This window comes from Pituophis catenifer, unplaced genomic scaffold (genome assembly GCF_029215685.1).
Source record: "Pituophis catenifer annectens isolate HBS135680 unplaced genomic scaffold, rPitCat1.0.hap2 SCAF_1, whole genome shotgun sequence".
Taxonomy (NCBI): domain Eukaryota; kingdom Metazoa; phylum Chordata; class Lepidosauria; order Squamata; family Colubridae; genus Pituophis; species Pituophis catenifer.
Window position 1 is genome coordinate 260,184,184 of NW_027256881.1, and position 144,179 is coordinate 260,328,362.

The following is a 144,179-nucleotide window of genomic DNA, read 5'->3' on the forward strand; positions in this document are numbered from 1 at the left end:
AATTTTTTTTTAATTTTATACTGTTATGGTTTTATTTCTGGCTGTACACTGCCCTGAGTCCTTCGGGAGAAGGGCGGTATAGAAAAATTATTTAATAAAATAAAATAAATAAATAAGTTAGATTGGCAAATATGTTAAGTGCTTTAAATTATATCCTTAAACAGAATTACCAAGTAGAACATCAGAGTTTATCTCCAGAAAAAAAGAAAGAAAGAAAGAAATCCAAAAATTTATCTCATGTAGGAAAAGCTAAAATATATATATTTTACACACATAAAAACACACATAAAACCTACGAAGAGTAAGATAGATAGATAGATAGATAGATAGATAGATAGATAGATAGATAGATAGATAGATAGATATGTTTTCTGAGGTTTTCGCGGGTGTTTGTATGTAGGTCTTTGGTTATTCGGGTTTTCTCCCGCGTAAAATTGGAGGTTTCTTGGCAACGTTTCGACGAAGTCTCATTCGTCATCTTCAGGCTGGTGTCTTCGGCTTCGTGCTTCTAGGAGCAATGTGTGTGATCGCAGCTGTTTCTTCCTTTTAACTGCCAGTGGGGGTGTGAACTGATTGGGTGGGAGCTTGGCTGTGTTCTGGTTGGGTGGAGGTGTGTTCTGATTGGTTGGGGGTTTGGCTGTGCTCTGATTGGATGAGGGGTTGGCTGTGCTCTGATTGGCTGGGTGTGTGTTCGGTTTAGGTAGGGGCTTGGTTGTGCTCGGGTTAGTCTGAGTAGCAGGGGATTTGAGCTGGTGAGCTGTGTTGCTGTTGTTTGGCTTCATATTTGAAGGATGAGGATGAGGCATGACTGCGGACCAGAAGCCAGACCACAGCTGCATCATTAGCCCCTTTAAACCCCTCCAATCCATACATGAAGCAGACTGACACCCACCATGAAGAGGTAGCATGGCCACGAACACGAAGCCAAACAACAGCAAAGAATGAAAAATTGAAACCATGCAATTTGCTTTTATTTTACTGTTGATTGATCACTTATGTATGCAATCCCATAAATATGGCAAACAGAATAAATAGCAATAGAAACTTCAATTTATGTTTAAACACTAGTAGTTAACTAGAGTTTTCTCACATTTCCCAATATTGTTCCTAATAATAAAAAAAATTAAAGGTAACATGTAATATTTACTTGTTAATATTTAGTCAACACCAAAGATGGATATGATGATGAGTTGGCACTTTAACAATTTATAAATTTCTTCTTTAGAAATTTACTTTAAATAATCTTTTTTTTTCTTTTTCCAAGTATATGAAGTATGGCATATATTAAATATTTAGATTTTATCATGTACTGGTTTTGACTTGCTCTGATTTGTCAAAGCCCTTTGATAACCCAGATTGGACTAAACTGCTTTTAAGAGAATCAAATACTTTAGCCTAGTGGCCACTTGACAGTACAGCTGCTATGTAACTGCCATCACCATTAGTCTTAATGTAGTGCAATTGTAGGGCTGTCTGTTATCTAGTGAGGAAAAAGAAATGGTATCAGTGCAATGATTTTTGAAAAGAAAGGGGGGGGGAAATGTCACATTGTGAATGCCTTTGAAAATTCACTGCCTATACAGATTCATTGACAGCTATGAATCAGACAAACAAGGAACAATTACAGCTCAGTCCTGGTAAACTTGTTTTTGCTACTATTATCAAGCTAGTAGAAAATGTCAAGTAAAGTAATTCCAGTCACCCCTAAAGATAATGTTCTAAATACACCCATAATATTTCTTTTATATTTGAGACTATAACCTTGTTGGCAATTTGGGCTTTAGGCTGAAAGACAGCCACATTTTATTGGGTTTTTTCCCCAATTGCTCCACAGTTATAATCATATTTTATTTTTACCTGGCTCTTCTTGACTATTGCTGAATATACCATTTTCAGATTTGATCCTATTTTTTCTTCTTCTTAAGTACGACATGAAACCCCACTTGAAAGTTCCTGGGAAAACTGGGAAATGTTGAAGAACAATAACTAATGGACCTGAGAGAAATTTCTGAAAGCTGGTTGTGACACATATTTTTCATTTGATCTAGAGGCAAATCAGACAGGCAAAATGTTTGTGTTAGTTCAAGGGAAGCCACACCAAGTTTTGATTAGAGAAATATCTCAAAAGATATTTACCACATGTTTCCAAAGCAATCTGCAATATATATATATATATATATTTAGTATAGTTTATTGAATAGCCCGAAGGCCTTTTCAAACAAAACAGAAAAGAAAAAGGGAAAAAGATAAAACCGTTACAAAAATAGCAATCTAAAAATATATGATAGATGACATTAAAATTTTACAATATCAAATTTCAATAGCTAAGTTGCCAAGACTAGATAACCCAAATAGGATAGCTCCTCTCTAACTGAGCTCATCTTTCTTACAATCGATAAAATGTTTTTTGATATAACTGGCTCGTATTGCCGTCATTCTTTTAAGGTATCGAGTGATCGCTCTTACCAGGGGAGGAGAGTCAGCCCTCAACAGAAATGCTAATTTTTGGCTTATATTCCAGTGGGGAAATTTATTTATAATTGGGGACAGATATTGTTTCAATCTGCAATATCTTGACAGGCACTTAACTTTCTCAGATTCTATTGGGTTCATGATTCTAATTCATTTGCTTCTCTCCCTACATTGATTTGAAACTGATTTTTCTGCCTTTGCCTCCCGTCAGAATACGTGTTCAGTAAATGAACACACAAATACTCATTTGTATAGTTATAATTTATTAGATTTAGCATGCCTATAGATTAAGCTCTATAATATCAATACAATATTTCACATCTAAAAAGTTGTGTGTGTGTGTGTGTGTGTGTGTGTGTATGCATGCATGCATGTATGTATGTATGTATGTATATTCACTCATCTAACTTTTTAACATAGTGGACCTTCATTCCTGTATATGACATAGGGACCATTAAACAGGGACTACTATGCAAGTGTGGTCTTTTAACTAAATAGTGCTTAAATAATTACATTCCACAGCAAATGTGGTCCTACAAAATTGGCATTTCATTAAGGAACAACACAATGAAAGCATGATAGGGGGGAAATGGCAATGAAGAGCATCAATACTGGAAACAGCATGCAAAGGGGGGGGAACACTTAAAAAAGGAGGAACAGCATTAAATCCCTGGGGAATAGCATGGAAGGGACAAGTACAGTATAATTTTTAGGAAAAAGAGCAAGTTCAGCACAGTATATGCTCTGCACAAGCTCTTTCCTTTGTGCCTAGCTCTTGGCAGTAGAATATAACATTCCTACAAAAAAAATTAAATTAAATTTGTAGAAAGAGATTAGGTTATCTCAACAACTGGATACTTCAGACCCAATTTATCTTTACATTTACTAAGGCAAGGAACTTTTTCACCACCACAACCAGATGGTGGACAGGGGGAATAACTAAATATTGTTTTGTGATATTGGAGGATTTCTTTAAAAGCCATAACACTTTGCTTCTGAGTTGGATTTTACCAAGTGGACAATATTGTTTCTGGTTTTTTGGTAGAGAAGTTCACAGAAATAGAGAGAAGAAGATAGCATACTTATTGGTGCTTTTTGGCTGGATCAACTCCTGGAACTAAGGATTCAGTCCAGTTTGAAGGCTGGAGAGTAAGGTTGGCTTTGGGCTGAATAAAGGATCAAGAAATAGGAATTGCCTAACCAGCTGCTCAGGTCTACAGTTCTTCTCCAGTGAGTTCAGCAGTTGATGATGAAAGGAGTTCCAAATGTTTTCACAAATGCTTTCACAAAAGCATTCCCATCTCTTAAACATGATTTGTCTTAACATTATTTTAAAATGTCCTTTTTGTTCTTGCATTCATGGTTGTGTATACAAGATTGGTAAGGAGCACTTTGAACAGGTGCTGCAGCTGAATGAAGGTTATAGGTCAAGGACCACCTGTGTTGCGAGAGGAGGGTGGGGAGAATAGCTAGGATGAGCTATAATATGCTCGCTAACATTGCTTTCTAGTATCCTTTCATATAGTGAAGGCATTTCTTCTGAAAACCCAAATATGTTTTTTCAACTGGACTTTGTTTTTCCTTGAAGATATTTCGCTTCTCATCCAAGAAGCTTTTTCAGTTCTGACTCAGAAGTTTCTTGGATGAGAAGCAAAATGTCTTCAAGGAAAAACAAAGTCCAGTTGCCTTTTGCCAGTTTAACATTTTTATTGAGTTATAAAATACTATAAAATACAAAAGTGAATAGAAAAGCAGTAGGAGGGAAAAGGGGAAAGAGAAGTGAGGAAAGATAAGAAAAAGAGAAAGAAGCATTGACTTCTGACTCTCTCTGTTACAGTAAAATAAGGCATTAACATCAAATCACAACTTTTTGCTTTATCATAATAATATAAACAAGCCATTTCTGTAAAAATCTATCAAACTACTCAGTAAAACCCAAAATCAAAGTTTCATTCTTTTTCACATCAAACACGAAGCTCAGAAGAGGTCTCATGTGGAAACAAAAGTACTTATGTTCTTTTTTTAAATCAAAGTGATCAATTTTGCCATTTCATCCAACTCCATCAACTTCTGCAACCATTCGTCCGTAGTAGGAATCAAAGTGTCCTTCCATTTTTGTGCATACAATAGTCTTGCTGCTGTCAACATACATAATAACAAAGTTCCAAATTCTTTATCTAGGTTTTTTTCCATTAGGCCCAAAAGGAAAAGTTCTGGTTTCATTTTTATCTCCATTTTTTCAAAATTTTCTGTATTAAAATATGAATCATACTCAAAAATTTTTTTGCTTAATCACATGTCCACCATAGATGATAAAAAGTCCCTTCTTTACTTTTACATTTCCAACATTCATTTGACATACCTTTATACCAGTGATGAAATCCATTTTTTTTTACTATGGGTTCTGTGGGCGTGGCTTGGTGGGCGTGGTGTGGCTTGGTGGGCGTGGCAGGGAAAGGATACTGCAAAATCCCCATTCCCTCCCCACTCCAGGGGGAAGGATATTGCAAAATCTCCATTCTCACCCCACTCTGGGGCCAGCCAGGGGTGGTATTTGCCAGTTCTCTGAAATACTCAAAATTTCCGCTACCGGTTCTCCAAAACCTGTCAGAACCTGCTGGATTTCACCCCTGCTTTATACATTTTAGATAACTTATCTGGTATTAAATACCAATGATACATCATCTTATATCCAGTTTTAAATATTTCTTTCAGTTGTTGATAAGTAAACCAACAGTAAACATAACCTTTTGATTCAAGTTCTTCCCTTGGCTTTAATATTGGGTCACCACACCAGAGTTGAGAGATAAAATCTTACCATACGTCAACCAGTCTGGCTTTGCCACCATTTATTTTCTTAAAAAAAAAAAAAAACTTCCTGTTGTGACACCCAAAAGGGCAGCATTGTAGAGAGATTATTTTATATTTAATCCAAACTCTTAGTATGGCACATCTAACAAAATGGTTATTAAAATCAACATTAACTTTACTTTTATCATACTGTAGACAAAGTCTAGTTGCCTTTTGAAAAAGTATCTTTGGGAAAACCATGACCTGGATGACTGAGAATCTCCATAGACATTCACTTTTCCTCTCAATTAAACCTCACATGGAAAATTCTTGAAATTTCAGGAGTGAGAGTTTTTCAGGACTAAAAAAGAAAGGGATTTCTGACCAAATGGAGTGTTATGTTACAATTAACAGTGACATTTTATCTTTCAAAAGGTGTTTTCCTTTTTCCACACTTGAACATGCAACTGGTAAAATGGCTTAGGGTTCAAGATGGATGCTTCAATTTATTGTCAGTCAATTTTCCACTTCACATGTTTTGTGCTATCTTATTTCTGCATTAATGCAGAGTTTTTAAAATAGGCACTACCTTATATTTAATTAGATTTATGAAAGTACTTTCAGAGCACATTTTCCTTCACAACAGATATGTTCTTAAATATGTTCATGATTAAATGTGTATGAAAATGAAGAATGTTGGATGGCCAAACCATATCTGTAGTCCAATGGATATTTGAACATTGGATACCGGAATACACTTGGGATCCTAGTGATTTCAAAGAATACAGAAAACATTTTTTTGAATCAGATATGGATACATCTTGCTTAGAATCCTTTCAGAATAATCCTCAGATATTTCTGGGAAATTCAGAAACAAAGAGTAAAGGTGATAGTCTATCTCCATTGTTTATTTCTAACAAAGGAATTACCCTGAGGTATTTTTCAGATAAAAGTTCTATTTTTCATTGCCATGAGAACCAAAATATACTTAAGCCTGTTTTAAATTCATATGTCCCAAAGGCTATTCCTGCATCTATTGCTCTTACTTTTCCTTTCCATTCTCAATTTTCAGATAAAAAGGTTAGATACAAATTGGGAGGAAAGATATTCTGAATTAAAGTTTTTCTTCCCACATGTATTTTTTGGCTACTGCCTAAAGTATATTTCTTATTCCAAAGATAATGGCTTAATAAAATTTTCTTACATTTAATTGTATCTTCCCTGCCTGTTTGTAACAATTGTTTCCAAGCTTAAAGTCCATCTGAAAACCTGCTGTTTAAATACATTTGTATACATGCATGCAAATAAATTGCTATCTGGCTCATATACCTCTCTGACTTCATTTTTCTCTTCAATCTAGAAAGAAATCAAAATATATTGTTAGTATATCTGTCTCTGTCTGGTTGATTATCTATCTGTCTGTCTATCTATTCCTAAATACAGGCTGTCTTCAATTTATGACCACAATTAAGCCCAAAATTTCTCTTAAGTGAATTTTGCCTCACTTTATGACATTTCTTGCCACCATTATTAAGTGAATCACAACAATTATTAAGTTAGTAGCATGGTTGTTAAGTGAATCTGGCTTCCCCATCAACTATGCTTGTCAGAAGACCACAAAAGATGATCACATGACCCTGGGACACTGAAATCATCATAAATATGAGTCAGTTGCCAAGCTTCTGAATTTTGATCACACAACCATGGAAATGCTGCACTGGTCGTGTGAAAAATGGTCATGTTACTTTTTTCAGTGTTGTAACTTCAAATGGTCACTAAATGAACTGTTGTAAGTCGAGGACTACCTGTATTGTCCTGATGAAAAACCTTTTTTACTTGTGCATTATATTCCATGGGAAGCAAGGCACAATACACATTTTATGGGAAATGATGGGCCTCCATTATAAATGTCTGCATTTCAAACCCATAGTTTTGATACCATAGAGCTGAACCTCTTGTAAACTGTCTCTATCTGCCATCTATATATAACCTGTAAAAATATGCCTTCACTCTTCCAGTGGCTCAGATTAAATTATACCATGACAGATTCCATCAAGTTATTTTTCTGGTGGCTCATTGATTGAGAGGCAGGATAAAAAGCTACCAAGGGAGCATAAAGAGCTAATCTAGGAAAGAGAAAAATGTATTGTACTTACTCTTCTATAAGTAGCAAAGTGTAGCTTTCCAGGATGTCTTTTTTGTAACTTGAAGCAAGAGGCACTTCATCATTTAGCATGATGTTTGAGAGAGCATTGGTACCTTACTGTAGAATTATATCATCACAGAGTTGAAAGGCTAATTTAGTTTAACTCCCTGCTTAGTATAGGATCTATTAAAGCATCTATGACAGGTATGCTCACCACATTATGTACCATCGTGCTCACACTGGCTGACAGCTCATATCATAGTTGCCATAAAAGATAAAGGTAAAGGTTCCCCTTGCACATATGTGCTAGTTGTTCCCGACTCTAGGGGGCAGTGCTCATCTCCGTTTCAAAGCCGAAGAGCCAGCGCTGTCCGAAGACGTCTCCGTGGTCATGTGGCCAGCATGACTAAAGGGCAAAGGCACACAGAACGCTGTTACCTTCCCACCAAAGGTGGTCCCTATTTTTCTACTTGCATTTTTTACATGCTTTCGAACTGCTGGGTTGGCAGAAGCTGAGACAAGCTGAGACAAATAACGGGAGCTCACCCAATTACGCGGCACTAGGGATTTGAACCACTGAACTGCTGACCTTTCAATCGACAAGCTCAGCGTCTTAGCCACTGAGCCATTGTGTCCCTGTGATAGTTGCCATAGTCAGAGCTAAAGACTAAAGAAGGTAACTGGTCTGGCTCAAGATAACTCCAAAATATATTTAAACATTACACGTTAAAGCACAAATGGCCATGTCACCTGAATCTAAACAATGTCAATTGTGGTTTAGAAAAAATAGCCAACTTCAAATTGTAGACAATTTTACCACATAAACAAACTGTGGTTTGAAGATGACAGAAATTGGAAGGTGGATTGATGTGAGACAAAAGCATACAGAATCAGTTTGGTGTAACAGTTAAAACAGAGGGCTAGAAATAAGAACACGATGAATTCTAGTTCTGCTGAGGCACAAAATCATATGGGTGACCCCGAGCCAGTCACTCTCTCAGCCCTAGGAAGGAAGCAATGGCAAACTGGTTCTGAAAAACCTTGCCAAGAAAACTGTTGGATTAGTTCAGGCAGTCACCCAAAGTCATAAACTGATTCAAAGGTGCAATGTTTCTTTCTTTCTTTTTTCTTTTTTTTAAAAAAGCATGAATTGACTATTGTTCAGCATTTTAAATATAAAGTGAAGAGAGCCACCATATTTTAGCAGTTAGGTTGTGAGGCTAGGACCTCCCTTAAACACAGAAGCCAGTTGGGTAATCTTGGGTCAGTCATTCCCTCTCAGTCCTAATCAATGTCAAAATCTATGACAAGCTGGCTGAAAATGAAACCTTTAGCCACATCATGCATTGATAGCTTCGCTGTAAGAACTGGACAAGTACGGTGCAAAAGTGGATCTTGAAATCACATTTGACAAATGTGTTGTTGAAAGCAACAACATTTCAGGGATATGCGCTGTCCAATTTTCTACCTTTTGTTTTTCCACTCCGCTTTCTATACATTCAGCATATATTTAAGTATGACCACTTCAGTTATGATAATGTAATTAACCATTTTTAAGATTTTAAACCGTTTAACACTGATTTTGCTAGTACGATATTTATACTGATTTTTTTTTGTTATTGAACTATTTGGGATTGTATTTAATTTAATTCATGTTGAAAATAATTCCATTCTAAATTAATTTTGGAAGTATTTTGGAAGGGAGAGAGAGAGGGGCAGTCAGAGGGAGGGAGAAATGGCTTGAGGTAACAGAGAAGTGCCAGACATATGTTTCAGTATGTATGTATTTTCTTCATCCAATAAAAGCTTACATTTCTGCTATTTTTCATCTGCTCTGGCTAGCTTCAGTTCTACCATCTGTGGGGAATCAAGCTGCTTGATCAACAAACATCAAATTCTATTTCTGGAAAAAAAACACAATGAATGGATCTATGAATAGAATCTGAATAATCTGAAATAGAAAACTCTGAGTTCTGTAATGCTTTACTTGGTTTTATTTTGCGATATTGTGGCTATGCTATTTTGTTTGTTTTTATGCCATGGAAGACGGATTTTAAAAGGATTCCTACAAATATTTTTATTTCACTGCTGAATTTGTTAAACGTATTTTAGGACAATGCCAACCACTGTTTTTTTTACTGATCACAGTCTTCAATACACAATTTTTAGCTGATTGGTATACAAAAGTGAGAACAGAGCAAACAACTTCTATTTTATTTTCATCGTTCATGTTCACACATACTGATCAAAGGAAAGGAAAGGAAAAGAAAGGAGAGGAGAGGAGAGGGGAGGACAATGATATATATTGACCAGTAAGATTTCTGCATTATAAATAGCATTTATTCCCAGAAAATCTTCATAGATGTCAGCATGTAGCAGGGAGGGCAGGAAAAAGCATCCAAAACACTGTTCCTCAAAGCAATAAAGCAGCTGCAAATATTGAAAGCTTCAGTGAAGCTCCTTCTCTGAAGGCTTTCTTCAGCCATCTGACCATGAGAATGTGTCCATTGGGATTGACAGGGAAGCAAAGCAACCATGAACACACACACACACACACACCAAGACTTCAAAGCAGCTGCACCATTAATTCTGTATGATAAGGCTCTGTAATGATTTGAAGAGAAGTCCATTCATGCAGCATGCTTTGTAAGCCACTTCTTTTGAATACTTTGCACAATGTTAATAAATATTGCAAGAACACATATGTGAAAATACTGATTTCAATTCCATACTAGGACAGTACTTTTTAAAAATCTAATTCAAAAATCACAGAGACACTTGTATCCCAGCCTTTAGGGTAGGGTGGGTAGATGTAGGCACTATGGTTGGGAAGACGATACTCCAGATATTGACAACCAACTGGATATTGCTGTGATGAAGGAAGAACATAGAAGATTATGCACCCAGAATATGAGATTGTGTTGTGTACTGTATAGAATAATATTGGATATGGCATCAGTATCATGGATACATGAAATAGTGTGCAAGTTTTAGAAATCTCTAAGAAGTCTTCATCAGAAAATAATAATAATAATAATAATAATAATAATAATAATAATAATAATAGTAGTAGTAGTAGTAGTAGTAGTAGTAGTAGTAGTAGTAGTAGTAATAGTAATAATGGCACTTACAACATTTGTGCCTTGACAATATATCCATCTGTCAATTGCAAAAGGCCACACTGCTTGGATCCTCATATACACTGTGCCAATATATTCTAACATCCTACGCTCTTGGGAGAAACTTCATGTGTATGAAGGCCAGCACTAGCTAAAGAACTGGTAGCTGTGACTTCACATTGTTGTCAATAGATAATAATAAAAATGACCAAAAAATTCTAGATAGTACACATTGCAAATAACTGGAGAGAGTAGTATAGAAGAGAAAATCATAAAATATAAAGGGTGAAAGTAGAACAACTGTGGCAAAAGAAAGCAAAAATAGTATTACAGTAATAGGTGCTTTGGATGCAATTCCAAAACATCTGGAATATCACTTGAACACCATAGATGGATAAAAACCCCAAATCCCATCTAAACATTTGGCTGATGTGTGACAAATCATCATAATAATACAATAACTATAAAAACATGAATAACAATAGATTGCAAGAATAGAATATTCAAATCTGCATTTAATTTCAGTTATTGTGGTCTATAATTCTATAAGAATAAATTGTGAGATGAATTCATGGACAAGCAAATATAGAAAGACAAGGGATTAGCAAGGGAGTTGGAAGACTCAAGGAGGACTGAGGGACTGCTGACTGCGGTGGCTGATTGCTAATGGCTGATGACAATTTCCCAAATACTGCTGACTAATTGCTGATAGTTTCCTGAGTGCTGTTGATTGTCCCCTGTGCCTGACTGGAGCATTATTCTTACTGACCTAGTTGAGTGGCTCAAGAGGGCATATAAGGGACTCACTTTCCAGAGACAAAGCTTATTGAAAAATCTAGCAGAACTTTGGCAAGAAAGAGGCATTGTTTTATTTATTTACTCAATTTATTTAGGCGCCTATTTCACTTTTATGTGACCCTTGACAGCTTGCAATGAAACAAAAGCACAAAACATGTAATATAAACAAGAATAAAATCATATAGCAGGTTGGCATGATCTCACCTATCATTCATATAACCAAAAGACAGGCTGTCACCCATGCCCTAGGTCCTAGGTTCACACACAAAGTCAAGTTGGTCTTAAAGAAGCCAGCAGTGACCGGGCCAATCTAATCTCAGGGGGAATGATGTTCCAAAGGGTGGATGCCATGGCAGAAAAGGCTGTCCTTCTAGGGCTCACCAAATGAAACTCCCTAGCTGACAATACTTAGAGGATGCTCTTCTTGCCCACTATTCCACCATTTCTTTGATATTAGATAACTCTTGTCCTGCAGCAAATTGTCCTGTGGCTAGTTGGCTAGGGTGAGTTGTCCCACACTGAGTTTGCTGTAGCAAGTTAGCCATGGCAAGTTGGCTGTGATGAATTGGCTGAGGTGAGTTGGCTGTAGAGCCATCATATTGCCAATGTTATATCATTCCTCCTCATCACTCCTGCCCAGCAGACCCCCAAGGGCCATGTTCAAGCCACTTCTAGCAATGAAAGCTCACTGGATGATGTTGAGCCAGTCATATCCTTAGGCCAACCTATCTCATGGGTTTATTGTTTTCAGGTGGAAAAAAGGAAGTTCCTATGAAACCCGTTTCATATCACTGGAGGAAAGGCATGATAAAGAACTAATGACTGTATAGATTAGCTTGCTGTCTCCATTTCATCAGAGGTACTTGTGAAAAATTACTCAGATGTCTCACCCCTTGCTTTGATAAAACTAATAACACAAACCTTCGGTTAGGCTACTATTTTTCATTCCAAACATAAGCCTATCTTGATAAACCTGTACAGATGTTAAATAGGGCTAAAGAATGATGTGTATTCTAACACTGATATGAGTTAGAGTTCTACCAACAGAATCAAATACTACAAAACTAACAATGTCTGCCATTTCCTTCACTTCCCCTGCTCCCCACTTTTTTATTCTAGCTACTCTTAAATCTTAATTTTGCTCTTTGTCTCTTGGATTAATGAAATTATACTCCTCTGTACTGTTTCAATACATATGGGAGCTCAACTAAATATGGCTTTAAGGTTGATCAGTCCAGTAGTTGCATCAATTTGAATTTCTGAAAATTGAGGCATATTGAAGTTTTGTGAAAATGAAGAAAGGATGCCAAGTTAAAACAGATGCTGGTTTAATTGTTTACTGTTTTTAATAAAGCTACAAATGCCACTTGTCGTGTGCCAACCTCTTTCTCTCTGGCAAGCCTGCTCTATGACATTGTATCTCACTGTAACAACCTGTTTCTGTTGCCTCTGCTAGTTAGTAAACTATATAATTGGTATATGATGCTTGCCGCATTGCTTCATCTCAATTTAAGCTGTTGTGGACAATTAGGTGATTGCTGCAGTGACTTTTACAGAGCCCTGCTATTGCTGGGAAGGGGGGATAATTCAAAAATTTATAGTTTGAACTATAGTTAAACTATAGTTTAATCATATTTGGCAGCCAGTCCTTTTGAAGACATCAAACTGAAATTTTGGAAGGTTTGTGCCCTGGTCTATCCCTGCTCTTTTCATTCTCTTCTGCCAAAAAGAAACAGAGATATGTAACAGTGGTGAATATCTGTAGCTTGTGTGTAGGTGTAGGATGAGGGTTCTCCAAGCTTGTGGGTTGGTTTCCAAACATTTCATTACCAGGCTGATAATGACATCCCCAAGATGTTACCTAGCCTGATAACGAAACAGTCGGAAACCAACCCACAAGCTCAGAGAACAAACCTTCATCCTCAGACAGAGATATTTTAGCCTTCTTCAAGGAGATATAGATAGATAGATAGATAGATAGATAGATAGATAGATAGATAGATAGATAGATAGATAGATAGATGAGAGATGAGAGATGAGAGATGAGAGATAGATAGATGGATGGATGGATGGATAGATAGATAAATAGATAGAAGACAAATGACAGATGGCAGATGACAGATGACAGATAATAGATGATAGATGATAGATGATAGATAGATAGATGATAGATGATAGATAATAGATGATAGATAGATGAGAGATGAGAGATGAGAGATGACAGATAATAGATGATAGATAGATAGATAGATAGATAGATAGATGACAAATGACAGATGACAGATGATAGATGATAGATGATAGATGATAGATGATAGATAGATAGATGATAGATGATCGATAATAGATGATAGATAATAGATGATAGATAGATAAATAGATAGATAGATAGATAGATAGATAGATAGATAGATAGATAGATATTAACCATGGAGTGGCCCATACCAAATAGTTTCCCTGTCAAATTGCAAATGGGATGCTTCCCTTTCCAAATCTTGAATAATTCATTGAAATTACGGTTGATTTGCACACAGAACTTCCTTCCATCTGAAACTAGCATGAGCTGGGATTTATTGACTACTCCATTGACAACATCCCCTGCTTTATTACATCTTTTCTCTCTACCAGCATTTTCTTTAATTGATGAGGAAGAAATTATTTATAATAATTTTCCCTCTTGTGGATCTTTCTTATTTTTCCTTCTCCCGCCCCCCCCCCCTTCAGTCATGTTTTCAGACTTTTGCCTTTAGCAATGGTCCTTCTTTGTCTACTGACGTCCTGCCATGTGGCAAGCTGTGCAAGTGGCACAGCGGGACTTGGAAGGGTCAAAATAACATGCAGCTCTGTGGCCAAAATGGATTTCTGTTTGCTGTTGGTTTTGATGGCATTTCAGCATGCCTGGGGAGACCAACTCTGTTTAGTATTTCATGTGCATGCTGGGATTAATTTGACAGCAGAAGCTTTTATTAACCCCTTTATTACTGCTTGGGTGTGATAGGCTACCCCCTCCCCCACCAAAAGGAGGAAAATAAACCTTAGCTGACATATCAAACCATCAATTTTAGAGACAGTTAATTCTCCAGAAACTGAATTACAGCAGAGTCAAAATAGACGGTTACTTTCCCCAGCATAAAAGTCAATTCCATCATTATTTATCCTGGTTTCAGATGCATATTTCATCTGTTGGGTTAAAAGCGGAGGGAATTGGAATAGAAATATGATTTGTCTGACTGAATGCAATTTCATGTTAAACCGAAGGCCAAGGCTGACTATTAGGAGAATGGAGATGAGAGGGCAGAGAAGAAAACACCCACAGACAGGAAGGAGTTCAACACTCAAGCCATTCATAGTAAAAATGTGAGTCATAAGGAAGATGGCATGGAATCAGCAGAATAAAAGACTATAGGAAAATGAATACTTTTCTAGACAGGGACGCCCTCCATACAGTCACTCATGCTCTCATTATCTCTCGGTTGGATTACTGCAATGCCCTCTACATGGGGCTGCCCTTGTGGTGCACCCGGAGGCTCCAACTGGTCCAGAATGCAGCCGCACGAGTAGTTACGGGTGCATCCTGCTACTCCCATATAACACCACTATTGCGCGAGCTGCACTGGTTGCCGGTGGTCCTCCGGATCCACTTCAAGGTGCTGGTACTCACCTATAAAGCCCTTCATGGCATGGGCCCAGGGTATTTGCAGGATCACCTCCTACTGGCCTCCCACTGCCCAGTGCACTCACATAGGGCTGCTCTCCTCCGGGTCCCTCGGCCAGACAGTATCGGCTGGCGGTCCCCAGGATGAGGGCATTCTCTGTGGTCACACCAGCCCTCTGGAATGGGTTGCCCACCAGGCTCCGGATGGCCTCCGACCTCCATACTTTCCGCGCTAACCTAAAGACATGGCTCTTTCAGCAACTTCCCTGATCTGCCATGGATTTTAACTTGGGGACTTGGGGATTTTAAATTGGTTTTTAATATTATTTAAACTTTATCTATTGTTGGGTTGTTTTATTGTTGTGAGTTGCCCCGAGTCCTACGGGAGAAGGGCGGCATATAAATCTGACAAATAAATAAATAAATAAATAAACACTCACCAATATGTGGGCATGTTAGTGAGCAATTCAAGTGTAAAGACAGGTGTCATTAGGATAGGGCTGAACATAGGATAGGTAATTAAAAATAGATGAATAGGCTAGACTAGGCTAGAGACTAGAATAGACTGGACCAGGGGTGAAATGCATTTACCTTTGCTACCGGATCGCAAATGTGAGTGCACACACCTCCTCCACATATGTGCAGAGGGTAAAAAATGGGATGTGATGTTGTCTGGATAGGTGGACAGAGCCTCCCACTGATGGCCCTACCGGATCGTGTGAGTCGGATAGATCCGGCTGAATTTCACCACTGGACTGGACTAGACTAGACTAAACTAGAATTATAGTATCCTAGAATTGGAAAGGATCAAATAAATTGTTTAGTCCAATCTCCATCTTGTTCAGCAATTTAGGACAGGGGTTGCCAACTTTTTGGACCTCAGGGACCACTAAATTCATAATTTTAAATCATGCGGACCACCAATATGATTTTTTTAAAAAAAGATAAATAGTATTTAGTACAATATAAAAAATGCAAATAATTTTTCTGTGGACCACCAAAATTTTCTCATGGACCATCAGTTTGGTGACTGCTGATTTAGGATATAATCCACCTGGCTCTGGAAGATGGAATTTCTGTAAATTAACTCAACTTGTCTCTTATTGTCTCCTTGTCTACCAGTAGCATTTTTGGGATGGAAATCAAAAGAAACAATATGGTAATCATGCCTATGTCAATTTGGAATCAGCTTCCAGTCTGAAGATCCTGACTCTTTCTTTGGGACCAAAGTAGTCAAATGATCATTGCCCTACTATCTGAGAGAGTAAACTAGTAGCCACGCAAGACACAGTCAGTTGTGGAAACACCTCAGTCATGTAACTCCTTTCACATAAGCTTTTTCTTCTGCTATGCTTTCGAAAGGTGATAATGACAGCATTATTTCATTAAGCTTTCAATGGTTTTAGGATCATTTTCTGGTTTTATTGTTGTGAATACTCTAACTCCAGAATATGAGATTGTGTTGTTTTTAATCAGTTTTTAGCCTATGGTTAAAATAGTATTTGCTTCACATATATACCGGTATTTATTAATAACAGGATGACTAACTATTAGGTGGAAAACAATGTTGAGAGCAACAACGACAATGAGGCGATGATAAATTTTAATCTCTAGTGAACGAGAGGTTTGTGTGGCAAATTAGTATTATTTTCCTGATCTGAACAAGGATCCTATTCTCACTAAGCTTTGAATACTCCCTCTGAATTGGAATGGGTGGATGAATTATACACGTGACATATGTCTTCTCATTATGGTTTATTGTGGTTGGAATTCATCACAGATTCATTAAGAACTGTAGCATGTTGAACTTGAAAGAGGTGTATAAATAGATAATATTGTAATCTTCATTTGAATGGGAGGATAATCATTTGTTACAGCCAATGCAAATATAATATGAAATAAAAGAAAGTCAGATAAAATATCATCTAGGTGATTACCATTGTCTCTGAAGGGCTATGGATTAAAATTGATTCGGCCTTCATTAAAAGGATTACTCAAGGACTGTTGAGTTGATAAATTTAAAATGAAAAATGCATATTTAAGGTGAGCCAAGGCAACCAAAAATAAAACATTGACCCAGTTTCTGAAAAAAAAGAATGGACATATCCATGCTCGGTTAATCTACTCTTATCTATTAAATATATATCTTTTTTCCCCCCTTGTCAGTTTCAATGAATGAATATATATTATCATCCCCAAAGGCTTTTTCAGGAGGGAAAAATGTCTCCTTTGTCATAGTCCTGATAATACCATGCAAATGATAAGCTACAACTAAAAAGAAATGTCTTTTCAAATGTGCATGAAAGACTGTTTTGTTACATGTGCTGAAATAATACAGATTATAATAGCAACTTGGAGTTCATCCTGATTATTCAACAGATCAATTTGATTGTCATTAGGGAGTTTGGTAATTCCCTTTCTCCTTTTCGGCTGAGTTATAAAAACTGACCCACAACTGTTCAGCTGACATTCCTAAAAATAGAAGCAGCTTCTGTTTTGTCTCATGAGCTACCATTATGCCTTCAGGGGTTTTGTGAAATCTACATTGGCAAGACAGAGCCAACTCCTCCTTCCTGGAAGAGGGGAGAACTAGAGCTGCAGTAAATTGCCCTAAATTTCAGGAAGGCCAGGCAAACAGCATCCTTAAGGCATACTAACTTTCAGCTGCTCCCTTTTCATGGCTTGGCAGAGCTGGAGTGGAAACTACTATAAATACCCTTCCACTGAAAATCAGCTGCTACTGAGATGGATTCCATAAGGAATGCTAATTTGGGCAAGTCTGAAAGGGTTTGTGGTATCTGTGACTACTCTTCTCAGAAAGAGAATAAGAAATTCATATTCATATAACCTGGCAGAATAGCAATAGCACTAAGATTATATACCACCCCATAAGTGGTTGTAAAGAGTGTTTTACAACCACTCTGAGCAGTTTACAACATCAGCATATTGCCCCTAACAATCTGGATCCTTATTTTATCGACCTCAGAAGGATGGAAGGCTGAGTCAGCCTTGAGCTAGTCAGGATCGAACTCCTGGCAGAGGGCAGAATTAGCCTGCAATACTACATTTTAACCATGGCACTACCACAGCACCTACAAAACGTGTCAAGCTTCAGGCATACAACCATGCAAGTGTATATCTACTCCTAGTAGGTATATTGACTCTGCTCAATAAAGAACAAGGATTCTCAGTCATGTAGGGGATTGAGTTGAAAATATGGCCCTTTTCAGACATCTGGTTTCATGTGTGGGGATCACATGATCCCCACACATGCATATGGCCAATGACTCATTGATGTTTGCACTAGGAGTTACCAACCATCTTGCATTTTCCACACACAGAGCAAAAGTCTGTAGAAAATCTAATTTTGTTTCATGTAAGAGATATGAATAAAGTATATGACTCTGTGTAAAGGCCAACTTCCCCGCATACTTTGGTTCCACTGGCTGCTTGATTGGCAAGTGTAGTTGAAAATACTACATATTTATATATTATTTTGATCCAAAATATCCAAACAGGACTCAGTAATATTGGCACATGGCTGTGAGGAGCCCAAGGCTGTTAACTCTACCAGATGTGTGATATTTACTATATTTGCCATATGGTAGCCCCTTAACTCTAAAGTAATGGCAATTCATTACATTCATATAGTTGGAGAAAATATTTGGTGTTTTTTTGTATATCAATGGATTATCAAAGAGCTGGTTTTCTGATAGATTATTCCAAATAGAATATGATTGTTTAACAGATGCAGCTGGAATAGCTGATTTGCTAGAAAGAAAATTTTAGATTAAATTGCTTAATGAGCTGCTGAAAAAATCAAACTATTAGAGAACCAACTTTCCCTAAATGAACAGTGGCTTTGTTAAATCAAACATCTAATTTAACAAAACTGAACTCTATAAATACTCTGTAGCCTTTCAGGCAAACATGAAGGGTAGAAGAAAAGAGTTTTCCAAAGTAAATTATAAAGTGGCATATAGACATTTTTTAAAAAATTAAGGTTAAAGGAAGATTTCATTGCCAAATAATATATCCAAAAAAAAGAGGGTTGTTTTGTTTAATTTGAGGCAGGGGTGGGATCTGCAGGGCAAAAACATCCAGCGGAGCCTTCAGTCTTTTTTTAAATATGTAAATTTTAATTTGTTTTTAAATTATTGGGGTGTTTTAATTTGTCTGGGCCAAAATGATTTAATTTGATTTTATCTGGTTTTTAAATTTTTTGTATCTATGTTATTTTATTGTCTGGCTGTTCACCGCCCTGAGTCCTTCGGGAGTAGGGCGGTATACAAATCAAATAAAACAAACAAACAAACAAATAATCTAGTTTGCTGCATGGTCAGTGAATATTTATTTACTTATTAAATTTATATGCGACTCAGCTCACTGTTGCAACGATTCTGGGTGGCTGAGATAAAAAAAACACACAAAACAATTAAAAATTAAGAAAGATTAAATAAAGGCTGAAAACCAAGAGGATGGGTGACCATCAGCCATCCCCAGCATAGAGTGGACCTCAGGCCATTCAGCAAAGCCAGATTTTAAGGTTCTTCCAGAAGGGCAGAGGTGTGGGAGGCAGGCCTCACCACCAGCAGGAGAATTTCTAAGGGAGGGGACCCACAGAAGATAAGGCTCTTCTTCTGGACCCTCCAACTGAAATTCTTAGGCAGATGAGATTAAAGTTGGCCTTTTCTGCTGTAGTGAAAGGGATGGGCCAATCCAGTTGGGGCTAGATGACTCCTTAAATAAATCTATATATCAGGATTCTCTTAATTGATATTAGATGTGGACTGGAACAGGGGTGGGTTCTATTTACCTTTACTACTGGTTTGCAACAGGACCGCGTGCGTTCACAGATCACCCATGATGACGTAGTGGCGGGTAGGCGGAGCCTCCCGCCGGTTTTACTACCATTTCTATAGAACCGGACTGAACCAGGACCAACCCACCACTGGACTGGAATATCTGCAGACAGGATTGAAGGAAACAGGTCCCTGATAAGAAAAGTCATAGCAAAAATTATAGTAGCTGTTAAGAAATCATCCCAGTGATGTCACAATTAAAAAAACCTAAGTTTTGCTCATATTAAAATTTTGTTTAATTTTTGCATTGTTTTCTTCTAGCTCTTGGTACAAAGGCCTCCTACTTCTGGGTGGAAAGAAGGATTTTCATTTGTTCCATATTAAAGTAACAGATTAGTCAGGTTTTTCAAGTGGCTCAGTTCTTGGCAAACATATCTCTCAAATAGGCATTTGCTTAGGGTGGTTCAATGGGTCGGGGTAGAGCAATAGCAGACTGGAGTGTTTTACAGTCAGTTCACTGTTACTGAAAGCTTTCCAACATTGATGGACTTGTTATCATGTGTTCAGTCATAAATGAATTCTATTTGCCCAGGAGAACCTTTCAGGAGCACAATTAGGCTGTAGCTGTACTCACTAGATACCCAGTTCCAATAATATTGTGTTATGTACTATCATGTTTCGTTTGCATTGGCTTCCATTTCGCAAATGTGGATTCCATGAAATAAAACACATTCAAACTGTTGCCAAGAAAAGAACATTAATGAATTTGTGTACTCATCAATAGTCAAGCTTGACCTGCAGGAGAAATTACACTATAGGTGGCTCAGTGGCTAAGACACTGAGCTTGTCAATCAGAAAGGTCCCTAGTATAGGTCTCCTGCATGAGCTGGGGGTTGGACTAGATGACCTCTAAGGTCCCTTCCAACTCTGTTACTGTTAAATCTTGGATTGTTTTTCCCTGATTCTTATTATAAGTAACCACAGACCCAAACACACTTATTTATACATAATATAACCACATACTATTACTCTTTTCCGTATTTAAACAACGAGACATTAGAATTGTATACTGTTTTATTTCTTGAATGTGTATACCCCATGTTAGTTCTATAGAAATAAAGCATGGCTGGAATCCTTTGCCACCCATTACTATTGTTGCTTTCAAAAGGTCACCGTCTTAGAAATACACCTATGTATTAAACTTGCAACAAAACAGTTTTAAGGCCTAGCTATGTCCATAGAGAGTACATTTGTGTCTCTCTGAGCATGTAGGGAATGGATGTAAGCATGCCTATTTTCATTTATGAAATGCTGTAGAACATTTTGTCAGTGATTGTTCAGAGATTTATAGCCCCATTTGATTTTGTACAGATCAAGTATATCAGATGGATTATAGGACAACACCATAAATCAGTCTTTATGGAGCTTGTTGGGTAGATAAATCTAGACTTATATTTGTCATACTAATATGCATTTTAGGTCATACTTGAAGGAATATTGATTCTTTTTTTGGTCATAATCTACCTCCCAATATCATTACTTGATCTTGTATTACATCTAAATTAGAGAACAAATTAATTCAGACTGACAAAGCATTAAAAAGACAGATGTTTCCAACCAGTAAGAAAGAATAATGTAATATACAGGGTGTGTATATAACATTCCTTTGATGTTATTGAAAATAACGAGCCACTCATACTGTTTTATCATCTTGTTTCCCCAATTCTACCAATTCTCAAACCCACATATATGAGAAGGCCTGCTGAAAACTTTCCCTCTTTGAGAGAAACAGGTAATGGGCATAAGATCACAAGGTTTCTCTGTAGTAATTCCCATTCTATAGAACATTCTTCCTTCAGAAGAACTTGCAACTCTTATTGTGTTGAACTCCATGGACAATATAAATCAGTCTGACTTCTATAATTTTTTTGCCTCAGCTGATCCTATGTGGGGACTTATTTTGATTTTACTCTTTTGTTTCTAATAAGGGTTTCTGTGTATGTGTGTAAGAGATGCTTGTGTGTGTGATTTTTCCTTTTTCATCCTTCTCCTCTTCTTGTTTTGGCTTGTATTTGTCATTGTACAGAGCCCTCCTACCCAAAAACATCTTCAGGTTTGTGTGCTTACAAATCAGAGGAGGTATTCAGCAGGTTCTGACCAGTTCTGGAGAACTGGTAGCAGAAATTTTGAGTAGTTCGGAGAACCACTCTGTATTTACCGAACCAGTAGTTCGGTAAATACCACCTCTGACTGGCCCTGCCCCCATCTATTCTCTGCCTCCCGAGTCCCAGCTGATCGGGAGGAAATGGGGATTTTGCAGTAACCTTCCCCTGGAGTGGGGTGGGAATGGAGACTTTACAGTATCCTTCTCCTGCCACGCCCACCAAGCCATGCCACACCCACCAAGCCACGCCCACAGAACAGGTAGTGAAAAAAATTGAATCTCACCACTGTTACAAATACTATTGAGTGGCTGCCTGGTTGACTGGCTAACTGGCTGGCTGGCTGGATAATGTTTGGGAAATGTGCAGTACATTCCTGTGCATTTCTGTTTACTATTCATCAGTAGATCCACTGAGGTTAAGTGATTCACTCCCTTGTAAGTAAAGATAGGATTATAGTTATTAAGTCTAAGGCAACTTAGTCTTAGATTATTATATTTAGAACTGCTACTCAAGTTATTGATGTAAGATCATAGTAATATATCTTCTGCAAATCAAACAGCTTTTATCTGGTATTTCATTACTATAACTAAAAGCTTTTTTGGAACATTCTTCCTCTAAAAAAGTTCTACCTTGAACAATTTCTCACTGGAATTCAACTTGTGTGTTGCTATACGATGTATACTAAGGTACTAATTATAGTGGTGTGTTCTAAATTCCTACCCTTTCTGTACTGACCAACACTCTTGGATTGCTATGGGTTAGATTTTGACTATACTATATTTGACTTAAACTATATTTAACTAACCTTATTCTTTCATACTACTCAGTTAAAAGTGTAAAGGATTTGCAAGTTCTAGTAATAAAAGTCAAGAAACATAATGAAAAGAATAGGACTAACATTAAATATAAAAAATGCCAAACGAATGACAATATATACAACTATCAGTCTTAGAACTAACAATGAAAATATCACAGCCATAAATAGCTTCTGTGTTTTACTATCAACTGTCAACATCAAGGAACAAGCAGTGAAGAAATATGCTGCAGACAAGCACTTGGTAGAGCTAAGTGAAGGCCTTGAAAAAATATTCAGATGGAGGGTGGTATAATCCAAGCAAATGATATTCCCTGTGACACTTTATGGAAACCAAAGCTGGACTTTAAACAACCATGAGAGAAAGTCTATTAATGCTTTTGAAAGGAATGTGGTGGATAATGTGGTTAGGATGCAAGACTGACAATTGGCAGTGTGCTGCCATGTGATGGAGTGAGCTCCTGTCGCTCGTATCAGCTTCTTCCCACCCAGCAGTTTGAAAGCTGGTTAGTAGATAGATGGGTACCACTTTGGTGGGCAACTTAATGGGGACACGAAAGGAGACCCCAACTGGCATCCCTTGGGCAACAGTGATGTTACCAGCTAATCCTTTCAACCCAGAAGCACCCGAGTGAGCAAATGCTTTTGAACATTGGTGTTAGAGAAAATTCCTTAGAATATCATAGACAGCTAAGAAAACAGACATCAAACAAATCAATCAAGAGTCCTCATCAAGGCACAAATAAGCAGGCTCATATTATTCTATTTTGGACACATTATGCAAAAACCTAGCTCTGTAGAGAAGATTCTAAGCATGGGAAAGGTGGAAGAATAGAGAAGAAGTGGGCAATTTGTTCCCTATGACTATCGTTATAAAATTCTTTTATGTACACTGAAAGCATGTGTACCAAGACAAATTCCTTGTGTGTCCAATCACACTTGGCCAATAAAGAATTCCATTCCATTCCATTTTTTCTATGCTATGCTATGCTATGCTGTGCTGTGCTGTGCTGTGCTGTGCTGTGCTGTGCTGTGCTGTGCTGTGCTGTGCTGTGCTATGCTATGCTATGCTATGCTATTCCAATCAGCAGGAAGGTGGAATAATTCAGTTACAGAAGCAATGACTATTCTATTGAAAGACCTGAAAGATTAGGTCACAGATGCTTGTCATTGAGAAAATCTATTTATGTGTTGTTAAGAGTTGACTCTAACTTGATGGTATTTAATAAATTGATATTCTTTCATAATGTTGCTACAATAAAAAGAATTGTGTCTCCAATATTTTATTATGTTAGATAAACCTGAATTTTTATTTGAAACTTCATCTCTTAATCAGTCAGACTAATAATGAAAAATTTATATAATACAATCATTCAGTTTAACTGGTAATGTCGTCTTATTTTCTTTTCCCTCTGCTATGACATGATATAATAGATAAATGACAATTTTATTGAAAATAACTTGAGATTACCACAAGAATACACAAAGTAAATAACTTAAACCTGATCTATTTACAAATGGAAGTATTATAGGTTTAGGATTAATGGCCCAACAGCACTATACATAAAAATAGATGATGTTATGATTTGAGTGCACAAGATATTAGATTAGAAAAGCAAAATATAAAGACAGTACATAATAAATAGTATTTATATGTAATACATGTTATGTTTCGTAGAGTTTATTATCAGGTAACTGTCAACACAATTGTAGCCTTTAAAATCTATGTGCATGTTCCCATTTGTACTTATTAAAATTTCCCAATTCAATCTATAGCATGCCCGGCTGAGCAATAAATTTATATATTTATGTCACATGGATTTCTTCCTCTTGTAGTCTCTTTCTGAATCCTTTTTAAAAATCAAAGATGAGAATTATGGCAAAAGCCATGTTTTGGGCTTATGTACAGGATATAAAACACACATGAGTTGGGGCAAATGAATAAAATAAAACTTGCACGTTTTGAACATCTACACCAGAATTGTCTACTGGAACCTCTTTGCTTTCATCAAATTGACTAAACAAGAGTCAAATTGCAAACTCCATTCTTTCATACACGCATGCAATGTCATGATCCATGTTCAAAAGGGATTAATGTTGCATATCATTTGGTCATTTGACTCTCCCGGCAAACACCTCTGATTCACACTAAAAAACAAGGGACTATCATGATTGCCTTTAGGTAGTCAGATACACAAAAGTAGGCAGCTTCCCTAAAACATCCATTCTAAACATGTCATTGTGTTTGCTTCTCCATGTCATGCCCAACTGTTGAACATTGGTCTGCTGTTTGCTCACACGTAGTCAGTAAAAATACACAAGAAAATGTACCAGATTGCTCACCACATCTATACGCCGTACCTTCCATACGTTTGGAATTATCCTCAGTGGATATTATACTATTGAAAACAACAACAAAATCATGTTTATTTCATTCCTATATATGATCAGTATTTGAATACTGTAAGTAGAATAAAAAAGCATTCAGAATACAGCAGCTTTCTTTTGGTGAGGGCAATCAGGCATTTAATGTGCCAATAAAACTTCTGAAGCTGCAGGCTAGCATCTTACATAATTTATTTAAATTGAAAGTAAAAATGCTTAATTTCATATTCATGGTGATGTTTTTACACCCAGCCTACTATACATGCCTTAGATAGCATTACTTTTTATCTAGAAATTCATATTAAGCACAGTCAATCTGAAAATTGATTATTTTTCAAGTAATTTGGGCATCTTTGTGGGTCTGCCCTTGAAGAATTTCTGGAAGCTTCAACTAGCGCAGAATGCAGCGCCACAGGTAGAGTGATCTATGCTCCTAGAACAGCACACAAACTGCATTGGTGCCAGTTTGCTTCCTGGTACAAATCAAGACACTGGTTTTGAGCCTTAGAGCCTATCATGACATGGGGGCAGGTTATTTTAGGGACTGTGATTTCCCAATTACATCTGCCTGTCCCATTAGATTCAATAGAATAGGCATATTGCAAAGAGCTACATCTGTAAGGACCATTACAGATCCCATTGACAGATCCTTTTCTCCCATGGGTCTCTCCTTATGGAATATTATTTTCATCCCACTATGTTAGGCTGACCCCATCCTTGTTAACCTTTTGCAAATCCTTTAAAACTTGGCTATGTTAGCAGGCTTTGGGTTCTCCAAAGCAATGGTGAGTTCTCGAGATGATTCTACTTTTACTGTTTGTCACTCTCTCTATGTCTTTTCTATCGTAATATTAATTTTTATGATAGATAGATGATAGATAGATCAATAGTTCGATAGATAGATAGTTCAATAGTTCGATAGTTCGATAGATAGATAGATAGATAGATAGATAGATAGATAGATAGATAGATAAACAGACAGACAGACAGACAGACAATTGATAGATATAGATGTCTCGATCTCAACCTTGATAGCTACAGATGTAGATCTAGATATATGTTTTATTGTGCACCCCAGGCACATTTTGTGAGATGGACAGCTATGATGAATGAATGAATAAATGAGTAAATACACTAAAAATTATGAACCACTACTCCTAATATATGGACAGCTGTCTGTGGGGCCAATTAAGATGCCCAGTTTTGGGAACAGAGCCAAGACTATATCCCTCTTCTATTGATTTTATGTTTCCCTTCATTTATGCTAATAATTGGAAGCATTGTTCTACTTTAGCTCTACACAATTAAGTACTTTGAAAATTATCTACATCAACCTAGCCAGAAGGCAAGAGAGTGGATGAGTTGGATGTGGCGGATACTGTTTTTAGGTCAGTGTATCTAATCTGTAGAAAAGAATAGCTTTTCTAATTAGTAATTGAGATATAATCCATATTTAAGAATTCATCTTATGTCCTGAACCCGAGCTTTGCCATCAAAGTCAGCTTGCAAGGTTAAGCCCTGAGGAAATTTGAAAGAAATTAATATGTTTTTATTTAACACCTAAACATAGTTAAGATATCCATATAGTATTACTTATCAATACATGAGAATATTTGTAGCTCAGGGTTGAAATCAGGGGTCTTTGGTGCTCTTTCAGGTTGCTTCTTTTCTTGCAGATGTTTCATTACCCTAATTAGATAACATCATCAGTGCTAGTATTACTTATTTATTTTTAAATCCTCCTGATTTATCTGTCAAATATCCTTACTTTTGCTATAGTTGTTTTCCTAAAGATAGCTAGGTTATCAATCACTGACAATAAATATTTCAACTAATAAAGTCGAGTTCATAAACTATTATTTCAGAGATAAGGACCACTTCTAGCAGTGCCCAATTGAATCTGCTAGGACTGAGTCATGTATTCCTTGAAATATGACATGATAAATATAATACTATTTCATGCCCTTGCTTAGTTTTGCAGTGATCAAGGTCAAACTGAGGTTTCCATCAAATCAATATTATGCTTTCTTCTTGGATAGAATTCTATAGTTTTCTTGACAACATTATGGAAACATTATTCCATGTTGTTGTGGTTTTTCAACTTGGTATTCTCTGGTGGGTTCCCATTTCACTATACAGATCTATCCCCACTGCATGACTTAGGGTAGTCTTCTCCAAGACGGGGCCTTCTAGATATGAGAGACTTCAATTTCCATAGTGGCCAGCTGTAAATATTGACATAGTATTTTTAAAAATATGGCTGGAAATCCTGTAACTAGGGCAAAAAGATGCCACAAAAGTATATGCATGCATGTTCTATACATTTTTGAATCATCCAAAATTTTGCATCGTGAAAATTGCTACTAAAGCATGCAATGGAAAAGAAATAAACAGTTCCTAATTAGTGATCAGACAGTGTTGTAGGTATCGGATTAAATTCAGAATGCAATAATAAGATAAAGAATGACTAAACAGCCACTTTACATTAACACAACAATTTTTGTTACCAGAGTCATATTTTTGTGACTCTGGGAGTGGGGGAAAAGAATAACATCTTTTCTCAAATGCATTAAAAATTAAAAACAACTTCAACAAGCTAAGATGTAGGGCTAAACTGCTATGTTTATCCAACCACCACCTCATACTTGTTTGGTGTCCACTCAGCTTGTCTCCCATCATTAAATACAATGAAAATGCCACAAAGGAAAATTTATCATTTGCCAATGAAACTCAGGTAAAAGAGGAAGATAACCTACCACAGATGCTTATATAATTGCATTGTAACTTTGGGGACAGTTGGAAAGCACTGGGAACCCTTATTTCTTTTGCCATGCAGGTGTAGCTGAAAAAAAGCAGTATATATCAGTTAAATCAAGAGTACCACCTTCAAGTAAATTTCTTAGATAAGCATGGATTGAAATCAAAATCATTGTGTTTATACATTATGATAATAAAGAGGAAAATATTTAATTATGGCTGATACCTGCTTTAAGCAGCCAAGAGACAAGTATGAAAACAGCATCCTCTTCTTCCAATTATAGCCACAGGTTGAGTCATTTTGGTGCTCATCTTCATGGCTAAGGTAAGTCTAGACCTGTGATGGCAAACCTTTTAGATACCGAGTGCCCAAACTGCATGTGTGTGGATGCCCAAACTGAAAGATGTGTGCCTGCGACATGCGCGAATGTGCACATGCACAAACATGCACATGCACAGACATGCGCAGACATGCGCGCATGCACAACAGAGACCCGAATACCAGCTGGCTGGCGGGAGGCGTGGCATTCCAACACTGGCAGCGCGGCAAGAGGTAAGACCTTTTTCTTTTGTGAACTTCTGTTTCATCATTTGCAGGAAAACAGAAGCTCATGAAAGAAACGCCACGGAGATCTGACCTGGGCGATGGCGCTCGTGACAGCAGAGAGGGTTCTGCGTCCCATAGGTTTGCCATCATGAGTGTAGACCGTAGTGCCTGAAAACCCCGTGTTCAGATTGTGGTGCCAAAGGGCAGTGTTTGAAAAGCAGTCTTCAGATTAACCAGACTGTGCTTCAGTAAAGAACATTGTTACATACTGTATCGTTTAAGAAATAAGTAGTTTTCAATGCATGGACAGCTGCTCAGCCCATCTGCGCCTAGCTGCCATTAATTGGGTTTTATGTCAAAACATCTTTGTGGTAAATTGCCTTAAAAATATAATTGGAGTAGGTGTTGCTCTTGTGACAGGTGTATTATTAATCCACATGTTCCTTTATATCCTGACCATAGGAACAGCCACTTTACTGACTTTCTGTTCTGTGCTATCTCACATACCTGAGAGAGATTAAGAAAAATAAAACACACAATTAAAATAGTTCTGCATTTTTGATTTTCCATTTAACATCTTTTATGTCCTTCTGAAGTCAATATAGTTCCATTGCTGCCAATAAAACTATGCAACTTCATGTATATTGAATTTGATTTTCAGAACTGAGTGGAGTATTGTTTCAATTACAAAAAAAAAAAAAAAAAAAAAATCTGGAGAAACCTCCTTGTTTGAGAGGTTGTTGTATAGGCATTTTTTTAAAAAACAGTCTATTGGCATTCCTGCTACTCCGCCAGAGCCAAAAATAGGAATAGGGTAGAACATGATGTTTTGTTTTTTGCTTTTGCTATTCTCTCAAGCTCATATTCTGCCATTGAAACCTTATGAAAAAGATTCAGCAAAAGCTGGCATTAGTACATAGGACTCAAACTGCGTTTGGTACCCTGAGGGGCCTTGTCTCCTAAGGCCAAACCAAGTAATACATCCAAATAGTGAGTGAGACCTTATTGAGCCCAAAGCAATATTTGTCTCTGTTAGGACCATGCTCTAAATAGTTGGGACCATTTCAAAAATGGGAGGCATCTTTAGCCATTGAGTGGTCATATGTTCTAGGATCTTTGTGATGTTTTCATTACTAAATAATGAAAAAATAATTATGTTCCATTGGTGGATTATGTGGATTATACCAAGAGGTCATTTGTATGATGCCAAATAGAACCACATGGCTTTTCAAACTTGAATCCCATCATGAAGAACCATCAGCACAAAATACATGCCCAATTCTTTCACAGAATGGATTTATAAAACTCTTGTGACTAATTAAATATGAGATGAATGTATTTTGATGATGTTTTCCCTTGTTTTTTTTTTCCTTTGTCATAGTTGAATTATTTTACTTGATAATAAAGTCTATTTTGTGTACAAGAAGAAAACTTCATTGGAGCACTCTAGTGGTTTCTAACAATAAAATATCGTTTTTGATAAGCCAGAACTTAAACATGTAAGATGCTTCTAATAATAAAATACTGTTTTTAATAAGAAAGTCCATTGATTTGACCAGCTTTTAAAAATAAATATTGATTTGAGCCACAAAACAGTTTAATTGGAGTTCTGAGACAAGACATAAAAATAAAATGTTTTGGATAAACATGACCTCACGCAGCCTTTTACTTCATCCCACTTAAGCTGCTTTTGGAAATAAAATAGATGTTTATAATCAGAAAGCAGTCATTTAATAGTTTAAACAAAACAATGAGAATTGTTATGTTGGCTTCATTACCTTCTCAAGATATCAGTTGCTCAGGAAACCCATCCAAATTTTAGATTACCTCAGGCCTTTTGACATTTCATGGTCAAGGTTTTTTGTTCTTTATCTGGATCACTGCAACCCACATATTTCTGATTATGCTGATCATAGTCATGGAACAAAGGAATTCCTGTAGAAGGTGTTAAATGTTAATTGTAAAGGAAAATCCACAAATTTAGATTGATTTAATTTTACTTCAAAGTCTTTATCTACCAAAGGTGCTTTCTCAGGAGGCAACTGAACTTTTTTGTTTTGTCTTTGAAGATGTTTCTCTTCTCATCCAAGAAGCTTCTTCAGCTCTAACAGGATAGTGGGGAATGGAAGGATTTATATTCCTTGCAGACAGTTGATCATTTGCATCCTTTTAGAGCAGTGGTTCTCAACCTGTGGGTCGTGACCCCTTTGGGGGTCGAATGACCCTTTCACAGGGGTCGCCTAAGACCATCGGAAAACACATATTTTCAATGGTTTTAGGAATAATTTTATGGTTGGGGGTCATCACAACATGAGAAACTGTATTAAAGGGTCGTGGCATTAGGAAGGTTGAGAACCACTGTTTTAGAGGGTAGTTGAAGCACTTGGAGGTTTATCTGTGTCCTCAGGGTGATCTGAGTAGTGCTCCTGTTTCCTGTAGTCTGCAATGTTTCTCTGGAAATCCATTCCTACTCCCATTCCCCACTATCCTGTCAGAGCTGAAGAAGCTTCTTGAATGAGAAACAAAACATCTTCAAAGAAAAAACAAGAAAGTCCAATTGCCTCCTGAAAAAGCACCTTTGGGACAACCATGACCTGGATGACTGAGAGTTTTGTTTATCTACCAGCGGCTATATTTTCTTTATACCCCATTAAAATTTCTATTTTCTTTGCTTTCCACATGTTTTTATTTTCCTAATTCAAATTAACTAGGATGCCCTTTGAAGATCCTTAATTTAGAATGTCCTTTGTATTCTAGTTTGCCAGAGTTATAGGTGATTGTCAAATAATAACTATGGAGAATTGAATTAGTTTATGTTTATGTGGACCAATAATTCTTCCTGGAACTTTTCAGGTTTTTTCCATTCATACAAAGAAGTATGTAATATATTCATTTTGCATAGTAGACTTTTCTTTAATTTCTTTAAACTGTCCTCTACTGCCATCAGTGAACTGAAATTGATTTGAAGCTACAATATGCAATATCTAAAGTAAACAAAAAGGTACTCTACTTTTTCATCTTTTGGTAATCCCAGGGGAGAAATCTGGTCTAAGAATTTGAAAATGATTGTGTACTGTGATGAGTAAAAATGTGAAACTTTCCATTCAATATGGACATATGTTATAGCAAAGGAATACATGACCAGGGATGGCTTGAAGGGATAGAAAACTTTAACAAACATGTTCTATTAAAGTTATACCATGACTGCATTAGCTCCATCACATTTCATCACATAATATATATATATATATATATATATATATATATATATATATATATATATATATATGTAGGTCTTTGGTTATTCGGGTCTTCTCCCACGTAAAATTGGAAGTGTCTTGGCGACGTTTCGACGAAGTCTCATTCGTCATCTTCAGGCTGGTGTTCTCGGCTTCGTGCTTCCAGGAAGATGACGAATGAGACTTCGTCGAAACGTCGCCAAGACACTTCCAATTTTACGTGGGAGAAGACCCGAATAACCAAAGACCTACATACAAACACCCGCGAAAACCTGAGAAAACATATATATATATATATATATATATATATATATATATATATATATATGTATATGTATATATATATATAACAAAACCCATAGTGATCTAATAATGATCTTTGCTTCTTTCCACCAAAATCATTTTAAAAAATCAGGGGTTGCTTCTGATTCTTCTATATAAAGAAGAGTATATTTATTTCCCAATGTTAGATAATTTTTACAATTTATAAGAAAAAGACTCCAATGAAAGCTATAGTAATATTTACTGAAAATAAGAAATTAGTCTGTGTATGCCTAAAGTGGTGAATATAAAGATGGTGGATTTGTATGTATATATTGTATTGCCTTGGAATCAGTCTTGCCTCCTAGAGGCCTCTTAAACAAGTGCCTATATTTTCAAAGAATCGAGGCCTTTGAATTATGGTGCTGGAGAAGACTCCTGCAAGTCCCTTGGACTGCAAGGCGATCAAACTGGTCAGTCCTAGAGGAGATCAACCCTGACTGCTCTTTAGAACAGTAGTCACCAACCACTGGTCCACGAGAAAATTTTGGTGGTCCACAGAAAAATTATTTGCATTTCTTATATTGCACTAAATACTATTTATCTTTTTTTAAAAATTCATATTAGTGGTCCACAGGATTTAAAATTATGAATTTAGTGGTCCCTGAGATCCGAAAGGTTGGTGACCCCTGCTTTAGACGGCCAGATCCTGAAGATGAAACTCAAATACTTTAGTCACCTAATGAGAAGGAAGGACTCACTGGAGAAGAGCCTAATGCTGGGAAAGATTGAGGGCAAAAGAAGAAGGGGACGACAGATAATGAAGTGGCTGGATGGAGTCACTGAAGCAGTGGTTGTGAACTTCAATGGACTCTGGGGGATGGTGGAGGACAGGAATGCCTGGAGGAACGTTGTTCATGGGATCATGATGGGTCGGACAAGATTTCGCAAACAACAACAACAACAACATATTTTCATGGTAAGATTTCAGAGGTGGTTTGCCATTGTCTTTTTCCTTGAGCTGAAAGAGAGTGTTAGCCAGTCAACCTTGTGCATATGACAGACTAGAACTAACATCTCCCTGTTTCTAACCCGATGCCTTAATCACTTCACCAAGTTGGCTCTAATCAAGTTATTATTAACTGTACTTACTGTATTACCCATAGTTTGGAGGCCTAACCATTTCCATGTCAGCCAGGAGATTTGCCTTATAAAAGAGAAAAGCATAAACATTCATTATGTTACTCTTCAGAATTTAAATGGAGTGTTGAGGGAGATCAAGAGAGAAAGTGATCTAAGGCTCTGAGACTGAAGAGCAAACATTTTGTCTCATTAATTTTTTAACGCTGCTAATAACATTAATGATTTATGTTTGCTGCATTTAATCAATTAATAAAACATTGACAATGGATGTACCAAATAATCACTTAACTTAATAATTTGAAGAGAGAGAAGGAGTGACGTCCTGACACAGGAACGCAAACATACAAATGTAAGATGATTAGAAGTATTTACCAAATTAAGTCAAAAGCTTACTATACCACCCTCTTTCATTCAGAGACTAGTCAGCTACTGAAAACAATCCCCCAAACAACTCATAATTTCACTCAGGTATCTCAAGGGTCTTACAAGTGGCATGGTGGCCTAGAGGTGAAGATGCTTACCTCACAATTGGAAAGCTGAGAGTTGACAGATGCTTTTCTATTAGGAGCAAAGAGAAAATATCTGCTGTGAATTCTGTGTAGGTATTAGGAAGGGCATCTGGCTAGTAAATATTTAACTCCATTCAATCACCCAGACCCCATTCCAATAAAAAAGGGATTACAGGTTCATAAAAAGAAAAAAAAAATCTCTAGGGACTTACAAACTGTTTCAGAAGCTACCTCTTGTGCTTTTGGGACAGTCTTTTATATTTTAACTTTCTTTCCAAGAACCTTGTAACTCTAGAAACAAATACTGAATGTTGAGATGATTTATTCATACCCAAAAATGAACGATTATCAAACTACAAAGCCAATATATGAAGGAAAGTGCGGGAGGAAGGAAAACATCCAAGAAAATGATGGTTGGGTAAAATTGATAGGACTGTATGAAGCAATGTATGGGCATGATTCAGGCAAGATTGGTTTTCAAGGATAGAAAAGGTGTAACAAATTTGTTTCAAAAAAAAGAATTTGTTAGATTTTCTTTTCATATCCCTTATCTCCTCTCTTGAATTTATTCTGCTCACTAGCTTCTTTTTCCATGCCATGCATAATGTTGTTTATCCTGAAAGGGAATAGCCTCAGGGTTAGGTATTTATGTCCATGAAAATACTAATGAAAATTAATATAAATATCTATCCAACTTAAGAAACCTATTTTGGTTTGAATGCACCCATACACAAAAAGATGAGTCAAAATTTCAGCTTGTCCTCTTTGTTAATTCCTCTAACCATGTACCTGTCATTTTTAGAACCCCTTTCTCCAAACTATAGAAGTTAATTCCGAAAACAAACAAACAAATAAACAAACCACTATTCTCTACTCTCATTGGTATCCTAGAGGAAGGGTGGTTTGTCTGTGGTCATGCACATATAATTGTGCAACCCTCAAAGCATCTAGGTCATCTAGAGGACACTTTCACTGATGCTTTCAGGAGATTTTTTAGTTGCACCATGTTTTGTAGATAATCATTTCAAACATTTTGCATAGTACTAGTTTTCACTATAAGCTTTTGTAGAGTCATCCTAATTAGCCAATGTGGTGGAAAATTTAGATGAAGACTAGAAAGTTTGTGTATTACATTACAATATATATTACAGTGTGGTAGAGTGGTTAAGGCACTGGCTAGAATTGGAAATCCAGGTTCAATTACAGAATCAGCTACAGCTGACAATATACAATTGCTGTTCTGAGAATAAAATTGGGGAAAGGAATGCAATGTGTGCTGCATGTATTCCTAGAGGAGAAGTATTTTCAAAACTAGGGAAATCAATACATACTTTCAATCAATAGAGCATTGCACTGTGGATTGCTTTAATCTAACATGAATGAAGGTGACTATATGTGTCGCAGGATAATGTTGCTGGATCCAATCTGGGTCAGTCACTGGCACCCAGATTGTTTCATTTTCCGAGCTTTCAAACTCATGTCAGAGTCCATCTTTAGGAAACTTCTCTCTGTGCTTTGGGCTATTCTTTGTGTGGTATTCTTTGTATGGTGCCTGTTGTTTTAATCTAGTTGTCCCCTTACCATTTTCATATTAAACTAAATATTATATTAATGAACTGGGATGGATGGTGGAAAGCCATGGAGAAAAAGCCAAGAAACAAATATCACAACTATATTAAACCTTGAAAGCATGTTTGAATCTTCACTGTGTCCTTTTTTAAGACAATAAGGTCAGACAGAAAGTCTCTTTCTCATGCTTTAAACATCCCCCACTGTTTCATCTAACAAAATGAAATTCAGAAAAGAAAAGTCTTACACTTAGGCAAGAAAAACCAAAAGTACACATATATATTAGATGAAACCTGGCTTAATAGCAATAACTGTATGAGGGATCTTGGAGTCCTACTGGACAATCAATTAAATATGAGCCAGCAGTGTGCAGCAGCAGCCAAAAAAAGCCAATGCAATCCTGTGTTGCATTAATAGAAGGATTGAATCAAGATCACATGAGGTACTAGTACTGCTCTATAATGCCTTAGTAAAGCCACACCTTGAATACTGCATCCAGTTTTGGTCACAACACTATAAAAAAGATGTTGAGACTCTAGAAAGAGTGCAGAGAAGAGCAACAAAGATGATTAGGGGTCTGGAGGCTAAAACATATGAAGAACGGTTCCAAGAACTAGGCATGGTTTGTTTAGTGAAGAGAAGGACCAGGGCTGACACGATAGCAAGCAGTGTTTCAATACCTGAGGGGCTGTCACACAGAGGAGGGGGACTTTCCAAAGCATCTGAAGGCCAGACAAGGAATAATGGATGGAAACTGATCATGGAGAGATTCAACCTAGAAATAAGGAGAAATTTTCTGACAGTAAGAAGAGTCAACCAATGGAACAGCTTGCCTTCAGAAGTTGTGGATGCTTCATCACTAGAGGCTTTCAAGAAGTGACTGGACAGCCACTTGTTAGAAATGGTATAGGGTCTCCTGCTTGAGCAGCGGGTTGAACTAAATCACCTACAAGGTCCCTTCCAACTCTCTTATTCCCTATTATCTCCCACATATCCTTCTGGAGGCCAAGGCTAAATTCTTCTATGTACTATTAAGCAAAATGTTAAATGATAAAATTCACCAATTAAGATAAAATATTACTACATATGTTGCACTTCTTGTTATACTTTTTTACTTCTTTACATTCACAGCAATGATATGCATAAGATGGATGGTCTGTCTAGGAATAGATTTGGCAGAAATATATATGGAGAAATTGATTTAAAATCTTGGTCTTAGAGGAGGAATATTATCAGCTTGCTAGTACCATATATTATTGGGCTGGTTGTAATTTGCCATTGTTTTTCAAGCTCCAGTGAGCTAATCAACTTTCCTTACAGTAGTAATTGAGAAAAACAGAAGATCAGCAATATTCCACTGGTGACAAAAGTTTCAGCCCTTTTAATAAAAGTTCTCTTATATATATATTCTGAGTCATCATAGAAGATGACACTGCTAGAATGGATCTCTGATTTCAAATTTGCTCAGGAAACCATTCTGCTCCCCCACCACCACCATGTAGAATCATAGGCCATGGTGTCAGCCCCAATACTCAGAGGAGGAATCTAAATTAAGCCATTTCCTGACAGATGGTACTGTAGTCTCTACTTGAATATATTCATTGAGGGATAAACCACCAGCACTCTAGGCATTGTCAAATTGCTACTGTGGGATGGTGAATTTTTTTCTTTCTTTCTGATATTTGGTTGGAAATTCCATTCTATAACTTAAATCCTTTATTCTGTTTCCTGCATTCTGGGATGCTAAAGAACAAATCCTTATGTTCTGTTGTGTAGCATTCTATCCAGTGCTTGAAAAAGAGTTTTATTATCCTGCTCAGTCATCTTGTCTACCCTATATGGAGTTGCTGTTCTGTGTCCTGTCCTGTTCTGTAGTGTTCCTTTTAATTCTTTTGAGAGTGAAGAACCCTTTTCTTCTTCATGTCCCTTTATCCAAATGTAAATGGTACAAAATATATTTTACAGCTCTTCCTTTTCATTGCAACACTCTTCCACTGGGCTCAATCCTTTTGCTTGATTATTTTTTCTATGGAGCTGATTACTTTGTCAGCTCCCCATGTGGTGTGATTTGATAGCTTTTCATCTTTTGTTGTTGCTGTTGTTAGTTGCGAAGTCCTGTCCGACCCATCGCGACCCCATGGACAATGTTCCTCCAGGCCTTCCTGTCCTCTACCATCCTCTGGAGTCCATTTAAGCTCACGCCTACAGCTTCAGTGACCCCATCCAGCCACCTCATTCTCTGTTGTCCCTTTCTTCTTTTGCCCTCAATCTTTCCCAGCATTAAGCACTTCTCCAGTGACTCCTTCCTTCTCATTAGGTGGCCAAAGTGTTTGAGTTTCATCTTCAGGATCTGGCCTTCTAAAGAGCAGTCAGGGTTGATCTCCTCTAGGACTGACTGGTTTGATAGCTTTGCAGTCCAAGGGACTCACAGGAGTCTTCTCCAGCACCATAGTTCAAAGGCTTCAATTCTTTCATCTTTTCCTTTCAGCTAAAAAATGAATATAGGTAGTCCTCGATTTACAAGAGTTTGTTTAGTGACCATACAAACTTACAATGGCACTAAAAAAAAGGTGACTTTTGACTGTTTTTCACACTCACGACCATTGAAGCATTCCCATGATCAAAATTCAGATGCTTGGCAGCTGGTTCATATTTATGATGGTTGCAGTATCCTAAGGTCACATGAACAGCTTTTGCGATCTTCTGACAGGCAAAGTCATTGGGGAAGCCAGATCCATTTAACAACCGCATTACTAACTTAACAGCTGCACTGATTCACTTAACAACCATGGCAAAAACGATTGTAAAATGGGGCAAAACTCTCTTAACAAATGTCTCATTTAACATCATAAATTTTGGGCTTCATTGTGGTTGTAAGTCCAAGACTAGCTATGCTCATTGGCCCAGTCCTCTCAAGCGCTACTGCAACCCTGCATTTGTTGCAAATATATACTCTACTGCGTTCAGGCAAAAATGTAAAAATAGGCTTTGAAATTACAGCTGCTGTGCCATTCATCTTCATTTCCATTTCTTAAGACACCACTAGGAGAGAGAGATTTGTTCATACCTTTCTCCAGTTTTCAGTTTAGCCACGTACAGGAGAAAAATTAATAGGAGTCTCTGCCTCCAAACTCTATTTTCAAATGCCTGTTGGCTCTGCCTTTTATCCCATCTACGGTACTTTCTCCATAACACCCTCTGCATGCTCAGCAGGAAATAGCGACTTAAATATGCAGAGTGAGTACCGACAATTTTGAGGATAAACCACTTGCAATTGGCAGCTATAAAGAGATTATCTTTTCACCCCTCCTAGTTCAACACAGTTTCTCAGAATATGTAGCTTCTGTCTTCCTTGTCTCTACCTCCTATAGAATTAGTCTGCCAAACTCCTGTTTGCACTATAGATTTCCCTGTTTGCTCACTCAGTTCACATAATAGATGCACTCTGTTTTTAAATGGCTAAACTGTAGTAACATAATTTAGTTTTACAGTGGGCTTTATACATGTATACATGTAAATTATCCATAATCAGTAAAATATGTTTACTCAATTAATAGTATGCCTATCTATTATGTTTCTCACTTATCTCTTTGCCTTTATAAATATATGTAAAGGTAAAGGATCCCCTCGCACATATATGCTAGTCGTTCCCGACTCTAGTGGGGGGGTGCTCCAGGGGTGGGTTCTAAAATTTTTTACTACTGGTTCTGTGGGCGTGGCTTATTTTGTGGGCATGGCTTGGTGGGGGGTTATGTGACTTGGTGGGAATGGCCAACTTTTTTTTTTTTTTTACTTTTAAAAGCATTTTTTTTTTCTACAACCTTAAGAGGTTGCAGAAAAAAATACTTTTAGAAGCCTCTGATGATCAGGCAACTCAGCTGGGATCTCCAGAGGCTTTTAAAGGCATTTTTCCCCCCTACAACCTCTTTGGCTGAAAGGTTGTAGAAAAAATGCTTTTAAAAGCCTCTGACGATCCCAGCTGAGCCGTGTGATCATCAGAGGCTTTTTTTAAACTTTTAAAAGCATTTTTTCGGCCAAAGAGGTTGTAGAAAAAAATGCTTTTAAAAGTAAAAAAAAAAACCTCTGATGAGGTGGGCGGGGTAAGCGAGCGGCAACTGGGCAGGGGACTGTTCAGGGACGTGGCCAGCCAATGTTATTACCGGTTATCCGAACTACTACAAATTTTTACTACCAGTTCTTGCGAATTGGTGCAAACCGGGAGCAACCCACCACTGCGGTGCTCATCTCCATTTCAAAGCCAAAGATCCAGCACTGTCCAAAGACGTCTCCGTGGTCATGTGGCCGACATGAATAAATGCTAAAGGCGCACAGAACGCTTCCCACCAAAGGTGGTCCCTATTTTTCTACTTGCATTTTTTACATGCTTTTGAACTGCTAGGTTGGCAGAAGCTGGGACAAGTAATGGGAACTCACCCTGTTACGCGGCACAAGGGATTCGAACCGCTGAACCGCTGACCTTTCGATCAACAAACTCAGCATCTTAACCACTGAGCCACCGTGTCCCTATAAATAGAGATAGATAGATAGATAGATAGATAGATAGATAGATAGATAGATAGATAGATAGGTATAATTGATATGAATGAAAGAATATAACAGCATTTTTATCATAGAATATTTATAGCAGAGAACATGTCTAAATTATTCCTGTGAACTTGCTATTCAGTACATAGAGTGTCTATGAATCACATTCCTAAATGAGAAAGTTCTGATTTTTTAAAAAATTCATATGTACCTGGTCTTATGTTAACATTTTTAGTTATGTGTCCCTCTTTCCATTTTTTTTTTAATGTACTTATCCTTTTTGACAATTTGGAATTAAGGAGAAACTTTCTAACGGTGAGAACAATTAACCAGTGGAAGAGCTTGCTTTCAAAAGTTGTAGGTGCTCCATCACTGGAGGTCTTTAAGAAGAGACTGGACAGCCACTTGTCTGAAACACTATAGGGTCTCCTGCTTGAGCAGGGGGCTGGACTAGAAGACCTCCAAGGTCCCTTCCAGCTCTATTCCGATTGATTGATTAATTTTAATGGGTCAATAGACTAATTTGGCCTTTTTCTTATCATACGTTTTCTTATGAGTACAAAAGAGATAAGTTGATTGAGAAGGAAAAAAGTGCCACAAAATGGTAAATGCTGAAATTTATCTTCTTTGTGACTGAGCTGTGCCTAACCACAATATTTGTTCAAACTCAGCCACGCAGCGGATTTTTTAAAGAATAATCTCATTGGCTGTGGATACCATCAATTTATTTATTTATTATTTGGGCTTGTATGCCGCCCTCTCTCCAAAGGACTCAGGGTGGCTCACAACAATAAATACACAAATTCAATTATAAAATATAACAAATATAAGAACCCATTAAAATCACATTTAAAACCCCTTCAGTCCAATCCGGCCTGGCCAAATAACCATGTTTTAAGATCACGGCGGAAAGAGTGAAGGTCAGGAGCCTCCCGGAGCTCCAGGGGGAGCTGATTCCACAGAGTAGGCGTGCCCACAGAGAAGGCCCGCTCCCTGGGAGTCACCGGTCGACACTCTCTGGCCGATGGGACCCCAAGGAGGCCTTCCCTGTGAGAACTCACTGGGCGATGGGGAGCTGTCGCTGGCCACAGATGGTCTGCCAGGTATCCTGGGCCTAAGCCATGTAGGGCTTTATAGGTAATTACCAGCACCTTGAATCTCACCCGGAAGGCAACCGGTAGCCAATGCAGGTCCCGCAGGAGGGGTGTAACATGAGGAGGGGGTTGGGACACTCCCATCACTACCCGCGCGGCCACATTCTGCACCAGCTGAAGCCTCCGAATGGACTTCAAGGGCAGCCCCATGTAGAGAGCATTGCAGTAGTCGATCCGGGAGGTGACGAGCGCATGAGTGACTGTGCGTAAGTCATCGCGGTCCAGGTAGGGGGGGCAACTGGTGCACCAGATGAATCTGTGCAAATGCCCCCCTGGTCATGGTCGTTACATGATCGTCCAGAGTCAACCGTGAATCCAGGAGGACGCCTAAATTGTGCGCCCTTTCTACAGGGGGCAACACCTCACCCCCTATAGCCATCAATGGAATATTCTCCCAAAACTGAGATGCTGGTAACCACAGCCATTCCGTCTTGGCAGGGTTGAGCTGAAGCCTGTTCCTCCCCATCCAGAGCTGCACTGCTTCCAGGCACCGGAACATCACGTCGAGGGCATCACTGGATTGATTCGGGGTGGATATAAAAAGTTGGGCATCATCAATGTTAGGCCCCCCCACTATTAAAAACTTGTTTTGCTTTTAAATCAATTCCTCCCATCCCTTTTCTGTACACAGTGGGAATAACTCTGCATTTGAAAGAATGAGTGTAGCATTATTACTTCTGTTGCATTCTCCTCCATTGGTGTTGTTATTTCCCTTTATAACATAGCACACATGTTATTGAAACCCAGATATATTACCGATAGTTAGGTTAGGTAGTTAGGTAGCAAAAAAACAGTATATTTGGCATCATCTATTTTCTTAAACAAGCATACCAGTAGACACCTAACAATGAAAGCCATTATTTGAAATTGCCCAATTTAGATTACATTTTTGAAATTATTGTCCATAATCTGTGATATATCGCTCCTGTCTGAGATAAATTTCTAATGGTAGCCAACTAACTTGGTGTCTGGAAAGAGAATTTGAATTTGTTACAGCCTGAATATATGCATGTGGAGGAGCTGAGGGGCCTTTTGATTCCTGTGGTTCTCCTTCACAGCATGGTCTTCATGTAAAATCTAAGAGAGCAACAGAAGGTGGATGGACCTGGAGACACAGAGAGTGAATAGCGTGACAGCTATTCACTCCCCACTAAACCCTTTCATGCGTTCAGTGTATATGTGAACAGGATTGTAATGTGTTGACAATCCAGACTGTCAACAGGTATGTATGTCTAGTAATTATTTTTCAAGCTTGTATATGTATATACAGTATATTCTTTGTTTATCACACAGAAATACTAAAAAAGAAAGGGAGAAAGAAGGGGCTTCTTTGCTGTTCTCAATCATTATCATCTAATTCATGCAGACTATAGAGCCTCTTCTTCCTCTCTTCCTGACTGATTTTTAATTAGCTGAATCATGATGACACACACACACACACACACACACACACACACACACACACACACAAAAATCTCCCTGAAGTGACAAGACCAGGTTCATCTTTATGGCTAAATAACAAAATGAAAAATAACCTTTGACCCCAACTGTGCTCCCTTAGGAGCATGTTAAAATGTTAGAAATAAAGATTTCGCCAAGCATTAAATATTCAGGGTAGGAAGAAAAATGCTAAGAAGCAGAGAAAACTAACATCTGGTTCTAACACTATTTTTTTTAACGTATGTATTTTTTTTTTAGGGTTAACTACTTATTGCAAAATTCTCAATCATGTATACATATGATGTCAACTATTTTGGCTGCCCTGTTCGCTTATAAATCCATATACATAATTCTGCAAAGCAGTGAGAACTTTGCAGTTTAATAACAGATCATCCTAAAAGAATGGCATTATTGCAATCTTACAACATGCCAGTGCTTTTGAAGTCTAAATTATTTTGCTTCCTGGAACAGCTTTAATCCTTCCGCAGCTATTCCAGCCCTGTATAAAATTCTCATTACCCCTCAACCTACCTGTGATCCTGTCTTGCTATAAAAAGGGTCAGATTAAACTGAACCATAACTATGTCAAAATAATGCCACTAAGGCTGGCAAACCACAAATAGAAACTAATTATATTGTTGAAGTTCAGACTTATTAACATATGCAGATTTTTCACAAACTAAATCTCACGGGTCAATGTTCCTCATAAGATCGCATGTATTTGTTGACAAATATAGCTGAAGACTTTGAAGGCAAAGAAGAAGCAAGAAATAGCACTGAGGCAAGGAACTTGAACAATATGTTTTTATTTACAATAAGTACTAAAAATACTTGAGAATGAAATGAACATTAAACAAGTATTTGGTAGAGCTCTAGTTTCTGAATAATTTTATATCTTCCAGTCGATTCCTTTCACAGGGATTATTACCTGGTAATCACTATTCCAGAAACAGAGAATTTGATAGATTCAAACTGTTCAACTACTCACTCAGTATGCAGGTCATGCTCAGTCAAAAGTATGACTGATAAAGCTGCCATTTTACTTGGGTGCCATCCTCTTTAATTATCAATCAGAATGTCTGGCTATGTACGATGCCTTGAGAATAGCTGAAGACAAAGTAGTTAATCAGAGTCTTCCTGGGTGAGAAGCGTATACAGGTTGCTCATTAATAAGCTCGGTTATTCGTTCTCTTCACATTAGTAAAGCTACATTACAGTGATTTAGATGAATTAACCATGATGTTAAAGAGACCATGCCTTCCTCAGTTTTTGAGAGATCTTAAATTAGGATATATTTAATGTTAGCAAGGCAGTTCCTGCCACTTAATTCACAAAAAAAGCAAAACAATGCCAACCATATACATTAGACAAGAAACAAAACTGATTTTTTTAAAAATAATATAAGCCCCAAAACAAGACAGTGAGATACAATGGAGTTCAGTCCTTGATTTGCTTACACTTAATGGACAGAATCTTGCTAAACTAGATGTAACCTATTAGATACATCCTGAGAGATTCTAAGGAGTGGCTACCCTGAATTTTCTCCTCTCATATCCATTTTGGGTCTGTGTAGTCTCTTAATCTGGGTCTCTTTCTGGGAAAGCTCTGAGCTGGCAAAATACTCTCCCTCTGCTACTGCAAGTGCACATCCATTACATATAATCAATTTGGAGTTGCAGTTCACCTGTTCAATCTATTTCAATATATTGAATCTGTCCAATCAATTAAATCAAAGATAACATTTTATTAACACTTGCTCCCTTGGTAGAAATATGTATTTTGTTTAGTGTTTTTCATTTATTTTGCACAATTTATTGAAGGATTTAAAGCAGGGATGTCAAAGTCAAGGCCCGGGGGCCGGATCTGGCCCATGGGGTGCTTAGAACTGGCCCACGGGGCCACTCTGGAAACAGCAAATGACCGGCCCACAATGCCTCTGCCAGTAAAAACAGAGCTCATGAGGGGCATGTGCAGCTCTCCCGAGTTCTGTTTACGCTGGCAGAAGGTTGCAGGAAGCCATCACAGCCAAAAACGGAGCTCGGGAGCCTGTTTTTGCTGGCAGAGTGCTAGAGCCACCATAGGCGCCCCCAACACAAGTGACATCGACCTGGCCATGCCCACCCTGGCCCCATGAGGTCAAACACAATCCTGATTCAGCCCTCAATGAAATAGAGTTTGACACCCTGCATTTAAAGTATTAAAACAAACAATAGTGAAATCAGCAATATAAATCACAAAGAATGAAAAAGAAACCCAAACAGATCCTACCAGTTTTCTATCTACTACAATGTTAGATTTAATAGATTTTTTGGAATAGTAAAAGTAGTAGCACAAAAAAGTTGTGTTGGTTTGGTTAAAATTATATTTGTGAAATACAGAACACAGGTCCTTATCTAAAATATTAAATATTATTAAACTCTTTTCACTATCTATGTTTTACAAAGTTAGTTTTTAGGACCTCTGAGTTGGTCTGATTAGACCTTGTTCCAAGAAGCAACAAATGAGATCCTTCGGGTTTTTTTCCTCCTTATTGTGATGTCATTCACAGACTCCTAAATAACTACAGAAATCTCTCCGTAAACAATTTCTTATTAAATGCACCCAACTGTAGCCTTTTCTTTTTTATATTACTTCTTTTGCAATCATGTGATAATATTCCAGACTATTAATTATTTAAACTGTCTTCCAGCATATCTATTTTCAGTATTTTCTTAATACCAATTTCATCATTTATACAAAGCTAAACTGACATCTTAGATATATATTTGCATTTTTCTTTGTCTTTTATTCTTACTCACTGTCATCCTTGAAGGACAGATATTACAGACACAGGCTCAAGACCAAGCAACACTCCAGCAGTTTCCAAGGTTATCTCTGTATTTCTGTTTTCTGGATAAATTCGGTGTTGTCAATATGCTAATCAGGTCAATTGATTCTTCTTGGCGTGATCACCTACCTTCATCAAACCTTTACCATTTTGATATAAAATGTATACTAAATGTCAGTTGAAAATTAGCCTACGTTATCATTTGATTGCCTTATCTATATTCTATACATCTTTCCCAGAATGCTGTTAGAGTTATCTGAGAAAGAGATGAGATTTCTAGAATGAAAATGAGTTGCGCCAAATAAATGCATAACATCAAGCATTTGGGCTTCAATCCAGCCTAGAATGAATATCATTTTTATTTTGATTTATATTGAGTTAACCATTTATCTCTTGGATAATGTGAGCATATATCAGAGGTGGTATTCAGCAGGTTCTGGAGAACTGGTAGCAGAAATTTTGAGTAGTTCAGAGAACTGGTACATACCACTTCTTACTGGCCCCGCTCCCCATCTATTCTTTGCCTCCTGACTCCCAGTTGATCAGGAGGAAATGGGGATTTTGCAGGAACCTTCCCCTGGAGTGGGGTGGGAATGGAGATTTTACAGTATGCTTTCCCTGCCACGCCCACTAAGCCAACCCCACCAAGCCAAACCATGCCCACCAAGCCACGCCCACAGAACCAAGAGTAAAAAAAATTGAATTCCACCACTGGCGTATATGTCTGAGAGTGCAAACCTGTGAATTAGTAACACTAATATGCACAATTCATAAATTCTCAGATATAAAGTATCTGCTATGTACAGCCAAATGGGATGTGCTCATTCAAAATTTTATGCTTCATTTCAGGTTTGAATTTCCATTTCAAAGGTCCTTTTTCAATATGGAGGATTTTTCTGGCTAAGTGAGGAAAAACAGAAAATTGCAGTGGGTATTATTGTAAGATACTTGTCTTGAAGACTGAAGAATCAATAAATATAGTACTGTATAGTACTGTATGTAAACATTAAATTAGTTAAGATTATTCACGATAAATTTAAAAGCAACTGAAGGATGATAACCAAGTTGGGTCTTGGATAGTGATTTCAAGTTTTGTCCAATGCCAGTCTTTTTCTCCAATTTTATCTCCACACAAACACCTTGCTATTAACTATTCACTGAGGGGGGGGGGACTTGCTGTAATAACTGTGCCATGTATTCCCCCCCCAACAATGCAAGTGGTAGGAAGGAAGGATACTGATTTTGAAAGTGCTTTTTATCTCACCCAAAAGGATAGTCTGATTCTTCACGCACATATAATGTACCAGACCCCTTCATCCATTTCAAAAGGAAGATAAATAATAATACAGGCATGCAGGATATGTTTGGTGATTGATAAATTAACATTGTTATGGTGATTTGGAGCGAGGGAGAAGCTGCTTTTACTCACACAACCCAAGGTCACACTTGTTTTCTGAAGGGAGAGAAATTTCCTTCGGAAATATCCATCACTGGTATTAAAAGGAAGCCAGGAACCACTTCCCACATTCTTTATTATTCATTATGCCATTCCATGTCATTCCTTTATTTTTAGGTACAACTGCCTTAATCAAGGATACAAAGACAGCCATTTGGCATTTACACAAAAGATCTCTCTGAGTGATAGTGCTCGTTTGTAATTAATTCCACCTCTGAATTGCCGATAAATACTATTCATCTACTCTTACAGATGTAGTTTTAAATTATTATTTTCTAGGTTATCTTCATGAACAGGTGAAAACTAAAGAGGCATGTAATAAGAGATGCTTCCATTTCAAACATGAATAACACTGCAATTCTATCCCTGATTAGTTAGAAATACATCCATGTGAACAGAGGGGACTTATACTGTGTAGTCCTATATAACACTGGGGTGTTGCACTCTGAGTTTGCTCTGGGCAAATATTCAGAGCTTTTGTCTGGTAGAGGATTCTTTCATGGCTTTTGAGCACTAGATTGTAGATCAACAGCATGGTTTCTATTTCTAGAGAGCTTCTAAGCCATCTGCTACAGCTCGATGGTAAGAAATTGATGCCATGGGTACTTCAAGCTCATATGACAATGTTGCTGTAGAGACAGAGCATGTATATTGGAGTGTACTGATTCAGACACACACAAACGTCAGCTGATGGGATGCCTCAGATTATGCCCCTGTTGTATTCACATGAGGCAAAGGATTATTGATGTGGTTTTCTTTCATTCTTACATATGCCAACAGTATTAACCACAAAGGAATGCATAGAATTATAAGAATCCGCTTTGCTTGAATTCTGATTCTGGAGCTACTTTAAGGTGACCAGATTTTAACATTGGTAAAGAGGGACATTGTGGGTGTGGCTTATTTTGTGGGCGTGGCTAGCTGGTCATGTGACTGGGTGGGCGTGTCTAGCTGGTCATGTGACCGGGTGGGCGTGGCTAGCTGGTCATGTGACTGGGTGGCCATGGCTATGTGTATAGGGTAAGGTGAACAGATTTTAACATTGGTAAGGACACCATTGTGGGCGTGACTTATTTTGTGGGCGTGGCTTGGAGGCCATGTGACTGGGTGGGCGTGGCTAGCTGGTCATGTGACCGGGTGGCCATGGCTATGTGTATAGGGACTACTCAGAGGGCTGAAAAGTCATTTCTGACAGGTCCTCACACTTTTGACTGGTCCTCACACTTATGACCATCCTCACATTTATGCCCGTGCAGTATTCTTAACAACCATGTCACTCATTTCACAACTGCTTCTCTTCACCATGGTGACAAGATAGGGCAAAAATGTAAAATGTGAGGACAGTCGTAAGTTCAAGGACTGGTCAAAAGTGTGAGGACCAGTCAAAAATAACTTTTTCAGCCCTCTGAGTAGTCCATATGCACAAAAGGACTAACCAGAGGGCTGAAAAAAGTCATTTCTGACAGGTCCTCGCACTTTTGACTGGTCCTCACACTTATGACCATCCTCATATTTATGCCCATGCAGCATTCTTAACAACCATATCACTCATTTCACAACTGCTTCTCTTCACCATGATGACAAGATAGGGCAAAAATGTAAAATGTGAGGACAGTCATAAGTTCAAGGACTGGTCAAAAGTGTGAGGACCAGTCAAAAATAACTTTTTCAGCCCTCTGAGTAGTCCATATGCATTAAAGGATACAGCAATAGAGAGGGATGAAGGAATGGAAATTAGAGTAGGAGTGAGGGTAAGAGAGGGCGGAAGAGAGGAGGAGAAGGAGAAAGGAAGAGGAAGTAGGGAGGAGAAAAAGAGGGTGGGGGGAAGAGAAAGTAAGAAGGAAAGAAAAGAGAGTGGTGGTAGGTTTGAGGAGAAAGATTGCTGTACAATAAAAAAGATGAAAGGGAAGAAAGCCAACCCCAAGCAAATATAAAGATATTAAGATTAAGAATGAATTGTTAAACTTTAAAGAATAAAAGAGAACAAATATGAATAAATGGCAATAATTAGAAACACACATACAAACATACAATGTATTTTCTTTGAACAGAATATTTGGCTGGTTCACAAATTTAAACAGCGTTTAGTCATTTCAATTAAATTTACAATTTCTATATTTCCTTTTTGCTATATTTATTCCTCATCTATTTTTTAAAAAAAACAATATTACCCTTCATTCTCATCTCTAATCTTAATCAAATTCAATTTTTCCCTTCTATTCTATATTATACCCCTTCCCATTGTCATCTATTTTTATATCCATCCTCACATTGGTTAATTATGTAATTATGTAATACAGTTGTTTAATACAAATTCAACATTTTAATATAAATCAATTAGTTATATAACTATCTTTTTTATATATTAATCAATATGAACATGAATATTCCAATTATTTCCATGCAATCCAATTTCTTACAAATCAATTAATTATATTTACCAATAATAATAAACCAAATAATTTCCCCCATATATTCCTCCAAACCACAACTTAACCATTTCTGCTTTCAACACAATATACAATTAGTAATAGTATCTCAATTATTACAATTCCCTAGTTAAATAGAGCTTTTTTTCTTTTGTGTTTTAAAATCTTGAACTCTCCTCTTTTGCCCAAAATTTCCCATTGTTTGCAGTTTTGTACCTACCTTTTTTGGTGAGGAAAAAGAAAAAGAAAAAGAAAGAAATCTCTCTCTGCCTCATTTTGTCACGTTGCAGGTTTAGTTTCGCTTTCGCCTTTGTTTTCAGTATAGCTAGGGGGAAAAAAATCTGCTCCAGGAACTTTTTGCAGCTTTTTGCAGCTAATTAACCTAGCGGAAGCTGTTAACAGGGGCTGTTTTTTCTATTTTTGCAGGCATGGGTCTATTCATTTTTTTTTAACACTGATCAGCTGTAGGTCGGCCCTTTGAAGCCCCGCGGCAAGAGTTTAAAGAGTTTTTTTTCCCTCTAGCCATCAGCGGGGATTCAGGAGGCAGCCGGGACTCAGGAGGCAGAATGAAAAATCGGGACTTTTTTAAAACGCCGCGGGACGCGGGACAAATTGCTCAAAAGCGGGACTGTCCCGCCAAAAGCGGGACGTCTGGTCACCTTAAGCTACTTATACCCTCCTACCAGTGATGGGATTCAGATGATTTGGGCCGATTTGGGAGAATCAGTAGTTAAATTGCTGGCTGACCCCTTCCCTCCCCTCCCCACCCCTTCCAAGAGTCCCCATGTGCCCCATTTTGGCTCCCAGGTAAGTGCAGGGAGGCCTACTAGGCCCAAAATGGGGCGTGGGAGAGATGCAGCAACCCCTACCCCCCATCCCATTTTTGCTCCCAGGAGGCTGCAGGGAGGCCTACTAGGCCCAAAACAGTGTGCGGGGGCATCTTGTCCCCTCCCCCCACAGCCCATTTTTGCTCCCAGGGGGTGCAGGAGGCAAGTGCTGCCTGTCACACCCCCTGGCCACACCCACACAGCTGGTCATTAGGGCAGAGAACCGGTTGTTAAATTATTTGAATTCCACCACTGTCACCTACTATGGACACTTCTACAATTTTAGTCTTGTGGTTTACAATCCTACACCACAACCCATCTGCCACTCATTCAGAATCAATAATATAATGTGCAAAGAGACATTTTTATCATAACTGAGTTATCTGATTACCTTTACCCAATCCTCTCCCTCAAGACAAGATAAATTGTGCTGTTTGTGCAGATCCATAGATTGTCTTCCAATCTCCTGTTTTCAGCACAATAACTTGTCTGTTTTTCAGTCAAAGAAAAGTCCTTTGCTAATAATCTAAACTGGAGCCATATTTCTCATGAAATTGTCCACCTCCCAACTTAAAGGAATGGTAGTAGCAAGAGGCATAAACTAGACAGGATTTAAAATTTGGAGGAAAAAGTATTTGCCCCTAATCACACATTTCTTCATGAACAGAAAGACAGAAAAAATATAATTATAATAACGAATAGAATAAAAGAAAAAAAAATAAAGGATTGATTCATCTGAATCTGTAATAATGACATTTTAAAAGTCTAGGCAAGGAAAGAGTCCCTAGTATGCTTTATGAAATCAATTAAAACAGAACTGCATTGCTTTAGGGTAAAAAACTTGAACTGGAAGCAGGTGGGGACATTCAGTCAAGGACACAGGCTTCTAATAAGTAGTTGATTGCAAAATTAATTATGCCATTACAAGAGAATGAGAACTAACATATATGGCAGACTGGTAGCAGAATGATACAAATCTAACCCAAGACAGCAATTTTCTTGTGACATTTTCTCTTGCTGACACAGCGCAATGAGCTTGAGGCGTCTTCCTTTTGGATGCAGAGATTGTTTCAAATTATCCTTTTTTAAAAAACAGAAATACAAGCTTTGAGTCCTAACTACTGGTACTTGATTCTGACTTTGCCATAACAAGCACTCACAGCTGCAGATAGAGCTCGCCTATGTCATTTGCAACCGATAGAGAATCCCATTTTCCTCCTTATGGTAAAAACCTATCATGTCAGTTTGTCTTTCCATCCCTGAATCCTCTGAACTGCATGCATGAAGGAAGATGAGAGTGGCTGCAATCCTGGTTCAATCACGGGGGAATAAGCTTAATTGAAAATTGTGAATAAAGCTGAGTGACATCAGAACCAATAGCTTTCTTTTAAAAAGTGAATTAGAATTGAGTGGCAATCTGTGGCCCTCCACAACCTGCCAAACTGTGTTGTTCAGTACAACCTAGATGTCCACAGGTTCCAGCCAGGAACTGAAAAAATATATATTACATCTTATATCTTCCACAAAGTATTGCCACAAATCCCTAAAGAAAAAATATATGCATGTTTGCTTGCACATACATTCACACGCACACATTTGCACATAACATCTATTGCTGTGAAAAGTCTAATTGTAACTGGCTTTTAATAAAGAGGAAAAAAATGTATTCTCAAGCATTCTAGTAAAGAAAAAGGCAGTATAGTTATGATGGCTGTGTTATATTCTCAAGGCAAATGAAGAAACAATCTGCAGGACAATGCAGATTGAATATATGTGTTAAACTGCATATTTTAAAATAACATTTTCCTGATTATTTTAAATTGTTTTACCTGAGCAAGTGAAATGTTCTCTGAAACATAATGGGGACAGCCAAGAAAAAAACAGAAAGCTAAGATGGAAATGCACCAATTCTGATTAAAATAATCTCATATGCCTTTCCTAATAAAATAATAATCCCATCTCCTCCAGATTCATAATTTTAGGTGAAAGAAGTCAAATGCCAGCTTCTTTCTTGCTTCAAACTCAAAATACTGTCAGAATTAAAGATGTCCTAGAGATTAATTTGCTACGAGTTGTGGTGGTTTCCTTGAATTCCAATCTCTTTATTTAGGATAGTTTATTTGTTTTGGAGGTTTTATACAATATTTTACCATCTGTTCCATTTTTTTCGCGTAAGAAATGTTAATCTTTCCTATGCCACCTTTCTTATAAAATAAATGAATATTTATATTATATTATATTGTAGAAGAAGAGTAACCAGAATTACTTAAGCATTTCTACATTACTTTTCTCATTCTTTTGGATGGACCACATATGAGAACTGGTGTTGTCTTAGAAGTTAGGTATTTAATTGGGAGGATGGAATCCTGGGTTCAAGTCTACCTTCAGTCCTACTGGGTACTGTACTTGCATGTTGGAAGTACTGAAATGCTTCCATGGTGAGAAGATCAGCCAGTGACATCACTGTTGCCTGGGGACATCCAGTTGGGGGCTCCTTTCATGTCCCCATTAAGTTGCCCACTGAAATCATACACATCTATTTACTTACCCACTTTCAAACTGCTGGGTTGGCAGGAGCTGGAATGAGTAATGGGAGCTCACCCTGCCATATGGCAATAACTGGGTCTCAAAATGCAAGCCTGCTAATCATCAGCCCAGACTTCTAACCATGTGAGCCAGTGCATTCCAGTATTACTGGGTGACTTTGGACCAGTCACTAAACCTTAGCCCAAACAATTTATAGGATTCTAAGGGTATAATTGTAAGAGGTGGAATTTTGCCTCTCATCTTGAGCTTCTAGACACTGTCAATATAAACCTCAATTAATATATTTGTATATTTGAACTCTGTACTTGGGGAAACCAGCAAATATATATTTTAGCTTATGAAGGCAAAGTGCAAGGAAAATCTACAATCCAAATTATTGAAATTAATTCTTATTATGTTGAGCCAAGTCTATGAAAAAAAGGCACAAGCCTTCTAGTGAAGGACTTTAGCAGATCTGTTGCTGGGACAACAGGGAAATAACTGTAAAATGTTGGAAAACTAAAATGAACTAATTAGGCCGTGAAGAGAGCCATTTACACTGGATTCCTATGTGGGTTTCAAGTATTGGTTGATTATTCTATTAAAAGGGGTCTTTGGTAAAGGGTTCATGGCCCATTTTATAATCTGTGATGCTGTTTTGACATGCCTGCCATTAAGAGCATATCAAGTGTTCATGTAATTAAGAGTTGTGCTGTGTCAGTTTAATTACCAGTGAAATCCTGCCACCATGTTAAGTGTTTAGGAAGTGGAGTTCTTAGAGAATAAGACAGCTGTCAGATGCAAGAAAATTCATGTAATGTGCATTTCACTTCCTAATTGAGAAGAGACAGTGACCAAATCTGGTTTTGCATGGCTGAAGCTTTATCTTGGCAGCATGTGATTGTCTAGTGATGGCTCCTAGATTGCTAAGGGACTTTTGCTTATTTTCTTATGTTAAAAGCTGTCTAGCATGCAAACAGTATTGGTATTCCTTGCTAATTGCTCACTGTGGTGTTCTTTGGAAGCAGCTTCCAGAATTGTGCACATACAAATGTAAAAACTCCCAGTTTGAAGATAATCATATTTGGAGCAACATGATTATCCCAGCAATAAGGCCCTGCTCTAATTTGGGTCTTAGTTTATGTGATTTTTGTTTTGTTTTGTTTTTATAACAGATTTTGAACATTTAAAAATGTATCCCATCTATGTGCCTATCAATGGCCATTGATCTACGGCATGCAAATCATTGCTTCATTGTGAGAGCCAATTTATTATGGCTAAAAATCATATGCTCAGATTTTGAACAAAGCATCTGCCTCACTATCCACTGTAAGCAAAAAGCATATGCTAGTAATATTTTAACTTTGGAAGTATTTAGAGTATCAAGCAATATATTTTTTCCTAGGAACCCAGGAGCCTGCAAATTCTAATCCTGCCTTAAGCACAGAGCCAGCTGGATGACCTTGGGTCAGTCACTCATCCTAGCCCTAGGAAGAAGGAAATGGGCAAATTACTTCTGAAAATCTTGCCAAGAAAATAATCCAGACAGCTACCAGGAGTCAACATTGACTCAAAGATACACAACAACAACAACACCACACACAAAAATCTATAGTCTTGGAATTTAATTCTGTATTTTTTTTTTACTTCTCTATTTCATCCTATGATAAATTGCCTGTACCCAAAGAATGATTAGTCCCAGAGCACAGAATGTATTGATGCATACACTATTAGAGCAGTGTAAATCGTTCAAAAGGAGCACTTTGCAAAGCTCCTTCACACAAGTAAAACATGTTTCTTCTGTTTAAACCAGGTGCAATCTCTGGAAGAATCCCTGCAGAGATTGGACAACCATTTATCTAGAATGGGATGGGGTCTCCTACTTGAGCAGGGGATTGGACTAGAAGACTTCCAAAGTCCCTTCCAACTCTGTTATTCCCTATTCTGTCTTTCCAAAATTTCCCCAGGTTCTCTACAGATCCATGCATAAGGATGATATGCATAGATAGCTGGGGAAAGTCTTTGAAATAGTCACCTTGATTCTTTTGAATCACGTAATCACTTTAATGTTCCTGGGTGTGTCTGTTGCCTAGTGAAACATTCCATTTGAATTTTTTGAATAGCCCTATAAGTGTGAGAGGGTGAGAGAGAAGTGAATAATTCCCAGTTACTGAAATGAAATAGAATAAAGATTCAATGTTTGTCTGCTCTTCCTACCTAAAAATTATGAGTCCTCTATCTCCACCCCCAGTTATTTTGAGGTATTTCTCATTGCACTTGACATTTCTGCCACCCTTTTAGGAGAAGCCGGCAGAACTTACTCCCAGAAGGGAATGGGATACTATTATAAGTATATTTATTTCTGCTATTATTATCATGAGTTTGATGATTAATCGATCTAGCTCAGGATGAATTGTATTTCTTCAGTCTGGTAACCTCCAGATAACTATGCTAAAACCTGTGAATTGAAAAATAAAATCTTAGGTTGACACTAGTCAAAGTTAGCTTGCAGTGTCTCCTTAGGATTTCCACATACATTTGTTTTTATTGTTACCCTGGGATTCTGTGGATTGTGCTTGGATTCTTTATCATGGAGAGGGTATATTTTATTTCTCAATTTTAATGCTATCTTATCTAGCTTTTATTAATTGTACTGGTTTGAGTGATTATCTGTAGATGTTACTGTTAAACATGTAAGGTTACCTTAGGTCAAGGTTAAAATGTATGCAGATATATATTCTCCTTGAAGAAAGTATACATTATTACAAAAGATGAACCATCTATATATCAGTGTGGTTACTCCCAGGAAGATAACATGTACACTTTCTCTTAAAATGTCAAAATATTCTCATAAGTATAGAGAATGGTACCTTGCCCTCTTTTTCTTCAGGCAATGTTCAACTGCATGATTATGAGTTTTTATTAAAAAATGAACTGTGTAGCCAAATTTGTTTCTGTTGCTGAAAAGATAAAGAAAACTATCTTGGCTGTCTAATGGATTGATTTAAATATCCGTACTCTTTTGTAAAGGCACTGAACTACAACCTTTATTTATTACATTTATAAAAAAGAAAAAAAAATCCAGGTTTTAAAAATGGATACACAAAAAAATATTAAACCAGCATTTAATTTTAATGCACAATGTTGTTCGAAGGAGTGACAGCAGGTGTGAAGGTGGGGAGATCTGAGAAGATTTAAGGAGCTTAACATTCGGTTTACATCTGCTGACAATCTCCTGTAATGGTTTGTGTCCTAAGGTCCATCCTTATCAGTGATTATATTTTTCAACATGACAGGGAAAGTACACACTACATTTCCTCTCATGATCATGATTTATATTCCTGTTATCTTCATTGTTATAATTTCATCCTACTATGGGAGAATTTTCCAGGACAGCTCCTCTAGGAGATATGGAGAAAACGGTATAACTTAGCTAATCGATTATTGCCTCTTTGAGCTGGATGAATTATGATGCTGAGGAGAGATAGGAAATGCAAATAATTCTTTCCTCCTTTGGCTGATAAACTTGTTACCATCTTTTAAGTGATCTCTTTATATTGAGGCTGCAGTTTAAAACATTCCCATCCATGTAATTTCTCTTCTGTACAGCATTTTTCAAAATCTTTTAAAACTACAGTTTACCCTCTAAGCAGAAACCTGCCAAGAATATGCTTTTTAAAAAAATCATTAAAAACATGTTCTTGCTGTATCTTCTTTACCACCCATTTAGGTGATAATTACCAGGAAATGCCATAATAAATATAATCTGAGTGAACTGGACATAACAATAGAAATCATATTCCATCATGAATGTTCTATAGAAATTTGATTGATTTCAGTCACTGTGAAGCCACTGGTTGTTTATAGTAGGAGAATATCATATTTAATCTACAATGTATTTTGATTTAAAGCACTGTTTTGATTATGCATTTCATTATTACAGATCAAAGAAGAAATCTAAAGTAATGCTCGATATTCACTCTTGTTCAGGAAATATCTGTCTTTGGAGACTCAAAACCTGATGTGATTATGCTTTTCTGTTTCACAGTAATAATCCTCATTTCATCTGACAATCACAGGAAGTTTGCTGGTCATTCATAATAACAGCAGCATTTGTCAATTTAATCTCACTATGGTTTTCAGTGATAATCTCCTGTATACACGAAGAGGTTGAAAGCAATTTGTTTAGCAATTCAGCTCTTCTGGGAATCTGCAGAATGATTACTATTCAACAACATATAGGTTAGATTTATTTAATCTTTTAGTTAACAAATAGTTGTGCATTTTGAACTCTTTTTAAAGTACTGATTGCCAATTTATTTGCTTAATTGTTTTCACATGTCAAGAAATGATCTGGCAAATTTCCTTTCTTGGAACAAAATTATGTCTGCTTTTAGGTCAGAAGAGTATAGACATCTCTTATTAGTGATGGCAAGACTCAAAGGATATGGTATAAATTAAGAGCTGGTTTGGCCTTAGATTTAAAGAAAAAATATTAGAAAACGTTAATTCAAAAAGTAGAGTTAATTAAGAGTTCTAAATTTATGTGAACATTGCTAAGAATTTCCACTTTCTCCTGGCTCTTTTCTGAATAAGATGTTTAGTGTTTCAGTATGTTGCTATGTTTTCATTGTTTAAAAAGCCTAATCTCCTCCTGTGAATCTGTTGGGGAACCATTATTCTGGAACAGCTTTGTTCCGTTTATGTACTTAAAAATTCAATCAAGTTTTGATTTTTTTTTCATTTTGCAGAGTTCAATCCTCTTTATCGAAATGCCCCTGTTTACATAGACAATTTTACAATCTTTCATTTACATATTTCAAATGGTGAATTTCTTATTTATGGCAAGCATTTATATAGCCTTCCATTTTATAACAAACTCTGATTGGCTCCCATTCTTACTGTATCTTCCACTTCTCTTTCCCTCCCTCATCTTGCATATTATTTCTTAGGAATATTTTTATATTTTTCATCTAACATGCAAGACAGCTGCAGATCTATGATTGCCACTGTGTGATCATTGTTGAACAGCGTCCCGTCATCCTCACAATTGGCAATGTAGGTATGACTCATAGTAGTTGAAGATCAACAAAATTATGCTGAGCCAAATCCAAGCAAAACTCATTGTGGTTCAACATAATGTCATAGTCTTTTATATGTATTCATTGAGATACATGTGTATGCCTATTATGTAGATCTATTCTCCAAAGCACCTGAGGGCAGGACAAGAAGCAATTGGTGGAAATTAATCAAGGAGAGAAGCAACCTAGAACTAAGGAGAAATTTCCTGACAGTTAGAACAATTAATTAGTGGAACAACTTGCCTCCAGAAGTTGTGAACACTCCAACACTGGAAGTTTTTTAAGAAGATGTTGGATAACCATTTGTCTGAAGTGGTGTAGTGTTTCCTGCCTAAGCAGGAGGTTGGACTAGAAGACCTCCAAGATATAAGACCTCCGTTATTCTGTTCTATTCTGTTCTACCTTTATCAGGGGTGGGTTTCAAAACCCGTCACTACCGGTTTGCTCATGGGCGCTTGCGCAAATGACACTTCTGCGCAGAAGCATCCAGGCGGGTGGACAGAGCCTCCCGCCACTGCCGCTACCAGTTCGCTTGATCCGGGGCGAACTGGTAGCAACCGACCACTGACCTTTATGTTTGTGTGAAGACTACCTGACCTACTTTAAAGAACATATTCAAAGTTTTGGAAATAACCCCTTTTATTCCAGGAAGCCTCAATGGTGTTGTCATATCAGAAGTACCTGCATTCTCAGAAGACTCCTAAAATTATATTTATAAAAAGTCTTGGCTGTATTTATTTGGAGTCGTGTGGAAGAAAGAGAAGGGGTTAGAAGCAATAAGAGTTTATGTGAGCTTTCCCTTTCTTCTCTTATTAACCTTCCCTGGAAAAAGGGAGCTTTGCAGGCATGGGAAAAAAATATCCACAAACATAAAACAAAACAAAAAGAGCTTTGCAAAAAAAAAAAAAAATGGAGCTTTGCATGCAAAGAAAAATGATCTCCAGGCTGAGATTTAATCAGTGAGAAGCTGAGGTTTGAGAAAGAAGACTATGTCTACACCCCCACAAACAACATTTTGCAATGAGGTCTCATCTGTTCAATTTTAAGAGGCACATTTTTTTTCCATTTCACTTCTTTTTTTCCATAATTTAATGTGTAAAAATCACAAGTATACAGTAAATATCTAACTAGGATAATCTGCTCTTTTGGCAGCCGTGATTACTGTTCTAAATGCACTGATTCACGATAATGATTCATAAGCTTCGGTGGGATTTATTCATTCAAAAATGTAAGGCTTGGGGGTTTTGTTTTGTTTTTTAAATCTATGTGCATGTGAGTGGGCGAGCTGGTATGTGACTGATGGCATCTGCAAATATTTCAGGAGAAATAAAAATGCAGGTTGAGGATCAATGAATTAAGTGGCATAAATTGGAAATTCTCTCTTCATATATAAAGAGACGTTTCTTAGTACTGTAGCATCACTCCTAATGATGCATGCAAAATCCAACTGTTTTCAGAAAACGTATTTACCAGGTGAAACAGCAACACCTTACATTGTGCATGCTTATCTACATTTTGAGGGTGACATTTTTTGTGAAAGCAGGACGTTTCAAATGTGCATCTCATGTATTATTTCCTTGATAAAGAACATTCTATCAAACATACAATCATTGGCTAACCAACTTGCAGTTTCAAACATTGTTATTGCGGATCACCAGACTCCTTTCAAACTCTCAAATGCACAATATTGCAATGCAATATGCTACAGGCTCATTTTGCATCTGTTCTCCATTTTGCAGATAGTTAGCTTTTGGGGAAAAGGGAGACATTTTCATGATAATGGCCTCCAGTGAAGTCTGTCTGATGTTTCAACATCAAGTTAGAATACTATTTCATCAGGTATCCAGCATTTTAAAAGAGTTTAAAGCTTATTTAAACCTGTTGCTGTTTGGTTTGGGTTTTTTGCATCTATTTTATTATGCTGACATGTTAATGTTATTATTATTTTCCTTTTGTGTGCTGTCTAGCTAACTTTACTTATCTGACATCTTTACATGGTACCAACACATGGTACCGACTATAAGTGGTACAGACTGCATATCTTTCCTTTCTTCCTCATTAAAAATATTAATGTAAATAATGTAAAATAAAAAAGTGTGGAAGCCCGAAGTAATTGCCAAAAGCTAGCCTAAATTTGTTAGGTTTGGGAAGTTAATTTTGGACTTCTGCTATGTTACATCCAATTAAAATGTGCTTTTAGGATCGCAAAGCTTTGTAGTCACAATGCCTGCAGCATATGCCAGTTTACTCATTAAAATACCTGTGGGATATAGAATCCCCTCTAATTTGGCATGAGGTAATACAAAAGAATACTCAGCTCTCTTAAGAAATATGTATTATGCAAAGATAGTTTCAAAGTTTATCCTGCAGGTTTTAAATGCTTTGTAATTTGTTAAAATGCCTTGGGGAAGTTTAAAACTAGACAGTCGAAGACACTTATCAGAATTTTCAACATCCTTACAAGAATAAATTTCCCAGGATTCTTTGATTAATATAACTGAGTGATATAAACCTTGCAATATATGACCACATCTTAATTATTTGTGGGGGGGGAAAACCCCTCTTGTTCTATAATTAGCTAAAGTTGAATAACAAAGGAATATTAAGAAGAAGGTGGACAACAAATTATTTGACTCCCATTTTGCTTCATAATATAATTTTACTCAGGTTGGGATTTGGTTTATTCCTCAATAGAAGTGGGTACAAAAACCTTTATGTCTGGGCTGGTAACCATGTTTTCCAAAATACCAAAATCCAAAAATCTTTTTTTGTCCTGTCAACTCATTCATTTCAAAATAACTTTACTAACCAAACATTCTCTCATCCTGCTACTACACTATCTTGTTATTCCCTATCCTTCTGCAATCTTACCATCATGCTGTTGCCATAGTTCCTCCCAAAATCCACAAGGAAGGTGTTTCCCTAAAGCAGGGATGTGAGACTCACATTATCACAGTGACATCACGTGATGCATCGGGACTTTCGCTAAACCAGGTGTGGGCATAGCCAGGGTATGCCGCATCCGGCCCACAGGTCAGGAGTTTGACAGCCCTGCCCTAAAGTCTCTTATGGGAAAAAATAAAAATAGTTTTGAATTTTTGAGTATGCCTTGCTTGTTGCTTTGTTATCTATTTAAATAACTAAATTTAATTATTATTGTCATTATATCCTCATTAGAACTCTCAAAATATATTGCTAGGTTGGAACTATCCTTACTATTTCCTTTTTTTTCAGCTTAAACAAGGGAGTAAATAATAACTGGGTTGATCAGGTTTAGCTACACATTTTATTATGGTGGGTATCTAAAGGATAATTATAATTTTACAAACAATATTCAAGAAAGGAAAGGATGACTATACAAATATGATAGATGGACAGACAAAGAGATAAATGATTGATAGACAAACAAAGGAAAAAGGGTTACTGAAGACAATAAAGCCAGAGGTTTTGAGATGGTCCATGAAAGAAAATTTTATTATCTATTCCAAAAATGTAATTAATATTTTTCTCGGGTCCAGGCCATTATCCTCCAAAAAGAAGATGAGGATGTTTGTTAGAATCAATTCACATATCAACCTTGGAAGTTTTACAAATAAACCATATGTCTTTGAACCCTAATTCTCCATTCTTGGTATGAAATTATTAGATTAGATTTGCATGGAAATGGAGAATTAATGCCATATAGGCGTCTCCAGTCAAAATTATTAGTAATGAGTTTCATTTCATTTCATTTTGATGCTGTCTTTGAAAATACTTGCAGTCCTACTATCTATTTTATGTAGATCACTAGTATCTGTTTCACTAGAGTGGACAATCCTCATAAATTGCAACCACAACGTATATACCAGAAGAATGCTAAGTGCTGGTCATCTGAATAAATTAGAATTCTTAAAATTATTTTAGTTAGTTTCTCTCACTAATGATCAGTTTTTCATACTCATTATATTTGCAATTCTGCCTGTCATTTTGACTCAGCCATAATAATTAGAGCGTAGTCCTTCAGGAGATTAGAATTCTAAAAACAAATGCTTTATTAATTTAATATAAATATTACTGTTGAGATATTCAGGAGCGCCTGATCTATAATACAATTGTTTGTACTAAGGGAAAATTTTATGAGTGCCATTAATAGAGGATTTACAGCACATAGAGGAAAAGAGAAAACAGGAACAAGATTATGTGATTTGACAAAGTAATCCAGGGTAGTAGAAAGATATGTTAGATATGCTACTTACTTAAAAACAGGTTGAATTTGCCATCAAAGAGATTAAGGACACTTGGGGCATATGAGGAACTACAGGCAAGAAAATGGTAACACAGTATTTGTTCACTCTAGATGAGATCAAATCACCAGGACCATGTGGACTACATTCCAGAGTTACGAAGGAGCTGGCAAATGTGATTTCAGAACAACTGGATGTCTTTCAAAGATCCTGGAGTATTGGGAACTACCAGAAGAGAAAAGAGCTGATGTGGTCCCCACTTAAAAAAAAACAAAAAATGGGGAGGGGGGGAAATGGATCCAGGAAACTACAGACAAGCATCTAACATCAAAACCTGGAAAAATCTTGGAAAAGATAATCAAGCAATGGATCTGTGAATACCTAGAAGCAAGCAAAGCAATTCTAGAAGTCAACACTGGTTTATCAAAAAGAAATAATCCGAAACAAATCTTATTGCATTCTTCAATAAAGTGACCAAATTAGTGGATCAGTAAAATGCTGTGTTGTAATTGGACTTTAGTAAGGCATTTTACAAGATAGGTCATAACCTATTCTTGGTAAGATAGAAAGATGTGGAATAGACAGCATCACCACCACATGGATTTGTAAATATCTGACAAACCACACTCAATGTATAGTTCTCAATGGAACTACATATACATGGAGGGAAGTAAACAATGGGGTACCCCAAGGTTCTGCTTAGGCCCAGTATGCTTCAATATCTTCAATATAAATGATTTAGATGATGGGATAGAAAGGGAACCATCAAATTTGCAGATGATACCAAGCTAATAGCTATAGCACTTAGACTTAATTACTGTTTCACAGTGCTTTACAGCCCCCTCTAAGCAGTTTACAGAGTCACCATATTGCCCCCAACAATTTGTGTCACCATTTTACCCACCTCGGAAGGATGGGAGGCTGAGTCAACCTTGAGCCTGGTGAGATTCGAACTGCCAAATTGCAGTCAGTCAGCAGTCAGCAGTCAGCAGAAGTAGCCTGCAGTACTGCACTCTAACCACTGCACCACTGTGGTTTATAATTCTACTTTTCATCATTGTTATTATCATTGTGAACAATTTTAATGCTGGAAAATAAGTGCCATTAATAGCAATTAGACACAATTATTAGCCTATAAGATGCCATATGGTGCATAGTTTGATTTCACTATACTTATTAGACAATTGGCCCTTATCTGTGCAGGAAGCAGAATGACACCCTCCTGTTGACTACACTGTATCTGCCTATAGATATTGGAGATCCAGAAAGAGCTTGACAGACTTGGGCACTAGACTCTATCCAACTGAAATTCAGTGGTGAGAACAGTAAGGTTTTACACTTAGGCAAGAAAAATTAAATGGAATACTCTTGCAATACTCCTGGGTTTAGACTAGAAGAGGTCCAAGGTCCCTTTCAATTCTGTTATTCTGTATAATAGAATATCCAAATATTAAAAAGAGGTAGCCATGCTGAAAAAGATGCCTGTCTGTCTGTCTGTCTGCCAATCCATTCATCTATTCCTTAAATTTCTAAAGCTGTCCAACTCAACATAATTTTTTTCCCTAAGATAAACAACCAGACAAGGGAACAGCTTTTTCTGAGTTCAAGGCCTAGTGAGGGTTTTTTTTTTTTAAGTTTTACAGGTTGTTTCTTTCAACTGGAAACGGAAGGGATCTTGAATGTTTCAGAACAAAATAAATGCTTAAGAGATCTAGCTTAGTGTATTGATAAATAGAATAAAAAGCAGTGTTTGGAATAGAAGAAAGCACACTGAATATACATGTCTTTTGAAGTGTGGATCAGATATTTTCTGCCGTTTCTTTTATTATTATTATTCAGTGAGCCACTCTGCCCTGATTCATTCCAGCATTCTGATTTCACAAAGAAAAATTCTAAGATTAATTCCAAAATTAGAGCGTGCAGAGTTTGCTGCTGCTTTCATTTCATTTGCATGACACAGCCAGGTCATAAAAGAAGCTGTGTTGAAAAGGGAAGGATGGGAAAACATTGTAGTGAAATTCTGAAAGAAATGAGCAAGCTAGAAAGCTAACTCCTCACTACAGGAGCGATGGACCTATTTAATTGGTCCACTAACTAGGTTCCAGAGAATGTTTGGAATTATTCCAGAAGATTTGATACATGGTCTGGCTGAAATCTTAGTTGGAGCTTGGAATGAGAGGGCATCTTGGACCAGTTTTTGCCTACTGTATGTGGCCTCTCCTCACATCCCATCATGGATCCCAGGACTGCCCTTGATTTTCAGAACTGAGGAACTGAGGGAGGTAAAACAGGAAAAGACACATCTAGGGTGCCATTGGAGGGCTCCTAGATGTGAATCTGGCAAAGTATGAATTGGAGACGGTATTAAGACCTGCTCCATTAAGGGCAGCGAAGTATTAGCCCTGTAACAGTCCCTTCTGAGGAGACACATTTGTAAGGACACTGTAAAGAATATATTAGGCACCTGTCAGAGAAAGTCACTCAGATGTGCCACAATATTATCTCTGGCTTTTATGTAGGTCTTACTGGCTGAGTTTGATCCTATGATTCCAGGAGGAACTGGACAGAGTCTCAGAGCTGCAACCTTGCCTACCTGCATCTTATGTTGATATGTCTCCTCACGTTGCTCCCAGGGGATCTGGATAGGTGCTGGTGCTGGTAAATGTATCCCTGAATGAGGGGGTGATCCTGCTGTCACTGAAGAAGTCCCCTTCCTCAAAAGGTCATCACTAGACTTAATCTTTTTGAAAAAAAAATTCTTCTTTCCCACCTTTCCTTTCTATAGAAAGTTGTTAAAAAGGTTATTGTTCCTCAGGTTCAGAGAGCCTGGAGGAAGTTGGTTATCTGGACCTTTTTTAGTCCAGATTTTAGACCCATGCATGGACCAAAATGGCATTCATTGTACTTGTGGATTACTTCAGGTGGGAGTGGTATGTTTGTTGTTCAGGTATCCTTGCTCTCCTTGACTTCCTCATGGTCTTTTATACTGTTGAGCTTGATATCCTTCTGGACTGACTCCAGGAATTAGATGTCAGAGATGCAACTTTGTTCTGGTTCTTCTTCTTCTACTATAAGTTCTAGTCAGTGTTGATGGGATGAGAGTCCTCAGTCACAGCCTATGCTTTGTGAGGTGCCACAAAGCTCAACAAGAGCCCTGGTGGCGCGGCAGACTAAAGCACTGTTATTAACATCAGCTGCCTGCAATTACTGCAAGTTCAAATCTCACCAGGCTCAAAATTGACTCAGCCTTCCATCCTTTCTAAGGTAGGTAAAATGAGGACCCAGATTGTGGGGGCAATAAGCTGACTTTGTATAAAATATACAAAAGTATGAAGGTTATTGCTTAACACATTGTAAGCAGCCCTGAGTCTCCAGAGAAGGGCGGCATATAAATAAATAAATAAATAAAAAAAACATTATCTCCTTTTTAACATCTACTTGAAGCTGTTAGGTAAGATCATCTAGTGGAGTGGGATGAGGTATCATCAGTATGCAAACAACAATTAATGGTATATAATTGCTGTGCCCCAGGCTGACTATAGAGTTCTTGTCTCAGGTTCTGGAAGCTATGAAGTTTTGGATGGAGAGGAAAGACTTTGGCTCAACCAAAGACCGGTCGCAGTCTGTGTTGACAGGGGGGCAGAGATCGACCCCGAGGCCCCTTATATATGGGGTGCCGCAGGGATCAGTTCTCTCGCCCCTTCTGTTCAACATTTATGTAAAGCCGCTGGGCGAGATCATCCGTGGTTTCGGGGTGAAGTACCATCTGTACGCTGATGACACCCAGCTGTACATCTCCACCCCGGACCACCCCAACGATGCCCTTGAAGTGATGTCCCAGTGCCTGGAGGCCGTACGGATCTGGATAGGGAGAAACGGGCTCAGGCTCAACCCATCCAAGACCGAGTGGCTGTGGTTTCCGACGTCCCGATATAGTCAGCTGGTGCCATCGCTGGCTATTGGGGGCGAATCATTGGCCCCCACGGAAAGGGCTCGTAACTTGGGCGTCCTCCTGGACTCACGGCTGTCTTTAGAAGAGCACTTGACGGCCGTGACCGGGAGGATTTTTCATCAGGTTCGCCTGATTCGCCAGTTGCGTCCCTTTCTAGATCGGGACTCGTTACGCACAGTCACTCATGCCCTCGTCACCTCTCGTCTGGACTATTGTAATGCTCTCTACATGGGGCTCCCTTTGAGGTGCACCCGGAGGCTCCAACTGGCGCAGAGTGCGGCCGCGCGGGTGGTTATGGGAGCAACATGGAGCTCCCATGTAACACCTCTCCTGCGCGAGCTGCACTGGCTCCCGGTGGTCTTCCGGGTGCGCTTCAAGGTTCTGGTTACCACCTTTAAAGCGCTCCATGGCTTAGGACCTGGTTATTTACGGGACCGCCTACTACCACCAACAGCCTCCCACCGACCAGTACGCTCCCACAGAGAGGGGCTCCTCCAGGTGCCGTCGGCCAAACAATGTCGGCTGTCAGCCCCTAGGGGGAGAGCCTTCTCTGTGGGGGCACCGACGATCTGGAATGAGCTCCCCCCAGAGATACGGAGGATTCCGGATCTGCGCACCTTCCGCCGCGAGTTGAAGACGCTTTTATTTCATCAAGCTGGCCTCGCCTAAATCTTCTCCCTTTTAAGTGTAAATTTTAAATTTTTAATGTATTTTAAAATTATGGGTATTTTAAATTATGGGTATTAATTCAGCCAAATTTATTTAATTCATTTTATTCGATTTTAAATTTTGTATATCTATGTGTTTTATTTCATGGCTGTGCACCGCCCTGAGTCCTTTGGGAGTAGGGCGGTATAGAAATTCAATAAAATAAATAAAATAAAATAAACCATAGCAAAACCAGGTAGTTATAGGGTTTTAGCCACCATCCATTTTCTTCCAGATATGGTGATGGTCTATTTTAGTTCTAGGTGCAGCTGTACATTTTAAAGTTCTTTCTGAACTCCTGGCTCCTGCTTAGTGGCAACTGTATCTCCAGAAGGACTTTTGTGCATCATCATTCTTTGTGCCAAGTATGCCCTTTCCTGGGCTGGGAGACATTGTACATAATCACTCAAACTTTGGTCATCCTCTGAAAGGTCCTGCAAAATTTTGTATGTGGGAATGCTTTTGAGAAGCATCCAGGAGTTGCAATTGGTCCAGAATGTAGCAGCTTGGACAATATGTATATTTTCAGTCACCCAAAGTTACACTTTTTGTATTCAAGCTGCATTGGTTTCCAGTAGGTTTCTGGATATAGTCCATGATGCTTGTTGTCACCTATTTATTTATTTTTTAAGAACTTATGTAGCCATATATCCAGTGGTGGATTGCTCCTAGTTCTGTCCGGTTCTATAGAACCGATAGTAAAATTGGCGGGAGGCTCCACCCACCCATACAGACATCATAAATGATGATCTGCGCATGCGCAGAAGCGTGCGCTGCCCCATTGCAAACCAGTAGTAGACTTTAAGTAGAACCCACCCCTGCACATATCTCATATGATAACTGTAGGTGGCTCACAAAAATCCATAAAGAATGTAGTTAAAATAAGATACCAAATTAAATCCTTCATAGCATTGGACTGGTATACTTGAAATTCCTAGTGGTCTACCTACCCTATTTGATCCATCAGAGGAACATACATTAGTCTCATCAGTTTAAAAAAAAAAGTCATATTGTAGAATCCAGGAACTGTGCTTATTTTGTCAGCTGCCCTCTGGAATTACCTGATACTAGATTGACCCTCCAGCTCTGTTAACCTTCTGGAATGCATTGATTTCCTGGTTATTTGCTTAGGCGTGGAGGTTGTGAAGTTAGTGAAACTCAAGAGGTTAATATAATTTTTATTTTTATTTTATTCTTGGCTGCCATTTTGGTTTTGTTAAATATGTATGCATATTTTATGGTATGATTTCCATTTCTATTTTGCTCACTGCCAAGAGTTGCTATAGCTAGAGAAGTGATCATATAAGTCAAAACCAACCAACGTAATAAAACACAAGCATTGAGGTGCTGTAAGATTTTTAAATTAAAAAACAAACAAACATTACAGATGGATTTCAGGAAAGGCCAAAATGAGTGGTGAGAAGGGCAGTGCAAGTGATGGAAAAGCTCACAGGAGACATAATAATCAAAAGTTAAAGGGAATGACAAGTACTTTAGGACAAAATGAAATAAATTCTTAATGTAGTCAAATGCAAAGAATTTGAAAACAGTGATTTGGTTTTGTTTATTTAATTTCTATATATCAGGGAGACATAGTGTTATGACTCAAGACACCTAAGCAGAGGAAGGCTTTGATGGAATCCTTTATTGCTCTGCTAATTCCACAACAAATGGCTCTACAATGGCCAGTAAGGCTCTATTCCAAATTACCTTGAAGGCAGCCAACTACAATCTCCACAAACAATAGTCAGTAAGCGACAAAAACAGATTCATAAAGGCAGAGAGAAAGTCCAGGGCAAGGTCCAGAGACACGGTCTGCAAGGACAGATAAGTCCATGAAGTAAAGGCAAGTCCACAGGGGAAGGCAAGTCCATGAGGCAAAGGCACAAGGCAAGGCACAGGCAGAAATACAAGGCAAGGCTGAGTTTTTTTCCCAAGGCCATGGGAGTGCATGCAAAAGCAAACAATTGTTCCTGACAAAGACAACTTCCCTCAGCCTCTGCTTAAATCAACCCAAGCCAGGTGTTCCTTTGTGAGGTGGGGTGTGGCGACCTTCTCCCAAGCAGCCTCGCAGTCCTCCTTTGAGCTTGTCTGTGCTCTACTCTTCATCAGTGGTGGGATTCAGCCAGTTCTGTCCAGATCATGCAAACTGGTAGCGGCAACTGCGGGAAGCTCTGACCACCCACCTGGATGTAATGCACGAGTACTGTGCATGAGCAGAAGGCTATGTGCATGCACAGATATGCACATGCTCACATTTGCGAACCAATAGGGAAGGTAAGTGAATCCCACCTCTGCTCTTCTTGCCCCTGAATTGAGTGGGGTAGGCAGCTATTCCTCATCCAAAGGGATCTGCTGCCTCTCAATACCACTGCCTGTCTGCAGCCGATCCTTCCCCATGCCTGTGAGGACAAGCAGTTCCCTGTCTGGTCGATCACCTCCCCCTATGCCTGAGGGCTGGGGACAGCATCATCCTCAGTCCCTGGCCTCTGCAAACATTCCAGGGGAGATCTGCCATCTCCGTTGGACAATCCCAGTTCCAACTCCTCCTCCTCCTCCGAACGAGGATCTGATGGTGCCATGATACAAAGAAAAGACCAAACCAAGAAAGAAAACTTTCAGAAGTGTTAAGGGTAGGACATTTAATGAGCTGCTCACAGGCAAGCCATATGTAACAGGGCTGTCTATCAATGGTGGGTTTCAAATATTTTTACTACTGGTTCTGTGGGTGTGGCTTGGTGGGCGTGGCATGGCTTGGTGGGTGTGGCTTGGTGGGCGTGGCAGGGGAAGGATACTGTAAAATCTCCATTCTCACCCCACTCCAGGGGAAGGAAACTGCAAAATGCCCATTTCCTCCCAATCAGCTGAGACTCAGGAGGCAGAGAATAGATGGGGGTGGGGGCAGTCAGTGGTGGCATTTACCGGTTCTCTGAACTACTCAAAATTTCCACTACCAGTTCTCTGAACTACTCAAAATTTCTGCTACCGGTTCTCCAAACTACTCAAAATTTCCACTATCGGTTCTCCAGAACTGGTCAGAATCTGCTGAAACCCATCTGTGCTGTGCATGCCTCGAAATTGATTGGGAAGACATGGTATGGATTCATGTCAGCAAAGGAACTCCCTGTTCTCTGGCAAAGCTAAAATAATTGCAGCTGCTTTAAGAAGTCAATCTGATGGATCTTTCAAAGTATCACCTGATGGAGCAATGAGTAAAACAGAAATCAGAGAGAGGTGTGTGTGCTGCACGTGAGCCCTGTTCCTAACTATAGAAACCACCTGATCAGATACAAGGATTTCTGAGTACTCATTTTTATAGCCAGTCATTCAAGCCTTTTACTCCAACAGATGTTGTGTTTATTTATAGCTCCTGCACTCCAGATTAGCTCATTCATCAGATGGACTTGGAAAGCAGGGTGAATTGTGGAAATAACAAATGGATGTACTGAACTGTGAAAGGCAGCATTAACGTATTTAAGGCGTGGACAGAAAATTAATCTCCTCATGGACCAATTTATTTGCAAGATAAAACACTATGTTGTGTTTGTACTTGTGCATGAGAGGGAGAGGCAGTGAAGAGAAATCTTGTTCTATATTGCATAACACACATATCAAAACCAAAAGAGGAGATAATGGCTCATAATAAATGTTTCTACATTCAGCTCAGAAAATTTGACACATTTTAGAGACCCAGGTGCTACTATTGCAAAATAATTAAATAAAATATATTGTGATTATATGTTGATTTTGTTAGTTCAGTACAGGAAATGTTATTCATCTTATTGCATATCACACTCAAATAAGTTCATCCTGTGGAAAAGGAATCCACCATTCCCTGACTTCTTTTGTGTGAAAAAAAAATCCTCCACAACAACCAGCCTTTTTTACCTGAATCTTCCACATTGATTTGTAGTACTGCCATTTCTTTCCCTACAGAATAATGCTTAGAGATTAAAATGGAACCAGGCTACCAACAAGAGAGAGAAAAATAGGAAAGGAGAAATAAAGCACTGTGACATTGTTTTGGTTTGTAAAAATAACTCTCACGTTTCTATTGTATTTATTTTCACAAAGATATTTGATGAAACTAACACCGGTTTCTCTTCCCAAAATGAGAGTGGGAAATTTTAATAAATCATTTGCAAATAGGTTGCTGGCTTTCAATGCAATGTATTTAATCAATTTCAACTGCTTTCATTTCAGTGCAAAATCCGATGGATTTTATTTTTTTTTTGTCTTGGTCCCACCTACTTCTTTGTGAAGAGCAGAAAGTCTGTTTCAGGCAGAAACAAAACCAAGGATGCTTGTCCTGTAGGACAATATTTATTGTATGTAGGTAAAAAGCAGAGCATCACAAGTTTCTCATTTATTCTGTTACTAAGGGTAAGCACAATTATGTTTTCAGGAATAATTTTTGAGGAAATGTGGTAAAGACTATGCTGTTGATCTTCAGAAAGAAAAAGAAAAACTGTAAGACAGGCAGTCTCTAAATTTGATAAATGCATAAATAACAATTTCTTTCTTGTTGCTATAAAAGCTTTTAACTTTTCCACTGTAATAGAAGTATTTCTCCTTGTCCAGTGACCTCACTTCACAGTAAATTAATGTTATTGAATGTTAATTACACATAATTCTCAATTGTATTCTGAAGCATGAAGAAACTCAAGCTTTTATTAGCAATAATTGATAACAAGGCTGATTGTTTCTAATAGCTACAGAGAGAATTGCAGGCCCTAAAATCTTAGGCTATTTCTATAGTATTGCCTGATAGCGTTTTATAGCCTCCTCTAAGTATTACCATAAAAAAAAGAGGATGGTGCTATAAAAACCTATACATTAGTTGGATGAAAGCAACAAAGTTCTTATACACAAACATATACATTACATTGTACGTCTAATCTCTTTATAAATAAGAATATAATAAATGATGCACTTATATTTATTCAAAAACGATTCAGTAAAACAGCCCCATACATCTTAATCATCAATAAATAATCCAAATAATTTATATAGATCATTGACAATATCTCATGGACAAATTTCTCATTTTGGGTATGAACTACATTTTAATATAGTTAAATGAGATGCAAACTCCCACTCATCAGTGAAGTATATTGGATAAATTGTTTTAATAATCCCAAAATGTAATTATGTTGAGTAAACCCATGAAATCAGAATTGTAAAGGATATTCACTATTTAATTGTAAGTGAAATCCATGGTAATAGGTAGCTCAAATGTTAAGCTGTTCTTATGAGATAGCCATTGTAAGAAGTAATGTGAGATAAGTGAATATGAGATGAATGGCTATATAAATTGATTGATTGAATGAGTGAGTGAGTGAGTGAGTGAATGAATGAATACAGAAAAATATATTGTCCATTGTAGAAGAAAATTTAAGAATGACGTCAGTTATGTTAGCTTGCGTGTATGTGTGCGTGTTTACACACACATACATTCTTTCTTACTGCTGCTTTAAGATGATATAAATATTTGTTATATTGAAGGCAAGGTGTCCTTGATATTTGCTAGTATAAGATGTTTGCAATCAATCATTGTGCATAATGTCATACCTTACTGTAGCTGAAAACTGAAGATGGAATGAAAATCATTCCATCATTCAAAACCTGTTATTCATTTCATTTATCCTTCCATGTACCCCCTTAAAAACATCAGCACTGACATTTCACAATTAGTTTGTTAGACAGTAAAGGTCAATTGACCTGAATTCTGAAAATGGGGATTGGGAATATGCAGGCTTGATGAAACAAATCTCCGATTCCTCATCAAAAAAATCTGTGAATCATCCCTATGGTTTTAGCTTAGATTAGGAAGATTCAAAAACTATGATTTTAATAGGAAACCTACAGAGGTGATATATATACACAGCATGGTTCCCCTATTCTTCTTTTCACTACTGTAGTAATACAACCTGTACATTCTTTTTCAGAGTGAGTTTCCCAAGTCTGTTTTTCCCCCTATTTTACTGCCTTTCTTCAATACGCTTTTTTCCCTTGCTGTTAATACCCTGAATATCATTAAGTGTTTTTCCATGCCCCTGTGAGTGTCACATGACACGCAGGCTTGTTTTTGCAATTGCCATTCCCGGTTGCAGGTTCAACCAGCAATCTCACGATTCTCATGATTCTACAGCTTTAAATGCTTCACTTACCAAAAGATGTGTTAAAGTCAGTATTCAGGATCCTGTCTCCAGACTAAGCAGAATTATTTATTATGGATCAGCCATGCAATATTGTGATTAAACAGATGGAAGGTTCTCAGGCCATGGCAATCTAGATAGGTAATTTCCATTACAGACTATACTTATCAGCTGGAAGACTGTGGATGAGCTTCAGGTTGAGCACATGGAATTCAAGATAAGAATATAGACAAGGTGACAAGACAAAAAATGGTAGGAATTGATATTTAGGGCAGGACAAGCTTTTGGTTGCCTCATCCCTATGATTGCTACCTGGTTGATTACATGGTTTTGGGGCTCATTTGTCTTGTCTTTCATTGTCCTACATGGATATATATCAGGAATGATCATACTTCTATGGCCAGTGTTTTCATTCAGATTGTTACCTTCCATTATCTATAACCTTGTCACAATACTTGAATTTTAAAGGAAGGCCACTTTGTTTATGTCTTTCATTTTCTACTCATAGGTACTCATTTTTCTTCATGGTCCAAAACATGTTTTCTGCTGTAAATAAACTTCATGCAATTATCATGTTAAAATAGGAAAGTGTTGAAGGCTTATTTCCATGGCTTAGACTAGAGCAGGGCAGTCAAACCCACGGGTCATGGGCTGGATGCATCATGCACTGACCACGCCCATGCCTGGTTTATCAAAGGGAAACAAGTCACAATACATCATGTGATGATGCCATGGTGACGCAAATTTGACATCCCTGGGCTAAACCATATATCTTTAGCCCTATCAGGGTTTCCTCATTGCTATATAACCAATTTTCAAGTAGACACTGGATGTTTTTAACTGGAGGAATCATAAATATCCTGAATGGATGCAGATGCCAAAGACTTTCAATTCAATTCTTTTTAGAATGGTCAAGAATGCAGTTTTCATCCAGTCTTACATAGATTCTTGGTGATATTATTTTTCTCAGCAGCCCACATTATTTCCAAATCATAGAGCCTGCTGATCCAAATTCTGAAGTAAAATCCATGCTGCTCTATTTTATAGAAAAGGCATGAAATATGGGATTAAACATTTATTCTAGCGTCTATTCTACCCAATAATGTATCCTTAATTTAATTTCTGACAATTGTGGGACCTTCCAGAACATTGACTTCAGTGTTTACTAAATCTTTACTCATTTAGTTCTGAATGCTTAGTATTTACAGTTTATACATTCAATAAATACCATTCTCATCCTCCTCACATATATTACAATTCATTAGTTCTATCCTAGTGAAGTGACAGGATGCAATATTATTACCAAATACTTGTTTTAATGCAATTGATTGAAACAAGTTTTTACACAAATGTACATTTCTTTCTGGCTTATCCTCTGTCTCTTTGGTCTTACAGTCTCCACTATTGCTGTCAATGTATTCCTGTGGCTGTGCCTACAGCTCTTGCAATTTTAATTCCTGAAGATGGTTATATAGTTGTTCTGTCTTATTAAGCCTTGAGAGGTCTCTCAGTCTACTGTCAATAAATCATACAGAGAAGAACCAACTTCCCCAATAGCCACACTTCACATTATGTCTTTCTGTTAACAATCCTTACTTACGGCTTCAGTTGCCAGTGTAAAAATTGACCTCAGATCTCCTCTTTGTCATTGTGGTTATTTTTTTCACAAAGTCAGGTGTAAACAAGACATCTTTTTGAAATCTGAGCAGAGCAATGAATCCCTGTAAGCAGGTGAAATTGCCAGCACAACCTTATTATGCCTAGTTGATGCCTTCATTTGTATTCTTTGGGTACAAAACTCGCATCTCTGGATTAGGCAATTCATCCCTTATAAATATAATGTCGGAGCTCTATGCAATAAATATTAATAGCTTTTAGTATCTTTTATTCAGGTTACTTAATAGAACCTTGCAAGATTACCTAATTAACAATGCATAAGAATTAAGCAAACAAGAAATAAAGTACAAGCATAAGTTATACAGTACCTAGATGCAGATACAAGAATCAAGTGACAAACTTGCTCTGTATCCATTAAATTTGCTGCCTTGGTTGAAAAAGTAGAGGAAGTGATAGTAGAGGAAGTGATAGATGAAGACACAAAAGGAGTTTAACGTCTTTTGTGAGGAAGAACATGTGCTGGAAGCTCATTGATAAAATTCTTCTGTCAGACCTCACTGTCTTCAGAACTCCATGGTCCATCTTCACCTTGGCCATTCCAATACTTCAGATTTGATGTCCATCACATAGTTAAATTTGAGATTAGCTTTTTCAGGTAATAGAGCTTCATAACTGGCAGATAAGGTGCTGCATATCTCAATATTTGGTATTCAAAACAATAAATCTGTACAAATGCCTGCCTTTTCCATTTCAGCTCATTAGCCAAACTATTTACTATTTCCCCACTTCTTACAATGTAGTCTATATCTTAAAAGTTGCCAAGGTTGAGAAACATTGTTTGTTGCCATTGAGCACTCCTATATCAAAGAGCTTTTTTCTCTCCTGTTCAGAAAGAAGAGGAATCAATTTTCCCTTACAGAACAGGGAAAACGTTGTCGTTTGTAACATGGGTAGTGAGAACACAACATTGTACCTGACTAATTTTCTCCATTCATTGTGACAGCTGATGTTCCCAATGGGACAGTTGATGTTCTCTTTGATTCTTCTGTTGATGGCATCCAATCACACTCACATCAATATGCATATCCACTGACTATTAGTCTAAACAGACACCATAAGAATTCTAGGAATTACAATTTTTTGGTATAGGGTATAATATTAGAATCCTCAAAGTCTGTCAGGATTTCTTTCTGCTCCATCAAGGTTGCTTTGACTTTCTGCACCCATATCATTGATTCTTTTGAGACAGAGAAGGAGTCATATGCTGAGATGGGTGACTAGAGAAATCAATCAATCAATCATCAATCAAATAAATAAATACTCCCTCCCCCCCCAGGGAATATCTGAATTATGACATTATAACCTATTTACACCCAATACCAGGGGAAATATGTATGAAAGCTATGATATAAATTGGTCGGAATTCTGTACTTTTATTGATTTTCAGTTGTAGAGAAATAGTATGTTGCAAAGTAGGATCAGACTGAAGCAATTGCCCATCAATCATTTCCACGAGCATAGGCTCCACAAGCACAGGTTCCACAAGCATAGATTTAATAACTGTGTGGGCAATTTAAGCTGCTGCACTGTAATCTCATCTATGAAAGTGGCTGTTGCACCAGAGTCTAAAAGAGGAGAAAGCTATATTTCTATGCCCAAGAGGGTACAAAAAATAACAAGGGATAATTAAATGCACTTGCCTGTGGTCAGATGTCTGACCTCTTTTAAATTCTCTCAGGAAGCCCCCATTGAGCATTTGGGAGGGGAGCCTGTGAAGTTTCCAAAGACAAGGCTTTGGAATTATCCGGTTGCTTGTTTGCTAGGTGTCCTGCAGTTCCAGGCGTGGAACTGCAACTGGCACTTTGCAACTGACTCAGAAATCTGTACTTCAGTGGAGCAGTGTTTTGGCTAGATATCCTGGGACTCCATTGTAGAGACATAAATCAGGGCTCTTTTGTATTTCTCTGCTGGGGACAGGAATTAGTTCACTGCTTCTATTTGCATGGGGTCTCCAAATTGGACTAGGAGGAGGTCATGGGGCAGGGAGGGGAGGGAAAAGAAAGGCTATAAAATCTTCCCTTTATTATTCCCTCTGTGCCTCATCTTCCTCCATGACCCTTCAATTAGCCCACACAACATTGGAACATTTCTTCCATATTGTCTGATATTTCTACTTTCACTAATTCATCTCTCAGTTCATCAAAATGTTGTTCCCCAACCTGGTCAATCAGAATCAGATCATTTTATCCCATCTCGCTGGCCATTTTATCCCATCTCCTCGAAGTGGATGAGGAGACCTAATTCTCTGGTGGCATCTGATTTACGGAATTCTCTCCCCAAAGAGCAGTGGTGTGTTTCTACCGGTTCACCCCGGTTTGGGTGAACTGGTAGCAGTGCTGGTGGGAGGCTCCACCCACCCACCCAGATGTCATCACGGACGCTCTGCGCATGCACAGAAGATTCTGCTCATGTACAGAAATGCTGTGCATGAGCAAAGTGAGCGTGTGCACTCTCACAGTTCCAAACTGGTAGCAAAGGTAAGTGAAACCCGCTACTGTCAAAGAGGCTCATCTGGCATCCACAACTAGCATCATTTTTGTGCCAAGTAAAAACCTTGCTATTCTCACAGACTTTGCAACTTTTAATTTTTACTTGTATTGCATATTAATTGCAATTTTATTCATATTGTTTTAGCTTCTGAATGATCATCTTGTAGCTGCCTAGTATATATAGTGTTATTATTTCATATTTTATTGTTTTTCTTTTACTCAAAATTTATATTTTTTATGTTTTAATCTGCCTGGAGAATTTTGGCTACTAATTTGTTAAATCAATATCTACTATGTATTCCAGACTCTGATTATTTTTGCTTCAGCTTGTGAATCTCCCAATTTGCTGTTACTCTCCTAGTCAAATAATCAAAAGCAACTCTTAATCTTTGCATGACGTTCTAGTAATTATCCAGTGGTGGATCATTGCTTTTAATGAGGAGCACAGCCCATTTGGCATCCCCTTCTTTCAGCAGAGTAAAAACAAAGGCATTTATCTGTAAGAAATTCTACTGGCCAACTTGCATTGGGTTGTAAAAGTCAGAAATTGATCCTGAGACCTCTGAAACCTGGCAGACTTCCCTGAGAATGAAGCAATACTTATTGGGTTACAGGTTGTTGATTGCTCTTGGCTGAAGCAAGCCTTTTCTAATGGTATTGTGGAGATTCATTATTTGCATATCCATTTACTTTTGATGCTGTAAGAATACCTTGGCATTTCTTTTGCAAGGAACGGAATGACCTGAGGATTCATCACCATCTTCAAAATCTAATGGCAAGGTTTGTCACCTTTTTGATGGGAGAGTAATGAAGCTTCCAGAATTGGTATTAGTCTGTCAAGGAGAGACCAGGTAAAGAAATAGAACCCAAGAGTTCCAGTACTCCTTTATTGCTATTGAGTAGAGTTTCCCAACCATGGCAATTTCCAGCTATATGGACTTCAGCTCCCAGAATTCCATAGCCAGCATGACCATTGCTGAGAATCTGAGAGTTGTAGTCCTGTGTTTGTCATCATCATAGGAGTTATTCCTCCATAATTTATGACTGCCACTTGACATTGAACATACTTAGTACTTACATCTTTAGCCAAAGAAGCTACCCATTCTTTCATCCCCAAGTCATCAACACTAACTGCCCTAGTCCTTGAACCATGACAGACTAAAAATCTATAGTTCAGGCCCTAATGAGTCTATTTGCCAGGAAAGGGGGAAATTCATATTTTTGTTTTTCGAGGCTTTGTTGTAATCCTTGATTTTAGCAATGCACAAATTAGACCAACAAATGCTGCTGCTCTGGGATCCCAAAAAGTAGTCTTGAAATTCCTCTCCCCACTATAACTTTTATTACTGCCCATTTCTTCATCTCCATTGCAAATGTGTCCATAGTTCATCATGTGAGACTTACAACATGCCTAGTGCTGAAGCAACCTTCAGGAGTAAAATGGTCCAGGATCTTTCTCTGTGTGTCAGAAGTCCTGATTTGTTAGTGTTTCTCAAATTCTCAATCTTAGGCCATCATATGATCAAAGTGGTACTGGAGAGGGTTATACCCCTCTTCCTGGTATTAACTTGTATTCCCCTTTGTGTCTATCCTTTATTCTTCAGCTGTTAAGCTTTGGCACAATTGACCAATAGCCTTTAGTCATGTCATTCTTCCTGTCTCTGAGTCTGTTTCAAATTATTCCACAGTCATTAGGGTGACTGCCCATTTATAAGTCAATCTGATATCCTACAGACATTCTTGCTCTATTGCTATACATTATAGCTGCTAATTATTACTGTGCTCCCTGGCTTTTTAGAGGGAGGTGGTTTCTACAACTTTTTGATGCTCTCTCTTGAAGCATTGAAATAATTACATTCTCCAGGCTACCAGAAATCAAGATATGAAATATATCAAAAGAAAAAAAAATCACTAGCTGTAAGAATGCTCTTCACTCTTCAAGAATGCCCTATAAAACATGTAACAGCTCCCTCCTCTGGCAGCTGAATTGCTCCAGAGTTCTTTGAGCCACTAGAAACTACCATTTCTTTTAAGAAGGGTGCTTCTTACATGGGATGGAAAGCCCACTACTGCAATGTTATAATGAATAGCTCCCAAGAGCAAAAAATCACTGATTTGCTCATTTAAAGATGTTAGCAATGTTTAGAGCATTGCTAATATTCAAAGGCAACATTATGCACTAAATGGTCCAGGTTATAATGAACCTGGTCTATATCAGTGGTCTAGTATCTGACTACTTTGGATAAAAGCCAGACTGCTTCTACGTCTAACACTTGGAATTCTTCATGATTGCAACAGAAGTCTTTACTGGGGCAAAATTACAAGCTGATAGGCCTGTTTTGTCATTCATTATGAGTTTCCAGAAGTGGATAGTATAAGGGGCTATCTTGCAGCTTTCTGTTAGGATCTTGGCATTGAAATTAGAGATGAAATGCTCTCTCTCTCTCCCTTTCTCTACCTCCCTCCCTCTCTCTCTCCTCCCCCCTCCCTCCCTCCCTCCTTCCCTCTATGTGCCTTAATATAGTCTTTAATTTTATTAAATACGGCAGATAGGAAAAGGGCAGTCATAATCTTTGCAGAAAAGTCACCTTGTATACAAACCCCATCATTTCCTTTGCTAAGCTGAATTTCATGCAGGACTGCCAGTATCGAGAGTCATGGCTATGATCTGGGTGTGCTACCGGTTAGGCTGCCAAAATAGCATTAAAGAACTTACTTATGCTAAGGTATCATCTGTTGATGAACTTTAATACACTATGGTTGTGGACAACATCTGGAAAATGTGAGAAAGAATATTTCTAATGTGGCATTGGAATTTGTAATATTTTAAATAATTGTAATATTTAAATAAAATAAATAAATAATCTATGTTTGTCATTTTAAAACTGCTGCATTTAAAGATCTGTTCCTGCTTTTCTACTTAAAGAAACCCAAACTTTGCACTGTTTTTATTGTTGTCCATATGACTATATTCCAGATATGGTTTGCATAGCTTTTCATGTAATTAAAGCTAATAATGGTAGAAGACAGATTTCCCTTTTAAATATTGTCTCCATGTTTGTATCATTAATTCTTTCTTTGCAAATTTGTCTAATTCTGAAATGACACAGTTTTCCCTCTCTTCTTCTACCACCCAACAAGTAATTCAGTTCCCTTGTTGCTTCTTAACAAAAACTATTCTATCCAGCATTCCCAGAGAGGAGAATTTGCAGTGTTCCTGCTGTTACTTCTTTAGCAGCTGAATGGCTGAGAAACCACATTCCTGTTGTGAAACAATTTTGAAATCCAGCAAGCCAATGAGTGAAACTGGAATTAACTGTTTCAGTGTATTGCCTAACCATTGGCTAGGTATCTTTCACAATATCTCAGGATTAAACAGAGTACTGTGTGTTAAAACAGCAGGAGGAATAACTAGGAGTTTAGTAAATCTTGTGCTTTCCAGAAGTACTGTATTAGAACTGCAGCTGACACAATTCCTAATCAGCGTAATTTGTCACACAATCAGATTTCCAAGGCCAAAGGAGTTTGTGACATATGTCTGTCTCAAACCTCATACTGGTGGCATCTGATGCCCAATGGGGTTAATTGAGCTGGTGTGGTAGAGGGCAGTATGACAAATGACCAGCAAAGCTAAGTAGAAGGTAGAAGGACAGAAATGCTTTTGTAATTATATCAGTCCTCCTTCTCTTGCAAAGCACCAAAGACAATTAAGTTATATTTACTAATGAATAAAATAATAGAATAGAATAGAATAGAATAGAATAGAATAGAATAGAATAGAATAGAATAGAATAGAATAGAATAGAATAGAATAGAATAGAATTCTTTATTGGCCAAGTGTGATTGGACACACAAGGAATTTGTCTTTGGTGCATATGCTCTCAGTGCACATAAAAAAACAAGATACATTTGTCAACAATCATAAGGTGCAACACTTAATGACAGTCAAATAAGAAAATCAAATCATACTAGGAAACAATATAGTAAGGATATAAGCAACAAAGTTACAGTCATGCAGTCATAAGTAGTAGGAGATGAGTGATAGGAACTATGAGAAGATTAATACTGTAGTAATGCAGACTTAGTGAATAGTTTGACAGTGTTGAGGGAGTTATTTGTTTAGCAGAGTGATGGCGTTCGGGAAAAAACTGTTTTTGTGTCTAGTTGTTCTAGTGTGTAGTGCTCTATAGCATCGTTTTAAAGGTAGGAGTTGAAACAATTCATGTCCAGGATGCGAGGGGTCTGTAAATATTTTTACAGCCCTCTTTTTGACTTGTGCAGTATATAGGTCCTCAATGGAACACAGGTTGGTAGTAATTATTTTTTCTGCAGTTCTAATAATCCTCTGAAGTCTGTGTCTGTCTTGTTGAGTTGCATAAATATAAAAATAGTGACTTTATTTGGCTCAGAAAGACTGCATGCTTGGAGAATAGGCTCACAACTTTTACTGTCCTTAAAACCAGCATAATCCTCTAATTGCCTCACATTTTTATTTTTGTGAAAGGATGCTTATTTTATTATTTATTTATTAGTCAGATTTTTATAGCTGTCCATCTCACAAAAAGAGACTCTTGGTGGTTTACAACATTCTTCCTGTCTGACATTCAATTCAATTGTTCAGTGATTAAAGTCTGGCATTTTTCTATTCACCTGTCTTTCAATAAGAGAGCATTGCTGAGATACAGAATCTGCTTATGGCATTCCACAGAAAAGTCATAAAATCAATTTGAGAGCTGAAAATGTCTATTCTGTTTTGCTGTTGACAATGCAGTGGGGATTAGACCTCTCAGCACTTCAAAGTTTGCTACATACTTGTCTCCAGATTTCTTCTCAGAAGCATGGACAGGAATATACACATGTACCCTTGAAAATGATGGACACTTATTTGTCAGAAAAGATAGGAAATTCTGTTGTAATTCTCTCTCTTTTGGATGAAATATCGTAGATAGGTTTCCAGATCTCTTGATTAAGGCCTGCGGTGGGCACCTTTTATTATCTGCAGGATGATTAATTGAAAACTTCCCTGTATCACAGTTGCACTTGCTAAATGATGTGTCAACTTGTTCTTCAGCAGTGATGATATCATAGCTTTTTTTTATTGAAACAAGATCTAACTTACCAGCTGGGATTATGGAGGTAGCTCAGAAAACAACTTTCCAATGGACTCTCTGACTAAATTGATGGTACTCAGAATTCTGTCTACTAGACTTCACTATGTAGTATATCCACATGGGTCATTACTCTGTGAAACAGAGGCAAGTATTATACGGGCAATTAATCTTCCTGTATTTGAAGAGATCCCTTGTCTGTAATCTGCCATTGTTGCACTATTGAACCCATTGCTCCTGGAGCTGTCATTCCATTATCTGATCCTTTCAGTCTCGGCAGCTGCCATTCTATTCGGCTCCATTCCCAACAAACCTTCGTGCCACCTTAGTGGCAGTTAGATTTTGATTTTCTGCTTAATGAAGTCTGGGCATTCATATCTGCTGGTGTGAATATATCTTTTATTCCTATGGCATTTCAAGAAAAGCCTGGCTTACTCCTCTCCTGAACACATACAGTTCTCAAAACTAGTTCCTCAGATAGTTTTCATTTACAGTGCAATTTTATTTCTATTGTCCCACCATGTGAATGGCATCAGAACTACATGTCCTGTTCTTTGTCATGAGCTAGTCACTAGCTGCAAGCCTTTCCAGTGGGCTCTCCTCCATTTCTTTGCAGTGTAGCTTCTATGCTGCTGTTTTTGGTGTTTATTCCTCTCAGAGTTAGTTAGACTGGAATAAAGGGCACCTGAATGATCAAAGACAACTCCTCTGAGCTGCAGAAACTGACACCAGTAGATCACAGCAAGTAGTTAGATTTCTGTTTTTCTCTGCTGTGGTTGTATAGAGTCTTGCAATCTATTGATGGTAACCTAATTATGACCTATAACTTTTTCCTGAAAGAAACATCAGGAAAAGCATCAAAATATAAAGAAAATGGGAAATGGAATGGTTGAAGTACCCATAAGAATATTCAGAAAAAATGACTTTCCTTTCACTAACCTTAGTCTGGGCTTATTTCTTTCCCTCAAATAAAGAACATGTGTTAATTGAAGAGACATTTAGCTGATAGCTTAGGGATGTAGATAAGTGAGTTCCTCAGGTCTGATCTTAATTGGCTCTCTGGTTTAATTTTCTCCTTTTCTTTAAATGGAGCATGGGTCAGAGTAAAGTTTGCCTCTGGATTGCCGTAGTAGCAATGGACTAGCAGAGGAGAAGAAAGTTCACAGATTTGGCCTAAGGGAGACTTAGTTAGAGGCAAATCAATAATGATAAAATATAGAGAAAGTAATATTTTTCAGATCTAGCCAATAGTACTGCAGTAAAGTACAAGAATTGCTTCTGAGCTGCACAAATCTGTGCAACCAGGAGACCCAAGTTTTTAAAAAAAGCACACAAAGAATTCTTAGCTCTTTCATGCCATCTAATGGTCATCTAGATTTTTGCAGCTGATTGTGAGTAGGGGAGGAAATCTAGCTCTCCTGATCTTTAGCCATGAAGCCATTCTTCTGCCCATCATTTGATGATGTCAAAAGAAGGAAAAAAGCATCTTTATTCACTTTCTAGGTATCATATATCATGCTATACAATAACCAAGTTTCCTCTTTGCATAAACTTTACAAGTCCTGCATATCATTTTTATTCATTAGAGAATTGTCCAAGTATCTTGATCATTCTGGTTGTTGCTTGATCCCTTTTCTCAGTTTCTTAGTCCTGAAAGATTATTTTTCACCTGCAATAGCCAGACCCATACATCAAATTTGAAGTGTGTTTACATTCTAGATGTGTATACATTGCAATATTGGAATCTTTACTTTCAGTTCTTGATGATTCCTAACATCAAACACATGCTTTTTGTAGTAGACTCATAGCAGGCAGCATTCTTATATCATACTTAATAATGTTATTCATTTGGTTTCAGCATAATGAGTTATGATTTTTACACCATAGTTGATGGCTTATTGTGCTATATGGAACCAGACAATGATAATTTATTAACTGTACTTTAGTGAAATGAACTGTGACATAGCATAATGTAAAGAGCCTTGGTAGTACAGTAGTTTAAAGCACCCTGTCATTAAGACCAGCTTCCTGCAATTACTGCAGGTTCGAATCTCACCAGGCTCAAGGTTGACTCAGCCTTCCATCCTTTCTAAGGTAGGTAAATTGAGGACCCAGTTGTGGGGGCAATAAGCTGACTTTGTATAAATATACAAAAAAGGATGAAGGCTATTGCTTAGCACATTGTAAGCCGCCCTGAGTCTCCGGAGAAGGGCGGCATATAAATCAAATAAAAAAATATGTACAAAGACAACATGACTTAAATTTTAAATGAGTTATCCATCACAGAGAGAAAGTCATGTTGTGGGTCAACACACTTTTGCCAACATAAACACTCTCTCTCTCTCTCTCTCTCTCTCTCTCTCTCTCTCTCTCTCTCTCTCTCTCCCTCCCTCCCTCCCTCCCTCTCACCCTCCCTCTCCCTCTCCCTCTCCTTCCCTTCCTCCCTCTCTTTCTCCCCCATCTCCCTATCATCTATCTATATCTACAGCTTGTCAACAACTATATATCCTATATTACCAAAAAGTTATATTCTTCTATAGAACTCCAGTAGATATAGATGGAATAAAATGCCCAAGGAAACCATTTAGATGTCTCAATTGTAAGTTATAACCAAGATATAAACTTAGTATGGAAGAGGTCATGTACTTATTGAACACACTATGCTATGCTATGCTGGAAAAGTTGCACTAGAAAGGAGAAAGTTGTTTTGCTACTCTTTGTTTTGTTTTGTTAGATGCTGGCAGCCTAGCACACAAAATCTGCAGCTCAAAAAAGTCCCAAGGCTATTTATCTCTGGAGGACATTGAATGCTAAATAAAATGGATCAAACTCACCTTTTTTTTCCATTGAGGTTGCTTTGTAGAAAATATTCCTATAAGGCTCTCCTAGTCAAATTATGCTCTTTGAGGGAGTTTGTCAATAAAGTATATATGCATTGCTTTCTGAAATGAATAAATATTTCTCCAAAGGAGAACTATTTGGAGAGAAAGCTTTTAAAAAAAAGAAGAAGAAGAAGCTATATTCAAATCAAAAAGCAATTACTGGGAAAGACAGCAGGCCAGTTGAGTTAGAAGAGGAGGCCAGAGGTGAATAAGGAAAAGTCTAGGGGGAGAGGGAGATTCAGAGATGAAGCAAGAAAATTAAAAGGAGCTATGAGTCCCTTGAAAAACATTCCTTTTCTTTATTACATCTTCCTTCCTTCCTTCCTTCCTTCCTTCCTTCCTTCCTTCCTTCCTTCCTTCCTTCCTTCCTTCCTTCCTCCCTCCCTCCCTCCCTCCCTCCCTCTCCTTCCCTTCCCTTCTCACTTCTTCACAGAAGTGATCTCTTCTTTCCTTCCTTCCTCCCTCCCTCCCTCCCTCTCCTTCCCTTCTCACTTCTTCACAGAAGTGGTCTCAAAGAGCTTCCTGGGAGGAAATACTTAGTGGCATATTCCCCTGACTTTTAATTGAATGTGGGCATTCAGTAAGTCTATAATCACTTCAGAAATGATTGTATGTTGCAAGATAGAGCAGTCATATATTCCTACCGCTGCTCCCTATAAAAACGTACTGATTAATCTAAAACTCTGCTTCTTCTAGATTCGTCTGTTATCTTCAAGTAGGAGAGAAGGTACAGAAGAAAGAGTCAGATGCTGCTACAATTAGTTATCAACATATGAGGGACAAATCTGGCTCTTGCTCTTTCAGCTAGCAAAATATGGCTCAACCTTGTTTTAAGAAGAAAACAATTGTTTAAAAATGTGATTGAAAACAGTAAGACTTATCCTATGCTGATTTACTTGAGTGTCTCATCAAATACAATGGGACATGTCTAAGTACGTGGAACAGCTTTCATTGTAAACAACCTCTAAACTTATGATATATCTTTATCTATGTCTGTCTATCCATCTATTAATTCATTATTACAAGGCAGAAGATTTTTCTGAAAATATTAAGAGGAAAGAACCTTACCTTGTTATCTATCTTAGTTTATGTTTTGAAAAAATCTTTACAAGGAGACAAAGATAATCTGTTCTTCACATTTCTTTCAGACATTAATGGAGTTAGTTCTCCAGGGACCATCAAGGTTCCGATACAAAATGTTCTTGCCATTCCTATTTCTCCTGATATATTAATGGAACAGGGAATAGAAATTACATTTCTGGATCACTCTGCAGCTATTTATTGGAGTGCCATAATGCAAATGCTACATGGCACAAAGCCATACAAAATAAAATGAATCTATGGCAATTTGTAGAGTTCACATTTTTGTCCTTTTCATTTATTATTGAAGAGGGAAAAAAAATCTTTCTATCAAATTATAGACACAAACAATTAGGTGTCAGTCAATGATTTGTGTTGTTTACATTTATAGTAGCACAGAGAATCCACTCTAAAGTCTATTATGTAATTTTCAGACACTTGAGTCTTAAGTAACATTCTGGACATAACTTAAGCCTTTCAGTGATGGCATCTTTCCAATCTTGTTTCCCTTTTGGACTATTTTGTAAATAGGTCTTAGGTATTTTTTTCAGGACTGCTTTCAACTTGATAGCATGATAATTTGTATTAATTATTATCATGTTTTTTTTTCTTACAACTTGCTCTACAGCATTTTGTAAATAGTAATAATTTGTCTTCAAAATCTGAAATAATTTTTAAGATTGTCTAACTGGTGGTAATAGCCCTAGATGTGGAAAAATCTGTATGGTATATACAAAAAAGGGAGAAGGCCAATGGATATGAGGCAGATTCAGAAGAAGATGGAGAGACAACATCAAAGGCATACTACAATATTAATTAACAATGGTTGAGGCTGCCAGAAAACCAAGAACCAGAACTTTGAATCTCCCTTGAGACATGAAGTGGACGAGGAGGGGGAGGAGGAAGAGGAGAAGAAGAAGCTGTATACATTAACAGATACTTAAATCTGCCCCCCTCTTTTTTTAGCTAATTCACCCCAAGCTTTGCCTTTTTGACATGAAAAGTTGAAAGTCATGAATATTCAACTGTGAGGAGAGCACAGCAATATTTCTGAGTGACAAGAAATGACCCACCATTTACCGTATTTTTGAGGCCTCAGTTATTGATTGTACTTAAAATGCCACTGGGTCAGCCTTTATCAAAGAAGCACTCTTTTTAATAGTAATTGTCTTAATTTTCTGTTCTGTTCTAATATTTGGCTTAGCAGTACAGTAATAATGAAGCAAATGCCATTATTGTGATATACATATTATTATTTTTCTTTGTGAGACAAAACATCATGAGGTTAAGACTATGATTAATTTAGAGGCAAATAAAAAAATATCAGCATGCTACCTTGTTATTAAGTCTAACAATATTTACCTAAAGATTAGTAAGTTACTGAAAAATATGAACATTTCATCTTGGTCATTTTATTAATCATAGAAAGTCCTATGTGGCTTTTAAAATGGGAGTGCATGATTTTTAAACTGATATTCTTCTTTGGTCTTTTCTAGTATCCTAGAGTACTCTAGCACTGTGTTTACTCCAAAACAAAAATAGCATATGTGAAGAAAATAATAAAAAACCATAATGTTTAAGAAGCTAGCTAGCTACTTAACCACCTATGTATGTATGTATGTATGTATGTATGTATGTATCTATCTATCTATCTATCTATCTATCTATCTATCTATCTATCTATCTATCTATCTATCTATCTCTATCTATCTATCTATCTATCTATCTATCTATCTATCTATCATCTATTTATCTATCATCTATCTATCTATCTGATAGGTAGATAGGTAGATAGGTAGAGGGGTAGAGATAAATGATAGATGATAGATAGACAGACAGGTAGACAGACAGACAGACAGAAAGACATATAGAAAGAAAGAGACAAACGGGGGGGGGGATTTGTCAAATGACACAGCCAAGAACTGCATGCTAATTTTTTAAAGTTCGTCATAGCAGAAAATAGAGCCATATCTAACTTAGCATAGAGTTGACAGAGTCTTTAACATTCTGCATTAATTTCAAAGTTCAATATGATGTTAAATTTATCACCTCACTCTTTGTGAATGTTGGCCAATGAGGCAGAGGTGGTATTCAGCAGGTTTTGATCAGTTCTGGAGAACCAGTAGCGGTCATTTTGAGTACTTTGAAGCCGCTGGGCGAGATCATCCGTGGCTTTGGGGTGGAGTTCCATCAGTACGCTGACGACACTCAGCTGTACATCTCCACCCCAGGCCACCCCAACAATGCCCTTGAAGTGATGTCCCAGTGCCTGGAGGCCGTGCGGGCCTGGATGGGGAGAAACAGGCTCCGACTCAACCCTTCCAAGACCGAGTGGCTGTGGCTGCCGGCGTCCCGATATAGCCAGCTGCTGCCATCGCTGGCTATTGGGGGCGAATCACTGGCCCCCACGGAGAGGGCTCACAACTTAGGCGTCCTCCTGGATGCACAGCTGTCTTTAGAAGAGCATATGACGGCCGTGGCCAGGGGGGCTTTCTATCAGGTTTGCCTGATATGCCAGTTGGGTCCCTTTCTGGATCGGGACTCCCTACGCACGGTCACTCAAGCACTCGTCACTTCCCGCCTGGACTACTGCAATGCTCTCTACATGGGGCTCCCCTTGGGGTGCACCCGGAGGCTGCAGTTGGTCCAGAATGCGGCCGCGCGGGGGATTATGGGAGCAACGGGGCGCTCCCATGTGACACCTCTCCTGCGCGAGCTGCACTGGCTTCCTGTGGTCTTCCGGGTGCGCTTCAAGGTGTTGGTGATCACCTTTAAAGCGCTCCATGGCTTAGGGCCGGGGTATTTGCAAGACCACCTTCTGCCGCCAATAGCCTCCCACCGGCCGGTTCGCTCGCACAGAGAGGGCCTCCTCAGGGTGCCGTCGGCCAGACAGTGCCGGCTGGCGACCCCCAGGGGGAGAGCCTTCTCTGTGGCGGCACCAGCCCTCTGGAACGACCTACCCCCTGAGATATGCACGATATCAGACCTCCGGACTTTTCGTTGGGCCCTAAAAACACACTTATTCCATCTAGCTGGGCTGGCTTGATCCCGTCCTCTCAGTTTTAATTGATTCAGTTTTAATTTGGGTTGTTTTAAATTATTTGGGCCAAAATTATTTAATTGTTTTAAAATTGTTTTTTAAATTTTGTATACAATGTTTTATTTTGGCTGTGCACCACCCTGAGTCCTGCGGGAGAAGGGCGGTATAGAAATAAAAATAAATAAATAAATAAATAAATAAATAAAATAAATTTGGAGAACTACCTCTGACTGGCTCCGCCCCATCTTTTTTCTGCCTCCTTAAATTACTTGTAAAAATAATAAAGGTAGGATATACATAAATAAATGTATGAATATATTTTCTGTAAAGAACTTTTTTATAGGTATTTCTGAGCCAGAGGTTGGTTTCAGCAGGTTCTGACCAGTTCTGGAGAACTGGTAGTGGAAATTTTGAGTAGTTCAAAGAACCGGTAAATACCACCTCTGACTGGCCCCGCCCCCATCTATTCTCTGCCTCCGAGGTCCCAGTTGATTGGGAAGAAATGGGGATTTTGCAGGAACCTTCCCCTGGAGTGGGGAGGGAATGGAGATTTATAGTATCCTTCCCCTGCCATGCCCACCAAGCCACGCCCACCAAGCCACACCCACAGAACCGGTAGAAAAATTTTTTGAATCCCACCACTGCAATGAGGGTATTTTAAAAAAGCTTCAAAGCAATAATTTTCATCACTGCTTTGAAGTTTTGCTTTGTTTTGCTTTGCATCACAGAGGACCACAATGCAATAGAATTAAACTGCCCTTTCTCAGAATTAAACTGCCCTTTCTCAGCCCTTTCTCAGGGCTGTTCACCGCCCTGAGTCCTGCTGAAGAATAAATAAATAAATAAATAAATAAATAAATAAATAAATAAATAAATAAATAAATAAATAAAAATAAAGCAGCTCCTGATTATTTTTTTTAAAGTTTGCATTACAAACTATGATAAATTTTGTGTCCTATCTTGTGGACATTTAGTACCTTCCCATTTGGAAGATGTATTGAATTCTGTTCAAACCTACATCATTATCCAGGAAGAACTAACTCCCAGTTTAGGGGCTACAACCTTTTCTGAGCTAAGACTCACATGTAGCCTTTGAGATGTATGCTAGGGCTGTAATGAAAAAAAAATAATGAGTAAAGCAAAGAGGCAAATTAAATATAAAGGGATTACATTTACATTTATGTAAAATGAAAACTAAATAGAAATAACATAATTCATTCCCAAGTTTTTTACTTAATAATGTTGAAAGAATCATATTGGTAGCAATGTTTAGTGGTCTGAAAGCTGCAGCCAAGACTCCTGGGGCCTTTAGTTGTGCATTATAAGCTTTTAAATTGATTGGAGGGAAAGGGAACATATGCAATCATATATATTTACGTTGCAATTTTTGAGGTGGCAATTAGTTTTAGACAGTGGTGGGATTCAAGTAATTTAACAACCGGTTCTCTGCCCTAATTATTTCTTCCAACAACCAGTTTGCCAAACTGCTCAGAAAGTTAACAACTGGTTCTCCCGAAGTGGTGCGAACTGGCTGAATCCCACCACTGGTTTTAGAGTACTGGCTCTTTGCCTTTTCTTTACTGAATACCAACAACATGACATTTCCTAGTTGATTGAATGTGAAAGACACATTTATGTAAATGGCTTGTGAGGTAGTCCAGACAAGAAGCATTCCCAGAAATATTAACTCTATTTCATTAGAAGATTATATGAACAGAATCCTGCAACTCTGAAGGTATATTTATATCCTGTCACCTTTAGAATCAAAGAAACTGTGGAGGACCCCTTCTGAGATGTTTGCTACAGATGTTTACACATTCCTTCTGCAGGTTTATCTACTTCTCATCTGACTGTTGCCCTGGCTGTGGCTTTTTCCATGTCTCCCAAGGTTTTTCTCCACATACCATTACAAAGACACATACTGCAACAGAATGTATCAACCACCACAATTCCAATATTGTACATATTTACTACAAAACATAGGGATTTATATCAGGGAAATGAGGTAAAAAAAGTTATTCCTTCACATGAAGGAGTCCTTGCTGGGTCCTCAGAAAGCCTTCTAGTTCTCCTGAGATGTTCTCCTTAGACAATGAGATGGTATAATGAAACTTTTTTGTATTTTAAAATGTTTAAAAATAACATTTAGAACATGGCATGAATATTATCTTTATTGAGTAATAGTTCTGTCTCTGGGTTTTACTCTTTCTACTAAACTTTGTTTTTTCCTAATATTCAGATTTGTGATTATGTACTTATTTATTTGATAAAACAAAATACCCATTGCTTTCAAATTCTGTAGCTGGAAGAATAAAAATTTGTTGTGGATCCAGACTCTGGAACACCTGCTCAACTGTTCAAATTTTATCCCTAAAGCTCTTTGGAGAATACAGGACCATGAAATTATGACTTTCTGCAAAACATTAATTCAGTTACATATTTTCCTGGAATGGTAGAGAGTAAATCTGCCATATTCTGCAGTGATTTGCAGATGTTTGGGTGTATGACTCTGAACTAGAAAAAATCCAATCCATTTCACAACCAAATCCTTCAGCTAATGAGGAACTTGATAGTCACATATATGAAGAGAAAATGAAGAAACAAATAGTTGACAGCCAGTTTGATCTAGTGGTTAAAGTACCAGGTTAGAAAGTGGGAGGCTATGAATTCTAGTCCCACATAAGCCACAGAAGCCAGCTGGGTGACTTTGGATGAGTCATTCTGTCTCAGCCCAATTCATTTCATAGTTTTGTGGGGAAAATAGGAAGAGGAAGATGTATTGGATATGTTCACCACCTTGAATTTGTAAAAATAATAAGGTGGGATAGAAACAAACAAACAAACAAACAAACAAACAAACAAACAAACAAACAAACAATGGACTTTCCATTCTGAGCTCTCTCTCTCTCCCTTGTCCCCAAGATGCTTTGATTAGACAAAAAGAGAAGTGTAGCTTGAGAGGAACCTATCAATCATTCAGTCCAAGAAATCCCCTTCTGTAAAAGGTATTTGCAGTGCATCAAAAGTTTTTACTTTTGGCCTGAAAAACAATTCTCCAGCGATGCATCAGAGGCTGAACTTGTGAAAGAATTTGGCAATTAAAACCCTTCACTCAGTTTCAGGTACTTTAAAATGATCCCAGATTGGCTTGATCAATGTTTCTGACTGTTATTCTTTCATTTCTTCCAGAAATGAAGTTACTATATCTGACTTCCATTCCTTCTGAAGGGAAACAATAATAAGGATATAATAAATAATACTAGAATGTGATATACTGGTATACTAGATTCTGTAACCATTAGGTTCCTGTAATACATATATGCCTTTGTATTTGTGTCACATATATTATGCCTTTATATTTGTATCTCCTGTAACAAATATATTCTGTTATTAGGCCTCTGTAATGTACAGTATCTGGTATTTGTCAAATATATGTCCCTGCGATTTGACCTGAACCCATATCAATCTTCTTCCTGTTTTTCTTGTGCCATCTAAGAGCATGGTACGTATCTCCAAGGGATATTTTACACCTCAGCCCTAATTTATGTTTGATCTGGATAAGTTCCTGCCTTGCAGAACCAGGGGGCCAAATGGCCAATTGAGAAAACAAAGGAATGCTCAAGGACGAGATAAGACTAATTGGGAAGTTTCTATTCCCTTGCAGGGCAAGAAGGAATACACAAACCTAAATTAGGAGGCCAGAATTGGGTACTAAGCTGACGTCTCTGAGGGTATAAAAGGACGCCATACCTTCCCCAAGGTGTGGCTATCTCCTCGCATGCATTGTATCTGTATGTTCTGGATATAGTTCCACCCAGTATTTTGTTTTTGGCCATAAATAAAATCGCCTTAAAAAATAGCTGGAATAAATAACAAAAACATCAATCAGCAGAACCAGGAAACGGGTTCCATCACCTTTCCATTTTTTAATCAACCATGGCTAACATAGCCCCATGCTGTTGTTTTGAGAGAAATAGCTCTTTACTACTAATAAATACATAATATTAGGGTCCCCTTCTGTCCAAACAGAATCATGGTGCACACTGGAAGAGGGAAGGTTACAGCATCCTTTCTGAATACACAATTAAGGATCATCATCTTCTTCCAATTGTAAGAAGAAAAAAAAAGAAAAGGAAAAGCAAACTGCTGGAAATGAAGGTACACAATGTATTTTAGCTGGAGATAATGGTCCTTGTATGTAAACTGAAAATTATTTGGGAAGTGGTTTTTCAGAGCACATGGGAATGTGAGCTCAGCATCTCTTTAAAGTTAGCCTAATTAAAAGTGTTGTCTTGTTACTGATGCTGCCCTTTGTGAAGCACCTCTTCTGAATCATATTTGAAGCACGAACAGTTCTCATCTTCCTCTCTGGCTGGTAATTAATATTTAATGTCCAATTATTTAAGGATTATTTCTGTTCATATTCCCTGCTCAAAGCATGAGAGAATCTACTTCAGATGTGATTCTACTAAAGGGATAGAAGAATTTCCTGTTTTGTGTTTTATTTTTTTTCTTTTGCTTCCTCGGTTTTCTCCACATCATAAGAAGTTACTAAAGTTCTTCCCAGGAGCATCTCTCAATCAATCAACATACTTGTTTACAAAGAGTAGAATTTACAATGCTTCAGATTATAATAACAGTGTAAGAGGTATGTCAGCTAGATAAAATCAAAAGAAAATAAAAAACATGCAATAATAGAAAGAAAAATGACTGATTTTCTATTTTTGTACAGTTTCTGTTCCTATTGTGCTACACCTTCTGCAAGAAGAATTGGGACCAATTAGGCAAGCTGATAAGAATCCAAAAACTTAGGGAAGCAACTTTTTCTAAAAAAGAGACAGTCATAAACAGTCTCTCTGTGAGGGAGATGTGCAGTTTCTAAATGAGATAAATAAAAATAAAATAAAGACAGAATTCTTTCAAAAGGAAAACTAGGTCCATCGTATATAAGAACAAGGTTTATATTCTTTTATGCTTTCTCCTTTCTCGTCCTGGTAGTCTTTTGCGTCTATGTGCATCCCTTTCTAGGTTTTTTTTAATTACTATATTTATGTTGCAATGACCAGTTTTTCTATTATGTTTTTTGCTTTGAATGTGTAAGAATTAATGTTCAGCTCCTCCATTGACCATGCTGGGCCTGGCACACTGCTAAACAGAATTTTACCATTTACCATGTGATTTTAGAGTCTTCGGCTGTAAGCAAATATCTTACATAAGACCTTTACGAATTAAGAAGGCTATTATGGTGTTAAAGATATCTTTAGAGAACAGGAAGTGCTGAAAAAAAATGTGTGCCAGTCATTCTATCACCCCCGTTTCCTATTTCAGTGATTCTTGGGTCTTTCAGTAAGAATTGCTTTAGTGAAAATGTGAAAACAGGCAAGGAAGAACACTCTGCTGTGCAGTTCTTTGACATATTGTACTGTCTGAGGATTATGTGACATATTGTGCTATTTGAGGATTATGTAATCTGGGTTTCTGCGCTCACAGAGCTTCAGTCTTCCAGAATATATTTATATATATACATATATCAGCAAAGCTCTGTTTTGACATCTATTTTACAGCCTATTCCCACCACAATCTGAGAAGAGAATTGCCCACCTCTTTCACTCAAAATGCGAGTGTGTGTAATTAACATGGAACTCATCAATCAATGCATATACCTGCATGTACCATGCTTGTTGTAATGTGCAGTGCTGAGAGAACTTTTGAAGTTTGGAAAGAAAACAATTAAAAGCCATTGTAGGAGCAGTGGACTGCAAGTCTGTTGAAGTGTATTTCAGTAATTGAAGTAGTTAAGGAAGAAAAATTCTTACCTTCTTTTAATAGGTACCCAGCAGGACATGTGTACTTATAAGCTGGTTATCTCCATTCGTTTTGAATTATAACTCTCCAAGCTATCATTCAGCTTGTCACCAAGTACAACATCCAAAAGGATCCTGATTACTGTGGCTCATTCTATCAAGAGAATGTTCCCAGTGCCATCTTTTTTTAAAGCAACGACTGGGAAATATCCCTCTCTACTCAAGTGTTTCTCTGATCATTACTGCTCTGGAATCAGATTGCCTTTTATTGCTTTTTAAAACATATGAACTTGGTTTTCATTATTGTCTTCTAGGATTGGGGAATTTTTTTAATTTAATTATTCGATTGAAGAAGTTTTATGTAAGTGTTCCTTTACACATTAATTTGCACTTGTTTTGGAAGCAGATTGAAAAAAATAGGAAACAATGATAATAAAAGCAGAATAAATATTCTGCTGTCAGATTTATACCATAGGATTCTTAAGAAGATTAAAAATATGCCAAGCAGATATCATAAGTGAAATCCTGGAAGAAAAATGTGATATAAATATATATTACATATCAATCAATTCTTCTTATTGGAAATTGGTTGTATCTCCATTTTGGTGAATATACTTAGTAGAAATGGAGAATCTGGTTTTGCGGTTGTATCATCTGCAAATTGACTTCTACTGATGTAAAATCATGAAAATATAATGTAGAATAGGCTCCCTCTGATGCGCCATTTCATGATAGAACTTCTTGATTATAAGTTGAGAAGCTTGATAGCAAAGGTGGATGAAGGGGTCCCTGGTGCTCTCTAAACTTGCTTGTTTTCTTGTAGATGTTTCATTATCCAAACTAGGTAACATCATCAGTGCTAGTAAGGAGTGCAGTTTGCTGTCAGTTTATATTCTGGTGGCTTGCCTGTCAGTGTTGGTGAGGATGGTCATAGAGATTCTTTGATTGGGTTTATTTATTTTTTTATTTTATTCAATTTATATCCTGCCCTTCTCCTAGTGGACTCAGGGCGGGTTGTTTGCTGTTGGCTTCTTTTGCAGTTTCTTGATTGGGGTATTGCTTATTTGATCGTTGGTCTAATGTGAACCTTGGACTTAATCTATGCTGATGTGGTTGCTGATTGGTGGTGGAGAGATGCTTACGTCTTTTGGTTCTCCTTTGGTCTGGTTGGTTATCTCTTTTGCATAGTCTATAATTGATGTTAATGTCTATATATCTATTGATAGTTGATTTTGTCAGAGTGCCAGGCTTCTAGAAATTCCCTAGCATTTTTGGCCTTGGCTCAGTCTAGGACAGTCACATTTTCCCAATTGAAACTATGGGTAAATCTGTCTATATGTAGTGAAATTAAAGAATTTTCATCATGTCTTTTGACTGCCAGTTGGTGTTTGTGGATGCATTTTGTCAGTCTTCTGCCTGTTGGTCCTACTTAGTGGTTGTTGCAGTTCTTACATTGTATGTTGTAGGTGACACTTGTTTTTTTTTTTCTGGGGTTGCTGTGTCTTTTGGTCTGCTTAGGATGTTTTGAAAGGCTTTAGTTGGCTTGTGTGCTATGCTGATTCCATGTGGTTGTAGTAATCTGTTGGTGGTTTCTGACATATTCTTAATGTATGGCAGTGTAATTCCTTTTAGGGTTTGTGTTGGTTGGATGAAGCTTGAACAGCTTGATAGAACTTTTAATTTCAAATGGAATGAAAAGTTGTGGTTTGAATACAAGTAGTCCTCAACTTATAACAGTTCATTTAGTGACCGTTTGAAGTTACAACAGTTCTGAAAAGAGTTATTTATGACCCGTAGTGGGTTTCAATTTCAGCCGCTACTGATTCGCTCTTGGGCACGCGTGACGCTTCTGCATGCGCAGAGACATCCGGGATGGGTGGGCGGAGCCTCCCGCTGCAACCCCTACTGATTTGCCCAATCCAGGGCAAACCGGTAGCAACCCACCACTGCTTTATGACCATTGCATTATCCCCATGGTCATCGGATCAAAATTCAGATGCTTGGCGGCTGACTCATATTTATGATGGTTGCAGTGTCCCAGGGTCATGTGATCCCATTTTGTGACCTTCTGACAAGCAAAGTCAGTGGGGAAGCCACATTCACTTAAGAACCGTATTACTAATTTAACAACTGCAGTGAATCACTTAATAACTGTGGCAAGAAAGGTCGAAAAATGGGGTAAAATTCACTTAACAAATGTTTCACTTAGCAACAGTAATGTTGGGCTCAAATGTTGTGGTCATTAGCTGAAGACTATCTGTAGTAGCTATTATACTATTGCTGCTCTGCTGCATCTCAGTATTTTAACAGATTAAGTTTCATCTACTTGTTTTCTGAAAATGCTGGTAAACACGTATAATTTCCTTTTCCCCATATTTATAGCTTAATGACACAATTCAATTGCAGCATAAAATGTTTCATTCACAGCTGAAGATTATAGCAGCATCTATTTATTTTCAGCTCACAAAGCTTCAGCCAAGTCATCCAGCTTCCGTACCACCTTCTGGTTTCTTTTCTAGGGAAAAGCATGTAGAGTCATCAAGCAAGCAATCAAGGACTGACTTTAACAATTGTAGGGATTTATATATTTCCACTTGCTTCCAGCACAACTTGCAGTAAATATGGTAAGAACATTCTCAAATGTGTCCTTAATGCTTTGTTTTGTCAAAGAGGCAATTTAGCCTCCTAAGCAAATGGAGTCTTAACCATAAGCAACATTCCTGAATTAAAAAGATTGAGGAATGTTACCCTCAACTTAACAGTCCAATGAGAGACATGGGGATGGTGTGACATGGACAATTAGTTTTTCTGAGCTTGCCGCTTAAGCACTCATCAGTTAAGAGGGCAAAAAGATATTTTATGAAGAGGTAATCTGCTTTTTTCCTTCAGTCATGCATTTACTTACCAATCCATTTTTAAGGTCGATACTCAGAATATGAAAGGGACAAACAATAGGAATTACAACATGAAAAAAAAAACCTAGGAAGGAAGCAACAAGAAATAATAAGGATGACGAACATTAAAGTATGAATGCCAGTTTGTGTGTATTTGAGAGAGATATCACCTGCTTGGTAATAGGACTGCCTTTGAAAGAGAAAATAAGTTAGCAAAGATAAGACAATTACCCAACTGAAATATAATTAATAATGCATAATAACATAAAGGAACAGAAAGAGAAGATTGATTTAAGAAGCTTACAGCCACAAAAGCTAGCATTTCATTGAACTTCTCCTGAAAACACGAAGTGTATTAAAGTGATCCACCAGAAGATGAAACATTTGTAGCTTCCTGCAAATTCTGCTCATTTTTCTGCTTATGAAGTTCTTTAAAGTTTGCCTAATTTTGGTACTCAAATATTTAGCATTTGACATGCTTCAGTGGTTTTTTTTTTTCAAATGTTATTTAACATTGAAAAGAAATTATTGAATGACATCATTCCTGGCCGTATTGGGATTGAATAAAAAATCAGTTGCATACAGTTCTGTATTAATTCATCAGGTAAGAGCAGGTGCCTTTCTCTTCCAATACTATTGGAATACTATGGAAGCTGGTTGGGTAAACCAGCTGACAAATTTAGTAGTTTCCCATAAGATGGAAGCAATGGATTTATTAGAAGTATTAGAATTCTTTATTGGCCAAGTGTGATTGGACACACAAGGAATTTGCCTTTGGTGCATATGCTCTCATTGTACATAAAAAAAAAAGATATATTCATCAAGAATCATAAGGTACAACACTTAATGATAGTCATAGGGTACAAATAAGCAATCAAATCATACTAGGAAACAATCAATATAAATCATGAGGATACAGCAACAAAGTTACAGTCATACAGTCATAAGTGGGAGGAGATGGGTGATAGGAATGATGAGAAGATTAATAGTAATGCAGACTTAGTTAATAGTTTGATAGTGTTGTGGGAATTATTTGTTTTGCAGGGTGATGGCGTTCAGGAAAAAACTGTTCCTGTGTCTAGTTGTTCTGGTGTGCAGTGCTCTATAGCATCGTTTTGAGGGTAGGAGTTGAAACAATTTAGGTCCAAGATGCGAGGGGTCTGTAAATATTTTCACAGCCCTTTCTTTGACTTGTGCAGTATACAGGACCTCAATGGAAGGCAGGTTGGTAGTAATTGTTTATTCTGCAGTTCTAATTATTCTCTGAAGTCTGTGTCTGTCTTGTTGAGTTGCAGAACCAAACCAGACAGTTATAGAGGTGCAGATGACAGACTCAATAATTCCTCTGTAGAGCTGTATCAGCAGCTCCTTGGGCAGTTTGAGCTTCCTGAGTTGGTGCAGAAAGAACATTCTTTGTTGTCCTTTTTTGATGATGTTTTTGATGTTAGGTGTCCATTTTATGTCTTGAGACAGAAATTTCTAGAACCTAGAAATTTGAATAGAAATTTAATATATGAAATAACATATATTAATGTCTGGTGGGGATCAGTAGGCTTATTAAAAATAAAGTAATAATTTCCTAGTTAAATCAGGTATAAATTAAATATATACTGAGAAGATAGTAGTAATTTTTGTTAAAAGTGTGTACATTAATATTTATTTTGTGTCTTCTTACAATTATTTATGGTATTAAAATTTGGCAATACCATAATTCTAATTGTCCAATAATAATTGAGGATTATTCATTGAATGGAAGATTCAGGTATAACATAAAAACAAATAATTGCTGAAAGTGAGAAGAGCTAAATGTTAAAATAGTTTAGTAAAATAAAAGGATATAACGGATATCAAAGGAATTGGCCAACCAGAATCTTTAAGGAAGTTAAGTTATTTGGATTAAAATGCTGTGTCCCTTTTGGGAGATGGTTTGTTCTGTCAAGCTTACCTATTTTTTTTTTAATTTGATTTATATGCCGCCCTTCTCCGGAGACTCAGGGTGGCTTACAATGAGTTAAGCAAAACCTATGTTTGAATGACTGCTAAACTTGACCATGCATTGCTTTTATATGGGTTTGCCATTTAAAATGATTAAAATATAACTCTCTGAGAAAAATTGGCTATATTCTCAAATTCAACTGAAGTTGTCATTATTGAATATGGTCATTTCAATTTTTGCTTGATTCTCACCTGAACTTTTTGTACAAATTGTTTTTCACTATTATAAAGATGTAATACATGTTTGTTTGTTTTATGTTTTATTAAATTTATATACCGCCCTACTCCCGAAGGACTCAGGGCGGTGAACAGGCACAGAATAAAATACATAAATACAAAAGTTAAATTAAACAATTTAAAACCAAATTAAATAATTTAGCCCAAGACAATTAAAAATCCCAATAATTTAAAACAAATTAAAATTTCAGTTTAAAAATTTTTTAAAAAGGGGGAGAAAATACACGTACATGGTTTTAATTTCATTTTTCATAATTTGAATATCAGGTGGCAAGCCCCAGCTGATACTGGCTGTGTTTGAAAAAGCGAAACAAGACTGGACAGGATGAGCAAATAATTCTACACCCTGCATTCCCTACAATATAAGCCACACTGGAAATTTGGGGAAGGGGGAGAAATTTTGGAAATCACTTCTATATTTCTGCCCAAAAAAAACCCCCTACCTTGACTTTTCCATATAGTCAACAGGAGTTGTATTTAATTTAGTGAATTTTTTACTTTTATGTTGCTTTGAAAATGAAAATTAGAAACTTGCAGAGGGAGTGAGAGACAGAGGTCATAATTATTTCTTTTAAAAAGTATTTATTCAAAAATACAGTTATTCTGCAATTTAGATTGGAAAGACTACATGAAAATGGGCACTGCTAAAATACACAGAAGAAATTGCAAGCTCTGTGAAAAATACCCAGGGAATGAGGAATTTAATACTTTTCACAGTTCCCCCTAAACTACTTTTCTCTATCCTTATGTCAGGCAAACTGTTTGACATTTGAAAACAAGTCCTTTTTGCTTGCAGTCTGTGTCAAAATGATCATAGGAATGGTCTCAGTAACTGTAAAATCCACTTATTGCTCTCCCATGTTTAGCTGTTTGAGTGCCAAAGAGTACCAAAGGAAGGGGGATAAACCCAATAATGTAACAAAAAATAATATAGTCTAGGAATAAGTTCGTAGGTTTGGCGGGGTTCATGTTATATTTTCATTGATCGTATTAATGAAAAGGAAAAGAATCCATGATGGAATGAATAAGTGTAGAAGCTTTATAAATCAGCAGAGCAAAGATCTTTTGGCTGAAAAACATTAGAGTAAAAATTCAATTCTAATTAAATCAGCAGGTGGAATAAGATCCAATATTGAAGACATGGAGCGGAATTATTTTGGCAAATAATTGCCAAAATTATTAATATACAAATCAAATAAAAGTAAAGTAAAAGTAAATAGGCTGGAAATGATCAATTTTAGAATATGAGCCAGTGCAGTTTTTACAATATCCTTGGTGATTACTAAATCATATCCATGTTGGTAACGTAGTCAATAAAGCAAGAACTCAAAGCTCAGAATATAAAGAAAATTCATTTAATGTTTTATTTCTTTATTGTGTTCTAAATGAGTCACAAAGGATGTTTTTTTACTGTGGCAGTATACAAATTTATTTAATAAATAAATTACATATATGAATTCATTAAGAAGCAGTTGATTTTAAAAGCTGATGCCAATAAACCATGAAGCAAAATGACAAGTTGAGCTACTAATATGGCCAGTAAATAATAAAATGTTCATGTAATTCCTTTCTGCATTACATTTTAACAAGCCAAAATGTAACAAAAATATGTAACAATAAAAAGTAGCAGTCCATGCTAGCACTGACACATACACAGCATTTTTGTATGTATGTGACATATGTATTCATATGTAATATAGCGAACATATTTCGGTTGCAAACATCTGGATGAGCATAGATAGAAAAGCCTTTAGCTTTTTGCTTCTGTCTCACATTCATCTTATTTTTTTGCTATTCAGATAGAAGCCTCACTATTTTATAGAGTTTGGATTAATTCATAAAATTGCTTTAAGAAACTCACCACTGACATCTATTTGTCATCTTATAAACATATCCTAATGATCAGTCATGGTGGTGCAATGGTTAGAATGCAGTATTACAGGCTAATTCCGCCCACAGTCTGGAGTTCGATCCTGATGGGCTCAAGGTTGATTCAGCCTTCCATCCTTCCAAGGTTTGTAAATGAGGACCCAGATTGTTGAGGGCAATATGCTGACTCTGTAAATCACTTAAAGAGGGCTGTAAAGCACTGTGAAGTGGTATATAAGTCTAAGCACTATTGCTATTGCTACCATTATTGTACAAATATATTCTATTGTTGGGTGAGTTCATAACATCTACCAAAAACTGAAACCAGTGTAGGAACTATAACACTAATGTAAAATGTCTAAGGAGATTCTTAGTCATCTGGGTCCTGGTTTTCCCAAAGATGCTTTTTCGAGAAGCAACTGGACTTTCTGTTTTTTGTTTGAATACGTTTTGAAAAGTGAAATGTCTTCAAAGAAAAAGCAAAAAGTCCAGTTGCCTCTTGAAGAAGCATCTTTGGGATAGTAATGTCAAATATTTCAGTTGCTTTTAGATTTAATCTCATTGAAAATCCTGCTTAGATATTCAGTGAACATTTGGAGAAGAATGCAGTTCCTCTCTGGACATCATGCACTTGATGGTTTTTTTTGTTTTTTTTTAGATATTTAAAATTGATTTAGTCCTTAGTGTCCAAATTTGCTGAAGGAGGGCTGAGGAAGAATAGTCTAATTAGCTACAGTATGCATAGACATGGTCTTGCATCAATTGCAATCAATGTATCATGTTCACAAGGAGAAAAGTTATATACCTACAACTGTTTTTTTTCTATTTATGACTTATATATGCTGTATTTTTTCTCCCAGGATCTCAAGTTGAAGTTTCTTAATTTTATGGATAGCTGTGAATTTGACTGATCCCTTTTTTCTTCATATTCTATCAATTATAGCACAGTGAATTTATTCATGATTCTCAGATTCTCAGAGAGTTGTGATAATGGAAATGGCAAAATATCATCATAGTCTCCACAAACCATTGAATACTTGCACACAGTTAATGAATTGCCCCAAATTAGCCAGTTATTTTCATAGGTACATAAGGTTTTCATATTGGGCAAATTCAACACTGTAATCATTACATCAAATTGTTCTCTAGGATTTCCTTTCATTATCTAGAAGAATTAATTGCATCTATGATAAATATTGAGAAGTTATCACCTTGCTTGAAAAGTGCCATCATATAAGCACAAATTAGAGAAATTTGGAACTCAATCCAGAAGGTTAAGTACCTTACATTGCATTTCACCACGAGCAATTCTACTGCTATCAGTTTTAGTGGTGGAAACAAATATATATTCTTCTACCGTAAGTCATTGATGAGTACTTAGATATACAGCTGACAAGCTTAGAAGATTCAAGGGTTTTTATATGACATCTGAATCAGAAACCTACCATTAAAAATATAGCCATGAAATCTAAAAATATATTTTCAGAGAAAATGGTAAATTAAACCTTGAGGATATCATTCATCAGTAAGCACAAGCAATAGTTTATGAGCAAATCATTGAAGTAGTTTATGATAAGTCTTAATGCTGTATGGGTCAGTGAGATCCAAGGTTGGCAATTCTAATGGCCTTCTGGAAGATAATTAGAATAAAAATATATATTTATGTGTCTTCTGTTATAGCATTGAAAATAAATCTAGAAAAGTTAACTGCCTGATTATTATTATTATTTTACAAAAACTGCTTGTCCCAAACAGCTAATATTTTGGAATAGATCACTGAATAGATAATGCTAATTTGTTCCCATGTTATAAAATCATGTTTGATCATCTACAATTATTTATATGCTGAAATTATTTATCATTAGATGTATTAGATATTTACCTAGCCTTAATTGGTTTACCTTTGGGGGATTTATTTCCAAAATGTTGTAAGATATCACCAACAGATTTTTAAGATTATCTATACATCCCAGAAATGTAAAGAAAAGGAGGGTGTGAGGAAAATAATGTGTCTATTTTCTACTATTACAAAGCTGAATGTCTGTATTTTGACTTCCTGAGCAGGGACATATTCTCTGATGACATCATTTGGTAAATATGCAAAAATCTTCAAAGTTCCTTTCTTGCATGTTTCTTTTTGTACTTGCCTACAAAAATATGCATTACAAACTTAATCCCTTTGACATAAGCATTGCTAATACCGGATTCACATTTTTTAAAGAATAAAGCTACATTTGTCACTCCTCAAGTATATACAAGCAGTTCTTGATTTACAACCATTCATTTAATGAGCATTTGAAGTTACAACAGCACTGAAAAAGTGACTTACAACTGTTTTTTTTTTGGTTTTGTTTTTTTGTACTTATGACCATCACAGCATCCCCACAGCAACATGTTCAGAATTTGGGCACTTGGCAACCAGCATTTATTTACAAAGATTTCAGTGTCCCAGTGTCATGTGATTGTCATTTGGGACCTTCCCAGCTGGCTTCCAACAAGCAAAGTCAATGGGGCAAGCTAGATTCAGCTAACTAGGGACACATGCAAAATAAGCATTTTAAAAGAGTGTCAAAAACAATGACAAATGCCAGATAAAGTTAATCAACCATTAATCAACACAGAGAAAAGCCTAACTGGGTCCCACTAATATCCTAGCCCTAAAGCCGGAAAGAAGACCCAGAACTGGAGAAAAGCAAGAGGAAGAAAAAAAACCAGAAAGAGTTGGAGCTGCTATTGCTACAACTATGCAGTGCAGCTTTCTCTTCAGTGTTGCCTCCCCTCATTTAATCAGATTTCAATATTTGCAGAAGGCTGCTTTACTTGGAACCGCTTCCATCCTGCAGTGATACCTGTGACACCATAAAACATCCAGATCTGTCTATCCCAGGTCCTCGGTAAGGACTTGATAGGTAGACAAAAATGCCAAACCCAGTCTAAACACCTGGCTGAATCTGCGATGATTAATAATAATAATAAAAACAACAACAACAATAACAACAATTGAAAGCAAATATGCAAAAATGGAAAACAGTTCTAACAGCAAATGGGGAAAACATTGGTGAAGTCAACATCAGATGAGAAATCTTCCAGGGGGACGTACTTTCACCACTACTGTTCAACATTGCATTAATTCTACTGACAATAATCCTATGAAACACAAAACTGGGATACTAAATTGCAAGCCAACATGGCAAGATAAACCATCTACTATACATGGATGACTTAAAAATGTATGCGAAAAGTGCCACTGAACTTAAATCAATACTCAACACAGTTCAACTGTTCAGCAGTGACATCAAAATGAACTCTGGACTTGAAAAATGGGCTATATTATCCATGTAGCAAGGAAAAATGAAAAAAATAGAAGGAATGGAACTGGGAAATGGAAACATATTAAAACCATTAGCAAATGATGATGGTTACAAATACCTAGGCATATTGGAAGCAGATAACAACTTGAATGGAAAAGTCAAAGAGTCAATACAAAAGGAATATATCAGGAGGGTCTGCAAAATATTAAAATCAAAGCTGATTGCTGGAAACATAATTAAAGTCATTAATACATGGGCAGTTCCAGTGATACGCTACTTAGCTGGAATCATCAACTGGACTTTGGCTGAACTGGAAAACGTGTACTGGAAAATGCACAAACTTTTGAATACGTACCAGGGTTTACATCCACGAAGTGACATTGACAGGTTGTACCTGCCAAGGAAAATAGGGGGGCAGAGAGGACTATTGCAAATCCATCAAACTGTAGAAGAAGAAAAACAAAGTTTGAATGATTATGTGAACCAAAGTACAGAAAAATTGCTGCAGGCTGTGAAAACAGAGAACATTATAAAAACAACATAAACAAAGGCAGAATATAAGGAAAAACAGCTGGATGACGGATTAAATAGATGGAAAACCAAAGCTTTGCACGAACAGCACTTGAAAAACTTGAAGGAAAATGTGATGACACCTTTACATGGGCATAGCTTAAGATGGCAACCATCAAGAAAGAAACAGAAAGTTTAATACTTGCTGCTCAAGAACAAGTACTACAAACTAATGCCATGAAAGTAAAGATACAAAAATCCACTGACAATCCAAACTGCCGACTTTGCAACAACAAAGTCAAAAAACTGTTTCACATTTAATATGTGAATGCAGCAAAATTGCACAAACTGATTACAAAACTAGACATGACATAATCCACTGGTCATTATGTAAAAAATACGATTTACCTGTATCCATAAAGTCATGGGAACATAAAGTGTTATAGTTATATAACAGTTATAAAAAAAGTTATAGAAAATGAGAAAGTGAAGATCTTGTGGGACTTTCGAATACAGACAGATCATCACTTGGAGCACAACACACCAGATATCACAGTTGTCAAAAACCAAACAGTACAATTTATTAACATCGCAGTACCAGGAGATGCCAGAGTTGAAGAAAAAGAACTAGAAAAAATCATGAAATATCGCAACCTGGCCATCATAACTACACGACTATGGATGAAACATGTAACAGTGATAACCATTGTCATCGGGGCACTTGTTACCATGTCCAGGAATTTTATAAGATACATCAACAAATTGCAGCTTCCTGCAATAACACCAGTGGAACTGCAAAAAACTGTGCTACTTGGAACATCGCACATCTTAAGAATGCTGATGACACCCAGCTGTACATCTCCACCCCAGGCCACCCCAACGATGCCCTTGAAGTGATGTCCCAGTGCCTGGAGGCTGTGCGGATCTGGATGGGGAGGAACAGGCTCAAACTCAACCCTTCCAAGACAGAGTGGCTGTGGCTCCCGGCATCCCGATATAGTCAATTGACTCCATCACTGACTATTGGGGGAGAGTCTTTGGCCCCCACTGAAAGGGCTCGCAATCTGGGAGTCCTCCTGGATATGCAGCTGTCCTTGGATGAACATCTGACGGCTGTAACCAGGGGGACCTTTTGTCAGGTTCGCCTGATTCGCCAGTTGTGGCCTTTCTTGATCGGGATTCCTTGTGCACAGTCACTCACGCCCTCGTCACCTCTCGCCTTGACTACTGCAATGCTCTCTACATGGGGCTCCCCTTGAAGAGCACCTGGAGGCTCCAACTGGTCCAGAATGCAGCAGCGCGGGTAGTGATGGGAGCAACATGGTGCTCCCATGTAACACCGCTCCTGCGCGAGCTGCACTGGCTCCCAGTGGTCTTCCGGGTGCGCTTCAAGGTGTTGGTCATCACCTTTAAAGCGCTCCATGGCATAGGGCCTAGATATCTGCGAGACCGCCTGCTGCTACCGATGACCTCCCATCGACCCGTGTGCTCCCACAGAGAGGGCCTTCTCAGGGTGCCATCAACCAAACAATGTAGGCTGGTGACCCCCAGGGGGAGGGCCTTCTCTGTGGGGGCTCCTACCCTCTGGAATCAGTTGCCCCCTGAGATAAGGAGAATCCATGACCTCAGTGCCTTCCGTCGTGCCCTTAAAACCCATCTTTTCCAGCAAGCCAGGCTGGTTTAAGAAGAATTTTTTTTTAATTCTTTTAATCGGTTTGTGATTTCTTAATTTCTGGGCCAAATTTATACATATTTTTAACTGTTTTTAATATTTGTATTCTATGTTCTTATTTTGGCTGTACACCGCCCTGAGTCCTCAGGGAGAAGGGCGGTATATAAATTGGAAATTAAATAATTAAATTAAATTAAATTAAATTAAATTAAATTAAATTAAATTAAATTAAATTAAATTAAATTAAATTAAATTAAATTAAATTAAATTAAATTAAATTAAATTAAAATGTACTTGGTTAATACCTAGGATGCTGGCAGCAACCCATATCAACCATTAGCACCAGTCAATGGTATTTGTGATGCATTTTTGAATGTTCTGTTGACTGAGTTTCATGTTTAATGAATAAAGTAAATAACAACAATAACAACAACATCTGCCTATCCCAGGTCCTTGGAAAGGATTGGATAGGTGGATAAAAATTCCATATTCAGTCTGTGCATCTAGTTATCTGACAAACCAACAATAGAATAGGAGAAGATCACAAAATATCAGATCTGAAAATCAAATTGAAAGATGATGGCATAAACTGGCTGTGGTCATTCCAGTGGGAATCAACATATTGGATGCCATACAAAAAATCTTGCACAGCACTTAGAAAATCTATGTATTGACAAAAAAGCAATGCATATTCTTTCTTTCCTTTTCAATGCTGTCTTGAATTGTACTGCTGGGCAAATATACTATTGCAAAATAAATTCACTGTGGCATTTTATAATAGAAAACCTTTTTTTGAAAATTGCCTTAATAAAGTAATTAATCACCATTTGTACATTAGGTTCTGGACCTCATTGCTTATAATTCATCCCAGCAGCACCACAATGTATTTATATAGATTTGTGATGCTTCATGAATCTAATGAAATACAATTTAGTTAGTGCAAGTTTAACTATTAATAAAGCATTAATATTTAAAATGTTTAAAAAATTGTTTACCATAACTATGTTTTTCCAAGTTCTCTTCCAAAATTCCTCCCTACCTAAACATCACTGTGTAAAGTTTCTTATATCCAGAAGTGATATATGATTCTTAAGGAGAAGGTGTTTTGAACTAAAACTTTTCAATTAAAGTACCTGGCAGTTATATTACTTTGCCTTGTTTTGCCTTCAAGTTGGAATTGATTTTAAATTTAAGCTACTAAGCAGCTAGTGGATACATTCTAAAACTGTTGTGGGTTAGTTTTAATACATTCTTAAATTACTTGGCTATAGTGCAGTTGACACCAATCATTGTTGATATTGTCAATAACATTGTTGATAGGTTAATTGCAGATCAGTTGCAATTTGTCAAATGCTAGGAATTTTAGACCTTATAAAAAAGGTCTAACAGAACTCTGTAGAAGAGGATGAAAATCCCTGCTTTGTGAGTTTCTATAACAGTTTTGCAGCTTGCAATACATGCTATGATATGGATTATATGGGGACATAGGGCAAGGAGCCTTAAACTACTTCTTTTTATGTCTAACATCTTAATCCCATATCATCAGCATACTGGGTCTTCAGATAGCCAAGTAGGTTTGATTTCAGAGAAGTATTATTTAAGGATCAGATCAAAAACTGGAGGAAACTGCAGTATGTCAGAAACTTCACCAAGAACTGAAAGTGATTTTGTTTGAAGCTTCTTATTTGACTGGTATTCAGAAAGAGGCTCCTTATCCTGGCATAGGTGACCCAGATTTGGAGAAAAAAGGGCATCCTTAAGTCTTCAAAAAAGAAGAGAAGGAAAAGGTAAACAGCAATGAAAAAGCTTAATAATTCTAAAAAGTTTCAGATGACTGCACAGATCAATAATTTTAAAGAATTGGGAAGGGAGAATGGAGATTTTTACATAAAGGTAAAACAATAAGCAGCTTCTTTTTTCTTGTTTCAGCAATATTTTTTTCTCAGTCTACTTTGTATAGTTGTGTTCTCTTTTATTGCTCCTGGAAACTCTAGATGCATCTAACTCTTCAATCTGCCTTGTTGCTAAATTGAAAATGGATCTGAGACTTTAATTACTGCTTAAACTCACAATATCTGCAGCTTCAGGGAGAATACAATATGAAAACAGTAAGTTAGGCGACTTCTGTAACAAAATGCTGTCAAAGAACACTGTAAACCATTTAGAATAGATCAATTCCAGGGATCAGGATGATGTATTCATCTGAGTAATTCATCTTAAGTGTGTGGCTTCTGCTTGGCATGGCACATGATAATTCTTCGCTTTCCACAGCGACCTGTTCCAGACTGCAAAAATACAGAATAAGTGGTAGAGAGTTTGTATCTTTTAAAAGTTATTTTTGGAAGAGTGTTTTCTTTACTTTCTAAACAGAATGTGTGTGTTAACCCTGTCACATGCTTAACACACTTATTTTACTTTTGGTTGGTAAGCAAGTGCCCCATCGAATCTGAGGACAATGAGTCCTCTGTTTTAATATGGGAGGAGGTTGGTTGTTTTTATGGCTGTTTTTATTTTTAAGATGAGGCATACCACCTTGGGACATTTACTGAAGGCTTTTATAATAAATAAATAATATGTTGCTGTGTTATGTTTATGGTTCATTTTTAGCAGTTGATGTGATGAGCAGAAGAATAGAGACATCCATGCTGATTAACTGGTAGATCAATGGAACATTCATATTCAAAACAGAAGTGATTATTGATTTGGCTATTTTTCTAGTTTTTCCAATCTTAAAAGTGTCTTCTCCCAATTCTGGATCCATGTGTACTTACGTTTTTTAATGTTTTTGCAATGTTTCTCACATGCATACTTATGTAACATACATTTTTGTATTTTACCTCAAGTTATCTCTTTTTGTTTCTCTTGAAAATCCACTTTTGAAATCACTTTTCTTAATATAATGCATTTCATTTGCAAAGCATTTCATACTTCCCACAAATTGATACAGGTAATTACAGCAATTTTCTGTCTTACGCTTCATTTCTCTTTGCTTGTTTCTTTAATACATAAAGAACAAAACGGAAATCAAGAAAACACAAGAAGAGCAAAATTAAACAACAAATGTAATTATCAGCTTATTTTTAAATGCATAGTTTAAAAATATGTAATCCTAAAGTATGATACATTTTAAATATATATTGAATTTTTAATAAAAATGTATTTGTGGTGTAGAAGTCATTATGAGTAATTATTTTATTAGAACACTTAGATTTAAAAATTTCAATAACACAGACCTCAATTAAAATATATTGGCTGTTCTATTAAGCTTTCAATACATTACTCACATATTACGGATTCCAAGAAAAAGGTATTATATTTTCTAGTGTTTTGCTGTAGTAAATTGAGCAACTGACAACAAAAATTAACCGTATTTTCCAGATTTTAACTTATAGAATTTATTCATTTATAAATAAGAATTCCTAGGGCTCCCAACTCAACAATGGTGCTAAATGGCACACAAATTAAAAACCATGGTATCTGAAATGAGAACAAAAATAAAAAGCTTGTAACAGGGAGAACACTATAAGCATGTGAGGTAGGTGGCTGTTTAAATTCAACAAATAAATTATATGCTACCATCTGGGTGCAGAACGTAGGGAGGGAAAAAAGTGTTCCAAGCTTATTTAGAAGACTGCAGGACTTGGACAACTCAAACTTTGCTTCTTCTAGAGTCAGGTGCAATGGCAATGCTTTTGGTGTTCGATCAGATGACATTGCTTAATGGATGGGGTATGAAAGACTTCCCAGTCAGATCTTATATGATGGGAAGAAATGATGGAAAAGATTGTATTTTTTGTTCATTTATTTGCAAATTTATATAACATGAAGACATTGTAAGGAATTCAATAGCATGTATAAATTATTTCTGCAGTTAATTGTTAATGGCTTGCCAGAATTGATATGAATTGAAGTGAATTTCATACAAAAATTCTAAACTTGTAATCTCAAGTTATCTTCTCATCCTATTTAAGGGTGAAAGGCTTTTTTGTTTATTATATTCATTTTATATAATATTGAATGTTGTGTTTGATGTAATATTCTTTTATTTTAAATGCTGTGAAGAACGATATGCACTATTCTTCAAATGCCCTTGGTTGGGAATAGGTCCAACCAAGAGTCTAAATCTAGAATACTATTGTTGTATAATATAATATATATGTGAGATGTGTGTGCATTAATATTTTCCCCATTTTGTCTGTCTGGTCTTACTATTACAGGCAAACACAGCCAGAGGATATGTACAAGAATCCTGCCAGGAAAACAATTTGTGTTCTTGTATTTATAATCCTTCTTTCTTCTTTGTATAACAGAATAGAATAGACAAAAATGCACATGGACAAATATACCAACAGCTAGGGATGGGTAGATTTTCTCCAATCAGAATAGTTGGTTTCTTTAGTTCGTTGAATAGATTTCAGACTCATAAAAAAGCTCTACTGAATGGTCATCACAGGCATTCATTAAATTTATCTATTTGATCTGAATCATTTATGAAACTCATTTCAGAGATTTGATTGAGTGAACTTGAAATCAGTTTTCCAAACGGAAGTTCGATATACCAGAAGCATACACTCGCTCAGATTTGGTTGATGATGAAATGATGCACTAAAATGTACGATGAAAGAGACAGAAAATAAATTGATGTAATTTATTCGTATTGATCATATGTATTATGAAAATGAAATACATTAATTTTTTTTACATAATCTTTACCTGTGGAGGAAGACCACAGTAAGTTCTAAGCCATGGGTGGGCAACTGTGGCTGTATCAGGAATTCTGGGAGTTGAAATCCACAGGTTGTAAAAGGGCCACAGTTGCTCACCCCTGTTCTAAGCTACTGAATCAAATTCTCTTAGTGCAGAAATCCAAATTTAAGTATTCCCCAAATGTCTCAGCAGTGTCTGTCTGAGCATATCCAAGACTTGAACTGATTTAAACACTGACTAACTCAAATTCGATTTTGCATATTTATCCTGGGATACGTATATTTGCCTTCATTTGTGATTTTAAACACTTGGCTGAATTTTAGAAAATTCAGAAAATTATATTCCAGATTAAACCACTTAGGAAAGTAGTGTGTTATTCCAGCTCCGCAGGTCTCATAGTCTAGTCTCAAATTCAAAACAAAGTGCTCAGTTCTCTCTTTTAAACCACAACCACAACCACAAAAACAACACCCTTTTAAGGGTTGCTTCTTACTATCTCATTCTCACTTGCCTTCAGAAATATATTGGTGAAGAGCTTCTTAATCTTCTGCCAAAATCTGAGGTACAGTATTTGGTAATGTAGAAGAACTACTGTATATTGCTAAATGTGGATGTTTTTTCCTTATGTGATCTAGCTTGTGGAACTTTCCTCCCTGTTAGATCCACCTGGCCACATCCTGCTGCTTTTTCTGAGTCTCTCTGAAGATGTTTTGTTGTGAAGCTGATCATAATGACACAATTCTGCAGGTGGTCTTTCGTTTGTGTATATGTGGGATAATTCTTTTAATGATGAATAAACATTTTCAATAAACGAAATAAAAAGGAGCTGGAAAATAATTTAAAAAATATTTTGCAAATAGTCCCTATGGTTTTCAACATTTTGCAAAACATACCAATTTAATAAAAACTGGAATGCTAAGAATTTAATAAAACTACATATTTTCTGTTGGGGAATCAAGAGATGAAATTAAATTGTGATGGTGACAGAAGCCATATGTTCTTTGCTCTTTAAAAAGTTATGGCAGTTTGGACTACTCCCTTAAAAAGCTACTGCTATGCATAAGGCTGATATTCACTGAAGTCATTTTCATGACATCAGGAGATAAAACAATTGCTCTGTGGAAAATCTGTAGGAGTTCTGGTTGCCATTCATATAAGAACAATGGCTTCCATTTTGCCATATGTCTGTAGGATGTAGAAAGTGATGTTGATGATGCAATCTGTCAAACAGTGGTAGCTGAGAAAATAATGATTATTGGTGCAGTGGACAATATGCTATGCTCTGCTCTGCTATACTATGCTATGAAATCCTCAGCCCATCAGCTGAAATTCTGATCAAGTTAAAGATTCAAACAGCTGATTGACATCAACATAGAATTCAGACATTTGAAGACATGCTTTTTCAGGTAGTGAGTACCAGGTGCAACCTTTAGTACCTCCAGTTACAAGAACAGATTTAAAAGAAAATAACTGCTGAATCAGAAGAAATAATGTACATGTTGTGGCCCACCAGCAGCCAGCGGAACTGGCAGCAGAGTCTGACAGTGAGGAGGTTGGGGAGGAACTTGGGCCAGTCCTGGGTGCTGGGGAAAGCTCGGATGAGGGCTCTGCATCGGAGGCAGAGAGGGGGCCAAGGCCACCTGATAGTTATGTGCTGCCTCTGGAGTCTCCAGACCCTCCGGAGTCTGACATCAGCAAGCCAGAAGAACAGTGGGAGCCTATTCCCAGTGTGCGTATGTGCAGAGCTGCCAGAAGACAAGAACAATTAAAAAAACAGGGTCAATTTGGGAGTAAGGCTTGGAGATGATTGGCCCCTCCCATAAGTCATAAAAGAGGAGCGAACAGGAGGTGAGCTTTTGCAGGAAGCAATTAGTTCATTTGGTCAGTTCAAGCTTTGAAAAGTTCTGTTTGACTCTGTGCCAAGTTTGGCCTTGCCCTGGGTTTGGCAATTAGTTCTCTGGAAGCATTCCAAGGGAGATAAGGTGGGTGTTTATAAACATTCCTCTGAAAGACTGTTTGTGAAGCCTTGCGGACTGTGAATGACAATAATTCACAGCTGTGTAAATAAAAGAGGTTTTACTGGGATTAAGATTGTGCTTTATACTTTCTAAGGAAGCCTAGGTCAGAACAGTACAGTAGTTTTCCCTATGGCCTAGATCCAAGCTTAGAAATCCTTCCCTTGTTGTCTATTCTTAGTATAAGATACTCAAGCACAATACTGCTTCTTCTGAAATGTAGGCAACATCAGATTTACAGAAGATGCCATGCCATGCTATGCAAAGTTTCACAGGATTCATACTAGGCCAAAACCTTACCAGCTGTTATCAAGAAGCACAGATGTGAATTGTTTTTAAAAGTTAAGGGGAAGAAAAGGAAAGCATTGTTTAAAAGTTTTCGATGAAAGCTAGGCAGACAGACAATAATGTAACCCTTCCCTCTTCTCCCTCCCACTCCTGATTTAAATCCAGTCCTCTGTTTACTTTGATAATACCTATCAGGAACACACCCCTAAGTTGTGAATGGTTCAAAACAGCTCACTAATATAAACTAATAATTGCCAGCACACTTCTTGATAGTAAATAAAGGTAGTAAGTAAATTTAGGTAGTCCCTAAAATAAAGCAGCCATGTTCTTCAAGCAGTCAGCGAAGTCCTTGAGATGATGAGGTGTGTCAACATTGCAAACAGTGGGTCTAGTAGGCTCTGGATAATTTAACACAGTATTAAAGCAGATTTCATAATATGAAATAGGAAGTGATGGATTTTCTCTTTCCTCCTTCAGCTTTCCTTTAAATGTATTCATTTCATGACACCACATTTCACTGTACAAGACAAATTCAAATATTCATACTTTCATATTCCAATCATTCATGACAATTCTTAATCAAGTTGTACCTGTCTCCTTTTTATACTAAAAATGTCAAATACATTATTTGGTTGGAAAGATATTTTTTATAACTGCGTTCTTCACAAGAGCATAAAGCAGATTTGGTATAAGGAATAACTTTATATATTTATTTAACCTGACCTTTCTGACAAATTATAGTTTTAGTCTATTGTGCAACTATCTTGAATATCATTATGATATAATTTAATTGTAGAAAATATTCATACTTGTATTTATTAAAGAATAATTTTGGTTGAGTTCATCAGGATTTACTGCTAGGAATCAGGATGGTTCCAGATTTCTGATGGATGGAAATTCATTTCCAGTTCAGTTTTTCCTTTTGGATACTAGAACATAACAAGAGGTGAAATACCATAGCTAGCTGACCATGGTCTGCTGAGAGACAAATTTTTAAAAAACTTGTGGACATAGTCCTTACTTCCCTGTACTTCTCTTTTAAACCTGCAATTTACATCATTCACCAGAATCATTTTATTCTCTATCCAGTCTGAAAAGAAAAAAGCCAAGAAAACAATCTTGACTTGCGTTTGCAGAACTTCATTTTTTGAATCATGAATGCATAATCTGAAAGATAAAGAAAGCAAGAAAGCAGGAAAGCAGGAAAGAAGGAAGGAAGGAAGGAAGGAAGGAAGGAAGGAAGGAAGGAAAGAAAAAAGGAAAGAAAAAAGGAAGGAAGGAAGGAAGGAAAGAAAGAAAGAAAGAAAGAAAGAAAGAAAGAAAGAAAGAAAGAAAGAAAGAAAGAAAGAAAGAAAGAAAGAAAAAGAAAGACCATCTAGTTTAATCCTTGTTAAGTGGAATACTCATCTGTTTAATTACCTTTTTTAAAATAAATCTTTAAACAATGCAGATTATAGTTTGGTGTGAGGAGAAAAATATTTCTGCAGAATCGGCTTGTAAACAAAATACGAGTTTAAGTGCATCCTTTACAACATTGTGTCATTCGGTTATGAGAACTATGTGTTTGAAATTATGTGTGAAAGGAATGATTACCAATTTTAATTTAAGATTACAGATCAAAACTAGAAAAGAGCTAAAATTGAACTATAAAAATTAAACATCTCAAAATACTGAGTCTATATTCCATCAAGTTATTTCCATTAACCACTTCTTTACAGTTAACCAGCAATCAGAGTATTTTTTTTAAAAAAAAATTCTAAGTCTCAAGTTGTGTTCTGCCTAACTGCTTTCTTCTTCAGCCAGCTTTCCTGATTGTAGAAATGTCCATAACTTTAACACTTCTGGAATAGCCTAGTTTAGGAAGGTTACTCAGGAATAACCGTTTGTTAGAAGTGCCGATTTGCAAATGTGAAGTTCTTATTTCATAACAGAATAGCATTTCTGCTGATTCTGATTTGCTTTTCAGTCCTATTTAAAAAGAAAGGATGAGCAGAATAATTTCCTTCTCTCTTACAATCCCTGGCTTTAGGACCTTGCATTTCACTTGGAAATGACAGTTGATCAGCCTGTCTTCAAAAGGACAGTTCTGCTTTTTTTATTCTTACAGCTATAATACCCTCTACTGGAGAAAAAAAAATGTGATCAGACAGAGAACTGCAATCTATATTTTTATAAAATCTTCTTACAAATAGTGTAGGCATTTGAGCAACATAAAGAAAAAACTAAAATTTGACAGCTCTAGTAGCATATAGTATATTTAAAGCAGAAAACTGCTTGTTCCTAGTCAAGATTTCCATTAGGGAATTATTGGAATATCACTGCCATCTTCCCTGACTAATGAATATATTCTCTCAGCTATGCTAGGAACTAAAGTCTAATCATATTTGAAGCTCCTCATCTTTGTTTTAGACATTTCTATCCATGGCTTTGTAACCTTCTCATTAAAGAGCCATGTTTAAGTTTCTTTTGTTATGATGCACGGACAGCTAATGCTCAAGTAACACAAAAGATAGCGAAGCCAGCTTTAATTGTGTGTAAGAAAACACACAAAGATCAAATATATGTATTGCTACCTCAGGATCATCTATACTATTCTTTGGCTTTATTCCATGATACACTGATACATACAGTACAGTATATATATTGTATATAGAACTGAAGAAGCTTCTTGGATTAAAAGTGAAAAGTTTCCCCCCCTCCCAAAAAACCCCCCAAGAAAGTCCAGTTGCCCTTTGGAAAAAGTGCTTTTGGGAGAATCATGACCTGGATGATTGAGAATCTTCATAGACAACATTATAGTTATTACCTGCTATTATTACAGATCTACCAGAGCAAGAAATAGAGAAACCTTATACTACCTTGGCAGCTAGGATAGAAAAGGACCGCAGGAGAAGCAAGGGAGCAGTAGCATTGCTGTATTCTACAGAAGAACTGGAGATGTGTCTACCAAAAGCAACTTGCTATTATAACATATAATAGGATGGAGAGAAAAAAATAAAGACATTGGCTACTATTCCAAAAGCAACAATGGCAGCTAAGACTATGTGGATACAAGCACTAGCATCAGAGTGCTTTGTGTCATAAATTGATAACAGCACAGAAGTATCTTGGCAGTCAGATGCTGGTGGGGCAGTGAACATTTTCCAATTCCACCTGGGTACGCTCTTAGGAAAAAATACTGTAGCAATCAGTTCTTGTAAACCTGCTAGGTTACACCCCTGCCTGCACACAATTTTCTGTTTGTTGCTTTTATCAATATAATAGATTTTTCAAGACAAAACTGAAAAGAGTATGATGCAACGGAATCTATCACCAGCACTTTGTTAATAAAAATGTAGCACTTTGAAAAAGTAGAGGAAATGAAAAATAGAATAAAATTATTTCTACTGTTCCTAGATAGCAGGCTTTGAACCTAAATGATATAACCAGGTTTTCCGTTTTCTTTTCTTTCTTTTTTTTCATACTGATGAATCTATTTACGTTCCTCTTGTCATGAATATAACTCCATGACACATTACTCATCTCCAGTTACAAACAAGGACAAAAATAGAGAAGAAAAGCTATTCATTTCTTAGGAAAATGAGGTTTTCTCAGGCAAAGCAGCCATGAGGTGACTTGTGGCAACAAAAATAAAACAGTACAGCAATAAAAAGACTTGAGAGATAGAACCAGAAACATCCTTTTGGAGGATTGCTCAAAAGCCATCTTCATTCTTCTTATTGGATGACCACATGACAATAGCTGGATTGCAAAAAGAGCCTCAGAAGTGATTAATGTTCTTAAAATGTGTTTGTATGGTAGGACACGATTCCTGACATACATATGCTCCTAGCAGGCCATATAGCACAATTCTGTCATAAAATGGATGGTTCTTTACAATGGTGAGGCTGATTTTTATAGGTCTCATATTTCCAAGCAACAGTGCCTATGTGGTTTCTTTGTACTGAAGAGTTTTAATGAAAAGAACATTGAGGAAAACAGTGGCTTTCATAATAAGGTCTTCAACTATGCACAAGATCATTTCTAAAATGAACATAAAAGTAAGGATTTGGTATAAGAAAATTATAGTCCACAACACAGCAGAGAGTAGGAAAATCTGTCTTCGAGTTAATAACAGCTTGAGTATCTGTTGTTGTATTTTATTATTTTTAGCTAACTCTAACTTCTCTTACTCATTGGTATTAGTCATCCAACCAGAATGACTAATAAAGCAACAGAATAACGTTTTTAAAAGGAAACCGGGGGGGAGGGGGGATTAAAATAACGAAAACTGAGGTAATTTGGAGTGTTCATATTTTACATTCTAACTGTACCTAAGTGTATTTATCAAGTGGAATGAAACTTTTTTAATATGCAAACTTTAGGAATATATAAATATGGTATTGTCACTGGTCATTTATTTGTCAGAAGATCAGAATAAGAAAGTAATATGTTTAGATTCTATGATGCTTTATTGTGTCAGAAAATGACATAGCATCAATCAGTTTTTATTCACTTTGCAATACCTGAAAACAAACTCAAGCACATCAGTCATAGGTTGAACATTATCAAGTGGAGGCAACACAAATAGTTACAATAATTACTGTGTATAAAACACACTATGCACTAAACTAGAGCCTCTAGCTATTGTAATTCTCTTACAGACATGTTTTTTACACTATAAGCAAATGCCTTAGAGAATTAGAGACAATGTTTTTCATATTTCAAAATAAATGTTGATACATACTTGCCAAGAGTTTGTGAACAAATATAGGGAATAAAATTCTCTTCCTTAATCAGTAATGATGCCTTTATTTAGCCAAGACCTTAATTATCAATAATAATTATTTCTGTGCAATGCACTGTTGTAATCGTTTGTATGAGTGCTTTGCTTGTCACTGAATGTTCAATTTGAACAGAAGATAGAAATTTGGTAAATTCATTAACTGATCATTATATAAAGTCTGTAAACTGCATTATTTTTATTCTGTTTTCAGATATAGAAATATTCATTCTTTTTTTCTTCTTCTTTTTTTTTTTTAGAAAACTATACTCTTGGTAATCAGTTGGAGCAATAAATCATACTGCCCTTAGTTGCTTTCAGTAGCTTTCCAGGTATAATACTTAATCCTTAATGTACAGGACCTTGCTGTATAAGCTTTTTTTTATTATTATTATTTTTTCTAAGCAAAAGAATGTTCAAAATAAATTACTTAAAGGGGTTGGAAACCATGGACATCTAGGGAAATGATGGAGGACAGATACATGATAAAACACACACTCTGATGTTATGATGCAAAAATATATGTCATATCACATACTTACTTGCATCAGATGTCAGGACAGGGTAGGTAAGGAAGGATTTGCATCACAAATGTCATCACTGGCATGATATTTTGAGAAAATCTTGGTTTGCTGAATTTAGCCATCTTTGCTCAGCTGTTGAAGTATTGACCCTATCTTTATTAAAAAATAAATTATTCCTAGTCCCATGAGTCTTATTTTCAAGAAAAAAGAGACAAAGCATGTTATTTTCAGTTCATGTGATTATTTCATGTGATATAATTTATGTTTTCTCTCCCCACCATTTAAAAAAAACAACAACTACATTAATTGTTACACTTAAGCAAATATATGAATTTGTATTCTGAATGCATTTCTTTCAAAATATGCATTTTAAATATGTTCAGCGTGAATCTGAACTTCATTGCAAGCCCTGGAAAAGGGTGAGTTCTTTAGTCACATTCCAACACAAAAATGTATTTGGGGCTCACAAGTTAAATTACCTGTATACAGCTTCTTTGTCAACCATATATCAGGCAATGTGTACAACTGCAGATTAAACCTCTTTGATTTAAATAATGGTTATTTTACTATCCTTTGAACCATTCTGGTTTAGTAGATAAAGACACCAGTCTAGAAATCAAGATAACTACAATTCCAGTCCTGCATAGGCATGAAGCAAGCTTTGTGAGTTTGGACCTATCACACATGTGTGTGTGCATGTGCATGCACACACAAAGTCTGTCTGTCTGGGACGAGGAGGAGGAGGAGGAGGAGGAGGAGGAGGAGGAGGAGAAGGAGGACGAGGAGGAGGAGGAAGAGGAGGAGGAGGAGGAGGTGGGCATAGCAAAGCTGGAAAAATGTTGCCAAGCAAACCACAAAGAATTGTCCACATAGTTGTCAGGAATCAAGATGACTCAAAAGCACCTTTCCCATTAATGGTAGAATGTGCAACACATTACAGTATAAAATGTAAACTGAGGTTGCTATTTAGTTCAATGTCACATGTATAATGTAATTTATTGTAATTTCAGAAAAGCAATATCCAGATTAAAGTAAATGTGATTCTTTTCCAAGAGAACAAAATTATTAGTTATAAATTGCCATTTTTTTACATGTGATGAACCATTAAGAGGTAATGCATTAAGAGGTACAAATGCAATTGTCACTAACTGTAGTTTCAGAGAATATTAAATTTCATCCTATTATACCCCTAAACAATTACATGGGGCATGAAGATGGTTAATCACTGCCACTAGATGTGGGAGTGTTGATGCCCATGCAGATGTTGTCAAATCATCTTCCAACATGAAGCCTCAGACTGCAGTCAATATACCACAAAAACAATATATCTGTATGCCCTGAATCTCTTGGCTTAAATACAGAGTGTTGATCTAGTCTATGAACCGTCTGTCAACTTTAGATGTGATTTCATACAGTCCATTGAACGTTATTCTCCTCCTAGCTTTCATCATGTTACTCAGAATAATGTTTCATATAATTGTTAAAATAAATTAAAATGCTTTATCGAGATGCAGACTCAGAAAATACATTAGTTATAAGTTATTTTCTACCTTTTAAGTTATTAAAAGGTAGAAAATAGTTATTACCTTTTCTACCTTTAAGTTATTTACCTCAACCTTTTATGTTGAGTTTTGTGACTTTAGCCCCCTGTCAAATGAATTCTTTGTACATTCTACCCTCTTGTGGCTGTTTGCAATATGACAATCATAAATCAGTTTTGTTTTGTTTTTGTCTTTTAATATCCTCATTTTTGGAGTTTTGTACAGAGCTGGGCAACTGGAAATCTTATTTAAGTCTCTCCCAGTCATAATTGCTGTAAATTGGATGCATTGTTCATGATATTTTAAGGTAGCAAATGCATTAGAAATGTATTATAACTCCAAGTTAACATAAACATATTTAGCTTTGGTGCTCTCTGAACTTGCTTGTTTTCATGTTTCATTACCCTAATTAGGTAATATCATCAATACTAGTAAGGAGTGCTGTTTGCTGTCTGTTTATAAGCTCAGAGAGCACCAAGGATCCGTCATTTCAACTGTAAACTACAAATATTCTCCAGATTATTCGTCCAAACTCTGCCCTCAAAAATCTATTGGGGGGAGGAGGAATCTATGGCTCTGTTTACGTGCATAGTTCATTCTTTTTTCATTCTTTTCACACAAATTCTGACCATTGCAGTGTCCCAAAATAATTGTAGCCCATCTCCTCCCCCTCCTCCTCCTCCTCCTCCTCCTCCTCCTCCTCCTCCTCCTCCTCCTCCTCCTCCTCCTTCCATATCCATCATTGGCCATTGGTGATCATGTTAGTGATCCCATTTTTATCCATCTCTGGTTAGGTTCATTTAAACACTATCAATGTTCTATTCACGCATATGGAACTGAAAGAAGGTATTGTCTCTCCCTTCAAGTGAAATGATTATAATTCATTGTAATACATTCTCAGCTTGTGACATTCTAGCAAGAGAAAGGGCAAATCATCTAGCCTGAAATGACTAGTCTTTTAAGAAATTGGGATTTGTATCAACTTAGTTATAGTTAAATTTTTAAAACTATCCCAAACAACAGATCCCAAATCACCTGTAAGATAAATTACCTTTAGTAATTCCAAAACACAAGGAAAACGTTTCATATAATCATAGATACTGTATATACAGTATATGTTTCTGTTGCATTGCTTAATGTTTTTATTTTAAAATCCACAATTGGGTAGTATTTTTTAATTAGGGCCAAGCAACATGCCACAAAAAAAGTATGCTATATTTCTAACTTTTGCAGAATTCTTACTTATGAAGTTTTAATTAAATAAATCAATAAATTGAGAAAGAACGCAAAAGAAAGCAAGGGAAAATTTGGCTAAACCTGTCACCCAAATAGTTTGGCTGCACATAATAAAAGTATTATTAATCGATAGGTATTAGATTTGCTTTCACTGACTCACATAAATATGATTGCTTTTTATGTTTTTATTGATGCATAAACAAGTTATCTTTCTCATCTGTTCAAGAAATTCAATACAATCTAAATTATCCCATTTAATCTGATAAAAGGTTCACTGAGATGCTGGGATCCCTTTGTACTTTCAATGCATCACTTCAATAATACATTCAGTAATTTTGTGAGATGTGCAATAATATTTTCTTCATTCTTAAAGTATATTGATGTGCATGTCCAATTATGGGTGAGATGCTGTTTAAACCAGGAAATTTTCCATCCATTTTCACAATCAAAACTTTAATTGACATTTCCTTTTTACCAATGTAATTTTACATGCTTTCTACTTTAATTATGTCTTTAAGTTGGAAAAAGCCAATGCTAATGTTGCCAAAAATTCTAAACCAAAGTAACGATCTTTTAATTACATAGAGACTTCATGACTGTCTCCTACAGATCTAATATGCATCTGTCATTAAGTGCCATACTTTATTATTACTACAAAGAGCTTTAGAGGTGGGAAAACAATTTTCATTTAACATTGAAAATAGAATAAAGCTATAATCCCTAATAGTTATCTGGAATAATCCCCACTGACCTCAGTAAGATTTACTTGCATGGAATTACATTATAAAATACTTTGCTTCATTTAGAAACAAGCAAACAAACCTCAAAAGCTGCCGGGAAAAGAAAAAATAATTTCCTTTATATATGAATCCTATTTTTATAACATTTTTATCCCTGCATGAATATTTGCATTTTCAAACAAGTTCAAAAGAACTTTTAGTCAGTTATTAAAGCTTGGAAAAATTAAAACAATTTTACATTTCAAATGTCCTATAAATAAAGAACTGTACAGGGCTCATTCAGAAATTCTTATTATTTAGAAAATACATATTGCTTCAAATGAACTGCATACATTTTTGTAAACTTAAACTCTAAACAAGTTAAAATCTTCTAAATTTACACTGCATAGTAATATAATTATTAAGCAATACTAATCACATTGTTGAGGCTGATTCTCCTCTGTGGCCATCTTGTTATCAATATTATTACATTTACTAATTTGTAGAATAGGTAATCCTTGATTTACAACCAAAATTAGGATTCATGAAGATATGCTACATTTAGCTCATTGAATAGAAAGAATGCCACATACTGGGACAAGGGAGCCTACCAGATGGTTAGTCCATCTGGTATTTACAACTAGGTTTTCCTTGAAGGAGGTACCAAATAGTTCATAGCAAGTATGTGGACCTTTCATGAGGTGAGTTCCATCACAGCCTTACAAGGATTGCTGCTTACTCTGATAGAGTCATCATCAGTGGTGGGTTTCAAAAATTTTTGCTATCGGTTCAGTGGGTGTGGCTAGGTGGGGGCATGTGACTGAGTGGGCATGGCCAACTTGACATCACTCAACACCATGCCCACTCAGTCACATGACACCCCCCCCACCTAACCACAGGAAAAGGTAGGAAAACTTTTGGAATTTCTACCTATCTACCCCTGCTCTCCCTTCACTAGTCACCCCCATTTCCCCTCCTTTAGTGGCCTCAGTCCTAGCCCTGCTTCCTTCCCTACCACTGCCTCTTTGTTTGGGCTGCTTACCTTCTGCGGTGGCTGATCCAGAGTCCAGAAGTTTTTGGTGGCCCCCAGCCAGCCGCCACTGCTGGAAAGCAGCTGGCAAAGAAGCCTCCCAGCTGCCGACTTTTTGAGAGCCAGTCACAGAAAAAGCTGCTGTCATCACTGCCATGTTCTTCGCGCATGTGCATCCCATTGGACTTGCAAGGCAATGGGATGTGCATGCACAAAGAACATGGCGGCAATGAACATGGTGGGTGGGGCGAGTGACCGGCGACCGGGGGACTGGTTCAGGGGAATGGCCATCACTACCAGTTCGGCGACCTTCACCAAATTTCTGCCAACGGTTCATGTGAACCGGTGCGAACCAGCTGAATACCACCTCTGGTCATCACATCTGGTGCAATGGCTTTGCTGTTGAAGTAACTGGGAGATATGATAAGCAAATGGTGCTAAATATGAGTCTCAGACAGACAGACAGACAGACACACACACACACACACACACACACACAAATAATATCACAGAAAAATAGGAAATTACTAGAAGAAAGATATTCATGGTGCAACCATGAGCAGAAGTGATGTCAGAACAGGACATTGGCAGCATCCCAACCATATGATTTCTACTAAGAGATAGATGAAGGAAAGCAATTCAATTCTTTCATGACATCCTGACTTCAATGCCTTGGGCATGTGGATGATACTCAGAGCTTCACACACTTGGCTTACATATCACAGATTGTCCACAAGCTATACTGCCCTTTTATCTCTCTAAAGATGGCCATTACATTCTAGCTGCCCTAAAACTTTTTGAAGTGAAAGCTAAGGCAGAGCTATTATATGGGACTCAAATGGGACATAACACTAACCTAACTGCCAGCCGCACAAATATGCTGAAGAATAGTTTTTATCCGTGGGCTGCCAGAGTCCTGAATCAGAAATAACATCATAACTATGTAGTATGATAGACTGCAGGGCCGGCGCAATGTGTAACATGTTCACACTGGTGCAATAGGACTGGGTGTTTTGTTAATATGATTTATTGGGTTAGGGATTTTCTGTCTTCACTGTGAGTTGTATTGTGTTGTGGGGGTGCACTGAGGAAGCTCAAACAATCTCACTGTACATATGTTGTGCACTGACAATAAAGATTTGAATTGAATCGAATTGTAACACAGCTTTAAGACAAGAATTAGGAATTGAGAGGATAGAAACCAGGATCTGGATCATTATATTTAATTACTAGCTAAAATTACTCTTTAACCCAACAGGCCTGACATGCCTCATTAGCAGAGATAACTTCCAATCTACCTGGAAGATATCCATTAGAGAAACATTGGCAGCCTATGACTTCCCTAATGAGGCAATACAAAGGATAATATACAACCAAGCAAAAAAATCACTGAAGGAGTTGATTCTTGATACAAGATGGCAACATAACATCAGTTTTGCACTAAATCTACAAAAATATTGGAGGCTGTCTTTTACTACCAAGCCAGCTGATTATTGATGATCTCTAATCAACAATAGACATCACAGCATTTGCTCTGGCTAGATCCAGTACACTCCCTTCAGCATTTACTGATGGTAAATACCAAAAAATTCCCTTACACCAGTGGTGGGTTGTCCCAGTTCACACCGGTTCTATAGAACTGGTAGTAAAACCAGCAGGAGGCCCGCCCACTGACCCCAACATCATCTTCTGCGCTTGCACGCGGCCCCGTTGCAAACTGGTAGTAAAGGTAAGTAGAACCTACCCCTGCTTTACACAGTATGCTTCTGTGATTCCCATGTCATACAGTAAATGATGTTCAGCATGTCCTTTTGTACTGTAATTTCTATTTGGATCTGCATAAGTAATTTGTAAAGGAATTCCCAGGAAGAGATATCCAATAATATATATCCTTTTAGTAGACTATATAAGTGCTATTATCCATAATGTTGCCCAATTCAGCTTCACTGCTATAACAGTGATGCAACAAAAGAATCCTACATTTTCCCTAATAAAGATTTGTCTGTCTATCATACCAACACAATGAAGAGCTGAAACAGTTAACAGGCAAATGAATAATGAAGCTAGTCCTCTGATTATTTCTTTGGCAAAGGAAATATACAAAGAATAAAATATTACTAGAGTATATACCTGAAGTGACTATTCTGTGTAGCAACCCACAAAAACACATAGATTATATTATGTACTGTATATAAATATTATATATGTATCATGGGTAAGATCTGATGGTGCAAATTGTATGCACAGCTTATTGTATGTTATGTGCCTGTATTTATTTTAAAAAAAGATAGTTTTAAATGCTGTTTCATTTTGTTTTGGCATTTATGCACTTAAGTGAAGTGGGTAAGTTGAAGAATCAGCTGTAGTACAGAAACCTGTTGGAAAAAAATGGAAGAGATGAACAAAATCAAGCGAACAAAAATAAATTATGTATAAAGTTGACATGCTGACTAATTCACACCATACATCCCATGTAAAATGCCAATGGCAGGCAAGTGATATGTAAATAAAAGATCAGGATACATACAACGTATTGGAGAAGGAAATGTTAATTTGTTCCAATTTTCTTTCCAAAAAAAGAAAATCAAATGTAAAACCAATAAAATGAAAATGAAAAATAAATAATGAAAAATAAACAAAAATTAAACAAATGAACATTGACCACTAGGAAAATGTCAGCGTTATACTGGAAGATAAGTGCCCAGATCAGAAGCTATCCAACAAATTACTGAGGAAAAGAAAGAGTGTGCATTAATAGCAATGCTACTCATAATGTGATTGGGTTAACTCTGAAAGGCGGTCCAACTGATGATGTTCCTAGAAGCAAAAGCAAAGTTTGATGAGGTAAAGATAGATAGATAGATTAGATAGATGATAGATGATAGATAATAGACAAGCAGGCAGGCAGGCTGCCAGAGGATTTACCAACAAGAAAATCATGGAGAATATGAAGTAGCCATTATCATTTTTAAAGTGTGCCAAAATCAGTACTTAGTTACAACATATAAATAATAATTCTATCCTGAATCGAAGGCAAACTGATCAATCACACAGTGATCCAAATCTAGATTCCATCCACAAAGGTAAAGGAAGTGGAAGCTGAGCAGTAACAAGAAAGCTGTTCTAATTACTAGATATTGGAATGCTAAAAATGAAAGTGAAAAAGCATCTGGAATAATGGCTTTGTAAAGTGATATACAAGTCACACCAGCATAGATAAATCATTGAATGAAGAATGACTAATCAATCATAGGAAAGTGGAAATTGTGAGAAAGAAACTCAAAAGAAATCTGTGTTGATTCTACAAGAGGGGCCAGACAGAAACTCTGACAAACTTTCAAGATTGTGTTATTATACTCTGCAACAATTTAAAAAAAAACAAACCAATCCTGTAATCCTTGAATTACAGTATCTGTTTCCTAACCTGTCTATTTCAAAGGCTAATAGGCTCTGGTGTATGAATGAAGCTGGAAACAGACTATTAGAGTTTTGCAACCCCATTTTTCTTTTTATGAAAAATGCCTTTTTCCAACAACTGAAAGCTACTGGAAACATGGTTGTTCATGGGACTGGAACAAGGGTGGGTTCGACTTACCTTTACTACCGGTTCGCATTGTGCCCGCACACATGCAGATCTACTTTGATAATGTCCATGTCAGTGGGAGGAGCCTCCCGCCGGTTTTACTACCAGTTCTTGCGAACCGGTCTGAACTGGGGGCAACCCACCACTGGACTGGAGAGCTGTTAAAAGACACATTTCCTTCTCCCTCCCTCCCTATTCAATTATTAGATACATTTAAATTGGATAAGAATAATTTTGGTTTTCAAATGAGAAAACTGAAGTTGAACTGGATTTGTAGAATAATGACAAGCATGTCGTTGCCAAGATGTACAGACTTTTATTGAAAATAAATATGCAAGACGAATATATTAAAGACTAGGATTCAATGGGTATTTTTGATATAATTTAATGCTAGATGAGTGAGAGAATATGTAGTGTAAGTAGCTGAAATTCATGTTGAGTTGTAATTTGAAAAATAATTTCTACAAGATGAAGTTTCATTGCTATTTAACACCTGATAAATTGTCAAACATGCATAAAGGTGTGTCAAACATATGTTGGAAATGTAATCACTCTGAAGGTATCTTTCATCACTTTTGGTGAACTTGTAAGAAGGACAATTATGACTGGGGTCAAATATGTACTTTTATTCAGATAATTCTTAAAACAAATGTACAATTGAAACCAGAGGTGGGGGGTTTTTTAGATTTGAAGGATAAGCATTTGGAGAAAAATATGGAACTTTGGTTCTATATATGATAACTGCAGGAGACTGCAGAAATGCACAGAGTTAGTGAAATTATACCACAATGGAATAATGGATATTAAAACTAATGGAACTGGCTAAGATGGCAAAATTCACTGCTTATATTAAAGAAAACACTTTATCTAACTTTGTTTCTACATGGAAATTATGTTTTTGCTAGAATCTGAAAGAAATGCTACATTAATTTTGGGATTTGAGAATTAGAAATTTTTATGATTATAGAAATACTGGATATATTTGAGTTTTAGATCAAAAGGTTAATGCATTTTATATTTGTAACTATCAAAGAAAATTGGAAGGTTTTCTTTTTTCTTTTATTCCTTTGCATTTTCCCTTCCTCTATCCTTTTCCCTTTAAATAATTTGTTTCTTTTTGATATTTTACTTTTTGTAGAAATTTAATAAATCATATTTTAAAAAGGAAAAAGAAAAGTGATGGAAAGCACTCTTTTCTCTCTTGCACTTCTTGGCATTGATGGTCGATAACTCTGAGACTTTTCTTCCAGTTACATGTACTGAAGGAGCTGCGCTTTTTTTTCTTCTGCACACATCTGGTGCCAACTCTGCTTTGTTGCTAAGATAAATTGGGGGCAACAATACTATGTATTGAATACATATAGTTCAGTGGTGGGTTGCTACTGGTTCTCCCCGGTTCTTGCTAACTGGTAGTGGAAATTTTGAGTAGTTCGGAGAACTGGTAAATACCACCACTGCCTGGCCCTGCCCCCAATTTATTCACTGCCTCCCGAGTCCCAGCTGATCGGCTAGAAGGAGAAAAAAATCAGGGCTCACTTGACAAAGAAGAGGAAAAAAAAACAAGACACCTTAGCTTTAAATTGAGAAGCTAAGAAGCTTCCCAACTGATTGGCTAGAACCGATCCGCTTCTTGTAAACCGCTCAGTGGTGGTAGATTGGCAATTGAGGCCAAGCTGCCTGAAAGTGGTTTCTGGTGCTCTTGGTGGTGGCAGAGCAGCAAAAAACTGTTTAAACTCTTGCCGCGGCACTTCAAAGGGCCACCCTGCAGCTGCTCAGCGGTAAAAGGCAGTGTGGTGGTAGACCAGTGCACTCCAAAAACAAATGATTAGACCAGTGCACTCCAAAAACAAATAGGTAGACCAGTATGCTCCAAAAAAAAATGGGCAGACTGGTACAGCTCTGCAAGCAGTTAAAAGTCTAGTAGACCAGTACCTCTGCTAAATCCTAAAGAATTGTCACAAGACCATCAAACCATGCCTGCAAAATAAGCCATGCCCACAGAACCGGTAGTAAACATTTTTAGAACCCACCCTGATATAGTTGTGTTAAGCCCTGCTAAAGTGAAACTAACCTTTAGATGACCCTAACTGTTCACTTCAACTGTTTTGGAGGGAAACTTAGAACATTCATATTTGGGAAGGCTTTTTCAAGTATTATGATTGGTTGAGGCCCTGTGGGCCCAGAGTATAAATTATAGGAATTTGCCTGTTGTTGCTGAGTTCCAGTTGAGTCAATAAATATTGTTGTATCTATGCTGTCTGTTCTTGCCTACCGCAGCCCACAACATAACAAACAGAACCTTTTGTCAGCTCCCACTCTGGGGAATAGTCTTTTATTACTGTCACATGGAAGAACCTTTTTGATTCAATCTATCTGGATCAGGGTGAATAAAACTAATGTAAAACAGCCACCACATAGAATTCTTCTAATTCTTCTATATTCTAGAAACCAGAAGTAAGATAATTTTAGTTCTAACAATATTTAGATGCTAAAACCTCATTCATTTTAATTTTCTGGTTTTAATTTATTCTTTACAGATTGTTTCAACTCATATCAAAACTACAGAGTATGATAGTGGACAAGGCAAGCACTGACAGAGAGAACAATAAACCAGTGGAATGGCTTGCCTTCAGAAGTCATAGCTGCTCCATCATTGGAGGCTTTTAAGAAGAGACTGAACAACCGTTTGTCTGAAATGACATAGGGCCATGATGGCGAACCTATGGCACGCGTGCCAGAGGTGGCATGCAGAGCCTTCTCTATGGGCACGCATGCCATCGCCAGCTGCTTTTCTGGTTTCCAGCGCGCCCAAGCACGCCAGCCATCTGGTCTTTCTGGGCACTGGCGCGCTGGAAAACACCCAAAAAACAGGTCGTTTTTAAAGGCCATTTTCAGGCTGTTTTTCAGACAAAAACGCCCAGAAAGCAGCTCAAAAATGGCCTGAAAATGGCCCCAAAATGGCCCGGAAATGGCCAAAAACCAGGCATGTGCATGCTGTCTACCTGGTCTTCGTGTTTCTGAGCTCCGGCACACACACATGCATATGTGTCCCGGTTTGGACACTTGGTGCCGAAAAGGTTCGCCATCCCTGGTATAGGGTCTAGGTTGCACTAGAAGGCCCCCCAACTCTATTCTGTTATTCTGTTAAATCAAAGAGAAAACAATCTCTTTGTAAAACATTGGCTGTACCTTTTTTAAAAAATAATTATAGTAAGAAGTAGAATTAAAAATACTATCAACTGGATAGGATTTTTTTCACTGATAAATGCTGTCAAGAAGACAAATAGTATTGACTTCTTAGGAATAACAGCTCCAGCTCATTTAGCCACACAAAAGTTGAAACAGTCTTAGCATAATCCCCCTAGTACAGAACAGTAATTGTTATAAAAGACCCGAATGAAAACTATGAGTCAAAGAAGGAGGAAGAATGCTGTTTCAATTGATCTCATTTATTGTTAGGAATTGATTCTACTGTCTGCCATCTGAATTTAATGTTTTCTATTTCTCAGAGGATTTATTACAAGTTTTCATATTGTTGTTTCAATAAATAACCCATCATTTTATAGGCTTCATTAAGGATCAGACTGAAAGATCCCCATTAATTTAATTTTTATTGTACCTTGAGGATCAAAAATCCTCATCTAAACTGAGCATTTCTCTAGTTATCTAAGTGCTTTTTCAAAAGGCAACTGGACTTCTTTGTTTTTCTTCGAAGACATTTTGCTTCTCATCCAAGAAGCTTCTTCGGCTCTGACTGGATGGTGGAGAATGGAAGGATTTATAGTCCCTGAAGACATCTGTTCATTTGCATTCTTTTAGAGAGTCGTTGAGGCCATCTGGAGGTTTCTCTGTGTCATATTTTTTGGCTGGTAGGATCCAGAAAACCCTTTTCTGCTGTGTCTCCTTCTGAAACATCCTGCCCCTCAAGGTGAGATCTACCCCCAACTTCTTAGCGTCCCAAAAAAGCCTGAAAATCTGGTTAGTAGACTAAGAAGAAGATCCACCTCTTCCTGTTTATGTGTTAGTTCCTTTCTTATCTAGCTTTTTGATAACTTTTAATGTTTTTTAATGCTGAAAGTTTTTAATGTTCTTAATGTCCTAATTGTTTTACGCTGATTGTTATGACATTGTAAGCCACTCAGAGTCACTGGACAATGAGATGGGTGGCATATCAATAAATAAAACATTCTCAAGAATATAACTTCTTAACTACTGTAGGAAGTTAGCACCCACCCCTTTCCTGGAAGAGTGAAATATTTTAGGAAATATGAAAAAGGCAGAATATTATATTTCCCTGGATGAGAAATATGAGAAGCATATTTTACAGACAAAGCAGCTCCAACCTTCCTGCCCCCCACCCTTTGTCAATGGGCCATTAAGGCCTGGGCCAGTCTATTCTACATAACAAAGATCTGCCTCCTTCAGGCAGAGCCATAGTAGGAATTGCCAAAGATAGGATTAGCCCTCTACACAATAGCAGCAGAAACTCACCACATGTGACCTGGGAAGCACATGTGACCATCAGCCAGCAAGGCCCCCACCCCCTGGGAGTCTGACAACCAATGAGGATACTCTTTTGGGGCCCCAAGAAATGCAGAGCCAGAGAGAGCATAAAAACCCGATATTTACTGTATCTGCCCTTTTTCTGTTCAGGAACTCAAGCCATGTGATCCTGTCCACCATTAAACCATCTTTCCAAGCAGTCTCCATGTTTCCAGTGTCTGTTTTCCCCACTTGGAGCAGAACCTAGAAGGATGTTTCTTCCAACACTACCCTTTGAACCAAAATTCTCAAGTACAGTAATAATTATGCATTATTGCTGGGCATGAAAGCTAATCACAAATGCAAGACTTATGATCATTTACAGTCTATACTAGTTCCAGTATTCAATTGTGATGTCTTAGGTACATGGCAAGCCAAGTATCTAACAACACTAATTAAAAGTTTGAGGAATTTTGCAGGAGATGCTTAACTGATGATGGTGAAAACAAAGTACCATGTGTGCTGTTGTTATTCTTCCCAGATACATTTATGTGCGGGTTTGTCTATTTATACTTTCTTTAAAGCTTTGAATAAATAACCACTATGCAAAATTCTGTATAAAATGAGCTCTCAGTCAAATTTATTGCAAATGTCCCAAACAGCTCTGCTGAACACAAATTGCAATGAAAATAGTGGCCATTTTTCAAACAAAAAGAAAGCACAATTGCTTTCTTGCTAACTAGTAACAGCGAAAAAAGGAATTATTGTTTCCAGTTTTTAATTTATCCCCATCATTTATATGTATTTCGATGTCAGTTTAGAGACCTCTGTTGTTGTTTTTTTAAATCCAGCTAGAAGAGCTATAATAGCCAGTTATTTTTATATATATAAAATATTATATGTGTGTATGTGTGTGTGTGTGTGTATGTGTATAGATAGATAGATAGATAGATAGATAGATAGATAGATAGATAGATAGATAGATATAGATATAGATATAGATAGATAGATAGATAGATATATATAGATATATATAGATATCCTTTACAAACATTATAATCTATACTATAGATTATATTAGGGCATTATATATAATCTCCTAATATAATCTATAGTATAGATTATAATGTTTATAAAAGATTTTAATGTAGATATTATATGCCTTAATAATGTTCACTTAAAATGATTATATTTATATGTATGATAAATATTACCTTGATATATTATCAATAAATATCTCCGATTTTGCTATTTTCTTTCACAGAAGCTTTACCATCAGATTCTGAAACAAACGACAAAGAATTTTATTTTATTTTTACCACATGATGGCAGTATTTGTTAACCATCATCAGAAGAATGGGGAAAAAAGTGAAGCACTATCTTTAAAAAGTTTTTTTTTTTTTGTTAGAGAAGAATTTGCCAAAACAGACAAAAAGAAAACCTCCAATGAACATTTTTAATAGATTAGTGGTCATCAGTGACAAGTATCATTTCTTTTATATAAAGACCAATTAAACTTTTACTAAATGCAGTTCTTACTCATGCGGTGCCTTCTGAGTCAGCCTGGAACAAAACTTTCTTATAATAAGTAGTTAGGAAACTTTTGCACCTCATTATAAAATCACTAGAGTCACCAGAGTATCTAAATAGAAATTATGTGTCATGGTAGAAAATAACAAAATAGTGTCCCAAAGACTGGATTTTAAAGAATTAAGTTAAAAGGGTTTATTTGTACTGTGAAGATTGTGACTCTAACCCAAAATTTTACATATACATACAAATTTTACTTTACATATGAAGAACAGTATGGAGGGATATCAGGTCACTTCCATTATTAATCAGTGTGCCAGTAAAAGAAATTATTTTAGTTTAAAGACAGAATTTTCCATAGTAGTTTTCAGTACTGAATGAGAATTTTTCCTTTTTTGCCTTTTCCTGAAAAATTATCTGAATATAAAATTGTATGGAAAATCCTACACATTTTACAAATTTTGTAAGGCTGCTCACAATTTAAAATGTTTGCAAAATGGGTGGATAGGGGAAAGTACACAAAAGAAAGGTACACAGAGTGGAATGAATACCCATAAAGAGTCATCATACAGAGCAGAGGGAAATTAAATAATGACATAGCTTGAAAAATGCATGCCCAAGTTCATACATTAGAATTGAGAATGAAATACGCACATCTTGTGTTGCAACAAGTGTGTTCACTGTTGATGCAGGAATGAGGCAGAAGCTGAAAAAATAAGCGATTCAGTGACAAAAATATGGGTTCTCCTACTTGACACAGTATCATGAAACTGAATTCTTTAATTATATTGAATAAAAACATATATCAGTATACTGACTTTATTGGGATTTTTGTTAAATTTACACCTACGTCAGTCAGATGACTCTGTGGTTTACAGACTAAGCAGTATAACTATTAAAATGTCCATGTTTTGATTAAAAGCAAAAATGACACCATAAAAAATCTGAAGCTCTGGAAAACTGTTGCCAAACAAACCAGTTCTCCAGACATACCTAATTATGTCAGAAAATGTAAACACCCATATTTGACAACTGGGCAATGGTCTTTTAGAATGGACCTTTCAGAATTTCCTTTAAAACAATCAAGCACATTTATAGCAATAACAATAGCACTTAGACTTATATACAGCTTCATAGTGCTTTACAACACCCTCTGAGTGGTTTACAACATAAATATATTACCCCAAACAATCTGGATCCTTGTTTTATCAACCTCGAAAGGCTCTTATATGGACTATGTTCTGAAATGACAATAAATAAATTAAAATTCTGAAATGAAAAGATCTGTGTTTGTGAGGTGTGTTTTATGTTCTACAGTTATGTTTTACAGCAAGCCTGAAAGTAACAATAGTCAAATCTCTGATGACAGAAGTACAACATGAATTATATGTAGTAAGATCACATATATGTTTGTTCTCCATGTGATGTGCTAATCAGAAGATAATTCTTTTGTCTTACTTGGACCAATTTTTGCACTTTTTCAGGTTTTCCTTAGGTTGATTATTGCCACCTTTAAAAAAGTGTTGTGATTCCAGGCAGATAGAAAAATAGAGGAAAAGAAAAAAATAAAGAACAGAGAAAAAAATACATGTGAAGAATTCCTTAATTTGGAAAGAAATCTCATGAAAAACTTCACTGAATGCATGTCTTTGTATCTCTCCATGTCTTACCTAACTTTATTCAAAGTATTGTTTTGTGGAACAGGAAACAATAAAAAAAAACTGTGAATACAAATAAAAATACAAGATAAATAAACCAAACATAATACAACAATAGGTAAGAGCAACTGAAAATGACTATTTTATCCATGAAAGCCAGTTGTGTAACTTGGACCAGTCAATCTCTCTCCCTGCCCAACCTACCTCAAAGGGTTGTTGTTGTGGGGGGAAATGGAAGAAGCAAGATGCTTTGGATATGTTTTCTGCCTTGAGTTTACTTGTAAAAATAATAAATGAACTAAATAAATAAACAAATGAAACAAACAAATAAATGTCATTTTTTAAAATGATAAATAAAAACTTGGCCACAGGCATTCTACTGTTCAATCTTTCTTTTACATTAAGAAGGAGCCAGTTCAAAGGCTGAGTCTTGACATATTTCATTAAGTCAAACTTTGGCATCTATCACCCAAATAGGGTAATAGATGCACGTCTATTCCAGGAACACATGTGCATATATTTAACAACAATCCAGGACACAGTTGATCTAAAGTTTTTTATATATAAGAAGATTTCATTTGTGGAATATAGTTTAACAGTCTATTTATTAGCATCTTAAATCTTAACTTCCTTCCAAGATCTTGGTTCACCATAGTAACCAATAGGACCCAACCAAAGCATAGGTATTATTGTAGCTTCAAATTTATGGCATCTCTAGCATAAGAAGGCAGACACCTAACCTTTTGGAAAATCTGTTGAGAGGTTCCATAACACCTTTCCCAAATATCTTTTGACAAATTCACTTCCATTTTGAGATAATAAGAAATGTATTTTACATTTTTTTGAAGCATGAGACCAATTTTCTATTCCAATTTTCCTGTATTTTAGAAGTTTTCAATTGGCAATAAAACTGAATAGTTAGTTTAGTCTCTAAAAATACTTTAATACATTTAAAACTGTAGGAGCCTTTGAGACAGCCAACACATCTGATCCAAACACAGAACATTACAAATGTTTTATTTGGATATATTGCCATTCAGCTGATTTTGCAAAACAATATTCTTTTTGTAATTTTTCAAAGGTTTTGGAAGTCAGTTGATCAAGGATAATAATTCCATTTTTATTGTGTACTTGACAGAAAAAAGTTTTTCAAAGAAACAGTTTGTTGTGGAAAGAAAAGTCAACTTTTAATTTTTGACTCAATATAATCCCAATATGCCTATCCACCTTCAATGCTGGAAATACAGTGGAGTGCCTATTTTACTGGGAACCAAGTAAAGATTACACAAGTGCCAAATAATAGTTCTTCAGTTGGGCTCATAACAGTATGAATTTAATGTCATTTTCATTCCAATACAAAATTCAGGTTAACAAATGTATTCAATTATATAACATCACGGAGGTTAAAGCTCCCATACTCATTTGAAAGAGATGATTTTGAGTCTGATCTTTCCATAACAACTTAATCATTAGCTTATCAATTCATTTAAAATATTTAAGTGAATTAAAATAGATATCCCTCATCTAAGACATCCTAGAAAATTTTATTTAAAGAAGAATCAATCACTTAAAAAGTATCTCAACACTGAACTATGGAGACATACTTAAAAAGTCCCAAAATTAAACATTCATTATATTTGGGTATTTATGTATTGATCTCACATAATTTCTCATGATGGTATTATATTATATAGTTTCAATTGAAATTCTAACAATTTTAATTATTGTCCTGAGCATGTCTTCTTTATATATTCTATAAGTATTCTATATCTAAATCATACAAATGATCAAGTGGCAGTTTAATACTGTGTTTCCCAAAAAAATAAGACCCTGTCTTATATTTTTTTTGAATCCTGAAATAAGCGCTTGGACTTATTGACATGCACTCAAAAGCCCAATTGGGTTTATTATCAGGGGATGTCTTATTTTGGGGAAAACAGGGTAGTAAGGCACTGCATAATTCCAAAGTATAGTTTCTATAGAATATTCAATCTTCTTTAATATTCTTATCCATGTATTTTAGAGAGCCATTTTGGTATAATGATTGATGGAAATTAGACAATAAATTGGAAGATCACGAGTTCTAATCCTACCTTAAGCACAAAGCCAGATGGGTGAGCTTGAGTTACTCAAAATCCAAATGAGTTATCCAAAATCCATTGACATTATAACCCATGGATCAGATATTGTAAAAGAACATATAGAATAAGTCTCAGTTAAATTAATTATAGACTGATACTAAAAAAAAAATAATCCAAATAGAAACATGGGAAGTTGAAAAAAAGTGCATTCTCTTTTGATACAACATAATTCTTTCCACATATCAGCAAAGCTTTAATATAAACATGGAAAGTTTTCTAACTTTGAATGCTTTTTATTGGAATGTTTGTTTCTGCCCAGTGACAGATCCCATAATGAATTAAAATTCCATCCAATGGCTCCATAGCCACCTTCATAAATTCCATCTGTAAACTAAAACAGGTTTAGCAAAATAGCCATGCAAAACATCTAGTTTATCTCCGGTTTGACCATAAATTTATAAAAACCATCAATCTCTCCCTGTTTCCAACAACCACAAATAATATATTAACCTTTAGTAGATAACATTTCTTGCTTAACTGGAAAATCTGAAGATTTGAAAAATTCTTGCATATTTTCTTTGGCCATTTTCAGATCTCCACTAGTATAAATCTGATCAATCCTATTTCTGGTAAATAAATATTTTATCATTATTCTAATAATAATTAGTTTAACTTAAAATAAGAAAGGAATACTAAATCTGAGCTTACCTTTGCAATTAACATCAAGACCAAATAATTCTATTTCCTCTCTCATTTGATTGCCAAATAATGGTGTTATTTAGTTGTCAAGAGTATTCAAGAAAAAACAAGTAAAGGCCTCAATGTTCCCTCAGTATCATGAATTATGCTCCAGAATATACCCCAAGATATATAATATTTACATGCAAGTGATGAAGAATTTTATATTCAGTATTCACTCTTCAGCTGATAAAGCTTTTCCCTTTTCCGAGATACATTTATGGGAAGCTCTAAAACAAAAAAAATCAAAAGTTTGCTTTGAGCAACTTCACATGTATTCCATCAGAATTGCTTGATTTGTACTTACCATTTCTGCCCCTTCGTTTTCCATGTTGATTCCATTTGTTATCAATAGAACAGATTATTTCAATCATATGCTGAAAGTCTTAGATTACGAAGGAGATGATAAAATAATTCAACATTCTTTTAAAAAGCGATAGAAGCCAATTCAAGTGACATGGCAAACAGATGTTATGACTTCTAGGGCCTCTTTAGAGTTCTGAGGAAATAAAAATGAGTTAAGGTTGAAAATCTCCCAAATGATTCTTTAGCAGCTCAAATTCTACTTCAGGATACATAATGATGGAGCTGTATATGTATGTGTACAGGTGCTCATAAGACAGAAAAAGAGAGGGGGAGGGGGAAATAAAAGGAAAAAGTGTATGTTGTGTATGTGGAGGCACTATGTACATATAACAGAGGTGGGTTTCAGCAGGTTCTGACCAGTTCTGGAGAACCGGTAGCAGAAATTTTGAGTAGTTCGGAGAACCAGTAGTAAAAATTCTGGCTGACCTGGCTCCCATCTATTCTCTGCTCCAAGTCCCAGCTGATCGGGAGGAAATGGAGATTTTACAGTATCCTTCCCTTGTCATGCCCACCAAGCCATGCCACGCTCACCAAGCCACACCCACAGAACCGGTAGTAAAAAAAATTGAAACCCATCACTGACATATAGGTTGTGTGTGAATAAATGGATGCATAGATGAGCTGCATGAACACTTAAATAATAGCCCATTGTTCTTGTGTACTACCAAACAGGCTTCAGCAATGTGCAGAAATACCTGGAACCATTGAAAATGTACTTCCTATATGCCTCTAAAGATCTGGACAGTTGTATCTACATCTAGAACCCAAGTGCTACCTTGACAATTTCCCAGCATTTTCTCTTATTACTATCACCTATGGAAAGACTTTTTGTGTTAGAGATTGAGCCCCTCAATTTTAGAAAATAACAATTATATCATTGCCACTCATCAGAATCAATCAATGCACTCTCAACACATTCAAGGAGTCAGTGTTAATTACTGAATATTCAACAGACTTTGGGTATATGTATTTCGTCATGTTGTTCTCAAGATAACAATGAAAGTTTCACCTATCAATAATTTTAACTCTGATATCATCTGCATCTTTTGTTGAAAATTGCTTGGCTAAAATTATTTCTATTCCAAATCCTAGATTTTAACATACTAAGGGTACACTCTTTTACATATATGAAGGATGCTGGGAAGTGAATTGCCTGAGGAATCCATATAATTATTTGGAGGACCATAATATTTTATTTGGTGCCTTTAAAGAAAATGTGGAAAGTTTAGGTCACTTCCTCCCCCTGCTGTTAATATAACACTATAAAACAACCAGACAGGAGTAGTAGGTGTTTACAAAGACTAACATTGATTTTAGTATTTCACTATTGTTCCTGGTGGGTGAAAAAAAATCAATTGCAAACACCCAATGTTGTTTAATACAATTTTGTTAAATTGAAAAGGAAATCTCCCAAAGAAAGGAAAGCTCTTAGTGTCTTGTTGCTAAACCCAAAACCATACACAATCTTTGAATGAGACATGCAGGCAAATCCTCATCTCAAAAGTACGAAGAACCATTTTTGTTAACTGTTCCCCACACCCCCTATCAATATTGACTAAAGAAATCTTGAACTTTTCTTGTTTTAGGAATTTGTAAAATGGTCTTAGAAAGGCAGTTGCCTTTCAGTTGCAGATTTCTAGCTGCCCTAGGGGCTTTTGAGGGGCTTAGCCCATTTCACATAGCAGGTTTAAGCATAGCAGGCAGCTCTTGAAGATTTGCCACTTCTCCAGTCTTTTTGGCTGACCTTATTATAGATTGAGTCTTCCTGTATGGGTAGTCCTTGATTTATGGCCACAATTGCAATGACTTACAACCAAAATTTTGGTCCCAACTGTGGTCATAAATCAAGGACTACCCATACAGGAAGACTTACAGGAAGTTGAGGTAACATATGATTAAGCACAGTTTTACATCCATTTTTATGGTCATAAACTGAATCATAATGGTTGTTAAGCAAATCACTATTAAGTGAATTACATTGTCATTAAACAAACCTAATCTTTTGAGTGGGCATTTTATGCTGGAAACTGACAAAAATTGCCAGAAAATGGCAAAAAAACATTGTGAATCATGATTATGTGGGATGCTGCAATTGGTCATAAATGTGAGCTGGTTGCCAAGTCAGTGCAATCACGTCAGTGCAGAGAGAGGCTATACAATTTCAAGGTATTAAGCAGCTTTTTAAAAAATCCATCATAACATTGAATGGTTGGCATGGCTGGCTGGGGAATTCTGGGAATTGAAGTCTGCACAGCTTGAAGTTACTGAGACTGAAAAACTCTGTCCTATCTGAACAATGGCTTTTGATATACCTGGGCATTTCAAAAGAGAGAACTGTATGAATGGTTTCCCAAGAGACACATGTGAGAAGTTTGTTCAACTTGTGTGGGAGGTCTATGCATTTATAATTCTCTCCCTCTGTATGAATAACTGTGAAGTTCTTCACAAAGGGGAGAAAAATAATTAGAGAATAAACAAATTTGATGAAGAGGGGAAAAGATATCAGCAGATGCATTTGGACAGTAAAAGTGCTTTCTGAGTCTGAGCTGGAAGTTTTGAATATAATAATTTCCACCACTTATTTGCTTACTTCGTTTTCACCCTGTATTGTAATATTTAGATGTTAAGTTAGCTGTTTTTGTTTTTAACTGTATACCAGCTTGAATCATTTTGAGAAGGCAACTGTATAAATCAACTAATTAATTGACTAAAACATGGTAGGCAGGTACAAGCATGATATAATCTTCTCTTCCTGTTAGATATGGATATGTTTATGATATTTGGTCAGGGCAGGTGTTTGAGTGCTCCATTTGGTTTGATTTTTAGGCTAAGAAGTTACCAAAATTTCCCAATGCCTCATAAATTAATAAACAGAACGAGCTGTTCAGCATGAATGTGAGAGTAACTAAAATCAATATAGTCATTCCTAGCTCCCACACTGTGAAAACAGGAGCAGAAGGGGCCTTGACATAAGGTAAATGTGGTGTATTATATATGCCTTATCTTTGCTTGTCTGAAGTAAAACATGTGCTGCTGTCCTATAGCTATTCTTTTACGAGGAGTTTACATCTTATAACTTTAATAAAGTGTTTTAGATGTACATAAACATCGCTCTATTGTAAGCTGCTTTGAGAAAGCAATTTGTGTTGAAAAGTGGGGAATCAATACTTAAATAAATGTAAATAAATGGTGGAAACAAGGATCAGGACTGCATAGATGGCTCCCGGCAACCGTTGCTAAGGAGATTAGAATGTCAGGTAAAGGGACAGACGATGCACTGAGATGGAGAGCTGGGAAGGAAAAGCACAAATGTTAGTGGGGTCCTGGGAAGTGAATCTAATGAGGTGAGATGAGGCTCTAGAAATGTCACCATATTGTTACCGATACATGTATTGATTTGTAGTTGTTTGAGTCCTACATCTCTTGCCCCTTGTGCCATGTGTCTGAAGGAACAAATGGATATTTATGATAGATAAAATATGTGAGACCCATTCAAAACAGGCTATACAGGCTAGAGGGCTTGTTCTGGTAGATTTCAGCTTATGCTCTGAGAGGAAAAATACCTGACTGAAGACTCGAAGAAACAAGCAAACTGGATAAAGCAGAGAAGAACAATTTACAAGCTTAAAGTATCGAGCTGCTATCACCTAAGCCTTGCTGAGAGCAAGGAGATGGAAACTGTAGTGCTTTGAACCTATCAGAAAGAACAAGAGCACCATGCAGTGGTGGGTTCCTCCCGGTTCGGTCCGGTTCGACGATATGACGTCACCAAACCGGTTCTCTCCCCCCCGCCCTCCCACCCCCACCCCCCACCCCCCACGCTATTCTTACCTTTTATTTGGTCCCACCCCCAATCTATTGCTGCCTCCTGAGTCCCAGCTGATGACTAGAGGGAAAAAAACTGTTTAAACTCTTGCCGCGGGGCTTCAAAGGGCTGTCCTACAGCTGATCAGTGTTAAAAGCAAATAAATGAGTTGGGTCGTAAGTGCAAGGACTGGTCGTAAGTTTGAGGACCTTCCAGAAATGACTCTGACCAGTTAGCCACGCCCACCTAGTCACATGACCTCCAAGCCACACCCACAAAATAAGCCACGCCCACAGAACTGGTAGTAAAAAAATTTAGAACCCACCCCTGGCACCATGTGAACAGGACACAGCACCATGTGTGGTGGCTTTCCTGTCTCAATTTTTCCTGTCCCTAGCCAGAACAGCTGAACTTCAGGTATATGTTTATAGAGATTCTCAGTCATCCAGGTGATGCTTGTCCCAAAGGTGTTTCTTTAAAAAAAATAAATCCTTCCATTCCCTCCAGTCAGACCATCCAGTCAGAACTGAATAAATTTCTTGGATGAGAAGCAAAACGTCTTCAAAGAAAAACCAGAAAGTCCAGTTGCCTTCTGAAAAAAAAGCACCTTTGAGACAACTTCAGGCAGAGCTCTGCTGGCTTGATGGCTGCTGCCAAAGAGCTGATCGGTGCACTAGGCACCATGGCAGTTCTGTTCTCAAGGGGCTCACAAAATTCATAAACCTCCAGACAAATAATCATCAATTCTCATGAGCTGGTATGAGCTGTTCCAGCATACTACTGGATATGTGTACAGGTAATCCTCAATTTACAACAGTTTGTTTAGTGACGGTTCAAAGTTAAAACGTCACTGAAAAAAGTGACTTATGACCAGTTTTCACAGTTATGACCAGTGCAGCATCCCCAAGGTCATATGATCAAAATTTAGACCCTTGGCAACTGGTTCATATTTCTGAGGGTTGCAGTATCCTGGGGTCATGTGATCACCTTTTGCAACCTTCTGATGAGCAAAGTCAAGGAGGAAGTCAGATTCACTTAACAACTCTGTTACTAAATTAACAGCTGCAGTGATTCACTTAACAATCGTTAAGTAATAATGAAAAAATTATGGAGTTCTTTGGTGCTCTTGAGCTTCTTTGTTTTCTTGCAAAAGTTTAATTATCCAACTAAGTAACATTCACTTTCTATTGAACTCAGAAGAAATTGGCATGGGCCTTTTTACACCTGCTTGTTCCTTAAAAGCAGATGAGCACTTGAAACATTTTGTGCTTTGCCCCACCATTCTAATATGCTAGCCCGGTGTGATAAATTAATTGCTCACTTAATAGAATTCTGTCAGCATCTTCATTTGAGTGTGAAATGCTCCCACATATGAATTCCTATTGCACTATTTTTTTCCTATAAGTAGCCTGTCTGATAGCTAAACAAAAAAAGTATTTCTGATTTCCATATTTCTTTCCCAGTAGGGGGCACAGCATGCACACAGCACGATCTCACAAGTCTGATCTGTAGGTGGCAGCACCCTAGAGATAATTATTGGCACTGTAAAGAGATTTCAGCAATGAAAATATTTTGTCTTTTCCCTCACCCACTCATTGTTCAATTTAGATGTTTCAGCAAGTGTCTAGGTTTAATACAAAATGATCCCCGCAGAAAGATGTTTTTCAGCTATGCTTGTCACTTTTCTAAAAAATTGGGGGGGGAGGGGGGGCTTGGTGGAAGTTTTCCAGAAGTACATACAAGCATATTGGAGAAATGTGCTGTATTTCACTTTTTCCTATAGCAAAGTGTTACTTGTAAATATCATTTTTGGGATGGGTGGGCGTGAATGCAAATTGATGATTTGAGTGTGCTTTTTCCCCTCATATTTTTTGCGGGGAGGGGGTAGAACAAGAATGATAATTTTAAAGCACTATTTTTGTGCTTAATCCTAAACCATGATAAATTAGACATTTTATTGCAAAATGCCAAAGTAATAATATTCAGCTGCTTCCCCTGTAATAATGACTATGATGGATATAAAGAGCTTCAAAGCAGATGTCACAATCA